This window comes from Eschrichtius robustus, chromosome 1 (assembly GCF_028021215.1).
Source record: "Eschrichtius robustus isolate mEscRob2 chromosome 1, mEscRob2.pri, whole genome shotgun sequence".
Classification (NCBI taxonomy): domain Eukaryota; kingdom Metazoa; phylum Chordata; class Mammalia; order Artiodactyla; family Eschrichtiidae; genus Eschrichtius; species Eschrichtius robustus.
Window position 1 is genome coordinate 137,748,954 of NC_090824.1, and position 144,179 is coordinate 137,893,132.

General features: G+C 41.4%; 1 protein-coding gene and 1 pseudogene across 1 annotated transcript; one reads left to right on the plus strand and one right to left on the minus strand.

Annotated features, from left to right (window-relative positions):
• Positions 1-428: 428 nt before the first annotated feature.
• UBE2Q2 (ubiquitin conjugating enzyme E2 Q2) lies at positions 429-68,472 on the minus strand. Its single transcript, XM_068556301.1, has 13 exons — positions 67,990-68,472; positions 57,085-57,186; positions 52,634-52,738; positions 45,579-45,635; positions 42,548-42,688; positions 39,577-39,661; positions 38,165-38,225; positions 37,323-37,413; positions 17,364-17,422; positions 8,455-8,503; positions 7,909-8,004; positions 2,779-2,845; positions 429-876 (listed from the first exon to the last, which is right to left on the minus strand). Exons 1-13 carry the CDS (start codon positions 68,176-68,178, stop codon positions 845-847), a joined length of 1,134 nt encoding a protein of 377 aa, XP_068412402.1. The 5' UTR covers positions 68,179-68,472; the 3' UTR covers positions 429-844.
• LOC137760223 (eukaryotic translation initiation factor 1 pseudogene) lies at positions 17,645-17,995 on the plus strand (annotated as a pseudogene).
• Positions 68,473-144,179: the final 75,707 nt, after the last annotated feature.

Below are 144,179 nucleotides of genomic sequence, written 5' to 3' on the forward strand. Positions count from 1 at the left end.
GTTCAAAGAGTCTTTGTGCCAATCACTTCATAAGTTTATTAGTTTACAACTGATTGCAACATCCCGTTAATAAAATGGAAACGTAAAATGACTTAGTATTTAAAATAACTTCAAGCTCTATACTTCAAGCTCTTCTTCATAGTAAATATTGAACCAACAAGAAGCAGATTCAGCCCAGCAAGACTCTGATGCCCCAGTGGAAATGACTACTTACAAGCCTGAATTGGCACAGCCCTGCTTTGCTTTGCCTGAAAAGTACAACTTACTAAAGAGCAAATCTTGGGAAAACAACTCAGATCTTCATAGCCATAAAAAAAAAACTTTAACAGTTTAATGTTTCCTGTCATTATTTTGGCAATATCATAAAATGGTTTTAACCTGAAAAAGCTACTGTGATTTAGAACACCTTAAAATTTTCTAAACCAACATTAAACATCAATTAAACTTTTATTGGCTTTAAATGGAACAATATATTGCAAACCCTCATAACACATGAGCTCAAAATGGGAAAGTTGCCCTCAAGTTGCAACTTCAGTAACCTGATGCTGACTTGTCTGCTTAACACATTTCACCTTTCAAAGAAAGAGATGATAAGGAGTGGCCAGTATGTATATTTATCAGGAAAAATATAGTAAAGGCCCCACTGCTCAGTCCAAGATACCTAAAATGAGAAAAATGGAAAGGCTGTAACTTATATTGGGTCAGTTGACAGATTATCCACTAAAATATCTATTAGCTAACATCTTCGGTACTGCTGTTATAGGGGCACTCAAAGCTTGTGTCTGCATGTTGGAAAGATTTTCTTTAAAGCAACATTGGTCCAAACATATAAAAGTCAACACATTTAGCCATCTTCCTTTGGAGGGGTGTACCAGCCTGAAAAAGAATGGGGAAAAAAACAGTTAAAATATTTTAATTCTTAAACCAACTAGGAGAAATGGCATTTTACTAAGGTTAGATACTTTCTCTACCCATAATTTTTCTCTGTAAACCTACTGTAAAAATTAAACTTACACTTGGGTTGGTAACATAGCATTTTGATATTTATGTTCACAATATAAAGTTATTTTCTATGAATAAACTGTACTTGAGTTTTCAACATAAGATCTCTATATTAATGGCATTTCTACCAAAAGAGAACAGTGTGGAAATATCAGGCAACAAGCTAGGTTTCATATTTCATTTCAGTTCGGTATTTGAAAGGAAACCACACTGAAAACAGCTATCCCCCAAACAAAATCCTGGTATTTTAGAATAAGAGGAACTTGGACTGCCATCAGGCAGTGATGTCATTTTACCAGTGAGGGTGCCATCCCAGCAGGTGCACTGATTAAGTGAGTAAGCCCAAGATCAGATTTAGCAGCAGAAGGTACTAGAAGCCATCTCCTGAATCTGAATCTATTGCCCTTTCACCATAGCTAATTATACACACACCCACACCTTCTCAAATACAGTTTCCATAAACATTTTTGAATGCTGACTACAACATCTAATTTAACAAAAAGTAAGACATAAGAAAAAAATATGTTTCTAAGCTCAACAAAAATATAAGCTCTCTCTAAAAAGGCAAATGAGATTAAGTATTGCTTGGTATGAAATTGCCATTGGAACAGTATGAATATACCAAGATTAGTGAAGCATCCACGTGGTTAATGAAGTAGCATACAGGAGTCTCTGGGTCTGTTAATTTATGGTGCTAGATATGATTATTATTATGAAAACCCAGCTTTGTCCTCAAGTTTTTTATCATTTCCCTCTTCAGAAGCTTGAAAATTGTTTTGAATACTACTCTTTCAGAAGTAAGCAGTCACTGCAAAAGTGGCAAGTTTGCTCTGTCATTAAAAGTGAGCACACACAAAACACAAATCTTAAGTCATAAACTACCACATTCTAGCAAAGTAAAGAACACTTTACTGTAAATACTCTTGAAGAAAACCACTTCCTATCAATTTACTTACTCTGCACAAAAAAGCATCAGTTTCACTACCCCAGCTACCATGAATATCAGCACTTGGTTATAAAATGCTGTGCGTACACACTACTTGCTTTTTCCTCACGTTCGGCAAGACAGACATCATGCCAATTTTAGAGATGAGGAAACGGAGGCTGAGCGGTAATGGGACTTGCTCAGGGCCACAGAGCTAATGAGTGACACAAATGCCACTTGATAATAGGTCTTCTGATTCCAAGTCTACTTGTTTATTGCCTCACTATTAAGAGACAAAAACTCCAAACATGAATTGTGAAAATAAGCAAAATTTTAAAAGGCCAATAAAGTTTTGAAAGATATTTTAATATTTTTTTTTAATTTACAACTCAAATACTCTTAAGTATAAACTGAAATTAGTACTTTCTTACTTGAATAAATAAATGTGTACAATTGTCAAAAAGCATTAAGTAGTCTGAAGATGTTTCAGAAACTGGTTCATGATCCTGACTGCATTTACTCAGTATTAACAGCAAGAACTCCACCTTTAGAGTTGCCTTTAACTCAATTCCTATCCCAATACCATACATTTCAAGTGAGTAAAGTGATCCATCCCTTAATCTACTCAAAAATCTTGACTGTGACTCAGAGGTTCCCAGGCCAAGTATTTACGATACAAAGATTTTGAATGAAACACAGTGTGTGTATCCTCAGGTTAAAGTTTTTCACTGTAGTAACTGTACTTTGTAAGAAATTAAAGCAAAAACAGAAGAATAAAACATGATAAATATCAACAGTACATTATGTAAAATTTCATAAATGGCAATAAATACTTATTTAACTAAACATACCATTTTTCTCATGTATCTGTACAATGGAATTATAGGATTGTTGGGCTCTTGCTAGATTATATTGATTCTGAAAGAGAATTATACATGTTATATCAAAACTATAAGTAGATGAAAATCATTACAAATAATTTATGGATGCATCACCACTGTACTTAAAAGAACACAGGAAACTGAGTTATATTTCCATTTCAAAAATAAATTTCTCAATTTCATTATTCTCTACCATTTTAGAGGGACAACAAAACCGAAACTGTTCTCTAGGAAAGATCTACAAAATTCACACTTCATTTTTATAAGTCCTCCTACCATTGCACAAGTACAAGGCTTTATGAATAAAGTTAAAGGATGCTATTTGGATGTAAGTAGAAAAACTCTTCCTCATAACTTCCATCAAAAAAAAAAAAAAAAAGAACTATAAAATATTACCTTCAGGTAAGGAAACATTAGGCTTTAAGGACTACACATATGAATGACATTTTGAGTTAAAAATCTAAAGAATGTCCAAGTGGCATCAAGCCATTACTAAAGGAGTCTTCTTTTGTTAACCTCTAGATTAGAACCTCTTTTAAGGGGCCAAGTTTAGCATTAATTTTATCCCCATGAGTACAACTGGCCTACATCTTAACTTCCAATTAATACATCATAAGCATTCTCCATAGTGGTATACACCTATTATATTATGTCATAGAATTTTTTAATAAATTCACACAGCATAAGAATAAATGTATAAACATATTCTAAGTAACAACTCTCCTTCCTACCTGTCCTGAAACCACCCAGTTCCTCCCCTTATCCACCTTCCTTCTTCTACCCGAATTAACTACTGCTAGTATCCTTGTATATCCTTAAGGTTATACAAGAAAATTAATGTACAGCCTATTGCTGTCAGTCACTGTCCCCTGCTTTTTCCTCTCAACAAACGATAGGCAGCATGACAAAGTAAAAAATTATATCCTCCTGGTTAAATGAGACTTTCATCATTAAGCAGTCGCTAATGCTTTCTGTTCCAAAATCACATTGTTTGATACTGCAGCTACATCACCTTTTTGTTAGTGTATACAGGCAAACCTCATTTTATTGCACTTCACTTTACTGCACCTAGCAGATATTGCCTTTTTTACAATTTGAAGTTTCTGGCAACCCTGCGTTGAGCAGGTCTATAGGCTCCATTTTTCCCAGCAGCACTGGCTCATTTTGTGTGTCTGAAATATTGTGAATTACCAAAATGTGACACAAACTTTTTCATTGCTGTATCTGTTACAGTGATCTGGGATCAGTGATCTTTGGTGTTACTACTACAACTCACTGAAGACTCAGATGATGGTTAGCATTTTTTAGCAGTAAAGTTTTCTTTAATTATGGCATGTACATTGTTTTTTAGACATAAGGCCATTGCACACTTAATAGAGTGCAGTATAGTGTAAGTTTTGTATGCACTGGGAAACCAAAAAGTTCATGTGACTTGCTTTATTGTGATACTGGCTTTATTGAAGTAGTAGTCTGGCACTGAACCCATAATAGCTCCAAGGTATGCCTATACTGGCCTATCTTTATCATTCTTCTTTAAAAAAAATTTTTTTTTCAATCTCTTTGTATCCTCACATTTTAAATATACTTCTTGTGACAAACCATAATGGAAAAGAATATGAAAAAGAATATATTTACATATGCATAAATGAGTCATTTTGCTGTACAGAAAAAAATTAACACAAAAGAAATTAACACAACATTGTAAATCAACTATACTACAAAAAAAATTTTTTTAATAAAAATAAATAAATAAATACACTTCTTAAAGACGACTTCTTAATTTGAACTGTCTAACTGGTAACTTTAGTCCATTTATATTTGTTATGACTTATTTATTTGGACCTGCTTCTACAACTTCACTTTCTGGTTTCTATTTCTCTCTTTAATGTAATTTTATTATCTCCTCCTGGGATTCGAATAAGACATGTTTTAGACCTCATTCTGATCTCTACCTCTTAACTTCTGCTGTAATGTCTATCCCCCGGTCTCTCTGTGCAACATTCTGAGTTATTTCTTCTAATCAATTAATTCTCTCTTCTGATGTCTAATCTATTGTTTCTCATTTCAACATTTTCAATTTCTATAAATTCTATTTCATTCTTTTTCAGATCTGTCTCATCATTCCTGGTCTTATCGTTTGCTCAATTTTATGATTCTTTTTTCTTTACACTAGATTTTACATATAATTATTCATTTTCTCACAATTCTAGTATCTGCTAATTCCAAAACCTCAAGTCTTTGGGAATATGTAACTCTTATTCATTGTTTCTGCCAGTTCTCATGTATGTTAGGTTGTCTACTTATGTGTTTGTCATCTTTCACTGAATTCATATTTGCTTGATCTTAATCTTTGAGAATCTTACAGGCTTAAATTAGAAATGCTTTCCTCTAAAGATTGTGCCTGCTGCTGATGAGAACTGTGGATACAACTAACATGAGACCACTTTAGTCTCCTTGGAGAATCTCGGGATTATTCAAGGTTCCCAGATTCGGCTCCCCCATCTCGCTCATTTATAATAGAAGACTGGAGTGCTCAGTATAGGTAACAACTTCCCCCAGAAAAAAAAAAAAAAAAAAAAAAATCAGTTCTCTCATCTGAATGTGATCACTGACTAGGGGATCCTATAGGTAAATAACTGGAGGTCTATGGGTTGTAGAGAAGACAGATGCCTCTCCTGATTATAGAAATAGCTAGTTAGGGCTGTGTGCTCTAGGACTTCACTATTTAGCTCAACTACCATTACCCTCCAAACAGTGAACAGAAGCTTCTTAGAAGGCACTGTCTTGCCTATCTAAACCCCCAATTCCTGCTAAAAGTCATATGATCAGACCTCTACTTTAGAAGGCTTTCTCACTACTATAGCCTAGAGTTAATGTTACAGCCTATATTCTATTCCATGTTAACTGAATAAGAAAACCAGCTTTGCCAAGATCCTTCTGTCCCAGGCATAGCTGCAGATCCTCAGCTCTATCAATCTGACCCTATCTCCAAATTTCATGTGTGTGGATGGGCAACTTTTTCTGTTTTTCAGTACTTACGTATATTTATCTCATTTTAATAAGATTTTTTTAGGGTACAAACTCATTTATTTTGAACCAATAGCTGATAGTATTTTCTTATATTTTAAATATTTCTGAATAGTTGTATGGCAAAAAGAAATTCGAATAGCACAAATGATTTACAGTAAAGTCTTCCTCCCAATTCTAACCTGCCCCCTCAATATTTCAACACTCCCTTGTCAGAAATAATCATTATCAGCATTTTCTTGAATATCCTTCCAGAGATATTCTCTGCTTATAAAAGCACATCTATAATATGTCCTTGTCTATCCCTCTTACACAAATGGTAGCGTATTTTTAACTCCATTTAGCACCTTACTTTTTTGATAGTTGTATTTTTAAAGTTAACACTCAGAATATTCCCTGCTGAGTATAGAAGGCTGGGAGGTAAAACCCATATTACATCATGCAAAGTTTCTACATTCTTAACTGACATATATTTCTTAATAAGAAAAAAAAATAGAAGGGTGAGGTTTCACCTTAACAATTAAAAAAATTCACCTTCTAAGACATACTCTAATATGCAAACATATTTAGCTGCCTAACTTGGCACTCTATATAAAATGGTTATATTTACTTGCTAACAAAACTACAATTATGAAAATGTAAAGGTTTAAGCCAATTATATTGAAATTGATTGATTCCAAGGGTATTACAGCACTGAACAAAGATAGCGTATTGTTATTACAGAATGTTAAAACTGGAAGAAACTTAAAATATCCAGATCAATTGTATTTCAGGTAAAGATACAGACGCCCAGAGAGGTAAGTTTACAGCATGAGTTATTGGTAAAAATGTTCTTTCAATTACTCAAAAAAATCACTATTCTAAGCCTTTTATATTTTCTCTTAATGAGAAAAACACGCTAATTAAAAAAAAAAAAATGATGAAATTTAACATCAAGTTCTACATACAAATAAATGCCAGGAAGAAAATTTAAAAGACTGGAAGTACACCAAAATGCTAATAGTATTTCTAGACACTCAAATTACAGATGACTTTTTTAGTTTGTATTTGTTTCTACTTTAGAAATTGTATAGTGAGCATAAATTGTCATTTAGAAAAACAAAGTTTTGATGTTCTAATACATCATTCTATTGCCACATTTAAAATACCTAAAATATATACACTGTTAAGAAACACTAGTTAAATGTAGTTATAAGCAATTCACTACTTTTCAATTAACTTCTAGATTTTACACAAAATGGCACTTTGTTCTAATGCAAAGAAATAGCTGTTTAAAAAGCTAAAAGTAAGTTATTTTATAATATTATCCCAAGTATATAATTCTGTAAAACAGCCTTTTCAATTTTTTGCTTCCCCTGTGAGTTAAGATTCTAGTGGGCTCATGATTTGATGTGCAATACAGTTATAAATACCTATTTAGATTTAGTACTATTTGGATAAGCATTTAATACAAAATTTACAAGGAAATTTAGGAACATCCAGATTTTTTTAAATGTCAGGTCAGGATGATTTCCATCACATATTTTTCCAAAACATACTAACTTCAGAGTACATCCTTAAGTGTCCACTTAAGTGTTTATAGATAACTACAATTAGACATGAAAAGATATTTCTGATACAGTAAGTGAATAAAGAAAAGAACTCAGTGGTTAAGAGCAGAGACTAACGGCCAGAAAGTCTGGTTCCAATCCTCACTCTGCCACCTGTGACCTTAGACGAGGTACCTAACTTCTGTGTACTTCAGTTTCCTCATCTATAAAATGAGGACAATAACTGTACCTACTTTTAGGTTATTAAGAGGACTGAAAGTTAATACAAATAAAAAGTTTAGATTACAGCCTAGCACGCATATGCTCACTGGGAATTAACTATTACAACATAATCTCAATTTTTGGAAACTTACAACTACATATAATTTTTTACTTATTAGTATATATAAACCAATAATAAATTTTAAATTATAGACATATTTAACTATAGTAGAAATAACAAAGACTAAGAGAACAGAAAGAAGACTCAGAAGATAACAGGAAATATATCTTATAGTTTATGTGACATTCTTAATAAAAGTACCTTATTTGCGCCAAATTGCACTCTGGCTTTGCCTTTGACTAAGGTGGCATTGATTTGCATGATGACCGATTCTATTGAATAGGCACTGCTCCAGCCCTACAGAAAGAAGAAAACACTTTTTAAAAACACAATGATATTTCTGATTCCCAGTTAGGAAAGCTTAAGAAAATGGCATATAATGACTCAATAATAGCAAATTAATGTTAAGAAGTTTGTGGTCAAGGAGTAAAAGTAAAGTTGGACCATTTCCAAAATCTTACAAAAAAAGAAGCAAAGCAAACCAACATTCGAAGTGCTAAAAATGAGCAAATTACAACTTCAAATATACATCACTCTTATTGCCCATCCTAGCATAGATTAAGCAGCAAGTACGTCATTTTACTAGTTTAAAAAGCTTTCATTATTAAAAGTAGGTGCTATTAGCAAAAAACAAAAATTATGTTAAAGTAGGTACTATTACAAGGAGATTTGTCCACTTAGAATCTAATTTACATAGTTAAAACACTCTATGGTTGAAAAACACGAGCACCATAAGAAAATAGTCACCTGTTTTGTGAGTAGTTCCATGCATAATGCTCCACCACCCAACACGTACCTTAAAAAGAAAAAGGAATCATACAAAATTCTCTAGATCCTGGTATTCCTTCTTCATCAATTTTTAAAGTACCATTACTAAGAAAGTATGCATACAAGTAAAGATTAGAAGATAACATGCAAAAATGAAAATAGTTGTTAGAGTTACAGGACTATGGGTAATTCTAAAATTCTGATGTCATCATCTAAATGTCTTTTTTTTTTTTTTTAAATAATGGTTCTTAATAACAGAAGACTTTTAAGGTATCAGAAACTAAGAACTTAGCCCTAAATATTCCAGAGAATGGGGGCAGGAGAAAAATTTCCTTATATGGCCTTCAACTGTTCTACTCATCCAAAGATTTCTCCACCATCATGTTACACAGCCAAGAGTTCTTCCTCTGACAGGAGTGACTTTACCCTATCTATAATAATGAACATCTGCATTTATATTTATAGTTAAAATTTTTTTTCATTCTGTTTTGAAGATCAAATGGTTCTGACCATGGAGCCCCTCTCTGGGACTCCCTTGTTTCTCTTCCCAGTCCTGAGGACTGTTCTCTGAACCAACAATTACTGGGGATTTCCCAGATCTCCCTTAGGAAATCATTATTTAGATCAAGATTCTTCAGCCTTGTAATACTCTCTCAAACAAAGTAATTCGTCCTTTAATGTTAAACTTTAAAACACATTAGGATTTCCCTGGTGGCGCTGTGGTTAAGAATCCGCCTGCCAATGCAGGGGACACGGGTTCGAGCCCTAGGTCTGGTAAGATCTCACATGCCACGGAGCAACTAAGCCCATGCGCCACAACTACTGAGTCTGTGCTCTGGAGCCTGCGAGCCACAACTACTGAGCCCATGTGCCACAACTACTGAAGCCCGTGTGCTTAAAGCCCGTGCTCCGCAACAAGAGAAGCTACTGCAATGAGAAGCCTGCGCACCGCAACAAAGAGTAGCCCCCGCTCGCCACAACTAGAGAAAGCCCGCGCGCAGCAACGAAGACCCAATGCAGCCAAAAATAAATAAATAAAAATTAAAAACTAAATTTATTTTTAAAAAAAGAGCTCGAATCTTTAAAAAAAACCATTAACTATCATGCTTAAAATCAAAGGTATGGTAATTACAGAAGAAAAACTGTGGTAATATTGAAAATACATAAGGTTAGACCACTGATCAGGTCTAGGTGAAAAGTGAGTCTACCACAAATTTTTTTTGTCCTCTGGGACTTTGCCCATGCCTTTCCCTTCCTTGCCTGAGATTCCCACTGCTGCCTACTCTTCCAAATGCCATATTCCCCCCTGCCCCATAAAACTTTCCAAGACCATTCTAGCCAGCAAATTTTGCATTCTGGCTAACCAAATGCATCCTTGTGTTGACTAAACCAAATTACAGAGAAGTAAGCAATCTAAAAACTTCTACTGTAGACCATTAGTAAAAACAGTTACAGTGAAGTTATTCACTAACATAAAGTAGTCAGTAACTACCCCCATCCTGAAGAATTTAGGCAACTGTCTCTCTTACTTGCTTGTCCCAACTTCTGGGAACTTTCAAAGTAAAAGTCTAATACGAAGGAAAGAAAAACACTCCAAAAAATTAAATTAGGGAGGAGAATCATGGGATTTTAAACTTTGTATATTCTCTTATGTTCCTGAAACTCAGAAATCTGTCTCCAATTCTTTGAATCTCCCACTGGGCTCAAAGTGCATCTTGTACATAGTCAGCTTTAAATAAGCACTTGCTGATTTAACAGAATTACAAGATCCAAGTTCTCATTGGGATTTTGGCCCCTCCAAAACTGCTCAAAGTCTACTAATCTGTTAATGAGTTAACACTCATTACACTCATTGGTCCTTACACTTCAGAAATGCTAAAGAGAAACATTTTAGCAAAAGGAGATGTGTAGATGACACTGAGTTACCAATTATCTAACCACCACCTTCCCTTTTAGCACCCCACTCTTCATTTTGGGGTGGAGAGTCTTGTCAGGAGGGAAGAAGGGAAGTTTTCATACTTGTAGATCAAAAGAAAGTACATTTTCTACAAGCACATAATAGCTACAAAAATGTTTGTTGGACGTCTAACACAAGACAGAAGTAGTTCTAGTACCTATACAAAAAGTGAGCTAAGTATATATTAATGCATATTAAACTTTTCCTTAATATACACTTACTAAACTTTTCCTTAATATATACTGTCAGCAGCATTTACACCTAAAAGAAGTAGCCAATTCTACTTTTGTACTGTATCATTTCATCAACTCTACTTCTGTACTGTATCATTTTATCAATATGTGTTCCAAACGCTTATTGCGCTTTGCCTCCAAACAAAGAGTTCCTGCTGAATATTGAGACAATGCAAGAACACTAGAAAAAAAAAATAATCTGAGAGTCATCTAAAGATAAAATGCCATATACATGGGCATAGTTAATATTTTCAACTTAAAAAAATTTTCAGTTGCCAAAGTTGTATAGCAAACACTATCCTAAGCTCAGCCTCTTCAGGCATTCAATTTATAGAATTTTTGTTTTACTAGGAGGTTCCTGCAAGAATGTTTGCCAGCTAACCTCCCCACCCACAGTCTATGATGATCACTTAATTGCTTTGAGGGGACAACAGATACCATTAATCAGTACTTAAAGGGACAACAAGTAACATTAATCATACAACATGATTCTTAAATCATACAACATGATCCAAAAAACAGAGATGAGAAATAAAATTTTTATATTATAGTCAAATTCTTGATAATGACATTAAAAAAAAAAGGCAGGCTTATCAGCCCACATAAAACAATCATAATCCTCCCCTTTCGAGGTAAGGAAAGGGGCCATGGATTCTAAGAATAGAGCCCTAAGAGAGGGATAAAGAAAATGCTGACATTTAAAACCAGATTCTTAAGATAATGTTCTCTCAATACAGACAGAAACAACCCATGGTCATCGAGAAGTAGAAGTATTTTCTTTGTGGATGACTGGGACACAAAGAATACTTCTTATTATATCAACCAATAAAGCATCTTCAGTTGCCTACAAACAGCTCTCTCACAATGTATTGTATTATCATCAAATAATCCTTCTGATTCTCCCTACACTACACCCTGGACTAAGCAAGAAAGATGGTCAAGTTTCGATGGCTCAATAAAATAGCTCATAAAAATATCAGTGGACTGGGAATTGTATATTACCCTAAACTGCCTACATCTTGCTAACTTACTATATTTTCCTATCTCGTTCATTCACTCAAAAATATCTACTGCATAAATAGTATGTATGCTAAAGCACTGAACCAGACACAGAGCATACACAATGAAGAAAACTGACATGACCCTGCCTTCATGATGTTTACAATCCAGTAAAGATTACAGATGTTAAACAAATAAACAATAAAGTGGGGGATGGAGACCCAGAGTTCTGTGAGAAGGAAAAACCAGGAGGCTTATTTTAAATTTGGTGGTCAGGAACAGCATATCTAAGAGTGACACACAGGCTGAGACCTGCAGGAATTGAAGTGTGGGTGGGAATAACATTCCAGGCAGAGGGAATGTATATGGAAGTCATGAGGAAAGAGTCTGCTCAGTACTAGGGGCTGAAAGACAACTAGTGGGGCATTAGCTCAGAGAGGGAAAGTGTGGTAACAAGATGACTGAAGAGGGAAGCAAGGGCAAGATCACAGAGGGTCTGTAGAACATGGTAAGGACATCAACCTGTAGGAGCAGTGGGAAGACATGGGAAGAGCTTAAGCAGGGGAGCAACATAACCAGAACAAATTTGTAAAAGCTCACTCTGGGGAAGCTTTATGAATGAGGGAACAGAAGCAGGAGTCGATCAGGAATCCTCTGAAGTGATCCAAGTGGGAACTGATGGTGGTAGCAACAAAAATGGAGACAAGTAATTGGATCTGAGAACTCTTTAAAAGGGAGAATCAAAGGAAAATGAGGAAAAGGTGATGTAAAGAATGACTCCTAAGTTCATTAATTAAGATAAGCAAGACTGGGGAAGGGAAACTGAAAAGAAGATGGGTTCAAGTTTTTGTCCCGAAGAGTCTGAGGTGCCTGTATAAGAGACATTCAAGTAGAGGTGTCAAGAAGGCAGAAGAACATTGGAAGCAGAAAAGACATAGGGATGTGAGATACGAACCTGGGAGTCACTGGCACATAGAAATATTTCAAAAGCCATGGGAGCTTTTTCGACAAATCATGCTAGAGCAACTGGACATTAGGCAAAAATCTATGACCTACACCTCATACCTTATGCAAAAATTAATTCAGAATCATTCACAGACTTATCTATAAACTGTAAAACCTTGAGGAAAAAAAGGTAGGAGAAAATCTTTGGGATCTAGGACTAGGCAAAGAGTTCTTAGATTTGACACCAAAAGCATAATCTATAAAAGGAGAAACATCTATAAATTTGACTTCATCAAAGCTAAAATATTTTGTTCTACAAAAGATTCTGTTAAGAAGATGAAATGAAGCTACATACTAGAAGAAATTAAAAAACCACATATTCAGCAAAGGACTATTATGTAGAATATATTTTTAAAACTTTCAAAATTCAACGAAATACAATCCAATTAGAAAATTGGCAAAAGACATGAACAAATATCTCTTGGAAGAGTATATAAAGCTGTCAAATAAGTACATGAAGATATTCAACACTGGGGAATATTAGGGAAAGCAACTTAAAACCACAATGAGACATCACTACACACCTAACAGAATGCCTATAATAAAAACAAGTGACACCACCAAATGCTGGCAAGGATGTGGAGAAAGTGTGTCACTCACACATTCTTGGTAGGAATGTAAAATGGTAAAGCCACTCTGGAAAACAGTTTCGTAGTTTCTTTAAAAACTCTATATGCAATGACCATATGATCCAGCAATTGCACTCCTGGACTTGTATCCCAGAGAAAGGACAATACATTCACAAAAAACACCTGTACACAACTATTCATAGCAGCTTTATTTGTAATACCCAAACACTGAAATCAGTCTAGAAGTCCTAAAGCAGGTTACTGGTTAACCAGACTGTGGTACATGGTGCACCATGGACTACTACTCAGCAATAAAAAGGAACAAAGTAGTCAGGCACTTAGATGACTCTCCAAGGAATTATGAGTTTAAAAAAAAAGCTAATCCCTAAAGGTTGCAATCCAAAAATGTATGATTCCATTTATGTAAATTTTTTTTGAAATGACAAAATACTAAGAATGCAGGACAGATTAGTGGTTGCCAGGAATTAAGGGAAGAGGGAGCATTAGAGGAAAATGGGTATGGTTTAAAGGGGCCTCAGGAAGGATCCTCATGGTGTTGGAACCGTTCAGTACCTTGACTGTGGTGGTGGATACACAAACCTACTCAATATAGAACTTAATACACACATACACACACATGAGTTATAAGTAAAACTGGGAAAATCTGAATAATCTCTACTTATCGTATCACTATCTCTGTATCACTGTCTCATACTGTATCACTGCCTCCTCGTAATATTATACTACAGCTTTGCAAAAATGTTACCACTGGGGAAACTAGGCAAAGGGTACAAGGTATCTCTATTATTTCTTACAACTGTGTGCAAATACACAATTAACTCAATTAAAATTTTAATTTTTAAGAAAAGGCAAAGGAATGAAGGGAAAAGAAAAAAGGACCCAGTACTAAATTCTGAAGAACTCCAATAGGTAGAAGTTAAGTAAACAAGGAGTTTCCAGCAAAAGAGACTAAGAAGAGGCAATCAGAAGCCAAGGGAAAAATGTTTCAATGTTGCTGAGAAATCTGATAATCAGATATGACAGAGCCTGAAAAGGGACTTCTGTATTTACCAATACCAAAGTCCCTATCGGCTATACCAGTTTGGGAGGAACACTAACAGCCAATGCCAGACTACATGGGGCTGAAAAGTGAACAGGAAGTGAAGAGTGTGGTTATATACACATTGCTTGTGGGAATGTAAATGGTGCAGCCACTTTGGAAAACAGTCTGGTACTTCATCCAAATGTTAGTTACCAAAGGACCTAGTGCCTCCTCACATAGGTATATGCGAAAGAGAAAGGAACATGTGCACACAGAAGCGTGTACATGAATATTCACAGCATTATTCATGATAGCCCAAAGGTGGAAAAAACAAATGTCCATGCATAAATAAAATGGAATGAAGTACTGATATATGCTGCAATGTGGATGGACCTTGACAAATTTTTTTTAATATAAATTTATTTTATTTATTTATTTTTGGCTGCACTGGGTCTTCGTTGCTGCGCGCAGGTTTTCTCTAGTTGCAGCGAGCTGGGGCTACGCTTCGTGCGGTGCGCGGGGCTTCTCACTGCGGTGGCTTCTCTTGTTGCGGAGCATGGGCTCTAGGCACGTGGGCTTCAGTAGTTGTGGCACGCAGTCTCAGTAGTTACGGCACACGGGCTTAGTTGCTCCACAGCATGTGGGATCTTCCTGGACCAGGGCTTGAACTCATGTCCCCTGCACTGGCAGGCAGACTCTCAACCACTGCGCCACCAGGGAAGCCCACAAATTTTGTTAAGTGAAAGAAGCCAGTCACGAAAGGCTGTAATTTGTTTGGTTCCATTTAAATGAAATGTCCAGAACAGGCAAATCCAGAGAGACAGAAAGGAGATTTGTGGTTGCTGGTGGGTGGGGTGTAGGAGGGAGGAATGAGAAGCGACTGCTAATGGGTACAGAGTTTCATTTGGAAGGTGATGGAAATTAGTGGTAAAGGTTGCACAGCTCTGAGTATACTAAACCACTAAATTATACACTTTAAAAGGTAAGTTTTATCATATGTAAATTGTATCACAATAAAGCTGTTATGTTTAAAAAAATTTTTTGACTATGACAAGAAACAAATAAGGGAGTAACTAGGAGATGTGGGATATAAAATATCTGGAACAAAAATTACTTAATAATCTATCCAGAGTCACACTGTTCAAGCTTTAGCCTTATTCTAAGATTGCAAGCTCTGTTCTATCAGGCTTCACACATCTTAGTTCTTCTTTAGTTCTTCCCGTGTCAGCCAGTAATTCTTCCTCTTTACTTAATAGTAGACTGTTATTTTGATTTTGCCTCAACATCATTTTGATTCTGCCTCAAATTAGCACTCACCTTTCATTCATCTTTCCATTCCCATTACTACTGTACCGATTTAGGTTGTCATCACTTCATCCTAAGACAGCGGCCTCAGCTCTAGCTAACAAGGCTCGCATTCTTCCAGGTTTTGTGAATATAAATTTGTCCTGTAGTCTCTTCTACTGTCACCATATTTATCTTTCTAAAACATTCTCTTTACTGTTATTTCCCTGTTCCTAAACCAGTTACAGAAAGATAAATTCAATATCCATGGGAAATAGTTTGCTCACCAATCCATGCTCCTATATAATTATAAGATATTGTCAACACAATTTCTTATAATTCTTCTATATGAATTCTAACCCTCTTGTGTTATAGCTCAAACTGATCTGGCACACTCTGAATACAGCACGCTCTTTCCCAAATGTGTAATTGTGTTTACTTTTCGCCTACATAGACAATTTTCCTTCAACCTCCGTCAGTTGACCAAACCCCACCCAATACTTCATGGCCTAGCTGAGATCCCACCTACTTGTCCAAGTCTTCCCAGATCACTATTGCCAGAAGCAATCCCTTTCTCCTTCAACCTCAGAGAACTTAAGTCCATATTTAACATCTGACAATCAATTGAGTACTCAATACTTTTAATCTTTAACATTGCTGCCTTTTAGTATAATGGAAAAATACTTTATTAGACGTTAGAAGATTTATCTGGATAAGTCACCAGCTTATTATTCCAGTTATTCACTTGAATAATGGGAAATTAACCCCATTTGGTAAAAGGCATCAATGAAGAGAACCTATTCAATATATAACAGATTTTTAAACTGAAAATGGCATTATTCATAATTTCATGTGTTTGTCTCTATAACAAGGTGGTAAACTACTAAGATCATAAATTCTTAAAATTCTTGGGATTTTTCACAACAGAATGTGAAAAATCTATGTCAAGTTTACATCAGATTTCAAAATGATCTGATAAAAATATTTTTATATATTTATCCTGAATTGACAAAAAGTTTCCAAGTATTTTCCTCAATCATTTATAGCCACCCAGATTGCTTTAATCTAAATGAAACTATTACTATATCAACCATAGAGATGATCAGAGGACTGGATATTTTTAGGTTTTAATCACCATAATATGTCTCACAAAGTGGAATTGATTAGCTGAGCATATCAGAATTCTCCAATTAGTTTAACTGCTCGTACTTTGAGGATCTACAGAACATTTCACAACTAACCTAGGTACAAATTCTGATCTTTTCCCCATCCTTCATATGACTTCTAATCACCAAAAGGCAATAGAAGCTTCAATTAAAAAATGCATGACAATTACCATTTGATTCTACCAAACTGAGACAACCAGTTAGAAGATCAATGACCAGCTTTAGAAGATCAATGACCAGCTCCATAGGCCCATGAGATTTCCTGTGATTATTCCTAGGATCATAGGCATGTGGGATTCACTCTAATCTTAACTTTCTCTAAACCCTCAATCACATCTTACATTTGAAAAACTTTCGATTTTTTAAGGTGAAGTATGCACAAATAGGGGTCATTAAAAACTCTACCTGTAAACATAATGGTTTATGCCAGTTATTCTCAAATTATGGTTCCCAGCCTAGAACATCAGCTTCACCTGAGACCATCTAAGACATGCAAATTCTTAGGCCCTACCCCAGTCCTACTGAATCAGAAACCTTGAGGTAAAGCCTAGCATTCTAGGCCTCCTAGCATTTAATTAGCCCTCCAAATGATTCTGATGTAGACTATCGAAGAAAACAATCACTTAAACTTACCCTCCTGAGAGAACAGGTAACACCACTCGAACAAATGGAGGATCAAATGGAAAATTATCCTAAAAAACAAATAAGCAAGTTTAATTTTAAGAATATCCTTAATACTGTATTATTTAGAAGATTTAAAAATACTCTACAGCCCAGTCACTGAGCCGCCACTGAGGACTCAGCAGCCTCCCCCTTGAGCCCCCTGGCTTCCCGACACTCCGTCCCCACAACCCGCCTTCTCCAGCCGCCACCTTCCGCAGGCCGTTTCCACCAAGGAAAAGGGATCGTATCGTATGTCCACTATCCAGAACCTCCACTCTTTCTACCCCTTTGCTGATGCAAGTAAGGGTGATGATCTGCTTCCTGCTGGCACTGAGGATTATATCCATATAAGAATTCAGCAGAAAAACGGCAGGAAGACCCTTACTACTGTCCAAGGGATCACTCATGGTTACGATAAAAAGAAACTAGCGAAGGCGTTTAAGAAGAAATTTGCCTGCAATGGTACTGTAATTGAGCATTCAGAATATGGAGAAGTAATTCAGCTACAGGGTGACCAGCGCAAGAACATCAAGAACATATGCCAGTTCCTCGTAGAGACTACACTGGGTAAGGACGATCAGCTGAAGGTTCATGGGTTTTAAGTGCTTCTGGCTCACCGAAGCTTAAGAGAGGATTTCCTTGCAGTGAGTAGAATTTTCCTTCTGCCCCTTGTCACAAGTTTAAAAACCTCACAGCTTGTATAATGTAACCATTTGGGGTCTGCTTTTAACTTGGGACTACTGTAATCCTTCATGCAATAAACTGAAAAGAGCCAAAAAAAACATAAACATTAAAAAGAATAAAAATCGTTTATAAAGAATGTATACATTTATTATCTAATGATGAATGAGGATCATAAACATAAAAATAGTCCTCCAAAATGAAATGAAATGAAAACGAAAGATAGTAAAAATGAAGTTAAGATCAGGCCCAAACAGGACAGTATATTGTAAACTTAAGAAACACACAGAGATAGCCTCATCAACCAGAGGGCAGAGAGCAGAAGCAAGAAGAACTACAATCCTACAGCCTGTGGAACAAAAACCACATTCACAGAAAGATAGACAAGATGAAAAGGCAGAGGGCTATGTACCACATGAAGGAACAAGATAAAACCCCAGGAAAACAACTAAATGAAGCGGAGATAGGCAACCTCCCAGAAAAAGAATTCAGAATAATGAGAGTGAAGATGATCCAGGACCTCGGAAAAACAATGGAGTCAAAGATCGAGAAGATGCAAGAAATGTTTAACAAAGATCTAGAAGAACTAAAGAATACACAAACACAGATGAATAACACAATAACTGAAATGAAACATACACTAGAAGGAATCAAGAGCAGAATAACTGAGGCAGAAGAACGGATAAGTGACCTGGAGGACAGAATGGTGGAATTCACTGCTGCACAACACAATAAAGAAAAAAAAGGACGAAATGTAATGAAGACAGGCTAAGAGACCTCTGGGACAACATTAAACGCAACAACATTCGCATTATAGGGGTCCCAGAAGGAGAAGAGAAGAAGAAAGGGTCTGAGAAAATATGTGAAGAGATTATAGTTGAAAACTTCCCTAACATGGGAAAGGAAATAGCCACCCAAGTCCAGGAAGTGCAGAGTCCGGTACAGGATAAACCCAAGCAGAAACACGCAGAGACACATAGTAATCAAATTGGAAAAAATTAAACACAAAGAAAAATTATTGAAATCAGCAAGGGAAAAATGAGAAATAACATACAAGGGAATTCCCATAAGATCAACAGCTGATTTCTCAGCAGGAACTCTACAAGCCAGAAGGGAGTGGCATGATATACTTAAAGTGATGAAAGGGAAGAACCTACAACCAAGATTACTCTACCCGGCAAGGATCTCATTCAGATTTGATGGAGAAATCAAAAGCTTTACAGACAAGCAAAAGCTAAGAGAATTCAGCACCACCAACCAAGCTCTACAACAAATGCTAAAGGAACTTCTCTAAGTGGGAAACACAAGAGAAGAAAAGGACCTACAGAAACACACCCAAAACAATTAAGAAAATGGTCATAGGAACATACATATCAATAATTACCTTAAACGTGAATGGATTAAATGCTCCAAACGAAAGACACAGGTTTGCTGAATGGATACAAAAACAACACCCATATATATGTTCTCTACAAGAGACCCACTTCAGACCTAGGGACACATACAGCCTGAAAATGGAGGGATGGAAAAAGATATTCCATGCAAATGGAAATCAAGAGAAAGCTGGAGTAGCAATACTCATATCAGATAAAATAGACTTTAAAATAAAGAGTGTTACAAGAGACAAGGAAGGACACTACATAATGATCAAGGGATCACTCCAAGAAGAAGATATAACAATTATAAATATGTATGCACCCACCATAGGAGCACCTCAATACATAAGGCAACTGCTAACAGCTATAAAAGAGGAAATCAACAGTAACACAATAATAGTGGGGGACTTTAACACCTCACTTACACCAATGGACAGATCATCCAAACAGAAAATTAATAAGGAAACACAAGCTTTAAATGACACAATGGACCAGATAGATTTAATTGATATTTATAGGACATTCCATCCAAAAACAGCAGATTACACTTTCTTCTCAAGTGCACGTCGAACATTCTCCAGGATAGATCACATCTTGGGTCACAAGTCAAGCCTTAGTGAATTTAAGAAAATTGAAATCATATCAAGCAACTTTTCTGACCACAATGCTATGAGGTTAGAAATCAATTACAGGGAAAAACATATAAAAAACACAAACATATGGAGGCTAAACAATACGTTACTAAATAACCAAGAGATCACTGAAGAAATCAAAGAGAAATCAAAAACTACCTAGAGACAAATGACAATGAAAACACGACGATCCAAAATCTATGGGATGCAGCAAAAGCAGTTCTAAGAGGGAAGTTTATAGCTATATGAGCCTACCTCAGGAAACAAGGAAAATGTCAAATAAACAATCTAACCTTACACCTAAAGGAACTAGAGAAAGAAGAACAAACAAAACCGAAAGTTAGCAAAAGGAAAGAAATCATAAATATCAGAGCAGAAATAAATGAAATAGAAACAAAGAAAACAATAACAAAGATCAATAAAACTAAAAGCTGGTTCTCTGAGAAGATAAAAAAATTGATAAACCATTAGCCAGACTCATCAAGAAAAAGAGGGAGAGGACTCAAATCAATAAAATTAGAAATGAAAAAGGAGAAGTTACAACAGACAATGCAGAAATACAAAGCATCCTAAGAGACTACTACAAGGAACTCTATGCCAATAAAATGGACAACCTGGAAGAAATGAACAAATTCTTAGAAAGGTGTAACCTTCCAAGACTTAACCAGAAAGAAACAGAAAATATGAACAGACCAATCACAACTAATGAAATTGAAACTGTGATTAAAAATCTTCCAACAAACAAAAGTCCAGGACCAGATGGCTTCACAGGTGAATTCTATCAAACATTTAGAGAAGAGCTAACACCCATCCTTCTCAAGCTCTTCCAAAAAATTGCAGAGGAAGGAACACTCCCAAACTCATTCTATGAGGCCACCATCACCCTGACACCAAAACCAGACAAAGATACTACAGAAAAAGATAATTACAGACCAATATCACTGATGATGAATATAGATGCAAAAGTCCTCAACAAAATACTAGCAAACAGAATTCAACAACACATTAAAAGGATCATATACCATGATCAAGTGGGATTTATCCCAGGAATGCAAGGATTCTTCAATATATGCAAATCAATCAATGTGATACACCATATTAACAAATTGAAGAAGAAAAACGATATGATCATCTCAATACATGCAGAAAAAGCTTTTGACAAAATTCAACACCCATTTATGATAAAAACTCTCCAGAAAGTGGGCATAGAGGGAACCTACCTCAACATAATAAAGGCCATATATGACAAACCCAAAGCAAACATGATTCTCAATGCTGGAAAACTGAAAGCATTTCCTCTAAGATTAGGAACAAGATAAGGATGTCCACTCTCACCACTATTATTCAACATAGTTTTGGAAGTCCTAGCCACAGCAATCAGAGAAGCAGAAGAAATAAAAGGAATACAAATTGGATAAGAAGAAGTAAAACTGTCACTGTGTGCAGATGACATGATACTATACACAGAGAATCCTAGAGATGCCACCAGAAAACTACTAGAGCTAATCAATGAATTTGGTAAAGTTGCAGGATACAAAATAATGCACAGAAATGTCTTGCATTCCTACACACTAATGATGAAAAATCTGAAAGAGAAATTAAGGAAACATTTCCATTTACCACTGCAACAAAAAGAATAAAATACCTAGGAATAAACCTACCTAGGGAAACAAAAGACCTGTATGTAGAAAACTATAAGACACTGATGAAAGAAATTAAAGATGATACAAACAGATGGAGAGATATACCATGTTCTTGGATTGGAAGAATCAATATTGTGAATATGACTATACTACCCAAAGCAAGCTACAGATTCAATGCAATCCCTACCAAACTACCAATGGCATTTTTTACAGAACTAGAACAAAAAATCTTAAAATCTGTAGGGAGACACAAAACACCACGAATAGCCAAAGCAGTCTTGAGGGAAAAAAGCGGAGCTGGAGGAATCAGACTCCCTGACTTCAGACTATACTATAAAGCTACAGTAATCAAGACAATATGGTACTGGCACAAAAGGAGAAATATAGATCAATGGAACAGGATAGAAAGCCCAGAGATAAACTCACGCACCTATGGTCAACTAATCTATGACAAAGGAGGCAAAGATATACAATGGAGAAAAGACAGTCTCTTCAATAAGTGGTGCTGGGAAAACTGGACAGCTACATGTAAGAGAATGAAATTAGAACACTCCCTAACACCATACACAAAAATAAACTCAAAATGGATTCAAGGCCTAAATGTAAGACCGGACACTATAAAACTCTTAAGAGGAAAACATAGGAAGAACACCCTTTGACATAAATCACAGTAAGATCTTTTTTGATCCACCTGTTGGCGTAATGGAAATAAAAACAAAAATAAACAAATGGGACCTAATTAAACTTAAAAGCTTTTGCACAGCAAAGGGAAACACAAACAAGACGGAAAGACAACCCTCAGAATGGGAGAAAATATTTGCAAACGAATCAACGGACCAAGGATTAATCTCCGAAATATATAAACAGCTTATGCAGCTCAATATTAGAAAAACAAACAACCCAATGCAAAAATGGGCAGAAGACATAAATAGACGTTTCTCAAAAGAAGACATACAGATGGCCAAGAGGCACATGAAAACCTGCTCAACATCACTAATTATTAGAGAAATGCAAATCAAAACTACAATGAGGTATCACCTCACACCAGTTCGAATGGGCATCATCAGAAAATCTACAACCAACAAATGCTGGAGAGGGTGTGGAGAAAGGGGAATCTTCTTGCACTGTTGGTGGGAATGTAAATTGATACAGCCACTATGGAGAACAGTATGGAGGTTCCTTAAAAACCTAAAAATAGAATTACCATATGACCCAGCAATCCCACTACTGGGCATATGCCCTGAGAAAACCATAATTCAAAAAGACACATGCACCCCAGTGTTCACTGCAGCACTAATCACAATAGCCAGGTCATGGAAGCAACCTAAATGCCCATCGACAGACGAATGGATAAAGAAGATGTGGTACACATATACAATGGAATATTACTCAGCCATAAAAAGGAACAAAACTGGGTCATTTGTAGGGACGTGGATGAATCTAGAGACTGTCATACAGAGTGCAAGTAAGTCAGAAAGAGAAAAACAAATATCGCATATTAACGCATATCTGTGGAACCTAGAAAAATGGTACAGATGAACCAGTTTGCAGGGCAGAAATTGAGACACAGATGTAGAGAATAAACATATGGACATCAAGGGGGGAATGTGGCGGGGGGGGTGGTGGGGGTGGTGGGATGAATTGGGAGATTGGGATTGACATGTATACACTGATGTGTATAAAACGGATGACTAATAAGAACCTGCTGTATAAAAAAATAAATAAAATTCAAATAAATAAAAAAGAAATACACAAAGGTGTTCCATGTCCAATAGAACTATATAAAGGAACCATCCCAATAATGATAGACTAGGTAATTTGGATCAATCCTCTGGCTAAGAATTAGAAAAGGTAGACAAAAATGTACAATTACAGAGCTAAGATCAGGAAGAGAAAGGGAACCCCAGAGAGTGGGGCCTTTTTTTTCCCTTTGCGTTTTCTTTCAATTACAGGAGATGAAGATAAGAGGTTAAAGAAGCTAGGGCTAAGAAGATAAAAATTGGATTTCAGGGTCCACCAAGGTAAGTCTTTACTAGTCTCCAACACTTTAGGTTGGGACCCTGAAGGACAAACCACAAACTGCCCTGAAGGAATGACGCCAACCTTTACATCATCTCAATGCCTTTCTGGATTCAGTGATCCTGGATTGCTACTGCCCAAGCACCTGACAGGGTCAAAGGTACATCTTCTCTGTAGAGGAACAGCATCCAAGGCTTCGAATTACCTCTCTAATTTTTCATATATAATATCTATCACCAAAAATAACCAGTCATGAAAGACTTAAAGACGGCCATGTGAGGCCTGGTCTTCTTGCACTTGAGGCTCCACGTGAGTTGCTTGCATGCAAAGGGCAGCTTCTCATAATATTGACATTCAGTCCAGTAATCCTCCACTGTAACAGCTCCTTTACTTTGCAGTGAAAATTGCTTTGTATGTATATTATGACATAGTATGAGTGTGTTTCATGTTTGGTAATTGCAATCATTGTTGCTTTTGTTGTGGTCATCCATGTACAATGCTTGGTGTCAGTCTATTTATCTCTTGTAAAAATAAAATACAGTGTGTGTGTGTGTGTGTGTGTGTGTGTGTGTAAAAAAAACCAACAAAAAACAAAAAAAAACAAAGGGCAGCTTCTCCAGGTTCTTTCCCTGTGCTAAATGTGGCCCTGCAGCTTGTCAGTGCCCTGGGCAGTGCTTGTGGCCTCAGTAACCTGGGTGCCCGTGTGTCTGTGGTACACCCGAACCAGGGGTCTGTCTAGCTTATGTCAAGTCTCCAGGGAAAGCCATTTTTTCAATGCCTACAATGGAATGGCAAGGCCTCTGATAACCAGGTGTAGAAGATATGCTTGCTCTTCAGGGCACAGTTCAGAATAGGGGACCTTCAACATGGCAGAGGACTAAGACATGGAGATCACCTTTCTCCCCACAAATACATCAAAAATACTTCTACAAGTGGAACAACTTCTACAGAACACGTACTGAACGCTAGCAGAAGACCTCAGACTTCCCAAAAGATGCCTGAAGGTGACCTACACGCACAAGGGGGGCCAAAACCAAAGCTGAACAGCAGGAGTTGTGGGAACAAAGAGAAAGGGAAATTTCTCCGTGCAGCCTCAGGAGCAGCGGATTAAATCCCCACAATCAACTTGATGTACCCTGCATCTGTGGAATACCTGAATAGACAACAAATCATCACAAAATTGAGGCAGTGGACTTTAGAAGCAACTGTAGACTCAGGGTTTTCTGTCTGCGACTGATTTGTTTCTCATATTTATGTTTATCTTAGTTTAGTTTTTAGCTCTTGTTATCATAGGTGGTTTTGTTTATTGGTTTGGTTGCTCTCTTCTTTTTTATTATTATTTTTTATGTTAATAATTTTTTATTTTTTATTTTTTTAATTTTTATTTTTATTTTCTTTCTTTTCTTCTCCCTTTTCTTCAGAGCCATGTGGCTGACAGGGTCTTGGTCTCCGGCCAGGTGTCAGCCCTGAGCCTCTGAGGTGGGAGAGCCAAGTTCAGGACACTGGACCACCAGAGACCTCCTGACCCCCCATAATATCAATTGGCGAGAGCTCTCCCAGAGATCTCCTCCTCAACGTTAAGACCCAGCTCCACCCAATGGCCAGCAAAGCTCCAGTGCTGGACACCCCATGCCAAACAACGAGTAAGACAGGAACACAACCTCACCCATTAGCAGAGAGGCTGCCTAAAATCATACTAAGTTCACATACACCCCAAAACACACCACCACACACGGCCCTGCCCACCAGAGAGACAAGATCCAGCCCCACCTACCAGAACACAGGCACTAGTCCCCTCCACCAGGAAGCCTACACAACCCACTGAACCAACCTCACCAACTGGGGGCAGACACCAAAAACAACAGGAACTAAGAAGCTGCAGCCTGTGAAAAGGAGACCCCAAACACAGTAAGTTAAACAAAGTGAGAGGACAGAGAAATATACAGCAGATGGAGGAGCAAGGTAAAAACCACCAGACCAAACAAATGAAGAGGAAATTGGCAGTCTACCTGAAAAAGAATTCAGAGTAATGAGAGTAAACATGATCCAAAATCTTGGAAATAGAATGGAGAAAATACAAGAAACGTTTAACAAGGACCTAGAAAACTACACAGCAAACAAACAATGATGGACAACACAATAAATAAAATTAAAAACTCTCTAGAAGGAATCAATAGCAGAATAACTGAGGCAGAAGAACGGATACGTGACATGGAAGATAAAACAGTGGAAATAACTACTGCAGAGAAGAATAAAGAAAAAAGAATGAAAAGAATTGAGGACAGTTTCAGAGACCTCTGGGACAACATTAAATGCAACAACATTCGAATTATAGGGGTCCCAGAAGAAGAAGAGAAGAAGAAAGGGTCTGAGAAAATATGTGAAGAGATTATAGTTGAAAACTTCCCCAACATGGGAAAGGAAATAGTCAATCAAATCCAGGAAGCGCAGAGTCCCATACAGGATAAATCCAAGGAGAAATACACAAAGACACATATTAATCAAACTAACAAAAATTAAATACAAAGAAAAATATTAAAAGCAGCAAGGGAAAAGCAACAAATAACATACAAGGGAATCACCATAAGGTTAACAGCTGATCTTGCAGCAGAAACTCTGCAAGCCAGAAAGGAGTGGCAGCACATATTTAAAGCGATGAAGGAAAGACCTACAAACAAGATTACTCTACCCAGCAAGGATCTCTACCCAGCAAGGATCTCATTCAGATTCGAGGGAGAAACTAAAACCTTTACAGACAAGCAAAAGCTAAGAGAATTCAGCACCACCAAACCAGCTTTACAACAAATGCTAAAGTAACTTCTCTAGGCAGGAAACACAAGAGAAGGAAAAGACCTACATAAACAAACCCAAAACAATTAAGAAAATGGTAACAGGAACATACATATCAATAATTACCTTAAATGTCAGTGGATTAAATGCTCCAACCAAAAGACATAGACTGGCTGAAGAGATACAAAAATAAGACCCATATATATGCTATCTACAAGAGACCCACTTCAGACCCAGGGACACAAACAGACTGAAAGTGAGGGGAAGAACAAATATATTCCATGCAAATAGAAATCAAAAGAAAGCTGAACTAGCAATTCTCATATCAGACAAAATAGACTTCAAAATAAAGACTATTACAAGAGACAAAGAAGGATACTACATAATGATCAAGGGATCAATCCAAGAAGAAGATATAACAATTGTAAATATTTATGCACCCAACAGAGGAACACCTCAACACATAAGGCAAATGCTAAGAGCCATAAAAGGGGAAATTGAGAGTAACACAGTAATAGTAGGCAACTTTAAACCCCACTTTCACCAGTGAACAGATCATCCAAAATGAAAATAAATAACGAAACACAAGCTTAAAATGACACATTAAACAAGCTGGACTTAACTGATATTTATAGGACATTCCATCCAAAAACAACAGACTACACTTTTTTCTCAAGCGCTCATGGAACATTCTCCACCAGAGGTAATATCTTGGGTCACAAATCAAGCCTTGGTAAATTTCAGAAAACTGAAATCGTATCAAGTATCTTTTGCAACCACAACACTATGAAATGAGATATTAATTAGAGGAAAAACAACTGTAAAAAACACAAACACATGGAGGCTAAACAATACGTTACTAAATAACCAAGAGATCACTGAAGAAATCAAAGAGGAAATCAAAAAATACCTAGAGACAAATGACAATGAAAACACGATGACCCAAAATCTATGGGATGCAGCAAAAGCAACTAAGAGGGAAGTTTATAGCAATACAATCCTACCTCAAGAAACAACTCAAATAAACAAGCTAACCTTACACTAAAGCAATTAGAATACTCTGGTTTCTCTTCAGATAGAATAAATCTTTCGCCTTTTACTAAAAAAAAAAAGCAATTAGAGAAAGAAGAACCAAAAAAAACACAAAGTTAGCAAAAAGAAATCATACAGATCAGAAATAAATGAAAAATAAATAAAGGAAACAATAGCAAAGATCAATAAAACTAAAAGCTGGTTCTTTGAGAAGATAAACAAAACTGATAAACCATTAGCCAGACTCACCAAGAAAAAGAGGGAGAGGACTCAAATCAATAAAATTAGAAATGAAAAAGGAGAAGTAACAACTGACACTTCAGAAATACAAAAGATCATGAGAGATTACTACAAGCAACTGTGTGCCAATAAAATGGACAACCTGGAAAAAATGGAAAAATTCTTAGAAAAGCAAATCTTTCTGAGACTGAACCAGGAAGAAATAGAAAATACAAACAGACCAATCATGAGCAGTGAAATTGAAACTGTGATTAAAAATCTTCCAACAAACAACAGCCCAGGACCAGATGGCTTCACAGGTGAATTCTATCAAACACTTAGAGAAGAGCTAACACCTAGCCTTCTCAAGCTCTTCAAAAATACAGCAGAGGGATGAACACTTCCAAACTCTTTCTATGAGGCCACCATCACCCTGACACCAAAACCAGACAAAGATGTCACAAAAAAGAAAGCTACAGGCCAATATCCTGATGAACACAGATGCAAAAACCTTCAACAAAATACTAGCAAACAGACTCCAACAGCGCATTAGAAGGATCACACGCCAGGATAAAGTGTGGTTTATCCCAGGAATGCAAGGATTCTTCAGTATACCCAAATCAATCAATGTGATACACCATATTAACAAACTGAAGAATAAAAACCATATGATCATCTCAATAGATGCAGAAAAAGCTTTCGAAAAAATTCAACACCCATGTATGATAAAAACTCTCCAGAAAGCGGGCATAGAGGGAACCTGCCTCAACATAATAAAGGCCATATATGACAAACCCACAGCCAACATCGTTCTCAACGGCGAAAAACTGAAACCATTTCCTCTAAGATCAGGAACAAGACAAGGTTACCCACTCTCACCACTGTTATTCAACATAGTTTTGGAAGTTTTAGCCACAGCAGTCAGAGAAGAAAAAGAAATAAAAGGAATCCACGTCGGAAAAGAAGAAGTAAAACTGTCACTGTTTGCAGATGACATGATACTGTGCAGATGACATGATACTATACATAGAGAATCCTAAAGATGCTACCAGAAAACTACTAGAGCTAATCAATGAATTTGGTAAAGTAGCAGGATACAAAAGTAATGCACAGAAATCTCTTGCATTCCTATACAATGACGATGAAAAATCTAAAAGAGAAATTAAGGAAACACTCCCATTTACCATTGCAACAAAAAGAATAAAATACCTAGAGATAAAACTACCTAAGGAGACAAAAGACCTGTATGCAGAGAACTAAAAGACACTGATGAAAGAAATTAAAGATGATACAAACAGATGGAGAGATATCCCATGTTTTTGGATTGGAAGAATCAATATTGTGAAAATGACTATACTACGCAAAGCAATCTATAGACTCAATGCAATCCCTATCAAACTACCACTGGCATTTTTCACAGAACTAGAACAAAAAATTTCACAATTTGTATGGAAACACAAAAGACCCCGAATAGCCAAAGCAATCTTGAGAAAGAAAAATGGAGCTGGAGGAATCAGGCTCCCTGACTTCAGACTATACTACAAAGCTACAGTAATCAAGACAGTATGGTACTGGCACAAAAACAGAAATATAGATCAATGGAACAGGATAGAAAGCCCAGAGATAAACCCACACACATATGGTCACCTTATTTTTGACAAAGGAGGCAAGAATATACAGTGGAGAAAAGACAGTCTCTTCAATAAGTGGTGCTGGGAAAACTGGACAGCTACATGTAAAAGAATGAAATTAGAACACTCCCTAACACCATACACAAAAATAAACTCAAAATGGATTAAAGACCTAAATGTAAGGCCAGACACTATAAAACTCTTAGAGGAAAACATAGGCAAAACACTCTATGATATACATCACAGCAAGATCCTTTTTGACCCACCTCCTAGAGAAATGGAAGTAAAAGCAAAAATAAACAAATGGGACCTAATGAAACTTAAAAGCTTTCACACAGCAAAGGAAACCATAAACAAGACAAAAAGACAACCCTCAGAATGGGAGAAGATATTTGTAAACGAAGCAGTGGACAAAGGATTAATCTCCAAAATATACAAGCAGCTCATGCAGCTCAGTATCAAAAAAACAAACAACCCAATCCAAAAATGGGCAGAAGACCTAAATAGACATTTCTCCAAAGAACATATACAGATTGCCAATAAACACATGAAAGGATGCTCAACATCACTAATCATTAGCGAAATGCAAATCAAAACTCCAATGAGGTTATCATCTCACACCAGTCAAAATGGCTATCATCAAAAAATCTACAACAGTAAATGCTGGAGAGGGTGTGGAGAAAAGGGAACCCTCTTCCACTGTTGGTGGGTATGTAAATTGAAACAGCCACTATGGAGAACAGTACGGAGGTTCCTTAAAAAACTAAAACTAGAACTACCATACGACCCAGCAATCCCACTACTGGGCATACACCTTGAGAAAACCATAATTCAGAAAGAGTCATGTTAGGCTTCCCTGGTAGCACAATTGTTAAGAATTCACCTGCCAATGCAGTGGACACGGGTTCGAGCCCTGGTCTGGGAAGATCCCACATGCCACGGAGCAACTAAGCCTGTGTGCCCCAACTACTGAGCCTGTGCTCTAGAGCCCATGAGCCACAACTACTGAGCCTGCATGGCACAACTAATGAAGCCCACGTGCCTAGAGTCCGTGCTCTGCAACAAGAGAAGCCACCACAATGAGAAGCCCGCATACCGCAATGAAGAGTAGCCCCCCGCTTGCAGCAATCAGAGAAAGCCCACACACAGCAATAAAGACCCAACACAGCCATAAATAAATAAATAAATTTATTTATTTATTAAAAAAACAAAAAACTAAAACAAAACAAAAAAGAGTCATGTACCATAATGTTCACCGCAGCACTATTTACAACAGCCAGGACTTGGAAGCAACCTAAGTGTCCATCGACAGATGAATGGATAAAGAAGATGCAGCACATATATACAACGGAATATTACTCAGCCATAAAGAGAAACGAAATTGAGTTATTTGTAGTGAGGTGGATGGACCTAGAGTCTGTCATACAGAGTGAAGTCAGTCAGAAAGAGAAAAACAAATACCATATGCTAACATATACATACGGAATCTTAAAACAAACAAAAAAAAAGGTTCTGAAGAACCTAGGGGCAGGACAGGAATAAAGACGCAGACGTAGAGAATGGACTTGAGGACACGGGGAGGGGGAAGGGTAAGCTGGGACGAAGTGAGAGAGTAGCACTGACATATATACACTACCAAATGTAAAATAGCTAGCTAGTGGGAAGCAGCTGCATAGCGCAGGGAGATCAGCTTGGTGCTTTGTGACCACCTAGACGGGTGGGATATGGAGGGTGGGAGGGAGACACAAGAGGGAGGGGATATGGGTATATATGTATACATATAATTGATTCACTTTGTTATACAGCAGAAACTAAACACAACATTGTAAAGCAACTATACTTCAATAAAGATGTTTTAAAAAAAAAAAGACTTAAAGACGACCTGATCAGAAAATAAGAAGCAAACTACAGACAAAACTACAAGGGGTCAAAATAAGAGAGTTATCAGACACAGATTTTAAAATAACTATGCTGAGTATGCGCAAGAAAAGGCAAGATTGAAAACCCTGGCAGAAAATTAAAATTATAAAAATGAACTATATAGGAATTCTGAAGCTTAGAAATACAGATACTGAAATTAGTAACTTAATGGATGAGTTTACCACCACGGAGACTTGGAAGAGAAATTCAGTATGCTAGAAAAATAGGTCAGAAAACATCCCAAATGAAGCTAAGAGAGAGAAAAATGTGGAAAATGCAGATAATAAACAAGACATAGGGAAATGTATTGAAAAGGCTAATCATATATGTAGAGTCCTAGAATGGGACAGACGCCATATTTGAAGAGATAATGCCTGACAATGTCTGAAAATTTTCCAGAACTGATTAAAGGCTTCATGAGATTTACACACTATAAATACTTCAAGAGAAACAATCGAAGCTATAATAAGGGAATGATATCTTTGAGGTGCTGAAAGAAAGGAATCTCCATCTTAAAAATCTATACACAATAAAAATACTTTCCAAAAGTGAGGTCCAAATAAAGATATTTTCCTATAAGCAGACCCACACTGAAGGAAACAAAAGAGGATATTCTTCAGGCAAGAGAAAGAAGATCCTAGACGGAAACCTGGAGAATAAAGACCATGAAAAGAGCTAATATGTACAAAGATCCAAATGAATACTGATGAATTATGTAACAATAATGTATAAGGTTTTAGATAAATATAGAACTAAAATGCATGACAACAACAGCACGTATTTGGCAGGGTGTACATGTTCTATGGTCTTTGCCTTGACAAGGAAAAGGAAAAACACAAATTAACAAATTTATATTATACTTTGACAAGCTAAGGATATGTATTATAATTGTAAAGTAGTAAATTAGAGTAAAGGATGATAAGCACCAAGCTAACAGAAGTGGGAAACTGGAGTAATAAAAAAAAAAAAAAATCCAAAAGAAAGTGGGAAAAAAAAACATGGAGCAAGGACAAGTAAATGAGACAGATTTAAACCCGAATAGCAATACCAACATTAAATGCACATAGATAACTGCTCCAATTAATCTGACAACGATCATCAGATCTGATAAAAATATATAAAGGCAAGATGACAGAATAGAACCTCAGCTAACTCTCTGGCTGCGCAATTCTCTGTTTCAAATTTTCAGTCCTGGAAACTGAGGTTTCCAAAAGAATAAAACTTTTTCTCTCAATGAACTGAAGTAAAGATGGTAGCTGAAGTGGCCAAGAGTGTTAGACGTCAGTCTCTAGGGGCCAGGAGGCCAAGAAGGCTACCCCTCACTTTCCTACAACAGAGGAGTAGAGTAACAGCATACTGCCTCCATGAAGATATGTCAGGAAGTCTAAGAGAAATTACTTCTGATTTCTGTGTTCAAAAAAAATGAGAATTAGTAAACTAACGCCTCTTAAAAAATCAATTTGCAGGTAAAAGAGCTAAACAAACATTTGTTTCATCCAGTTATTTCTAAGGAACACAAAACTACAGTTTTAACTGGAAAAATAACCAGCATAATTCCAGTACCTTACTACCCATCCTCAAGTAAGAGTCTGAGGAACATGTAAACTATGTAAATTCAATCCTAATAGGAGAGGGGGATAAAAAGCACACTTCTGACGGCTAAAACAGATAATCTCAGCTATCTACTGCAAGGCAGAAAAAGAAGAAATCTACCCACACAAGAAACCAGCTTAATGACAGTTATTACAATCCATTTCCAAATAAGTAGCTTACCTTTTATCTACAATTTAACAGATAAAGAAAGGCATAGATGCAAAGCTTGGTAAAGTACCACTTCATTTAATTTCCTGTATTTCAGATCTTTAAATATGTGATCCCAAATGAGTGACTACAAAACCTTATTTTTATATATATAAATTTATTTATTTTATTTATTTTTGGCTACATTGGGTCTTCATTGCTGCATGCGGGCTTTCCCTAGTTGTGGCGAGCGGGGGCTACTCTTGGTTGCGGTGCGCGGGCTTCTCATTGCGTTGGCTTCTCTTGTTGCGGAGCATGGGCTCTAGGCGCACGGGCTTCAGTAGTTGTGGCTCGCGGGCTCTAGAGCGCAGGCTCAGTAGTTATGGCGCACAGGCTTCGTTGCTCCACGGCATGTGGGATCTTCCCAGACCAGGGCTCGAACCCGTGTCCCCTGCATTGGCAGGCAGATTCTTAACCACTGCGCCACCAGGGAAGCCCCAAAACCTCTTTTAATTGATTATGTGACAGTGAGAACTCCCTTCATTTTAAGTAATCCTTCAGATTAACTATTCTACATCAAAACACAGGGATTCTATTCCATAAACTCTGTACCTTGGAACTCAGTAATCAAGATTTTACAGAAATAAAAAGGTGTGGGGTTGGCGGGGGCGGGGGGGGCGGGGAAGGGGGGTTGTTTACAGGCATTGGTGGGCGGGGTGGAGGAAGGTTTCTGTTTAAATAGATATGCAAGAGGGAATTCCCTGGTGGTCCAGTGGTTAGGACTCCACACTTTCACTGCCAAGGGTCCGGGTTCAGTCCCTGGTTAGGGAACTAAGATCCTGCAAAAGGAACTAAGATCCCACAAGCCGTGTGGGTGTGGCCAAAAAAAGAAAAAAAAAAAAAAGATACGCAAGCTATTGTGGTATACTAACTCAGAAACTAAGAACCTCAGGGTTTACAAGGATGTCATAAAGTTATCCAATTTCCAAATCAACACCTTGGGCTTCCAAGCTATTCTCAGCCATGAGGAACATTCTATTTTTAAAAGACTAGAGCCATCATCAGATGGCTCTAAATAGTTATAAATCACCTCCTTATATTGAGTTGAAAATTGTCTCTTTACAGTTTGACTTCTATTCCAATAATTCTATTGGAATTAATTCTATTGTCATGCCTTGTGTTCATCAAAAACTAATCAAACTAATATGTATACATACACAGCCCTTCAAATAGTTGAAGACAAGCTATCAGGAACCCCCATGTTCTCCTCTCCAAATCTATAATTTCACCTGCTATCTTAGGACATGGTACGGAATCTTTCTAATCCTTGCTACTATTCTCTAAATAAACCCAGATTTGTCTAAATAAACCCTTCTTAAAGTACTACCTCAAAATTCAACTCAGTAGTTCAGATGTGGCCTGAGAAGCCAGACCACCACTTCCTTACCAAGTTGCTGACAAATCTAATAGGTCCCATTCCCTCCTACCCCTTTCCCCTTCCCCATCCTTGTGTCATGTTACATCTCAAGTTTCATTTTCTTATTCATGACCCTCAAGTTGTCACCATGGCCATCCAAGGCCCTAAATACTGTTCATGCTCCTTCTGTGAATCCTTCTTTCTGAGTCATACCTGCTAGTCCTCCGAAGTCTATGAATCCTGATACTAATAACTTGGCAATTGAGTTTAAGGTCCTCTTAGTAAGGTCAGTTAGCTCAAGGCAATCACATTCTTCCCAGGCGTCTTAAGAAATACTTCAACCCTAGCAAAGGCCCTTCTTTCTGGTATCAGGAACCATGGTTCAGAAACACAAATCCAACAGAATTTCAGCCATTTACCTCCCAGATCGTCCCCTCCCTGAAGTTCTACCTAGAGCAGGAAAATATAATGAAAACACTATCTGCAGTCACAAGTCCTTCAGTTTCCTGGTCAAGATTTCAGATTCCCTAAAAAGATATCTCTGAAAGAGGAAGTGAGAGGGGAGGGGCCCACATCAGTCTTCAAAGATACTGATAAGGTTCTACTTCTTAAGCTTGGTGTCGGGCCTATGGGAATACGATTTAATATGACTGCTTAGATTTCAAGTTAAAAATATTTTTCATGTATTTTTTAAAAAGATACGTTCCGGGCTTCCCTAGTGGCGCAGTGGTTGAGAATCTGCCTGCCAATGCAGGGGACACGGGTTCGAGCCCTGGTCTGGGAAGATCCCACATGCCGCAGAGCGGCTAGGCCCGTGAGCCACAATTACTGAGTCTGCGCTCTGCAACAAGAAAGGCCGCGATAGCGAGAGGCCCGCGCACCGCGATGAAGAGTGGCCCCCACTTGCCGCAACTAGAGGAAGCCCTCGCACAGAAACGAAGACCCAACACAGCCATAAATTAATTAATTAATTAAAAATTAAAAAAAAAAAAAAGATACGTTCCCAGGGGTTTTTTCCACCATACGAATCAGTAAAAATACAGTCACTAGCAATTTCAGTAAATATAAACCAGATTCACTCTCTAGGAAGACAACCCAGTTGATAGCCACAATAATTTCTACAATAACAAAGCTGTGGGAAAACAATGACATTTGACATTTGGGCTATTTGAAGAAAGTTCAATCATAAATGAGGATATAAGCCCAAACAAGAATATACACACACAAAAGCTAAGTAAGCAGCTTTCAGAAAATTACTCCTTTTTGCAAGTATAAAAGTATCCTTTCATGCCTTTTGTTTTCTTCCTTCAAAACATCTCATATCCATCTACTCTCACCTATTCCTACCACTACCAACCTTCATTGCTCTTTGCCCAGATTAAAATCAAAGTCCCCAACTAGTCTCCCAGAAGTCTACTCTATCCTATCTAAACTCTACTCTGATGCTGAAGGCATACTAATTCTTTTTTAAAAATAAAATAAAAAGCCTAACAGATCAATCATGCCCCTGCCTAAAAACGTCTGCTGGCTTTTTACCGCATTAAGGTAAGCCCCCAGACTCTTCATCATGATCTCCAAAGCTCTATAGTTTTCATCACAGATTTCTCCCCAGAAAGACTACAGGCTCTTGAAGAACAGGGATTATTTAGATGCCCCACATCCTCAAGCCTTCTATAGCACCTAATGCATTGAAGTCCACCTAACTGAAATGGGAAAAAAAAAAAAAAAAAGTTTATCTGCAAGACAACTGTTAACACAATTTTTTCTCAATTTCAAAGAACAGGTCAAAAAGAAGCTCCAAATAATTAAAATATAACCCCTTAGAAACACTTCCTAGTTTTTTTAAACAAAGATTTAAAACCACTACATTTAATCTAGATTCCATTGCTTTAACCTTTATTTTTTAGCATCTTTTAAAAACACTTAAATATAACACATAAATTTAGAAAAGTGCATAAAATATAAAGGTACACCATTACACACTAGCATGAAATAGTATCCATGCAACTACCACCCTGGTCAAGAAACAGACTATAGTCAATAAACAAGAAGCCCCCAGGTGTCCATTTCAGCTCACAACTCCCTCCCCGCTTACCTAGATGTACTTGCTATGCTAAACTGTATGGTAATCACATCTTCGTTTCTCTTGATAGTTTTATTGCCCAAGTATGAATCCATAAGTATTTCTCATTTTTGTTCCACTAAGAAGCCTTTTTAGAATAATTTTTTCCTAACTCCTCCCCGTCCTGCTCCCCGACAAAATTTTCCACACCACAGACATACTGTGTATCTATTTATGTATTGTGGCCCTTTGAAGGGCTACAGACTATTGTAATACCTAAGACTTTTTCACTCCAAGGACCAATTTTCACACCATTTGGGGGAATACTGCCTCCGTGAGAATGCATGCTTAAATAATATAATTCAGTTTTACCTATTTTTGAGCTGTACAAATGAAATTGTACAAAACATGTTTTGGGAATCTGGTTTCTTTTGCTCAACACTGTGTTTAAGATTCGTCTATCTTATTGCACATAGCTCTATTCTGTTTTATGAATACCACAGTGCTCCATTCTATTGGAACAGACACTTGGGTTATTTTTATTTGAGGCTATTATAAACAATGCTGCTTTGAACATTCTTGTGTTTGTCTCCTGGTGCATCTAAGTACTCATTTCTTGCAGGTTATATATCTAGGAGGAGAATTCCTGGACCACAGGATATGAGTATCTTCTACTTTACCAAGTTATACCAAATGGTTTTCCAAAGCAATTGTACAAATATACGTTGCCATTAGAAGCATATGGAGTCCCCTTACAATTTTCTTACCTTAAAAGAGAAGTTAAGCAAAATATATTCTATGCCTTCTTTTTCTTTTAAGATCTGAAGATCACTGTGCAAAGGACTATCAGGATCAACCCTAAGAATTACAAAACGAAAAACAGTTCAAACAAAAAGTCAGATTTTTTTTCTCACTAAACTCAAAAATGAACCATTCCAAGAGCTAAAACAAAGCCCCTAGGGTAAATTCCAAACAGAGAAGGTCTAAAGCTGCTCTATGGTTCCCGGAAAAACAAATTAACTATAGCCTCCAACTCCTTGGGATTAAATGTCCAAAAAGAGATCACAGTATTCTACATCTACTCTCCTAAGGGCATGCAAAGTTAGCAGTTATTCTAAAGGAAAGGGTCATATGTACATAATCTTCTCAAGAGAGTCTGCTTCTCTCAAACTGTATTATTAGACAAGGGGTTCAGGAGAGAAATTTACCATGGACAAGACCAGAAAAAGTGAAATCACTAACAAAATCTAAATTTGTCTACAACTGTTCTATATATTCAGGCCCTACTCAAATTTCTTATTTCAAATATAAACTGGTTGTCACAGTCAATCTCATCAAGTTATTTATACACTTTTGTTTGTATAGTTCCTAATTGTCTCACTGACTCCATGAAACACTTTTTCCCACAGCTGGCCCTTCTTTTTCTCCTCCTTCTTTCTCACTTTACTTAGTAAGCCCAAGAAACAGCTCATTTTAACAACCTAAGAACTATTTCTACAGAAACAGTAAGTAAAAGCCACAGTAAATAGGTATCAAATTAAGGGGGAAAAAATCTCCACTGTGATAGTCTACCATCAAAAAGAGTGGGTTAGCATAAAAAAGCACTTACTTCTGCAGTTTAACATGCCAGTCATATAAACTGTCATTTATGAGCTCCACTGAATAAATCCCTGTAAAGGTATAGGGCATGTTAGTTACTCTTCATTTGATCTTATAACTATTGCTCTGGTGTAAATGTATACACTAAATAGCCAACAAAAGCTACAAATTTTGCCATTAAACCATGGAACAACTAAGCTGTATTATAAATATTTTGGTGCTGGAGCTGAGTATCTTATGCCCTTAACAGATGGACAACTAAAGCCATCAATGAAGAGGATTTTTGGGGTTGAAAAACTTTACCATTAATTGTAAGAGGAAAAAAAAACTTATGCAAAATTATATGTACTTAAGACTTTTCTCCTATGCATATATGCAAACAGTTCTATTAAAATGGAATCCCTCTACATATAGTTTTATAATCTTTCTTCAACTTTTTGGGACATCTTTCCATTAGTATATAAAAATTTACTGTCAATCTTTTTAATAACTGTAGTAATTTATTTTATGGATAAGCCATAACTTAATTCCACCATATAGCTGGTTATTAATTTAATTTTTTGCTACTACAAATAATGCAGTAACAAGTGACGACTGAACATATTAAGGTAAACCAGTATTCAAATATTTAACTTTATTATGTTTCTACACACAAACTTTTAGATTTCTTATAAGAGGAACTGTTAGGACACCAAAACTTCTAATAACCTCAGAAACAAATCTGACTTATCTTGCACACTATAAAGTAGGGGGGTTTTTTTGCTTGTTTGTTTTTAAGTAAGCTCTAGTGATTTAGACTTGATCACTCTGAAAAATTCTGAATGGATCATAATGCTACCTTTTCAAACAAACTAAAGTTTGGCTCTTTCTCTTATTCAATACTATTAGACTCTCTGCAATAATATGAGGGAATTTTATTTCAGTTAGAGAGGTTCCACAATATTTAAGCCTTATTGGGTAAGAAAGAACTCTTAAGTCAAACTATAAATTTTTAGAAGTAATACCTTTAACTACAATAAGAGTTGATTATGTTGTTTTCAAAAAAAGGAAAAAAAAAACATAAAAATCAACTTGGCAACAGTTCTCTGTTCATACAATAAAACATACTCATCTTATTTACTTTCCAAAGCATATATTTCTTGTACCTTTCCCAGAAGATAAAAATTATGAGTTAATCCCCATCAGCAAGAAGACAAAAAATTATGTGTCCATAAAAAACATTTTAAAAATCCAAACAAGTGAACTCATCCTATTTTACCCCCCACATCTTTTGGTAACTTGATTAAATTTGTGTTTCACATTCCTAAAATAAAGTTAATAAACATTTCTGTTTCTGTCCAGTTATAATATAAGAAATGAAGTTACTATCTGAAAATTTAAAAGGGCATAATGGGACAACAGCAGAGATCCAGAGGTCCTTACCTGTTTTATAACTCTGTGATCTGTATATGTCCCTGAGCTCTTTCATAAGTCTATCTGAAGCTTGTACAGACCCAGACACTGCACCCTGAAACATAAAATTTGCTGTTTACCAGGATCTACTGATTTAAATAACTAAAGATTTAAGGTATCTGAACCTGAAATAAACGTTTACAATGATATCATAAAAATGGATCACCACTCAACATTTTAAGAAGTCAAAAAAGTTAAGTTCAATTAAATCAATGATCATGAAGTTTCAGTAGGAATATAAATTTGGGGCAGGTCTGATTCATTTACTATTTGTCATCTGAAAAAAAAAAAAAACAGCTAACCTATGTTCAGATCACTATGGCCCCTCCAATAGCCTACAACTAGTAAGGGTCTATTTCAAATTCCATCAATTAAAAAAAAAAAATTATTAATTTTTTTCTTTTTTACGATTTTATTTGGGGTGGGCAGTTTTAGGTTCACAGCAAAATTGAGAGGAAGGTACAGAGATTCCCCATATAGCTGCCCCTCACAGTGCATAGTCTCCCTCATTATCAGCATCCTTCGGAGGTACATTTCTTACAACTGATGAACCTATTTGGACACATCATTACATCTGAAGTCCATAATTTACCTTAAGGTACCTTTACCTTTTGGTGCTGTACATTCTATGGATCTGGATAATGACAATTATCTGCCCATTATAGTAACATACAAAGTATTTTCATTGCCCTAAAAGTCCTCCATGCTCTGTCGATTCATCCCACCCCCCACCCCGAAACCCCGGCAACCACGGATCTTTTTACTGTCTCCATAGTTTTGCCTTTTTCAGAATGTCATATAGTTGAAAACATAGTCTGCAGCCTTTTCAGATTGGCTTCTTTCACCAAGTAATATGGATTTAAGGTTCCTCCATGTCTATGTCCTGTCCTTGACAGCTCATTACTTTTTTTTTTTTTTTTAAGCAGGGAATAATATTCCATTGCCTGGATGTACTATAGTTTATTTATCCATTTTCCTACTGCTTTCAAGTTTTGGCAATTATGAACAAAGCTGCTATAAACATCTACATGCAGGTTTTTGTGTGGACATAACTTTTCAATTCATTTGGGCAAATACCAAGGAGCTCAATTGCTGGATTGTATGGTAAGAATATGTTTAGTTTTGTAAGAATCTGTCAGACAGTCTTCTAAAGTGGCTGTGCCATTTTGCGTTCCCATCAGCAATTAGAAAAGTTTCCTGTTGCTCCACATCCTCACCAGCATTTGGTGTTTTCAGTGTTCCAGATTTTGGGCATTCTAATAGATGTGTAGTGGCTCCATGCATTTTTGAAAATACTAGAAGACCCTCAATGTGATACATTAACTAAAGCAGTTCCCTTAATCAGACTATAAGAATCTTATACTAACAATCTAGTTTACATATCAAGAAATTGAGAAACAGCATGTCCACATACATGCAACTGGTTTCAATTCTTTTCAGTGTTCCAACTTCTCTGAAGATGAAAATGCACCAGTATCTTATCCTAAGACTGAATATGAATGGAACTATTTACCATAAGACAAAAACATTTAGAATGTCTTCTGAATTTAAAAAAACCTGACCTTGTAAAATTTTAAATGTTGCACCTTCAAAAGTTGCACTACACTTTGAGGTGGGGTAGAAAATCAGGTTTACAAAAGATATTACTACCTAGCGGTGTGACTTTGGCTACATTACTTGATAGGTTAAAACCCCAGTTTCACATCTATAGAATAGGAAGAATATTTCATACAGTGGTTATGAAAATCAAATGGGAAGGCATATAAAGGTTAAAGGACTTCGCTTAGTTTGTCATGTGATAGTGTTCAATAATTTGTAGTTGTTTTGACTATAACACACAAACTGGAAGCAATCACAAGATACAGAAAGTATAGTAAATATCTTTAACTTAGACACTACAAGCTTTTTTTTTTTTAAATAGTCAAGATAAGGACTTGGCTAAATTTCTTTGCTTTCTAAAGAAAGATCTGCCAATTACATTAATACAGTAAATAGGACTGAAGAAGTGACAGTAATCTACCTGTTTACAACACTTGTCATCTCCTTGCGTAACAATTCATTCCCTGTGTTAGAGAACCTATACTCAGGACAAAAGAACTGGTTCTCAGATTTCATGGGTTTGATAAATAGCTCTAACACAAAGGCAGTAAGTAAATAGTAAGTGTTGAGATGGATAGCTAGACTTTCATTTGATATTTCCCTACTCTGGGCATTTTATATACATTGTTCTCATTTATTATTTACAGGAATCATCTAAATGGTACATAATGTCCACATTATAGAATTGAGGAAACTGAAGCCACACAGCTGTGTTTGTCACCATGCTGCTTCACATAAAAGATGTTAAGTCAAAAGAAAAAATTACTTTTGGTTCAGTCAGGGCAGGACAAACCAGATGGCAACTTCATGAAGAAGAAAGAATTTGAATTATACTTTGTACGAGAGACTGAATTTAAATTTACACATCCCACAGGAGAAGGGTAAGGAGAGAAAACAGGATAAACAAGTTGGAAAGTGAATGATTTCAGATGAACAGGGTAGAAAGTGGCTATCAATAGATGAGAAATGTTGGGGGTTGGGGGAACTAGGGCAACAAAACATATGGCTGAATCTACAACCAAGGCAGGGATGGAGGGGGGTGGCTTTGATTGGTATCTTATTGAATTGCCCTGTATTTATATTATTCCTATATAGCTGACTCTTGAACACCACAGGTTTGAACTGCATGGATCCACTTATATGTAGATTTTTTCAATACGTACTACACAATCTGTAGTTAGTTGAATCCTCGGATGTGGAACCGTGGATATGGAAGGCTGGCTGTAAAGCTATACGTGGATTTCGGTGCAAGGTCAGCACCCCTAACCCCAGCACTGTTCAAGGGTCAACTGTAATTACTTAACCACAAAAGTCCAGGTTCTATATATTTACACATACTTACATTTAGATGGTCTTGCCTTTGAGTCTTCCTAATTTTCTCTAATATTGCCAAATTTTCTTTTTCAATTCCTTCATCCTCTGACTTTTTCCCACTAATAGGCTCTTCTTCCTTCATCTCATAATGATCTAAGTCTTCTATATCCTACAAAAAAAAAAAAAAATAGCTTATTCAAGCTTATGCCAAAAGCTAAATTATTCCTGACTCAGAGAACAAAGAGGAGAGAATACATGTATCCTATGAGTAGGGGAAAAAGCCTTCACATTCCATTCAAAAGGTTCTCTCCTTTTATATACTATATTTTAAAGCTAGAATCTGAGTAAAGCATATTTAATAGTTTTACAAAGCCATAACTATTACCAAAGAGCCATCTTAAATCGCTTTAAATCTCCTATTAAGGGGAACTTTTGAAACAGTTTAGCATGAGGTACCAAGAACCGTAACTCGACTTCTAGAAATCTATTAGATTCAGTTTAGAAACTAGTCTAAAATGTGAACACAGATTTAGGCATAAAGATGCCTATTTCAACTTTATAACCACAAAAACAAAATCTTCATGTGCAAAATACCAGAACAGTTAACTTAATTCAATGGAATACCAGAAGACCATTAAAATGCCAACAGAGCATAATGGTTTCTTCTGTATCAATAATGAAGTGAAAAAAACAGAATATAAAAATGAATATATAGAATCTTAATTATGCCAAAATAAGCACAGAAAAAAAGAGAATAGAAGGACACATACTGAAATACTAATAATTATCAATAGAGACATTTAGTGCTTTTCTTTTTCCAAGTTTTCTGTAGTGAGCACCTATTGATTTTTATAACTAGGAAAAAAGTTAGAAAAAGAATTTGAATATCGCTAAGCCAACATCTTTAATCACTACATCATTCTTCTCCCTCCTTTCCCTTAACATCAGCTCTTACATATTTAAAAATTCTGCATAGATTTGTATAATAAATCCTAACCTTTTTCTATTATCTTACTTCTAACTTTACCTCAATCATCAAAATCTCTAAAGAAGTAGTTTATACTTTATCTCCACTTTATCAAGCAGACTAATTCACTGTGATTTCTAGACCAGGTTAATTTAGACCACTTTTGTCCAGACTCAATGGTCTTTTTCTTGGACTGCCATCTCTTCAACTCCTATTACATTCCTTTCCTATTCATACCTTGTCTATGACTTCATGCTTCATGGAGCTCCCTTCCCCTGGTTTGCACCTTTCAGCTACAATTTTCTGTCCTACACTTGTTTTCTTCAGAGTTCTCACAAATACCCTTGGCCTGTATCTCCTCCTCCTCCTCCTCCTCCAACTTCAACCTCAGTCATGTTCTAGTGCACAAAATTTCTCCACTTGAGTATTAATCAACACAGAACAGAATTCATCATTATCGTCTTTACAAAACAATATTCACTGTACACTATTCTCTGCTTAAGGCCTTATCAACAATCACACCAAATATAAACATGTTTGTCTCTAATTCAAGACTTAGCCATCTGCCTTTTCTAGCCAAACTTGCTTTCCAAGACTCCAATACAGCAATCTCCTTCTCCCAAAAGGACAGCCTCCAATGCACCCAAACACACCATGCCCAGGGTTGCTCTGGGCCTTTTTACCACATTATTTTAGTTGCCTAGAATATCTTTTCACCTATCCTAATCTGACATCTCCCAAGTCCATCCTACCTTTCTAGATTTCTCTAAATGTTGCTGTCCTTTCTTTATATTATCTTGTGAGGGGAAAAAAGAAAGGTACATAAACTCATTGAGTACAATGTCTACTTTATTGTACATCGGACCCATGGTAAAGGTTTAATTTTTTTTTTTTTTTTTTTTTTTTTTTTTTTTTACTTATTTTATTTTTTATTTATTTTTGGCTGCGTTGGGTCTTTGTTGCTGCGCACGGGCTTTCTCTAGTTGCGGCAAGTGGGGCTACTCTACGTTGAGGTGCACAGGCTTCTCATTGTGGTGGTTTCTCTTGTTGTGGAGCATGGGCTCTAGGTGTGTGGACTTCAGTAGTTGTGGCACGTGGGCTCAATAGTTGTGGCTCACGGGCTCTAGAGCGCAGGTTCAGCATGTGTGGCACACGGGCTTAGTTGCTCTGCAGCATGTGGGATCTTCCCAGACCAGGGCTCGAACCCATGTCCCCCTGCATTGGAGGGCAGATTCCTAACCACTGCGCCACCAGGGAAGTCCCAGTTTAATGTTTTCTTGCAGTTTATTCCTAAGTTAAACTGCATGAAAACATTAAAAAAAAAAAATCTATCCCCCAAAAAAATCATTCTAACTGGACAATGTTAAGAACTATTTTACTTCCAGACTCACAAAACAAACCAACAACTACTTTAGTTCTAAGGCATTCTAAGAAGTATATTTTAGATTTAAGGTAATAACCTAAATTAATTCTAAGATCCAAACAGAAAAATGTTTTAAAACCAAGACTGTGGAACTCAAATCCTTTTTATCAGGTCAATGTAGAGACACAGATTTTCATTATGAAGTTTGAATTTAAACACAAAGATTCAGAGCCTGAAAACCTCTAAAATTTTATCAATGGCTGGCAACTAAACTGATTTAAGCTCAGTGTCTTTGGAATTTCCTCTTTGATATTCTTAGATGATTTTTCAACATGAGATAGTTTTCATTACTTCTAGTGAATAGTCGCTGAAATGTCAAATTCTCCTTTTATTCAAACACAAAACTTCTGAAACTTCGTAGTTCCTATTGTTAAACCAAATCAGGTTAAGTACTGATTACTATTAAATGTAAATATAATTTTAGTGCTAAATGTTAAGAGCTCTTATTTTCCATGAAACCAAATCCAAGGACATCAAGTAAGCAATTTGCTAAAAAGCATACCATGAATTAGAGGTAAAGTCAGATTTTAGAAATTGTTTTAAATTCCAAACTCAATGTGCTTCTCATTATTCCACATTAACAATGGTTTATAAAGGCGATTAGAAAATTAATAAAATGTTCAAAAGTGAAGATAGTTATGAAATGTTATTCTTATATAGAATACCTACTTCAGCCATCTCTTCCTCTTCCTCCTCTTCTGAAGTCACTTCTTCTGCTATGCCATTCTGCAAAGAAAAAAGAGTTTGCCAGGACTACACAGAACAAGTAAGCACACACTGAGTACATCAGAAGATTTTAGGGACAAACTATCAATCATCTGTCACTGCAGTTCCACTAAGAGCTTATTAAAGTTGAAACATTTACTTTTAAATTCAGCTTTGATTTGACAAATAATATTTATCAGCTTTTTAAGAAGAAACAATTTTGAAAAATTCAACTTAATAGATGCCTTAGAAATTAAGAAAGGCAATTAGTCAAATATAAAGCAAAACAGAAAAAAATTTTAAACATATTCTAATTTAAAGTCAGAAAACATTTTACACATATAGCTATGTGTATAAGGCTAATGGCTTCTTTTGCTTAAAATACCCCAGACGATGGGTTTCTTAAAATATCTACCTTTTTAGTTTTGAAAAGTCTGAATCTTTCCATAAATGCTACTGGCTTACATTTTAAAAGGTCAAATGTGTTGCACAGCCATAGACACTGCACAAAACTAAAAGTTATAAAGGGATCACCGTTTCACTAAGGAGCTATTTTTCTTTTTTTTTTTTTTTACATGTCATTTACCACAATATTTCTATATGAGACACAATTTAACACTCATTCACAACGAATCTGATGAGGTTTTAAGAAGGGCCTTCATACTTAGTTTTGTCAGAGTTCATAAAGACAAGCTTCCTGGACCAGAGCACAGTTCTCTAGGACACAATATATAAAAACTTAGTAGGATTTTTTCCCCTAGAAATTCTTGCTGTATTTGTTCCAACTACAGCTGGTAAGGATCATACTCATATAGGACGCCAACCTTGCTGGCCTCTTAGTGTGTCAGAACCAGAGAGAAAAGACAATTTTTTAATGTAACTCAATGCAGCAGAAATTTCTTAACAGATTTATCTCTCCCTTTTACTCAGGAGTTGGAAAAGTCCACCTGCCAGCACCTCCCCATTCACGCGCCACAGGCAGAGCACAGTTGTGCAAAACCAGAAAGGGGAGGCCATAGCAGAGAAGACTGACAATTGCTGAGGACACTCATAACAACTGACACTGATCAATGGTATACCTCATCTATAAATGAGTAGATAACCAAGCATCACCAGATATTTGAAGAAAACCAGCAATCTGAAAGAAAGGCACCAAGTTGAACAAGCAGAAAAAGTGACCTGAAGCATTATTAATGAAGGCAATAAAAGAGAATTTAAAAATCTAATAATTGGAATCTTTAGCAGTAATTGAGAAGATACTGCATCCACAAAACCTAACAAGATTACTATGTAAAGAACAAGAAAGTTCTGGGAAATCAAAAAGATCTCCCCTCAAAGAAAAAAAAAACTCAGAGGGGTCAGAGAGAACAACGGACCTAACTGAACAAAATATTTATGACTAAAGAAGACAACCAAACTGTGACATTCCCCTAAAATGTGGAGAAAAAGGAGGTGCGGGATGGGGAGAAGGTGATTGAAATAAGAGTTAGGGAAATGGAGATAGGAATACAGAGGTCAAATATTCATCCAGCATTCATTCAGAAGATGAGGGAAAGAAAGAGACAAATGTTGCCAACCTAAAGAAGGACTTCATAATAGCAAGTGGCTCTGAATGCCCCGAAGGAATGTTGAAAAGTAAAACCCCATACTTCACAGTTAAAGAAAAGAACCATGCCGACTTCCAGAAAGAAAAAATATAAAGAACTAAGAATCAGACAGGCATCAGACTTTTCATCTGTAACAACAAATACCAGAAGAAAAAAGTGTAAAGAACTTGGAAGAGACTCAATTATGAACTTAGAATTCGAAATCTAGTTCCATCAGGATGGAAGCCATACCTGTGTTTGTTCAGCACTGGATCCTCAGCACTTACATAGAGTACTTTACACAGAGTCAAATAAATACTTGTTAAATGAATAATAAAAACAGACACAGTATTCAAGGAACACTCTTCATACACATCCCCACAAATCCTTTCTAGAAAAAAAGACATTATTCAGGGATGTATTTCAGAAAGGGGCAACCATGGAATACAAGAAACAGCAATAAGCGAAGACAACAGCAACATCAATGGTTAAGTCTAAGCAATTGCTGCTAATGCAGCTGAAAGGTTACAGGCCATATTCTCTGACCACAGTGAAAAACGAAAAACCCCAAAGCCGTCTGAGAATCTTTAAAAAAATTTTTTTTCTAAATAATTCTTGAATTTAAGAAGAAATGGACCCTCATGCCCCAGTAATCCACTCTTAAATACATGCCCAGAGACATACTTGCACGGGTGTACCATGTACTACAGACAAGAATGATCATGGTAGCACTGTTCCTAATGGCAAACTGGAATCAACCCAAATGTCAGTAAACAGTCAAATGGATAAGTATGTTATGGTACACTCAAACAATGGAATAAATACAGCAATGAAAAAGAACTACAGCTACACACAATATAAATGAATATACTCACAATGGTGAGAAAAGACAAACATGAAAGAATACATAGTAGAACTCTTAATATGAAGCTCAAAAAACAGGCAACACTAAACCATATTGTTCAGGGTTGCATATATGAGTGATAAAACTAGAGAAAAGTAAGGAGAGGATTAGCATACAAGCGAATGATAATCTGGAAGGAGCCTGCAGAAGATTCTGTAGTGCTAGCAATGTTCTATTTCTTTACCTGGGTGGTGGCTAGGTGGTATAGTTGTCAGGTATTCACCATAACTTTTATACTAAACCTATGTCTATATGCTTTCAATACTATTATTTTGAACTTTTTCTTGCAAAATATAAGAGTAATACAAACAAGAGATGGAATCAAACTACTTAGGAAATACAAACTATTTAGAAAATAAGTATACTAAATTTTAAAACCTGTGCAATAAAGTCAAACAGCACTCGGAAGAAAACGAACACCCTTACATGTTTGATAAAAAAGCAGTTTAAATCATGTTGATCCAGTAAACTAAAAAAGAAAACGGAGAAATTATCAAGACTGGAGTGAAAAAGAAAAACATTCGATTTAACAAATAAAACTAAGGGCCAGTTCTTTCAATAGACCATTATAATAAAACAGACAAGCCTCCGACAAGTAATGAAGAAAACTTCAGGATTATAACCACAGATGAAGATGATGCAAAAAGTGAATACTCTGCACATCTTTCCAACAGCTTCAAATGTATAGATAAAGTTACCAATTTTTTAGAACCTAAAATTACTAAAACTGACAGAAGAAATGGAAAATCTAAATAGACCAATACACAGAAGAGAAAAATGGATCAGGTTCAGATCTTTGTTTAAATCAGGCTTTCTCAACCTTGGAACTATTGATATTTTGGGCCAAATAATTCTTTGTTGTGGAGAACTGTCCTGACGTTGCAGGATGTTTAGTAACATCCTGTCTACCCACAAAAAGCCAATAGCACACTTCTCCAACCCGGCCAGCTGTGACAATCCAAAATATAGCCAGATCTTTCCAAATGTCCCATGGGAGGCAAAACTGCCCCCAGTTGAAAATTAAAACTGTTCTAGATCTTAGGAAAAAAAACACAAAGCCTCCCAAGTCATGAGACTGCTTATACCCTGATACCAAAATGAAACAAGAAGAGCTTAAAAGGAAACAGACTATATTACAATCTCACTTAAAGTATAAAAATCCAAAAATAAAGTATCATATCTATTGTGTTCCACCCCCAACTACCAACCTATGTAGGTGCTGAACGTTTATTATGGGAATGCAAGGATGACTCAAAATTAGGAAATTTCTTCATGTAATTCACAAGTTATATCTTGTGAATGGAATTATATGCAGTCGTGAAAAACAAGGTAGATCTATATGTACTGTGTCCACGATATATTAAGTTAAAAACCTAAGTTGCAGACATTCTAAAGAAGCAGATTGAACATAAGATATATTCTTCTCCCATCTCTTTCCTGAGGCTCCACTAGAATTACAATGAAGACATACGATGAAGAATAAACACTGTACAAACACACAATGGTAACAAAAAATAAAAGGGGGCTACCAGCAGAAAAAAGAATTCACTCATGCTAGAAGATGACAGTGAATGGAAGAATGGTAATTAATGGAGCAAACAAGTAAAGCCATAGGATAGGAGATAATCAGGAGGCTAATTTGTCCCACAGCACCCTGGAGAGGCTCTAGACTCAGACACCAGGTACATTCGACAGCAGGAGTGATGGATAGGATTGAAAACGTAGATTAACTGAAAGCCTGTATACAGAACAAACTGTCCAGCCACCAAAACACACTGCTCTCCTTAAGCAAAACTCAGGCATACATATCTACCTCAAGCAAGAGATTATAAGGTTTCATGTCCAGAGAAACCAAATAGTTCCAGCCATCATTTATGATTATGCCAGGAAATAGGGGGTGGGGGATAGGGGGTTGAAGTCAGCTTAAATTCCTCCTAAAAGCGATCAGTTGACAAGTCTTGGCAACAAAGAACTCCCAATCAGCCTTTCAGTATACCTCTCTCAAATATGAATGAAGAAAAAGAAGGAAAAAACATGAATAAGCAATAGAGAATAAATAGATATATGAGGAAAGTCTTCAAAAAGAAAAAAAAGACCAAGATAAACTAAAATAAAATTATTAAAGACTTATTAAACTTATTAAAGAAAAACAGAGATGCTTGAGGGAGAGTATCAAAGTAACTCCCTAAAGACACTCGTGAATATATTACATTGATAAAAATAAAAATAGAATGCTATGAATAAGGAATAATCAGAGAACAAGAACTTATGGTTCATCTTTGGAGAGGACCCATAGTGAACGACACCTCCCAGCATTCATCCCTCATATGGACCCCTCCCACCATATGGGCTGGCCCTGTGACTTGCTTTAACCAATAAACATGGTGGAAATGACACTGGGCCAGTTCCAGATCTAAACCTTAAGAAAGCCTGGCAGCTTCCACTTTTGTGCTCTTAGAAGCCAAAAATAAAAATTCTGACTACCTTCCTAAAGAAAGAGAAGCCATGTGAAGAGACCCTGGAATGAAGCGATGTCATGTGGACAGAAGGGCCATGTGAGGAAACAGCAAGGCACCAGACATGTGAATGAAGAAGCCATGCTGGACATTTCAGTGCGGTCACGTGTCCAAATAACTACCAGTCCCAGCCACTATCTGACTGCACAGTGAAGTCAGCAGAAAAACTGTCCAGCTAAGCCTAACCAACTCACACAGTCGTGCGAGACAGAATTGTTGTTTTAAGCCATTAAGTTCTAGGGTAACTGGTTAAGCAGCAATAAATAACCAAAATAAAACTTAAAGTTATGATTGTTCAAATAAAATTTCCAGAAGTTGAAAGATAAGAAAAATGTTCCAGAATTTGAAATTAAGACAAAGAGACAGAATATAGTCATAATAAGAGATACAAAGACTCAAGTGAGGAGGTCTAAAATCCTATTAGTAGGCATTCCAAAATGAACAAATAAAGAATGGAAGGGAGAAAGTTACCACAGAAAAAAATACAAGAACATTTACCCAAGAAGAAAGATTCAAGAATCCAAATTTGAGAAGGTCCATCCATACTGAGTGCCCAACAAAAATGGAAAAACAAACAAACAAACCACAACTCAGTACACCACTGTGATATTTCAGAACAGCAGGGAAAGGACAAAGTCCTAAAAGCTTCCCAAAGTCACACAGAGATGACTAAGACTCAGAATGGCATCAGGCTTCAACAACACCATTGACTAGAAGACAACAGCAGTTACCATTTATTCTCAGGGAAAATTATTCTCAACCTAGAATTATATATTCAACCAAACTATCAGTCAAGTGAAGGCAGAATACAACAGCAGTTACCATTTATTGGGCATTTACTACGCATCAGGAACTGCTCTAAATGATTTACATGTACCAACTCATTTAATCTTTATAGCTCCCCCCAAATATAGGTATTACTACCATTTCCCCATTTTGCAAATGAGAAACTGATGTACATATTGCTAGGTAATTAGCCCAAGCTAATTAGGTAATTAAACCAAGATTCAAACCCATGGTGGTCTGGCTATATATATATACACACACACACATATATATATATTTCTTTTTTTTTTAAGAAGTTAGAACTCAGAAAATGTATTACCCCTTGACATTTTTTTAAGATTTTACTTGCATAAAATCATTTCACTCAGGCAAAATGAGAAAAGGTAAGCCAAGAAAGAAGACATGAAATCTGGAAACAGTGGATCTACTACTCCAGCAGAGGAGACAAGAAAAATTTCAAGATGACAGCTTAATAGCCAGCCCAGAAAACAACGTGCCAAGTCTGGTGCAGAAGAACCAAAGGCTCCAGAAGAGAGGGAGATCTCATAGAAAAGAGACAGAACATAACTTTTTTAAACTAAGAATTATTATTATAAGGAAGACATTGCAAAACAAAAAACTGTACAGAGGAAATATAATAGAAAACTCTACATGACAAAGTTCTAATGATAAGTGGTGATTATTCGTATGACTAAATATAATGATGTTTTAGGAAGGGGAGGTGGGTGGGTAAGTGGGTGGTATAAGAGCTAAATCTTTATTATAGTACAAATCAATAAATTATGCCTAAATAGGTAAATCCAGAAATCCAGAGAGGTTAGAAGTGGTGGTGAGCTAGTGGCTACTTCTGCTGCTTGGAGGAGATAACATTTGAGTTAGGACTTAAGAAGCACAAATGGGTATAGAGAGATGGCATTCCAGGTGAAGGTAAGTGAATAAACAAAAGCAAACAACTGCAGAAGCAAGGAACAGTTATGGAAACCAGGAACATTAACAACAAAAAGGTGGTGGTAGGGAGGGGGCAACTGTTTGCCTGTCATAGTAAATAGGAGCAGCCCCCAAGAATGAAAAGGTTATTTTTAGTATCTAAAACAAACAAAACAATTCAACAGGGAAACAAAAACTAAGTTCTAAATAAGTTGTATAATAATGAGAAATCATCCTAGTTTTACTTGTGCTTGAGACAATTTATTTTAGCTCTTGAACACTAGAGAATCTTTACTTTACCTGACCCGTGGGTAGTGGTTGATCTAGCATCTCAACATCCAGGTGCTTAGGAAGGTTATATAATCTGCAGAGTTCACATATCAACCACTTCAACTGCTGACGAAGCTACAAAACACATTTCAGTAAATAAGCATTATGTTAAAGAGCCCTTAGAAGACATGAATAACACTATAACTACTGTAACTAATCCAGTAGGAAATGAGAAAAGTTTATTACTGCTCAATTACAGCCTACAGATAAAATAACAGTCTTTAAAAAATATTTTAGGGGCTGCTAGTGTAAGAAAGTTACTATGGCTTTAGTGCAATCCCTACAACTGATACCTAGCAGAATGACATCAACAAAATGGCAGAGGAAGGGGGGCACCAGACATTGTCTAATTTTCAGTTGTTAACTTCTTTTCTTAGTAACTTACAAGAATACATTAATACATTAATGAGGCTACAAAAAAACAGAGGCAGTGTTGCTGCACATGGGTTATAAAATTATATATTTCACAGTCATTCATTTGAAAGTAGAGGCAAATGTGGTCTAGCAGACAGAGCCTTGGAATCCAGGTGACCTTGGATACAATATCTAATGCCCTGAGTTTTGAGTCTCCCCATCTATAAAACAAGGAAATTAAAACCTTCTCGTAAGGGTAAAGATTAAATGAACTCTTCTGTGAAAACACTTGACATTTAGTAGGCTCTTAAGTGTTTGTCTAAACAAACAAACAAACAAAAAAAGACCTTACTAGGAAAACTGCAAAGAATAACTCGTTTCCATTTTTAAATCCAAATTTTTTTAAAGCATATTTACTTTAAGTAAGCAAGGTAAATTATGTGCACAAACATGTTTTTCATTGTTTAAAAAACTGTCTTCAATGTATAAGTTTAGAATTATGATTTAAGAAGAATGGTCACTATCAGTAGCCATGATTGGCAGCAAGTAAAGCAACTGACTTCACTTGGTCAGGAACAGTTTCCTGGATGTCTCTAACCAAGAAAAGAGATGAAGAGAAAGGAGCAGGTTTATGAAGGACTAAGGAAAACAGACACAGAATTAGAATGGGTTAAACAAAGCAAAGAATAAGCCTTTCCAAAGTGGACAATGGAGCAAGTAAAAATGAGGAAAGTTGAGCAGTAAATTAGTATCAAAAAATATCCTCAAGCTTAAAAAGCAGCAAAGCCCCACCGTGGATTTGTTATCTGTCAGATAAGCTCTGTTTTGTGCTCAGTACATAACAAAGACGAGGCAGGGTGAGCTGGACACAGACCCAACACTCCAACCCCTGGTACAGGAAGAGCTACGGTAGCACTGTGGGAAAGACGGCAGCGTGGTGGAGATGCACCAAGCAGTAAGAAACAGAGCAGCACACCTTCCAGGAATTTCAACTTCACGCTCCCCCCAAAAAAGGGTTTGAGGGATCGAAGGTAGTATTTAAGGAAGTACTTAAGCAATATTTATAGAAGGGAGATGGTCAGGTCTTAGAAATTTACTAGATAGTTTGGGGTTGAGAGGGTGGGAGTCAGGAAACACTGGTATAAAAAAGAACTCTAAGATAGTTCCCAGCTTCAGACATGGGTAACAGGTTTCATTATTTCATTTTGCCCCATTCACAATCACAGAGAGAATTTTTGAGGGGAAACATGATGCGGGAGGTGGAGTACTAAGAGGTAGATGAGTTTAAATTTAGATGTAATCATTTTGAACAGCCACGGCACATCTGAGTAAGATTTCCTGGATCTTGTGATAGACAGATAACGGGTTTCAAACTCAGGAGAGAAATTTTATCTAGAGATACAGATTTAGGAATCACTGGAATATAGGCCATGATTTAAGTACTGGGGGTAGAAGAGATTACTCAGAGAAAGCGCAGAATGAGAAGAAAGAGGCAGACCAAGGAATAAGAGCTCAGAGGAGACCAAGGCAAGGCAATAATAAGAGATAAAAACAGGAGACAGTGATCTGATGGAAATCCTCATCAGATTATCAGTTCCCAGAGGACAGGGATATGACTTGTCTTTTATACCCACCACTTACCACAAAGCCTGGCATAGAGGCCAATTTTTAAAAAAATACTTTTCTGCGTTCTACTACTAATAGTTTCCTGTATCCACCCAGGTGAAAAAAAAAGGTATGTATAATCCAGCATAGGTATATATATTTATTTTTTTACACCATATACTAAAGGAGCCAGATTATAGACAATATGCTATGCCCTGCTTTTTCACTTTAGTATATCTTGGAACATTGTATGTGCTCTTGTGGAAAGACTGACTGCATTCTTCTTAACTTCAACATGATATTCTATCATAAAACTATACAGTAATTTTTATTTAACCAGCTCTTTATTGGTGGACAATAAGGAATATGTGTTTGTTGAATGGAGGAATGTTTCAGTAAGGAAAGAATCAACAGTATCAAAATGCTGCAGAAACTTTAGGACTGAAAAAGAAGTCCTGGATTTGGCAACTAGAAGTAAAAATTTTAGTACAACAAAGATGGCAGAATCCAGATTATAATGAATTAAATGAATTAAAGGTGAGGAAATATAGCTTATTCTTATTCAAGAAACTAGGTTATAAAATAACTGGCAGAGAGTATAAGAAAGAGTGAAGTGTGAGTTTTGGTTTTTTTCTTTTATGTAAATATTTATTTATAAAATTGGATCCAATTTTATATCCTATGTCAATTTACTTTATGAGCATTTTTTTGATGGATACTTTAGACATCAAAAAATAACCCCACTCATTTCTACTATTACAAAACTTACACCTTTAGATCTTTAGAGGCAACCTCCTAAGCAGTAAGGGAGCTAAGTCTATCGCTCTTTACCTGTCCTGTTGCCCCTCCCCTGCTGGAGATGTGAACATGTGTCTGTCTAGCTTTTAATTTTTTCCTCTAACTTTCATGGCTCTCTTATTACTCTTATAATACTCTATAAACCAATGTTCTTCTGTTCTTAATTTTAAGAATAGATGTGCTTAAACCACCTCTAACTTATGGTGACAAAAATCTGAGGTAAGTCTCTAAATTCCCCAAATGGTTAGTTCTCCCATTTACTATTAATAGAATAATCTATCCTTTCCTTATTGAGTATTTTGGTTCAATTTAACTCATTCTAAATTCTCAATTGCATGACTCTGTTTCTAAACTTCTAACTGCCTTTACTTGTCCAGCTCAGTGCCAGTACTCAATATTTTATTTTATTCAATATCTGGTCAGACAAGTCTCTCCTCATTTTTTTTCAACTCCATTATTGTTTTTGATTACTTACTCTTCAAAAACTTTAGAGTCACTTGTCAAGTCCCAAAAATAAATCTGTTGGGATTTTTACTGGCATTGCATTCAATTTATAAACTAACATGAAGCTATACAGATAACTGACATATTTATAATATGGAGTCTGCCCAACTAGGAACACAGTAGTCAAGTCTTTCATTTTACTCAGCAAATTTTTGTAGTTTTCTTGATACAAAACCTGCACACCTAACCTTATTCCTAGGTATTTAATTTTTTTAATTTAATTAGAGTTGTCAATAAAATACTTGTCCACCATATTTTCTGATTATAGCTGATATTTGGGAAAACTTGATTTTTATATAATAGAACTTTTAACCAGTCATCTTAAAAATTGCTTTTTCAGCTGACTCCTTTGGATTTTTTTTTTAAGGTAAACAATCATGTCACCTGCAAATAATAATTGGTATTTTTCTATAAGGACTTTGTGACATCGTGGAAAAATGTAATGATAATGTTACCTTTAAAAAAGCGTTTAAATTATACAAAATACAGCCTCAACTATTTAAACATATGTATAAGAGTATGTGTATTTTACTAGCAAGGGAAAAAAATACTGATAAAAAATAGCCATCATGTCAACTAATGGTTGTATCAGGTAGAGAAAATAAGATTTCTATTTTCATTTTTTTGTTGCTTTTAACTTTATTAGTTCTCTCACAATGGTCACTTATAGTTTTATAATCAAAGAAACCAGGTTTCTAAAATGGAAAGTTAGATTGTTTTATATATTAGAAAATAACTTTTTATTTATATACCTTTGACTTTTACCTCAGAGTTATAGACTCTTGACAGAAGCAGCAATTGGTGTCATTCTGTCATTATTTCCCACTCACGTCTACCTTGGTCCTTTTCCCTTTTTCTACTTCCTACCTTGGCTAGTGGTCCCAACCAAAAAGGCCTGCTTGGTTTAATGATTAGGATTCATGGAAAAGAGACCACCTAATTCCTGATCTAAATTAAGACTATACCTATGTGGAATAAAAATGAAAAACTAGGTATTAAACAGTAGAATATGAAGGACAAAAAAAAAAAAAAATCTTAGAGAAGCTAAAACCCAGGTTATCAAATAATCATTAATCAGGCTTCTATATCACATTACTTCTTAACACTTAAATTCTATATGTTCATGAGAAAAAAAAAAGTAGTGTGGCTTATCTTCTCACCGAATTGTTGTTCTTAGTGTCTTCTAGACGTTCCAGAACTGATGTCAGATTTGGGTCATCTGAGTCCACAAACCATATTGGTGAAGAAGATGGATAAGATTCCTGTTACAGAGACATCTACGTTAAACACATTTACAGACAGGCTAACCTGGATATGCAATTAAACCTCACCACTAAATGGCAAGATGACCACAAATTTAAGTAAAACATATCATGGAAAGAAAAGTAACACATTAAAATCCATGTGTGGAGAAACAAAATTTTTAATGGATTTTTTTTAAACAAAAATTAAGTTTTACAGTTTAATCTTTCCTGTTCCATGTTACATAATTTATTAGTCTTTAAAAAAAAAAAAAAAGGACTTTACCCAGTAAGCAATATGATTTAAAACAAACAGAAGAGAATACACTGCAAAAGTTATGCTTCATCGAAAGTATGCAAGCACCAAGGAAGACAGGCTTCCTTTCTTTACAAAGAAAGGTCTATCATGGCCTGGATTCACCAGCTTTAACATTTAAGGGCTTTAAAATCTGGAATCACAATAAATCCCTCAAAAAGCAAAAACAAATTAAAACCAAAAACTGAAAAACCCCAACCTTGAAGCAGTCTACAGAGTTAAACCATACTACTTTTTGGCTTTTAATATAATAAAACTACATTTCTAAGATTTAGCTAGATGAGCTCTAACTCTGAATTTTTTAAATAAAGCAAAGGAATACATATCTAGGCCCATGTTTTTAAATCCTTACAAATGTTAAAAATGATTTTTTAAATCTTCTACTCACTATACTACTTGCCTTCTGAGTAGTATAATTACAGAAGTTACTTTGAGATTTCTCTCCAATAGAAAATTGGCCCCTAAAAAATCAATCCCATTTAATTTTGCCTTTTTCCTAATAATTTTCCATCCCTTCTTAGATTTCAAGGAAGACAGTAGCTTCTAAAGGACAAATTTCTTAAATGAGGTTAAGATTACTTCTTAAATATAGCAAGGTGTTAGAAAGGCAGAACAAACAGCAACATAGCTGTCTTAGGGCTGCATTCCAGTGCTCACTAGCCACGGGAGTTGGGCTCTGAGACAGGCATTCTCCTTGTACAGCTGCTGTCTGTGTGCTCCAGCTCATCGAGGTCAATGATGTTCTTGAACACTGTAATAGGCTGCCTCTAAAATGGCCCCAATAATCTTAACCTCCTGGTAGTCACACCCTTGTACAATGTAATTCCCTCCCCTAGACCTGAAGACTCACTTCTAACAAACAGAATACAATAAAAGTAATGGATGTCACCTCTGAAATTAGGTTACAAAAAGAGGAGAAGTTCTGTCTTGCTCACCCTCCCCTGCTCTTTCACTTGCTCTCCCTGATGGAAGCAGCTCCCTACGGAGAGGCCCAAATCCACTTGGCAAGGGATTGAGAGAGGCCTCTGACCAAGAGCCAGCTAGAATCTGAGGTCCTCAGACCAACAGCCTGAGGAGATGAATCCTACCAACAACTGCATGAATGAGTTGGAGGCAGAGCCTCTCCCTGTCCAGCCTTGAGCTGACTGCAGCATCAGTCAACACCCTGACTGCCTTGTCAGAGACCCTGAGCCAGGGAACCCAAGTAAGTCATGCACAGATGCTTGACCCGTAGAAACTGTGAGGTAATTTTGTTTTAAGCTGCTAAACTTGTTGCAGAGCAATACATAACTAATTCAACCATAAAATTCCAATATTTTATTCCATCACACAAACTATTACCAAGAAATGCTATTACTACATATATATTTTTAAAAGCACAATTACATGTGTTGATTTTTAAAAGTTAATGAACTAAGCATGACATGTTTCCACCTATTAACAGACATTTACTCTGTTCATTTGTACTGTTTTCTATTATATATTAGGGAAAAGCCATTATTATTAGTATTAGCTACAGTTAGGTTCTAGTCATAGAGAAACAACAATTCTGCAGAAACAGTTTAAAGAAGCATTGCTTTGAGAACTAGAATCTCAATTATAATATAGTTGGAGCCACAGAAACTGACGATTTTTAAAGCATTTTACAAAATGTTCTTTAAAGAAAGAAAAACTGTATTGAAGTAGGACATCATTATATCCATTCAGTAATGGTTTATTTTTGTATTCTCATTCCTCAAACTCTTACTGTGTCCCAAACCTCTTTCAGGCTAAAAGGTAGATAGACTGTCTTCAAAATTAATCCTATTCTTAAAGAGAATTACGTATTACATTTTCTTTAAAGTCTTCAGCCTAGTTTGAGAACTCACCATCTAAACCATTTTTTTTGTTTTAGATTTGTATTTTCTTTAGCCTTAAAAAAAAAAAAGCACTAAATTCCCAGCTTCATTGTGTAGATTAAACTTCTCCATAAGCAAAAGAAAATATATGAATTGTTGCTCTGGACTAAAATCCCTCAAAACCATATTATAAGAATTGCAAAAAAAAGAAAAAAAGAAAAGAAATACTGAGATCAGTTACTACCTATGCCATATTTTTCTAATCCTGTACAAAAGAAGACAGGATATATACTAGGTCTAAGCAACTATGTTAACAGTTCTCAAGTGGGGCCCTTGGACTCCTAGGTCCAAACTATTTCTACAAGAATACTAAGATGTTAATTGCTTTTTTCACATTGACATCTGTACCAATGGTGCAGACATAATGGTGCGTAAAACTAACTGCTGGTACCTTAGCACAGATAAAGGCAGTGACACCAAACTATACTTGAAGACATGGTATTCACCACCATTCATTCAAGGTGTTTAAAAGAAAAAAAAGGCATTTCACTTATGAATGTCTGTGATGAGGCAGTTATTTTACTATATCTCAATCCTTATGTCTTTTTAATATTGCAAGTGATGAAATGTGAAGCACAACTGAGCACTCCTACAGAACACATGAGAAAAAGCACTTGTATGACTGAGTTGTGAGCTGAACTAACCACTCTCACAGGACACAATTTTCACTTGAAAGAATGACTGACAAACAATGGTTATTCCAACTTGTATTTTTGATAGATGTTTTCTCCAAAAAGAATGAAGAGAGCCTGTCATTTCAAGGAAAACACAGGACAGTATTTATTGCCAGTGATAAAATTCAAGCTTTCAAGCAAAAATTAGAATTTTGCAAAACCTGTATCCACCACTGTGAGCCTGACAGCTTCCTAACAGTATTCTGATGAGGTTGATGGTGATATTAATGAATATAATGTTTTCATGTCACCTAATGAAATGTATCAACATTTAGAAGATTTCAGTGAAACAATATTTTCCAAATGACCAATGCATTATGTCATAATATCATGGGTAAAAGATCCATTCAAAGTTCAAGAAAAAAACAAGTTTGGGTAGAGTATCCAAAAAGAATATCTACAACTATCTAAAATAGCTGTTACAATATTCCTTTTTCCAACCAAGTATCTGTGTGAGGCTGGATTTTCTTCCTATTACTTCAACCAGAATAACATATCACCACAGATTGAATGCAGAAGCAAATGACAGACCAGACATCAAACAGATTCACCTCAAAAAATGTAAAATTGTGCCACTATTCTCGTTAAAACTTTTTGGTTTAGAACATAAGGTCATTTTCCACAAAAACATTTATATTAACATGTAAGGAGTTTATCTTAATGAATATTTTAAATATTTGTTTTAATTTCTAATGATAAATATTGATAGATAACCTACATAAACAAAAGCTCCTTGGGACCTCAATATATTTTTAATAGTGTAAAAGAGTCTTGACTCCAAAAACCTTGATAACTGCTGCCTGCCCCCCATCCCCCAACCTTTTTCCCCCTCACTCTCAGAATTTCTTCCTTGGAAGAAACATCCTTTTATCATTCTATATTGTGGTTCTACTGAGGTTAGTTTTCCTATCTCCTTCCCATCTTCCTACCTCCCTCCCTTGACCCAAAACCTGATCACAAGTCTCTACCAGCCTATCCTACTCCCAGTGGTTAGCTGTCAGATGAGCTAAACCAGGCAAATCTGGGTCTTCTCTGGGACTAGAGCCGTCTTTCTTGGAGACCTATCATAACAAGGACAATGTTGGCCAACCGGGGTAGCCAGCATTTATCTTGCCAAAATAGAGAGGGTTAAAAGAAACCAAACTGTTTTCTAGAGGGTCAGAGATATTTATACTATACTTTGTGCCATGACTGTGAGAATGCCCATTTCACTTCACACCTGCTAACATTTTTACCAATCTGATAAATAAAAGCTGCTACCTGGAAGAAAAAAAAAAAGTTCCTATACAATATAATTTGTTACAACATCTCCAAAAACCAATTCATCAACAAAAATAGAAAGCTATCACTTCTAGGAAAATTTCAAAGGATATTACCTATATGCACAAGGATTTAGCTCTAGCTGTTAATGTTCAAAGCATTACTTAAAATAGAAGAAAACAGAAACCACCGATAGTAGGAGACACGACTGACTCAATGCTATAGTCATATAACAGAACAGCACATGATAATTGAAGACATTGGAGGAATAAGTTTATGACAAAGGTCTACAATATTACTGAGTGAAAAATCAGATAACAAAATAACCTGATCTTTTTTTTAAAGGGAGAGGGAATCTACATAAACATAAGAGAAAAAAGATGACCAGATGACAAGATATGTACCATTATTTTGACAGTGGTGTCTTCTGAGTGGCAGAACTACAGGTGATTTTTTTTTTCTTCTAGTTTTGCTTATCTGGTTTTTAGACTTCTTAAATGTCTTATTTTCCACATTATAAAATATCCACTACCATCACCTCTGGAAACTGAATCTTCAGCACAAATTTTACATCATGGTCAAGGCTTGTTCAGTGTAATATTTAGAAGACAATCTACATACTTTGAAAGGCATCTAAAATTATCACCAATATTTAAAACTAAGCATTAATGCTTTCAACCTCTCATATACCTCAAGCTTTTAAATTTTTACAAGGTTAACAACTAAGCTTTGTATCTATCTTGAAAAGATAGTTTCCTTACTATTTCTCTTTAAAATGACCCATGATATACAATTTTTAAACAACAGATGGTGCTCTAAAATCCCAGTGTAAGTTCAAGCAGCTTTCCTTACATTAAATGTTTAAGTGCTTCTAACACCTCTCTTTCTCGCCAGTTATGAAAATTTTAGACAATTATCTAAGCATCTAATTACTCAGGGACCCTGTTTTTCCTCAGTTCTACTATTAGTTTTATAGTGATTTTAAGGCTTGAAGGATGAAGTTGTCTGTGACCACCACCATAAAGGTTACCATAAGTGGACAAATTTCAAAGAAGTTCACCACCACGGCCACTGCCACCATAAAATGTTGTGTTGTCCTAATCTAAGGCAACATAACTCAAGGTTAATCAACTTCTTTGCTTGTCATTGCCTAAGGAGTTTGTCTTGTTCTGAAATAGCTTTCTTTACCTATTTTTCCACATAAATCCACTAAGAGACCAATGTGTGGCTCTATATCAAGCACCAGCCAGCAAAACTGCCTGCCAGAATGCTCAGTTTCTGGCATTTTTCCAAATGACATGAAATCCTTGGAGATGGCTGTATCCTAACTCTTTTTGAAAATTGATACACATACTTCTTGTTGAAGGTTCAAAGGTATAACAGTTTTAATTCTTCTGGAGAACAGCTATGGGACACTCTATTTTCACACTTTGCCGTTCAATAAACGTGGGATGGAGAATGAAATAAACTGACAGAATTACCATATGGTAGCTTAATAAAATTCTAAATGACCTGACAACATAAAAAAGCTACCCAAAAAAAAAGAAGAAAAAGAGATTGCTCCCTGATAATCATTTTACAAGTAAACAACATACAACTAAGTATCTAACATGACCAGAGCCCAGAGAAGCAGAGTAAAAACACTAACATTTGGTAAAAGAAAAATGCATATATACCCCTGTGATCTGAAAAAAATTCCGAAGTGTTTGTTTGAATAGCAAATTACAGCTAATCAAAACCTCATTCTAAAGGCACTGAGGCAGAGAAAACAAAAGTGCTGAAGAGAATTCAAACCACCTCATCTGCAGAAACCACTGGTTTCCTTGGTTCTGAGTCTGCTTTGTCTTTCAGAATGATCTTTCAGAAGAGAACACAGAACACTATTACAATGGCCTTGGAAAAAGGGACCTCTGCTTCACCACTCTGGCTCTCCAGTAACGCTTTATTTGGCAGGGACTATTAAAATTCAATTCCCCACCCCTCAACTAGCTGACATTTATCTAATACTATCCTTTTCCAGGCCTAAGGAAGCTTAACAACAACAACAACAAAAAACAAGTTACTAAAGGATACACCATTCACAAAATGGAAATCTAAGTCTCCTCTCTTCATGTATCTGTTCCTTTCAAGGAAGGGCATAAAAATGGGGATGAGGGAAGAGAGATACCAACTAGGAATTTGACTCTATATTATAAATTGGCCAAATGAATGGAAACAATGATTCCTCTGGACTGAAAGTACCACTGAGGTGCTTAACATGACAGCTGTGATACTTCCAAAAGATTCTCCAGGAGTTCCATTTGGAAAAGTAATCTGTCCCAGGAGAGCAGACCAAAGAAAAGGTCTCGGGCTCTTTAGTCAAGTTTTGTTATTTCCTTTGTATAACCTTCCCTGGGCTATTTTTTTATCAATGTAAAGACTAGAAACGAGAAAAATTAAGAAATTAACGGCACTGATTTACTTCCCATGAAAAGCTATTAAAAAGCATTTTCAAAAGTGTTATTCAGCCGCTAATGACACCATCACTTTTATATTTGTAGAGATCATTATCACTGTTAAAGAGCTTCCCTATATATGCTCTCATGTGGGGCAAAAAGTATTATCTATTTCATAGAAAAATACAGTGAAAGTAGTAATTTGCTTAAGGTCCCAATGACTAAAGACTAAATTTTTTTCCGTCTCCTAAACTCTCAGCTCTAACATTTTAAATTTAGTATCTTGCTGTTAGGGTGGGGAGGGGGTAACCTTTTTGGCAATGATGAATAGAAATTTAATTTAAAAAATGTTCCACCACAAATAGCCTGGCATATAGCCACTCAGGCAGAAAGAGTAATGACTTATGCTACACAAATAATAAAGTACTATGAGGTTTTATTTGTTTACCAGCTAATTTACTTCCTGGGGGGGGATTTCTCACTCTAAAACAGCGATCCCCTACCAAGAGTTCCCAAATGCCAAGAAGTCCATAAAAGGAGTAATGGAGTTGCCAAGTTATGCTAAATATTTCAAAAGGACTAAAACAAAGTCCTACACTAGCTCCCAATAAGGCTGCACAGGTTATTAAAATGAGCTGCTTTGCTTTTAGGTGTGATCGTAACAACTGGATGTTAGCACTGACTGGCAATTCGATCTATTTGCTGAAAATGGAAAGACAATACTTCTAAGTTTGCATGACAAACTTTCATATCATGAGTTGACAGAAAACAAGTAAAAAAAAGACTCCTTGAAGTTGAAAATAGCACTCTTTCCCTTCCATATTTAAGATTAGGACAAATTTATAAAACAGAAAAAAAATTTAGCTTCACTCCCTTGGCCTAAAGAGTAACACATCTATGCATTGTTTTTTTTGGTTTGTTTTTTGTTTTGTTTTGTTTACTTCTAAAAACGCTTTCATGTGAAGTCAAACTGCAGATTTCCTATTGAACCCTAAGTGGCCTTTTAAATATTTATGCACTACCCATGACACTTTCTTGATGTTTTCTCTGCCCTTTTGACCAACTCTTGGCAGTTAACTTACATGGTAGTCAAGATTTTTGTTCAAACAGAATATAGCTAAAATGGTGGCCATATCATCAACAGTACAAATATTTACTGAGCGTTTAGTGAGTGGAAGATGAAAAATATAACTACAGAATATTCCCCCCTGCCACCATAAAAAAGACTTTTAAAAAATCCACAACTATTATACTAGAACATTAAGAAAACATAGCCAAAGCAGTACACAGTTAAGGACTATAGAAGACAGGAAGGGAAACAGATATCAGCATAAACAGCTTATGACTAGAAGAGCCTTGGGGATGGTCAGACATGTCGAGACAGATTGGGGTAGGGTAAGGGGCACATTCCACATGGGAAAAACTGCTGATGCAGAAGCCTGAAAGAAAAAGGGGGCACAATATCTTTAGAGGAATACTCAGAAATTGACATGCAGGTGTATAAGGAAACAACTAGTGAGGTACCATTCACTCAAACATTACAGAAACTGCCTAAGGATGCTTCTTGATAAGCATGGAGAAGACAGGGCCTGGCATGTAGAAGAGCTCAATAAATATCTGGGAATAAGAGGAAATAAGAGGAAAAGTTTTTTAAAAGATAGATCAAAATTATTATTATTTTTTAAGAGCTAAAACTTTTTAGAGAATAGCAAATCAAACACAGTAGACAGGTCCTGACATATGAAATCCAGCCCCATTTTTTCCTTGTTCCTTCCCCTCTAAGAAAATGGCATCAACAAGAGCAAACCATGGTGATTTTATCTAAACACTCAGCCACGTTTAAAGAGTCTTTATCTTTTAGAGACACACACCAAAATATTTACAGATGAAGTGATATGTCTGGAATCTGCTTCAAAATAATCCAAGGTGGGGTATAGATGAAATAAGATTGGCCAAAAGTTTATCACTGTTGAGGCTGGGTACGTGGAGGTTCTCCACACTATTCAACTTTTTATATGTTTGATGTTTCTCCATAATAATGTTAACACACATTCGTATACACTGAGCATCTACCATGATAATTATGTTCTGATAATGTGTCATAATTCACTAACATCTCAATCTGAATAGTTTGTATTAGTGGTACCATTATACTAGTCCCCACCAGAGCCTTCTTTTCCCAGGTGTCTCTAATTCACTTCTTGTTCCACTTCCTAATCCAGCTCATCACTCAGTATCTTTCTGTGCAGCTGACTCCATCAGCCTCCAATATGGTTCTCAATAGGGCACTGCTGGCATTTGAAGTGGGATAATTCTCTGTCGTGGCACACTGCCTGAACATTACAAGACATCTGGCATCCCTGTACCCCTGCCACTAAATGCCAGCACAGCACAGCAACACCACCATCCCACCCGCACTGGGATTACCAAAACCACACACTTTTCCTAATGCCACCCACTGTAGAGAACCACTCCTAGTCCTGGATGGCAAAGACATCTTTCCACTTACCTAACTCAGCAGCTCCCCCACAAGCCTACAAGTTCACTCTATCATTGAAACCAGCCCTACTTTTTCCTGGCCATACCTGAACCTGTACCAGAATAATCACCATTCAGACTAGCCAGTCTCTTTATTATCACCTACTTCATGCTCACTATACTACTTCCTGTTTTCCATTCTTGGAAAATCTTCACCTTCACCAGCCTATATCCTGGGCTTCTCAAGTCTCATTATAACTTCTCTACTCCTAATCAATCCACATTTTCTCAAGCTCTGCTGTCTTTTTTGGATGGAGTTTCCTCTGCCTGAAATGCCCTTTCGCTCCCTTCCAAAATTCTACTCACCTGTGAAAGCCCAACTCCACAATCAGCCTCTCCTCAAGGCCTTCTCTGAAGCGACCCCACCACCACCACCACCACCACCACCACCAAAGTCAACGTTAATTGCTCTCTTTGGCTTTCATGATGATACCACAGAACTTGGTCACACTTCGTTGTGTAAAACTCTTCCCCCAAGAAGACTGAGTTCTGAAAGCAGGGACTGCGCTACCCAGTTGTGCAAAACCAGCGCCTAGAACAGAACACCTGAGTACAGCTCTTTACTGTACTTTTTTTTTCTGAAATATACACCTGCTCCCCAGTATTCTGAAAACTATTTTAATGTTAATTATCATAACTTCAAGGCTTTTAGAGACTCCGGAGCATCAGGTACGCTGCAGGGTAGGCACTTAAGTACCTACTAACTTAACAAAAGGGAGTTTAAAGACGCCAGACTCGGTTTTAGCCATATTTACAGAGGAACGTGAAACATTAACTTCTGTTATAAGAGGCATATTCCGCAGTTTGGACCAATACCCTAAGTCAATTTCACAACGAACAGCCTGATCATACACTTTTATGAAGAAACTTATTTAACGTTTCAATTTTTTTTTTTTACGCGTTTCTGACGAGCTTTCGTATTAAGTTAAAGAGTGAGCTTTAAAGGGTCTTCTCGGCTTTGTGACATAAAACAATCCTACTAGGCAGCAGACTTGGGCACGTATCTCCTTTCGCCAGCTCCTAATCTGAACGGCTTACCCACAGGAGGGGCTGCACAAACATACTCCCAGAACACCTGCCGCATCCAAGGTCCAATGCGCCTTCGGAAACGCTTTAGCGCGGAGCCAGGCCAGCAGGAAGGGGATAATTCAAACAGTGCCAGAGGCTGCCTTCTAAACTTTTTTTCCTCAAATGCGTCCGTTTTCAATGTTAGTTTTTCCTTAAACACAAACTTAAAATATAATTGGGAGAATACGCGGAACCAGAGAAATCTGACTGGAGAAGGACGCGCTCAAACTTGAGGGCCCTTCGCCTGCCCCGCCGGGGCTCAAACAACAGCCGACCCGCCGCACCGCGGCCCCAGGGGCAGGCCCCCGGCTGTGGGCGGCCATGGCGACCCAGCGAGGGCTCGGCCGGCAGCGGTCTCCCACCTCATGGCGCGGCGACGGGGGCCGAGAGGGGGCAGGAGTCCCAAACCCAAGCCGGCGGGAAGAGCCGGAGAAACGAGCCGACCGCCTCCTCCCACCCGAGCCGCGCGCAGTCCCGGCGGGGCTGGGCCGGGCCCTTCTCCGGGGAAAGGGGCGGACCCGCCCCGCCCGGGGGTCCGAGGGGCCTCTCCGGGGCAGACTCCCCTTTGTCCGGGGACTCTGGGCGCCCCCTTCCTCCCCGGCCCGGCCCTGCGAGGCTGCGGCCGGGCGCCTCACCGTGATGTTGCAGTGGAGTGTGAGCGGCGGCGGCGGGGAGTGAGGGCTGCCCGGCGGCGCCGGTGGCGGCACCAGGAACTGGCAATGCAGCTCGTCCAGCTTCCAGCTGACGATGCGGAATCTCTCGTGGTTCTTGTCGAAGATGGACGCCAGGAACTTCAGCTCGGCCTTGAGCCCTGACACGGACATCTTCCCCTCATCTCCGGCGGGAGGGGTGCGGAAGGGGAGCCGGGCCCGGAGCCGCCGTCACGGCCGCGACCGCCCCGCGGGGCCGGCCCGGGCCGCGCTCTCGCGGCTCCGCCTCTCCCCGCCGCCGCGGCCCGCGTCGGATCGGGGCTGGAAAATGGCGAGGGGCTGTGTGGCGGCTTGGGCGGCTGCTCCCTTTGTAACTGACTCCACCGGCAGGAGGCGGCTGCCCCGCGGCTTAAAAGGGCAACAGCGACACCACCCCCGCTACCGCCTTGGGAAACGGCTGCCCCCGCTACCTCCTGGGAAACGGCTGCCCCCACCCCGCCCCCATCCCTCCCCGCCCCTGCGCTCCCGCGCGCCCCCGTTCTGGTGCGTGCACGCGGCTAGCGCGCGCGCCCCCCAGGCCGCCCCCTCCTCGCCGTGACCCAGCCCCCTTCCGCCCGGCCCAACGGCTCTGCTCGCGCCCGCGGACGCCAGGCTCGGGCCAGCTGGCGCCCCGGCCTCTGATCATCAGGAGCCTGAGACCCCGGCGCGCCCCTGTTCCGCAGCCCTGAACCAGACACGTGCGCGGCCTACTGCGCCGGCCACGTCGGCGGGGCAGCGGACGCGCGCCGGCCCCTGGGGGCGGTGCTCCGCGAGGCTACGAGCGGGCCACCCACTCACCTGACCCAGCCCCGGGCCCTCCCTGGTGGGAGACAGCGGGCTTCGGGGAGCATTCGGGACCCGTATCGGCCCACCTAGCTTCATCTCCGCTATTCTCATGCTAGTCACCTAGCCACCACTTTAGCCTGAGTTCCTGCCAGGACCTTCTCGCCGGACTCTGCTCACTCCTTTGCTCTCAAACAATCCTTTTACCAAAAAATGATAATTTGGTCTCTGCCGGCTGCTCCCTCCCAACTCTCGCAATTTCATCCTTCCCCTTACCCACTACCTCTGTTCACTCTGGCATTCATTTTCTCTCCCTCTTTCCTGCCTTGAGGTTTTGTGATTGCCCAAGCTTAAGGTAACTCTCTCCACCTCCCATGGAGGCAGGGTTGGCCTATTTTCAGTAAAGTCTTAGTTCAAATGTCATCTCAGAAAGGGCCTCCCTGACCACCTAATCTAAAATAGCCACCTAGGCATGGACATATATACACTACCAAATGTAAAATAGCTAGCTAGTGGGAAGAAGCCACATAACACAGGGAGATCAGCTTGGTGCTTTGTGACCACCTAGGGGGGTGGGGATAGGGAGGATGGGAGGGAGAGGCAAGAGGGAGGAGATAATTGGGATATATTTATATCTATAGCTGATTCACTTTGTTATAAAGCAGAAACTAACACACCATTATAAAGCAATTATACTCCAATAAAGATGTTTAAAAAATAAATAAATAAAATAGCCACCTAGTCACCCTGTATCACATCATCCTATGTTAATTTCTTTCTCATCACCTGTCACTATCTGATATTTTTCCTGTTTATTTATTGTTTCTGCCCAACATGAATGTCTTATGCAGAGTCATAGTCCCAGAACCTAGAACAAGGCCTTTTATGTAATAGACACCCAATGTTATGAATGTATGCTCCTATCTGGAATCCACAGCACTTAACACAATCCCTGGCATATTCTAGATGCTCCCAAAATGAATGGAGGACTGCGTGGCAGTCCAAAGGAATATAACATAATTGGGCAGGTAATTAATAGTGTGTTTAGTGGTATGTACTAGAGGCAGGACCAGTTTCATGGGTGTGCAACCTGTAGTTGCATAGGGGTCCTGGCTTAGAAGGGCCTTGTGCTTGGTTTAATGCTCTGCTAATAATTTTCCAACAAGGGGCTCTGCATTTTCCTTTTGCACTGGTCTTGACTGGAGGTACCTAGCCTTCTCTGGTGCCTAAATGTATCCTACTTCATGATCTACAAATGGTCCCTTGTCTACTGGTCCTTTAGATAACAAAATTCAGAACAACACTGGGAGGTAGTAAGTCCACTGAATGGGGAACATTTTAAAAGTTTTTATTTTCATTTACTTCTGAGATATCGTATCATGTTATATTGCCTTTCAAGGGGTCACAGACCCCTCTGAGAATCTAATAAAAGCTATGATCCATCTTACCAGGAAAATACCTCTGCATGTAAAGTGTTGTATTTATGGGGATTCCTGGTCCTGGCACTAGAGGTACCACTATGAACTGGGACTGGGAGAAGAAGGAGTTCCAGTCCTGAGCTCTGAGCCAGAAATAACTAGGATACTGTATTGGCATTGGCATTGCTGGGTTAAGCACAAGTATGGCTTGCTGCTTTTTTTTCCTTCAGTCCCCAGTACTCTTGGGACCCTAACAGGCATGGCAGTCACAGACAAGGACTTGAGACAAAGAGAACAAATTGTTCAGAACTTGGTATGACTTTGAGAAATAAAATTCCCTGAATAAGTTATTTAATCTATCTAAACTTTATTTTATCTCTAAATTGCTATGAGAAAATAGAGCTTTATAAATTGCAAACACTTTTACTAGTTATATCTCAGAAATATATATATATATTAATTTCACAATCCCATTTTTTGAGTATCTGCTGTGTTCCAAGCCCTAAGAGAGCTAGAAATGTAAATAGATACAGTCCCTGAATTCAAGAAGCTTAAAATCTAGCATCAGAAACAAAATTGTTTCCTGGTGCAAGTAACAGAAAAATGTGACTTAAAGTGGCTTGGACAATAAGGAAATATATTACTTCACGTAATAGGAAGTCCAGAATCAGGGCAGGCACTAGGATTGGTTGATTAAAGCTTTGATAATATCAAGAGCGCAGACTCTCCATTTCCTTTGTCAAGCTGAGAGCAAGGTGGCTGGAGCTGTTCTTGCAGGTCACATCCAGACATAACAATATCCAGAATCAGAAAGGACTGTTTCTTCCATGCCTCCTTCCAAGACGTGGGGATTTTCCAAGAATATACCCAGCTGACTTCTCTTCTGTGTCGTTGGCCAGAAATGTGTCACAAGCCTACCCCTAAACCAATCACAGGTAAATGGATGGGATCATTCATTGGACTTCCAGTCATCTGGGGTGGAATGGATACTGGGGAGTCAACCATAATGTCTACTACAGACTCATAAATAAAGACAACATCAGATCACATTTGATAAGAGGTTCAAACTACTGAACTAAGACATATCAGAGGAGGAAGAAATTAATTCCAGAAATTATTTGCATAAAAGTATGGCCATGTTCAGAGAACATCCAAGAGCCCAGCTGATTATATAGTACAGCAAGGTGCCAAAAAGAAGATATAGTTCAGATTTTACTTGAGCCTGGATTTTGGAACCCTGAAATACCTGGGACCACTACAGTTTCATTTGGTGAGAGTCATCACTTTTAAGAAGACTAATCTGGCATTAGTGCACAAAATAGATTACAATGGGTTTAAAACTGTCAAGTAGCCCACGAAGAAGAGGCAGGAAACCCAGATTCTAGATCTGGCATGCCATTAATTCCATGGGGCAAGTCACATCCAACTCAGACATTCTCCAGCTCCAAACAATAGAGTCTTTTGGATTGGTCCAAGTCAATAGTGAGAAACACCGAAATAGAAATGGCAGTGGGCATGGAAAGACTACACTGATTCTAGGGATATTTCTGAAGTAGAACTGCTAGATCTTAGAGCTGATTCAGGGATAGAGGAAGGGAGAGAAGTGTTGCTTTGTTTAAAGTAACAATTTGAAATTTCTAGGGCAGGTGGCTGGGAAGGAGTGATACTACTGACACAGCCAGACAAAGATGAATTTGAGGTGCTGATGGGACCTCACACAGAGAATTGTATTACAGGTCTGGAGTTTATAAGGGAAGTCAGAGCAAGGGACATATAATTGTGGATCAGCCAAACGGGATGATAGTTGAAGTCGAAAGTCAGAGGATGACCCGTGTGTCAAATTATTTGTGGAAAGGGCAAGAAAGATCAGGACCAAGAAAAAGCCGTGGGCTTTAGGGATTAGGGGGTCAATGGTGTTTTAGAGAAAACAATAGAATGATGGGCATGGGGTGGAAGTGGAGACAGTGTATGTAGACTACTACCTTGAAAGGTTTCAGAGTGATGAGAAAGAGAAATGAACAGTCATGTAGTAGCATAGCAAAGGGAAGCTTTGGGGTTTTGTATTGCTTTTATTATAGTATGGACAGAGGTGGATTTACTGTGTCACTTAAGATTTAGGGCCCCTTACACAGGCACAGGCCCCCTTCTGTATAAATATTAGCTTTTGGTTTTAAGTTGGTATTTGTAATCTTGTATTCTTTTTCTTGAAGAGAGCTCTCAAGATTGAATAAGCTTCAGGCCCTACAAAACCTGGATCTGCCCCTAAGGAGAGAGCCATTTACAGGCAATGAAAACTGAAGACACAAGAGGGGAGATAAGGCGTAGAACTAGGTTCTGGAAGAGGAGGGAAAGGACGGGATAAGGAGCTACTCATAGAGAGGAATTCCCCCTCCAAGGAGGATGGGGGTGGGGGAGAGAACTGCGGAACACACAAAGAAATGTTGAGTTAGAGTGGAGGGTTGTTGAGAGACCTCATGCTGAATAAATGACCTTGAATATAGCAAGGCACGTTCAGGGACGGGCAAGACAGATAAATACAGAAGCCAGAGGACAACGGAGCGCTGACAAAAATAGGTTGAAAACTCTGACCATGGAGTCCCACCTGGATGTACATGAAGGACCATGAGAAAAAGGTGGGCTTGAGAGTCTGGAAGTCTCCAGGGAGACAGCGCAAGTTCAGTATGAAAGAACGAGTGGGAGAAATCACAACGTGTACAGAATTGCAAACTTTAAGAACTTGAATGTGGAATAATTCCCAGTGACAGCATATTCCATGCTACTCTGTTTCAACATATCCTGTAGGGCTACTCTCAAATGCCTTTATCCTTTTTCAAGCCTTCCCTAGTCCTCTAAAATGAATTTAATCTCTCCTTTTCTCCAATTTCCCAGTACCTTGCCTGTTCCAGCACTTATTTCATTGGTTTTGCCTTGGTTATGACTAGCTGGTTTTAGGTTTGTCTCCGCTACTAGATTATAAACTTCTTGTCTTAATTGTCTTCATATCTGTAGCACTTAGCCCAATCCTTGGGACATAGAAAGCACCCAATAAGTGATCACAGAGTGAACATAGCCTACTGGAAGTGAAAGCCATGTAACGTCTTCAATTAAAGAGACTGCAAGTAAATTGTGAGAGAAGTGACATCAGCATGTGGCCGCATATGCCCAGACCACAGGGCTCCCCAAGAGGCACAGGAAACGGGGCCCATCCCTGTTGAAATGAACAAGTGACTCATTATTCTGCTGCAACCAACTCAGCCAGAAACTGTTCTAAGCTGAAATTTTCACAAGTTTGGGCTCTGGCTTATAATAAAACTCCTATCTTTGATTTTACTTTTAGTTACCGATGCCCATCTCTTGCCTGTATTGTAAGGGGCTTTCACCAAGGTGCAAACACACTGAAATTGTATGAATTTGAAGTAGATATGCATATGAATATTATTCTGGGGAGAAAGTCGAAAGCAGCACTATCCTGTAGAACTTTCTGTAGTGATGGAAGTGTTTTGTATTTGCACTCTCCGCTAGCCATATGTGGCCATTGGGCACTTGAAAAGTGATTAACGTAACTGAAGAACTGAAAGTTACTTTTATTTAATTGTAATTAATTTAAATTTAAATAGCCACACATGGCTAGTGGCTACCATATTGGACAGCACAGCACTAGGTAATTCTATAATACCGCATATTAGCTCAGTCCAGCACTTTTTAAAACATGTCTGTCCTTCCTTACTCCTTGAAAGCAGCAACCATCTGTTGCTAATTACCATATCTTCAGTGCCTGACAGACTCAGTGTTTAATAAATGTTAAATGAAGACCAAATTTCACATTTTCTCTGAACTTAGTTTTCTTATTTCTAACACAAAGACAGTGTGCACTAAGATTTCTTCTAGCTCAAAAAACAAAAACAAAAAACCCTAAGACTCTAGTAAGCAAATATTCACTCCTTCAACAAGTATCTATTGAAGTAGCCAAGTTACTCCATCATTGTAGCAACCTGAGGAAACTATCATTATACTCCCAAACAACTGAATTTCAGAAAAGGGAAGTAATTTGCCCAAGATCATGCAGCAAGTAACTGACCAAGTCAGAATTTGAACCCAGGTCAGTCTAGCCATTTCCACTACAATCCTGCTTCTATATAAATTATAAATATAAATGTAAATTTAGATAAATATAAAAGAGCAAATAACTTAGCATTGAGAGGGCAGGGCAGCACAGAAACTTCACTGGAGTGAGATATAGATCTTCCTGTTAGGAAGATAACAGGTTCTACAGACAGATTCTTGATTGCTGAGTGAGAGCTGCCAGCTCCTTCAGGAAGACCACCTGCTCTATTGAGAAGGGGCACATGCTCCTCCAGAGAGGCAACTTAATACAATGGGAGGAACTCCCGACCCCTGATGCTGACTAAAGGAGACAGGAGGGAAATCAGCCTGAGGTTTATTATAGTAAATCCCTAGAAACCTTTCAGAGCATTATCTCCCCTCCGTCATCAGCATATGAAAGATTCAAATAAAAAGATTCCCTCCTTATCCCATCCACTTGGGAATTTTGTCACACTCTTATGAAATGCTCTTTTGGAATGTTTAAGGCTAATGAGTCAGAACATCTTTCTAGAGCTAGGCATAACATACCTTCGACCCAGTAATTTTTCAAATCTAAGCATTTATCCCAAAGAGCTACTTGAGCATGTACGTCAAGATTTAGTTACCAAAGGGGATGTTACTAAACGCATCAAACATTTATGAGCCAATTGGAGAAATCTGAACATTAAATATTTGCTGATATTATGGAATTATTGTTTAATTTTTTCGGTGTGGCAATAGTATTGTTATTACTATTTTAGTTTTCAAATGAGAGTTATATTTTGGAGCTACTTATTGATGAAATAAAGAACAAAAATTTGGTTAAAATGTTTATTCCACCTCTTTTTATAATAGTAAAATATAAGGAAGGACCCAGTGCTTAGAACTGGATGTACCAATGTAAGTTTTTGTCTGTCCTCACAATGGAATAACGTGCAGCCATTAAAATCAAGTTGTGTGTATATATCTGGAAGGATATACCAAAATGTTAACAGTGGTCAATTCTCTTGAAAGGTGGCACGTAGGCAACTATAGCTCATTCCCCTCCAGGGAACTCTGAGAACATTACAGACTATGCCTCAAAGTTATCCCGACCATGAGGGACGACGCTGGTGTATTCATTCACCAACTCCCTGTTCGCTATTGGTCAAGGGCTGTGTACACTGTGCGTGACAGAACAAGCCCCCCACGATAGAAGGTTGCATATGATCACAGATTTCTTTTTTTTTTTAGTTATTTCTGAGATATACATTTTAAAGTAATAACTAGAATTATGACTTATGACATTATACCAGAACATATAAGAAAGATTTTTAGAAACTTCATGTAATGTCTGAAACATTTATATTAACATATTTCCATACAAATAACCCAAAAAAAGTTTAGTATTTGTTGTTTTTTTGTTTGTTTGTTTGTTTATACTGCAGGTTATTAGTCATCAATTTTATACACATCAGTGTATACATGTCAATCCCAATCGCCCAATTCAGCACACCACCATCCCCACCCCAACGTGGTTTTCCCCCCTTGGTGTCCATACGTTTGTTCTCAACATCTGTGTCTCAACTTCTGCCCTGCAAACCGGTTCATCTGTACCATTTTTGTAGGTTCCACATACATGCGTTAATATACGATATTTCTTTTTCTCTTTCTGACTTACTTCACTCTGTATGACAGCCTCTAGATCCATCCACGTCTCAACAAATGACTCAATTTCGTTCCTTTTTATGGCTGAGTAATATTCCATTGTATATATGTACCATGTCTTCTTTATCCATTTGCCTGTCGATGGGCATTTAGGTTGCTTCCATGACCTGGCTATTGTAAATAGTGCTGCAGTGAACAATGGGGTGCATGTGTCTTTTTGAATTATGGTTTTCTCTGGGTATATGCCCAGGAGTGGGATTGCTGGATCATATGGTAAGTCTATTTTTCGTTTTTTAAGGAACCTCCATACTGTTGTCCATAGTGGCTGTATCAATTTACATTCCCACCAACAGTGAAAGAGGGTTCCCTTTTCTCCACACCCTCTCCAGCATTTGTTGTTTGTAGATTTTCTGATGATGCCCATTCGAACTGGTGTGAGGTGATACCTCATTGTAGTTTTGATTTGCATTTCTCTAATAATAAGTGATGTTGAGCAGCTTTTCATGTGCTTCTTGGCCATCTGTATGGCTTCGTTGGAGAAATGTCTATTTAGGTCTTCTGCCCATTTTTGGATTGGGTTGTTTATTTCTTTCATATGGAGCTGCATGAGCTGTTTATATATTTTGGAGATTAATCCTTTGTCCGTTGATTCGTTTGCAAATATTTTCTCCCATTCTGAGGGTTGTCTTTTCATCTTCTTTATGGTTTCCTTTGCTGTGCAAAAGCTTTGAAGTTTCATTAGGTCCCATTTGTTTATTTTTGTTTTTATTTCCATTACTCTAGGAGGTGGATCAAAAAAGATCTTGCTGTGATTTATGTCAAAGAGTGTTCTTCCTATGTTTTCCTCTAAGAGTTTTATAGTGTCCGGTCTTACATTTAGGTCTCGAATCCATTTTGAGTTTATTTTTGTGTATGGTGTTAGGGAGTGTTCTAATTTCATTCTTTTACATGTAGCTGTCCAGTTTTCCCAGCACCACTTATTGAAGAAACTGTCTTTTCTCCATTGTATATCTTTGCCTCCTTTGTCATAGATTAGTTGACCATAGGTGCGTGGGTTTATCTCTGGGCTTTCTATCCTGTTCCATTGATCTATGTTTCTGTTTTTGCGCCAGTACCATATTGTCTTGATTACTGTAGCTTTGTAGTATAGTCTGAAGTCACGGAGTCTGATTCCTCCAGCTCCGTTTTTTTCCCTCAAGACTGCTTTGGCTATTCGGGGTTCTTTTCTGCCTCCATACAAATTTTAAGATGATTTGTTCTAGTTCCATAAAAAATGCCATTGGTGATTTGATAGGGATTGCATTGAATCTGTAGATTGCTTTGGGTAGTATAGTCATTTTCACAATATTGATTCTTCCAATCCAAGAACATGGTATATCTCTCCATCTGTTGGTATCATCTTTCATTTCTTTCATCAGTGTCTTATAGTTTTCTACATACAGGTCTTTTGTTTCCCTAGGTAGGTTTATTCCTAGGTATTTTATTCTTTTTGTTGCAATGGTAAATGGGAGGGTTTCCATAATTTCTCTTTCAGATTTTTCATTATTAGTGTATAGGAATGCAAGAGATTTCTGTGCATTAATTTTGTATCCTGCAACTTTACCAAATTCATTGATTAGCTCTAGTAGTTTTCTGGTGGCATTTTTAGGATTCTCTATGTATAGTATCATGTCATCTGCACACAGTGACAGTTTTACTTCTTCTTTTCCAATTTGTATTCCTTTTATTTCTTTTTCTTCTCTGATTGCTGTGGCTAGGACTTCCAAAACTGTGTTGAATAATAGTGGTGAGAGTGGATATCCTTGTCTTGTAATTGATCTTAGAGGAAATGCTTTCAGTTTTTCACCATTGAGAATGATGTTTGCTCTGGGTTTGCCGTATATGGCCTTTATTATGTTGAGGTAGGTTCCCTCTATGCCCACTTTCTGGAGAGTTTTTATCATAAATCGGTGTTGAATTTTGTCAAAAGCTTTTTCTGCATCTATTGAGATGATCATGTGGTTTTTATTCTTCAATTTTTTAATGTGGTGTATCACATTGATTGAATTGCGTATACTGAAGAATCCTTGCATCCCTGGGATAAATCCCACTTGATCATGGTACATGATCCTTTTAATGTGTTGTTGGATTCTGTTTGCTAGTATTTTGTTGAGGATTTTTGCATCTGTATTCATCAGTGATATTGGTCTGTAATTTTCTTTTTTTGTAGTATCTTTGTCTGGTTTTGGTATCATGGTGATGGTGGCCTCATAGAATGAGTTTGGGAGTGTTCCTTCTTCTGCAATTTTTTGGAAGAGTTTGAGAAGGATGGGTGTTAGCTCTTCTCTAAATGTTTGATAGAATTCACCTGTGAAGCCATCTGGTCCTGGACTTTTGTTTGTTGGAAGATTTTTAATCACAGTTTCAATTTCATTCCTTGTGATTGGTCTGTTCATATTTTCTGTTTCTTCCTGGTTCAGTCTTGGAAGGTTATACCTTTCTAAGGATTTGTCCATTTCTTCCAGATTGTCCATTTTATTGGCATAGAGTTCCTTGTAGTAGTCTCTTAGGATGCTTTGTATTTCTGCATTGTCTGTTGTAACTTCTCCTTTTTCATTTCTAATTTTATTGATTTGAGTCCTCTCCCTCTTTTTCTTGATGAGTCTGGCTAATGGTTTATCAATTTTTTTTATCTTCTCAGAGAACCAGCTTTTAGTTTTATTGATCTTTGCTATTGTTTTTTTTTTGTTTCTGTTTCAGTTGTTTCTGCTCTGATCTTTATGATTTCTTTCCTTCTGCTAACTTTGAGTTCTGTTTGTTCTTCTTTCTCTAGTTCCTTTAGGTGTAAGGTTAGATTGTTTACTTGAGATTTTTCTTGTTTCTTGAGGTAGGCTCATATAGCTATAAACTTCCCTCTTAGAACTGCTTTTGCTGCATCCCATAGGTTTTGGATCATCGTGTTTTCATTGTCATTTGTCTCTAGGTATTTTTTGATTTCCTCTTTGACTTCTTCAGTGATCTCTTGGTTATGTAGTAACGTATTGTTTAGCCTCCATGTGTTTGTGTTTTTTACATTTTTTTCCCTGTAATTCATTTCTAATCTCATAGCATTGTGGTCAGAAAAGATGCTTGATATGATTTCAATTTTCTTAAATTTACTGAGGCTTGATTTGTGACCCAAGATGTGATCTATCCTGGAGAATGTTCCGTGCACACTTGAGAAGAAAGTGTAATCTGCTGTTTTGGGATGGAATGTCCTATAAATATCAATTAAATCTATCTGGTCTATTGTGTCATTTAAAGCTTCTGTTTCCTTATTTATTTTCATTTTGGATGATCTGTCCATTGGTGTAAGTGAGGTGTTAAAGTCCCCCACTATTAGCGTGTTACTGTCGATTTTCTCTTTTAGAGCTGTTAGCAGTTGCCTTAGGTATTGAGGTGCTCCTATGTTGGGTGCATATATATTTACAATTGTTATATCTTCTTCTTGGATTGATCCCTTGATCACTGTGTAGTGTCCTTCCTTGTCTCTTGTAACATTCTTTATTTTAAAGTCTATTTTTTCTGATATGAGTATAGCTACTCCAGCTTTCTTTTGATTTCCATTTGCATGGAATATCTTTTTCCATCCCCTCACTTTCAGTCTGTATGTGTCCCTAGGTCTGAAGTGGGTCTCTTGTAGACAGCACATACATGGGTCTTGTTTTTGTATCCATTCAGCAAGCCTGTGTCTTTTGGTTGGAGCATTTAATCCACTCACGTTTAAGGTAATTATCAATATGTATGTTCCTATGACCATTTCTGGATTGTTTTGGGTTTGTTTTTGTAGATCCTTTTCTTCTCTTGTGTTTCCCACTTAGAGAAGCTCCTTTAGCATTTGTTGTAGAGCTGGTTTGGTGGTGCTGAATTCTCTTAGCTTTTGCTTGTCTGTAAAGCTTTTGATTTCTCCATCGAATGTGAATGAGATCCTTGCCAGGTAGAGTAATCTTGGTTGTAGGTTCTTCCCTTTCATCACTTTAAGTAGATCATGCCACTCCCTTCTGGCTTGTAGAGTTTCTGCTGAGAAATCAGCTGTTAACCTTATGGGAGTTCCCTTGTATGTTATTTGTTGTTTTTCCCTTGCTGCTTTCAATAATTTTTCTTTGTCTTTAATTTTTGCCAATTTGATTACTATGTGTCTTGGCATGTTTCTCCTTGGGTTTATCCTTTATGGGACTCTCTGTGCTTCCTGGAGTTGGGTGGCTATTTCCTTTCCCATGTTAGGAAAGTTTTCGACTATAATCTCTTCAAATATTTTCTCGGGTCCTTTCTCTCTTTCTTCTCCTTCTGGGACCCCTATAATGCTAATGTTGTTGCATTTAATGTTGTCCCAGAGGTCTCTTAGGCTGTCTTCATTTCTTTTCATTCTTTTTTCTTTATTCTGTTCCGCAGCAGTGAATTCCACCATTCTGTCTTCCAGGTCACTGATCTGTTCTTCTGCCTCAGTTATTCTGCTATTGATTCCTTCCAGTGTAGTTTTCATTTCAGTTATTGTATTGTTCATCTCTGTTTGTTTGTTCTTTAATTCTTCTAAGTCTTTGTTAAGCATTTCTTGCATCTTCTCGATCTTTGCCTCCATTGTTTTTCCGAGGTCCTGGATCATCTTCACTGTCATTATTCTGAATTCTTTTTCTGGAAGGTTGCCTATCTCCACTTCATTTAGTTGTTTTTCTGGGGTTTTATCTTGTTCCTTCATCTGGTACATAGCCTTCTGCCTTTTCATCTTGTCCATCTTTCTGTGAATGTGGTTTTTGTTCCACAGGCTGCAGGATTGTAGTTCTTCTTGCTTCTGCTCTCTGCCCTCTGGTGGATGAGGCTATCTAAGGGGTTTGATGGGAGGGACTGGTGGTGGGTAGAGCTGACTGTTGCTCTGGTGGGCAGAGCTCAGTCACAGATTTCTTAACTTTGGATATTTGTGTTCTCTCTGTGACAGACCATAGTTGTCCATGCCTGCCCACCCCAACCCCCCCCCCCCATTCTCCTCTTTCAAAATAAGAATTTAAATTGGACATAGGGCTACCTAACCAGAGATGACTTTTCCAACTTTCTTTGCAGATAACTGTGGCCAAATAGCCTAGTTATGGACCATGGGGTGTGGCTGGAAGGATGTACACTACTTCCAAGTCTTGCCCTTAAAAGGATGGGTCAGACACTCTACTACTCCCCCACCCCCACTCCCCACTTCCCTCTGGAGGGGATGCTAAGACCAGAAGAGCCAACCTGGACTCAGTGACAGAAACCACATGTTAATGATGGAGGAGCCACCCTTCCAGATCTTGAAGGTATCTCCTGATTGTTATGTAAGAGACAAACTTCTTTCTAGTTTAAACATTATATTTTGGGGTCTCTTTATTTATACCAGCTTAGCCTGTACCCTAACCAAAACAATTCCTTTCTCTCAGGACTTTTAATTTTTCCTTTTTAGCCTTATCTTATCCCTCTTATTAGATAATGTATTTTAGTATGATTCCTTACCTCCTTTCTGGCAAGAGGCAAGTAATTTAAAAAATAAAGAACTTAACTCCTGTGATATTTGCCATATCCATGGCTGCCAATCATGCTTTAAATCATCCTTTTATATTTGGGAAGGTTCTGTTAAAGATAAATACAGCTGGACATGAGTAAAAGTGATCTAAACAGATTTTATTCAGTAACTACTGACAGCACAGGAAATGCTGGGCTCTGATTTGTACAGAGGTGACAGGGCATTTTTAAAAGGAGAAGAAAGGAGCAGGGAGGGGGAGAAAGAGGGAACTCAAGTAGAGAGTTACAATGGGTTGCCAGGTGTACATGTGATTAGCCCAGCTGTGTCTGATAGCTGGCAATTATGGAAGTTAGGATTCTCTCCTCCCACACAGACTGGGAGACAGAGGCCCTATCCCTCTTGATGATAACATTTTAGAGGAATTGTTTTCAGGTTCTTGAAAAAGACACTCCTGACTTGTAGGAGATACATAAACATCTTGAGGGGACAGAAAAAGGATTCATAATTGCAAGTCCTTTCTGATAAATGCTCTAAGAAAGGGAGATCAGATGCCTTTCCTCAGGTGTTGGCTAGCACAGACCGTAAATTCCTTTGACAGCCCTGAGCTTTTCCAGACAGGCACTTGGGAGGCGGCTGGGTTGTCCCAGGCATGCAGCCTTAGGCTGCTAGAAGCCATGTTTTTGCAGTTCTCAGTTCCCACGTTATGAATCCCACCACCTCAATGTAAGAGTCAGAACTCACAGCTCCAGACTCCCTTGCAGCTAGGTTGCAGGTGCTTGATGAAGTTTCTAACATATTCTTGGATGGTAACACGTGAGTAACATGACGAGGAGGCCAGACTCAGGGAAAATGATCTTCAAGTAAGCACAGTAGTGAAGATATTGGGATTTGGTGGCAGCAAGGCTGATGTCTCTGGGGGGTTGTGTAAGACTGGGTCTGAGAGCATATAAATACTGCACATGGAATTGCTTGCTGCTCCTCAAGACAACTGCCACCACCAGGATGAAAGACTGCTGCTGGGGGGATGCTGACAAGAACAGGAAGCAAAAACAAGGAAAGCACAGATCCCTTCTCCTTTCTCCAACCTTTCAGATGCCTTCAAGCAACTCCTACCACCCAGTAGGCAAAAGAGGAATATAGTCTGTAGCCCCAATACCCCAAGCAGAGTATAGAAGGGTGGGTTTGAAACAGAGGAACAATAGCTTAATAATCAGCAATGATCTTAAAAACAAAGGTGTTATATGTTCTTAGAGGTACATTATTTCTTGCAATGGAATAGACCCTGTGGTTATTTCCTTTATTTGTCTCTTTTCTTCTTGTCCTCTTCCCTCTTCCTAAATGATCTCCTCCATGGCTTCAATTACAGTCTATGACATTATCCCCAAATTTCTATTTCCAAGGCAGACCTCTTGTCTGCACTGCAGTCCTATATATTTGATTGCCTTCTCAGTATCTTCTCCTTTTGTCTCCCAGGCCCCTCAAACTTAGCACATCCAAACTCTTGGTCTTTCCCTGGAGGCTGCTCCTCCTGCAGCATTCCCTAGTTCCATGAATACACCACCATTTCCCCATTTCTTCTTTTTTTTTTTTTTGGCCACACTGGGTGGCATGCAGGGTCTTAGTTCCCCGACCAGGGATTGAACCTGTGCCCCCTGCATTGGGAGTGTGGAGTCTTAACCACTGGATTGCAAGGGAATTCCCACCATTTCCCCATTTCATGCTTACACCTGAGAGCCACTCTTGATACCTCCCCTCTTCCCTCATTTTTCACATCCATTTAGTACCAAGTTCTGTGGGCGTACCTCCTCATTATTTTTGAATGTCTTCTTCACTTCTCTCCACATCTACTACCCCTGCCCTGGTCCAAGCCACCATCTTCTCTCACCTGTGCTGTTGCAATAGCCTCCTAAGTAATTCCCTCCATCCACTTTTGCTCCCCCCAAGTGCAGTCTTCTCAGTGATCTTTTAAAAATCTGATCATAACTCTTCTAGGTTTAAAACCCTTCACTGGTTTCCCGTTACTCTTAGGATGAAGTCTAGAAGCCTGACCATGGCTTGCAGTCTGCCTACCTTCCCAAACCATTTTACAGCCCTCTCCTTCTGACCATTTATATACTAGGCCATGAATCTGTATTCAGTTATTTCAAAGTACCATCTCTGTCCTGCCTCAGGACCTTTGTACATGTCTTTCCCTCTGTCCAGAGTTCTCTTCCCATCTCCTAGACCCTTTACCTCACTATCTTCTACTAATCCTTCAAGTCTCAGCTTAATTGTCACTTCCTCAGGGAAGCCTTCCCAGATCTAACTTCCATCACTGTCGCCTGGGCTAGGTAAGGCCTGCTTTTATGAGCTCTAATAGTACCCTCAAATTCTTTGTGGCATTCATCACCCTTGTAATTGTTTATTTATATAATTATAAATAATTATATAATATGTAATATGTCTTCCCACTACACTTACAGTCCATGAGGACAATGTCTGTTCTGTTCATTGCTATAGTCCAAGCACATATCATTTATCTATCCCAGCATATATATCACAGTGTCAGGCACATAGTACTACACAGTAAATATTTGATGAATAAATGAGTGAGTGATAAGAAAGCTACTTTAAGAAGCGGCATAGTGTAGTAGAAATCACACTGAACTAATAGCCACAAGACCTGGGTTCTAACCTTGGTTTCATCATTTCCCACGTAATTTTCAGCAATTATAAATTTCATTGAGTTTCAGTGTCCTACTCTTTAAAACAAAGAGATAATGAATGGTCTCTGAGATTTCCTCAGTTTCCAAATGCAGTATTACTTTCTAGTGATGACTCCAGTGGCCACGTGAAAGGGTGTCACTATGTTGACTGCAGTTCTGGAAAAGAAGAGCAGTATCTTTCCCCAGGTTTCTAGATTCACCTTTCCCAGGTCCTCACCATCTCACCTCTCTTGGCTTGATTACAGAGTAAATATCCCTGTCATCACCACCAAACCAACAGCTGACCCATCTGTTTGGCAGATTAAGAAATAAGAGAAGTTAAGGTGTGTCAAGCTTCTAGCAAAGACTGGGAACTGGTTCCCCTGAAAACAACTTTCCCTCTTGAGCTTGAGAATTAGAGAGTCAATTTATTTATTTTTCTTTGAATTTTATTTTATTTTATCTTTAATACAGCAGGTTCTTACTAGTTATCTGTTTTATCCATATTAGCGTATATATGTCAATCCCAACCTCCCAATTCATACCCCTCCCACCGCTTTCCCCCCTTGGTGTCCATACGTTTGTTCTCTGCATCTGTGTCTCTATTTCTGCCTTGCCTTGCAAACCGGTTCATCTGTACCATTTCTCTAGATTCCACATATATGCGTTAATATACGATATTTGTTTTTCTCTTTCTGACTTACTTCACTCTGTATCCACGTCTCTACAAATGATCCAGTTTCGTTCCTTTTTATGGCTGAGTAATATTCCATTGTATATATGTACCATGTCTTCTTTATCCATTTGCCTGTCGATGGGCATTTAGGTTGCTTCCATGACCTGGCTATTGTAAATAGTGCTGCAGTGAACATTGGGGTGCATGTGTCTTTTTGAATTATGGTTTTCTCTGGGTATATGCCCAGTAGTGGGTTTGCTGGGTCGTATGGTAGTTCTATTTTTAGTTTTTTAAGGAACCTCCATACTGTTCTCCATAGTGGCTATATCAATTTACATTCCCACCAACAGTGCAAGAGGGTCCCCTTTTCTCCACACCCTCTCCAGCATTTGTTGTTTGTAGATTTTCTGATGATGCCCATTCTGACCGGTGTGAGATGATACCTCATTGTAGTTTTGATTTGCATTTAGAGAGTCAATTTAGTACAAGTACCTGAACTTTCCCATACCCATAGCTCTCAGCGACACTTCCACGCGGGAAAGGCTGCTCAGCGGGGAGTGTGGAATGGTGCTGAGGGCAGAAGCAGCACAAACCCCGGGTTCATTCACAACAGGCTCCAGGATGGGTTTGGGCCTGCTTGCATGTGGGTGTGTCAGGCATTCTGGGAATTCATGTCAAACAAAATCACTTCTCTACAACAGGAAGGTCTGAATCACAAGACACAGACAAGTTGTCCGGTTATCCCCACCCTGCTCCTTGAACTATTCCTTCCGTGCCCCCCAGCACACACCAGGGATCAGTGCACTCTCTGTGTGAGTGGTACCAGGCTCTAGCCAGGAAGAGCAGGTTCAGAACAGCACCCCGACCTCCCTCCCCCCCGGCTACTCTCAGTCACCAACCATGCAGTTTGGGGTTTTAAAGGCCTCTCAGGAGCAAAGCAATTATATCCAGAACTGCAAGAAGCATTTGCCCCCAGAGATTCTGTGGCCCAATTGCATTATAATACACCTATTTGAGCTCTGCCATCCAGGGCTCTCCTCCCACATTCAGGAAGCTAAGGAGGAAATGTGTGAAAAAGATCACCCTGCAAACAAAAATATCACATTGCCACAAAATCTGAGCTGTAATAGGCTTCCTCAGAGAATCATACTTAATTGGTCACATTTCTAAGATGGAGTGACAAGCTGTGTTAAGATTATATGTTTTGTTCAAGAACAGGGGACCTGGTTTGGGGGGCTGAAAGCCAGTCCACACGCAACGCTTCAAACCCTGTGTTTGGGGACCCACTTCCTTCCAGAGCCTGTGGCTTTTCCTATTTCGCACAAGGGCAGTGTAGGAGCTAGTGGTGGCTCTGGCCTAGGACTCCAGATCTACAGGGGAAAATGACCACCTCAGAAAGAGACACACATTCATAGTGTGGCTTTGCCCCTCTCCTTTTCTGAACCTCCTGCAAAATACTATCTTATTTCTTCAAAGCAGTATTTTGCATTTATTTAGGAAACATGTAACTTCTCTGTGTTGGGCAGACTGCTACATTAGGAGGTTGTATCAGAAAACATTTCCCAAGGGAAAACAGATGGCACTCTTAGATTCAGATAATTTAAGGAGGAGGTCTATTAACGAAATAATAATGTGTAAAGGTGTATTTGTGGAGGACTCACAAGGAATAGGGCAGTAACCTAACGCAACCAAGCTGTTTCCACTCCCAGGCTTGAGGGGAGGGAGTGATTACTTGGGAGTTGGAATAAGAGAGAATCAGTGTTACCCCAAGTGTGATCTGGGGACCTGTGCAGGTCCGTACACTGTTACCAGTCTATGAGAGACATGTATGGCAATTGAAAGTAGACTTTTAGAAAATTCGATTGCATTTTGACATTGCCATAACATCAAAGTATGTGATCAGTACCAGGAATTGTAGCCTGAAGTTTAGGTTTTGTGGAGGAATATGTTCTGCTGATGCAGCTGCAATGACAGGAAAACATTCTGGGGCACTTATTCAGGTTAGGAAGCATGTGTCAGAATGTAAATCAACATGCTACTTCCTTCATTGAGAAAGTCATACTCTCCTCCCCACCACCCCTCCCTGCAAGAAATAAATTAATACAAAGTAAGCTAAATTTTCTTGTGCTAGGTGACATAGTAAAAATTGTTCATTCCTTAAAGGCTAGTGAATGTGTTCAATTTGAGACCATTTTCTTTATTTTGTGATAATCTGGAAGCTGATCATAAACAACTGTAATTATACCCTGAAGTATGATGGTTATCTAAGGGAAAAGGTCTGTCAAGAATGTTTGAACTACAGAATCAAACTCTGTTTCTGCAAAATAAGATACTAGTTTGATCCCAACTTTTTCAGGTTGGACAGCCAGACCTGCTTTTTTGTTTGATATCTTGAGTATTTCTAATGATCCTAATACTTTCATGCAAGGAAGGAATAGAAGCTTGGAAGAACAGTGTTTCTACAAATTGGAATAGCGTATTCCAAAACTTAACAATTATCCACAAAGTTGGTGAAAATGCTGATATTGCATATCTGTGAAAAGTTAACACCAAGCACCTTACAAATTTGATAGAACATTTTCAGTTTTATTTTTCATCAAAAGAAGTTCCATGTGTAGGAAATTAATAGATCCAGAACTATAACTCTATGGGATAAATTGTTCATGTTGGCTATTGATAAAGGAAAGGAGATGACTTCTGAAACGTAGCATCACTTGCCTCATTTTGTACTGAAGTAAAAAACAAACAGTCTGAGCCTGCTGAGATTGCTTAAAATCTCTTCTTCTATTCCTGTCAACATACCTTTTTGAGACTAATTACTCTAAAGTGTAATTTTTTAAAAACATTGAAACTGTTTATATATACATCATATCCTGTTGGTATCAATGTTGTTCATCCAATCTAGAATAGATAAATTAACAAGCAAAAAGCAAGATATTTGTCACATTAAAAACTTAAAATTGACATGTACATTGTTCTTTCAAATTATGTGTAGGCATTTAACATGGGCAATTACTATATCCTTCCTAATTTGGGGTTTAGACACCATTGTAGAACATCAAGAATTTATGTGTGGGGCAGCAATTCTTTATACTAACCACCTATATGCAGACTTTCAATGAGCAGCATGTATAGTTTTTGCAATTCTTTTCTTTTTTTCCTCTGTTATGTTTCTTCTGATTATATTTCTTTTGAATATAGCTTTATGACTTTAAATCTAGTAATAAAAATCTGGTCTTGTATTTTATGTCATTGCTTTTTAATCTTTCTAATAATTCACTTTTAAATAATTCATTTTAATTGTATTTCCTAAAAGTATCATTCTGTATTCAGTAGGAAATAAAACAAGCTGACTCTGCACCCCAGATAGTTTGAGGAGGAAGAAGAGGGCCAGAAGAGCGGCTGTGAACTTCAGTGAGGGACGCAGCCAGCCTGAGGCCATCTCCTAGGGAAGGAGCCAGGAACAAACACCAGGACCTCACTTCCCGCCCTGCTGTCTCCTGCTGGGGCCTCTCCCAACTGGCCCAAACCAACCGGAAGCCAGAAGGCAAGGAAATCAATACAAGCAGTCCTTTGAGGTCAGCCTCCAGGGCAGAGGGCAGGATGGAGGACAGAGAAGGTATATCTTGGTGGGGGAAGGGGGTGGACAGAGACACAGTCTGTGTCCCAAGGTGTGTATTGGCTTTTTGGGGTAATAGGCAAATAGACAATCACAAGGCAGTATAATCAGTGCCAGGATGGAAGGAAAACTGGAATCCTGTGGGAGCACACATCTGATCCAGGGCACATCTAACAAGCCTGGGCATTCATCTGGGGCCAGAGGTAGTCAGGTCTGGAATGGCTTCCTAAGGCATGTGATGTGTGAGCTGAGGAATGAAGAAAGAACAGTAGTTAGCCAGGAGACAGGGCCAAGGGGAGTGAGGGTAAGGGTGCCCCAGAGGGAACAGCCCACACAAAGGCATATATATATGTTGAATGACAGGAACAAGGAACAAAGGGGGTAAGGCAGGATGGGTGAGCCTAGTCAGATCATGGGGCAGCTTACTCTTGGGCAAGGAATTTGACTTTATCCTGACATAAAGCGGGTGTAAAGTTTATGCTGCAGAAAGAATGACTGAGAAGGTCTTGAATTTGAAAAGCCACAGGGAAAAGCAGGAAGCCTCAAAGCCTGGATTCAGGAAGGAGCAGAGATGATAATAATAATAGCTAAGCTTTAGAGAGGGCTTACTCGGTGCCACATACTGTTCTAAGCTCTTAATATGTGTTAATTCATTTAATACTCCCAGCAACACTGCCAAAGAGATGCTATTCCTACTCCTACTTTGTAGATGAAGAAACTGAGGCACAGAGAGTTTGAGAAATAGCCCGAGTTCACACTTAGTAAGTAAAAAGAGCTAGGATTTGAACCCAGGCTGTCTGTCTCCAGCATCTGTGCTCTTAACCACCACCCTGGGGCAGGGGAGCAGGCCAGAGTAGGGCAACTGGGGACCAGGGGCAGGGGGCGTTAAAGCTAACATCTGCCTTCCACTGTTTCCTGTATGGAGAGCCTGTTGAGCATGAAAACTGTGGCTACTCCCCCTTCCAAACTGGCTGTTCCTCAGTACCTTATTTGTCCTTGCCCACACCCCTGAGATGCACAAGCCTATCATCTGTGCTGGATGAGCTTTTCTCATTTCCATTTGCATCTTGGCTTATGATATATTGGCAAGAACACAAGAGATGGGAGACATAGACTCAAGTCCCAGCCTGATCCTATGGCCCTGCTCAAGTCACCAACTCATGGGGTGACTGTGTAAAATGATTTTCCTTCTTCCAGTAGCTCCCCTTTTGTCTTTTTGTGCAATCTGATAAAAATTTGCTGTCTTTGTCACATTCCCTCCCATTCCGGACATTTTGTTGGTTGATAGCTACATTATGTTATTATTGGTCTCTGACTATGGGTACTTGCTTTTTTAGTTGATCTGTGTTGCTTCTGAAGTGCTTCATCATCTACTAATGCAGGGTAGGGCCTGGGTTCCTATCAGTGGCACAAACAAGCAACTCGATGTGCATGCATGTGTGTGTGTGTGTGTGTGTGTGTGTGTGTGTGTGTCTGTCTGTCTGTCTGTCTGTCTGTCCCAAGGGAACAGGGCACTGCTGAGTTCAGGCTGATTATTAGCTCATGGTCTGTCAGGAAACTATGTTCACAAGAAAGCAATTTGCTCTTATGTCTCCTGCAGCGATGTCATGTTGCTCATGTTTTATGTTTTTCAGAGTTCATTAGTTTTTATGCATCCTCGGTTAATATCTAGCTCAATGGATTTTGTAAGTGGAATGTCCCCAAACACAAAGTCACCCTCTTAAAATATAATTGAAAATACGTGCACATTAACTTCGTGTTGCTGACACTGGCTATTATAATGGCTAAGGGCACAGGATCCTGGAGTTAGACTGCTGGGTTCAAATCCTGACTCAGCAATGGCTAGCTAAAAAATACTTAACAGCTTTAAGCTTCAGTTTCTTGACCTGAAGAATAGAAATTATGAAATGAGGGAGTCTGTGTGAAAACTTTTAGCGAACTGCCTGGCTCATGGTAAGTCCTCAATCATTGCTAGCTATGGTTTATTATCATGCCAACTACACTTGCATCAACGAGGCAGGAAAGTGCTCAAGATCCACAGCCAAGCTAGGAGGGGTACACGTGTGTGCATTCTGGTGTTTTAGCTCAGAGCCCTTAGTCTAGTGGGGCTCTTGAACTCAGAGGCCCCAGCAGCAACAAGTTTACTTTACAGTTGAGCCATCACTTCTGCTGATCAATGAAACTGACATAATGCCCCATTTTTTGAGCACCAGCCATGTGCCTAGAGCTGTCTGTGTCAAGAAGAGCAGCGTGCTTCAATTGGCTGGAGTGAGCAATCCAATTAGGGGAAGAATAAGAAATGCTGATGGGATCAGAAATATAAACAGCCTGGCTAGGGATCATTGAAAGTCAGGAAAAGGAAATGGGGTGCAGTATTAAGTTAGGACAGAGCCAGTCATCCTCTGGTCCTACAGATGGCTCTTTGGAGAGGAAACTGAGTCAGGTCTGAGGTCGCAGATCCTAAGGGACCACCAACAGCTCTAGGCTAAGTAAGAGGAGCAGAGGGGTGGCCATCAGGTTGGAAGAGAGGGCTGGGGGACATGGCTTGAGTCCCCTGAGACTGGGAGAAGAGATTATGCCCAGAACAAGAGACCTCACATCAGAACTCTGCCCACCCACACCCCCTTCTTCTCAGGGCTTCCTTGACCACAAACAATAAATAAACTTGCTGGAAAGCCAAGCAGATTCCCACAGGGATGCCTACCAGGCCAGACCTTGCTGCCCTTGACCTGTGACTGAGGATGCTGCCTGACCCTTCAGCACACTTTGGAGAATCTTTCCATGTGCAGACACACCGTGCCCACAGAGACAGCTGTGAAGGTTTCTTTTGGTTTGGGGAGCTGTCCCAGCAGTTGCCTTACAAATAGATGGGATTGAAACGGGATGCCCTAGAGCTTAGTTAACTTTTTTTTTTCTCTAGAATGAAGGGGCTCCTAGTTCTGTTTGCTTTATGAAAAGTGGATCTGTGGTTGAGCTCTTAGAACATTTGGAGAAAGATTTGTCAGAAGGCAGCTAGCCTGAGCCCTCAGAGATGTTTCTCTCTTCCTAGAGCACTAGACTGGGAGTCCTGGATTTTCATCCTGGCTCAGCCACTCTCCAGCCATGTGGCCTTCATGAAGTTGCTTAGTACATTATCAGGCATATAATAGGTGCTTGATAAATGGTAACCCCAATAAACTTTATAATGTTTTAGGGGAGCCTAATGGCAGAAGCATTTGAAAAGACAGACTTGGATGATGACTGTTTCTTAGAGATGTGAACCTCCCTCATCCACACCCCCCAGAGACCCTCGGCATTTGCTCAGTGGGGCCCTTCATCCTCTTCACTCTTGTTCTGGGCTGAAGTGGTTGCCCTAGGGCTGAGCAGGACTGCCTCCACAGCCTCTGTTGCTGCAAGAAGCCTCCCTCTCCCCAGGCTAACCACAGGTCAGCCGCTTGCATCATATGGCTACAGGAACTCAAAGAGAATGAAAAATGTTAACACCAAACCGCAATTTATTCATCTACTCTTCAGTTGGTGGGCAGTAGGTTTTTGCTATTGTGAACAGAACTGTTAGGAATTTTTCTTGTACAAGTCTCCTATCTCACACGGGCAAGAATTCCTCTTGGACATGGAGTGGAAATGCTGGGTTGTGAGGCATGTGAATATTCAACTTTATGAGATAGAGCAAAACTGTTTTCCAAAGTGGTTCTACCAATCGACACTCCCAGCAAGGAATGCATAAGAGATTTCAGTATCTGCGTCCTCTGGTGTTGTCACATGGCAGTCAAAAAGGATGAACCAGCTACAAACGTTGTTGTTTATATGAATCTTAGCAATATAATATTAACTGAAAAAAAAACAAATCCCACAAGGATGCATATGGCATACTTTATGTAATTAGGACAACAGCTAAAAAGAGAATATGTATATATATTTCAGATTATATAAGGGTAAAATAAAATAAAGCTATAGCAAAAACAACTCAAGGGGAAGAGGTATTCGTACACCCATATTCATAGCAGCATTATTCGCAACAACCAAAAGATAGAAGAAACCCAAGTGTCCATCCACGGATGAATGATAAAAATGTGATATGTTCATACAATGGAATATAATTTAGCCTTAAAAAGGAAAGAAATTCTGACACATGCTATAACATGGATGAACCTTGAGGACACTATGCTAAGTGAAGAAAGCCCATCACAAAAACATACACCGTATGATTCCACTTAGATGAGGTACTTAGGGCAGTCAAATTCACACATACAGAAAGTAGAAGGGTGGTTGCCAGGGGCTGTGGGGAGGAAGGAAGGGGGAGTTGTTTAATGAGTACAGAGTTTCTGTTTCTCAAGATGAAAGGCATTCTGAAGATCGGTTGCACAACAGTGTGAATATACTTAGCACTACCGAGCTGTCCCCTTAGAAATGATTAGGATGGTAACTTTTACATTATGTGTATTTTAACACAAAAAAACAAACAGAAAAAAAGAAAGTCAAAGGAACCAGGAACATGAGATTCAGGAGAGTGGCTACCCGTGGGTGGGTGAGGTAGGGAGTGGGCTTGATGAGAAGACAGGCGTGGAGAAGTACCACATACGTAGCTCTAAGTTGCTGACAAGGTCCTAACTTTCATTTTAAGTGGTGAGTTCCCTTAAAAAACATACAACACTAACTACATTTTAAAAATAAACAAACACACAAAAATGCTCCTGCATGCACCAGTGACGAGAGTGTGTCATCAACCAGAGATTAGATCAATCCAGTTCTCTACAATCAAGGTGCAAAAACATTTATCCTCAAGGTCCTCTATAGGAAATTATAAACTGTTTTTAATTTTACAATAAGAGTTTAAACTTCCCCCACTAACATCTTCCACTTGTCAATTTTATAAAGTCTTGAATTAAAGAACTCTTCCAGGTGTTGCTGCAGATAGAAGCCTGAACCAGAGAGACCCCCATCTGGCAAATTCAGTCAAAATTCTGGCACCCAGCAGAGGTAAACAAGACAGGAAGTTTGCTCTTACAGGTAGCTATATTTTTAAACAATTCAACAGAACGCTAATTTATTAATCAACCCAAGTGAGAATTTGGTTGCAAGTGGGCTAGTCAGTACTTCTAATTTTTCTATAAGATTAATCCATAAAAAATTTGATAACTGACTAATTCGGACCCAAATTTGTTATAGGATGCTGATTTAACAGGGCTTTGTTCAGGTCTGTTTATATCACAGGGTATAACAACATGATTTTAGAACTGAAAGTAACTGTAGAGATCATCTTGTCTCTTTGCCAGAGATGGAGAATAGTTGGCACATATGCCACTAGTTCCCAAACTCATGCCCACGGCAGACATTGCTAATCAGTCGTGGCACACTTTCCCCTTAAGCCTGGTCTACCGTAGAATCTTTTCTAACACAGCTCTCCGCCTGAGAGGAAACCTATTTGGCATCTCTGATCTAGTCCAACCCTCTGCTTGTACAGATGGAGAAATAAGCAAAGGAGGTGACTGTCCAGGGTCACATAACAAGTCCAGTGCCTTTTCCACCACCCTGAGTCATCCTTTCCTTTGGGCCTCTGACAGAAATCAGACACTGTCATCGCAGGAATCCCAGCCTTTGCTGCTCTTGTGAGCTGAGGCCAGCCCTCGTTATAGAGCCCCAGCCGCAGACGATTTTCCTTCTGGGACTTGCAGGCCTCTCTCTCGCTCCCTGTCCTTTCAGCTGTGACTGCTGCTGTTGGCAAGGCTTTCCACGGAGGAGAAAGCATCCTTCTCATCTTTCATGATGTTCTGTTGGCATCTCCCCAAGCCAAGTCTTTACAAACAACAGGGCCAGGTCTGGGGCGGATGTCACCCGTCACGTCACTCAGCAGGGACATCTTCCCTCCAAGGCTGTCTTATCAACATGGAGCTGTTCCCTCCATGGCACGAGACGATTCCCCCTCCGTCACTCCCTACCCCACTCCACCTCACCCCCACGAATAACCAGAGCGTTACTTCTCCAAGGAAACCTACAAACTGCAGATTTCTGGGCAAATGAAATAGAGGTGAAATCGTAGGAACAGGCAAATTGGAGAAAGGCAGGCAGCAGCTAAGGACCTTTCCCTCTGAAGTGCCACAAAACGGCAGCACGAAGGCCTTATTCCATTGAAAGTGGCACCGGGGCAGGTAAGGCGTCATCACCTTCCCTTCAGTCATGTAAGGACACTTCACAACCTTGGCCAAGCTGCTGGATTTGATTTAAACTTCAAGTGGTTTTGCCAGACCCTCTTCCAACTGAGGAGTGAATACTTCATCTTAAAACCACAGGAAATGCTTTGAAGATAACTGGTACAAGTGTCTCATTTCAGACCAGAGAAAGTGGAGCGCAGATCAGACAGGAGTCAGCTTCAGGCCATACCCAGGGAGTCAAAGCCCAAAGTCAGAGCCCACAGCTTCTGCCTCTGGTCCAGGCCTCTTCCTCTGCTCCTGTTTCCTAACCAGTGGGCCTTGCTTGGTGCCCTGGGAAAGGGACATATCAAAGAGAGTAAAGAAACTCACATCTGAAGACTAGCCTCCATGGGTGGGTAAATGAAATTGAGGGATCTCGCAACTGGAGGGTGAGGTGGACACAGGCAGGGGCTGGAACCAGCATGGAGCCTGGCATGGTGCTATTGCCTGCGGGGATTTTTTCTCTTTTAATCCTCTCAGCAGATCTGGGCAATTTAGACCCATTTCATGGATGAGGACGTGGGGGCTCAGTGACAGTAAGCAACTTGTCTAAGGTGGCCTCATCAGGAGAAGTTGGCTGTGCCATTTGAACCCCGGTCAGCCCTGTGAGCCTGGGCCTTCCTTTCCAATACCCACTCAGGATCACCTCGGGCCACACAGAGTCAAGCCAGTCCCTTGTGGATTTTTAAGAACCCAGAGTCAGGTAGAGGTGTATTTCATTTTGATGATTCCAAGGAAACCCTGGGTAAGCAAACCAGATCATGGGTAGGTGTGAGGGAATTTTATTTTTTGTGCGGGGCATATATAATCCTCTTAGGAGAATAAAATGTTCTCAAGCCACTTGGCAGTAGCTATTTTTATAGATCTATTCTATTATAAGGTATTACTTCTAGCTCACTGGCCTACATCTTCCAGAAAAGAAAACTTTGCATTTAATGTTTAAAATGAAATAAATACTTATTTATATAAGGCATACTATTTATAGCTTATTAAAAATTTGGGAAATGCAGGAAATTGGGGTCTGCTATAAGCCCTGTAAGGGCAGGAAGACCCATAGCTTCAAACTGGGGCTCTTCTGCACATGCTGTTTCATGATGGGAATGTTGTTTAATAATGCAACTAAAATCTTATGGTTGGACATTTACAGCTGGCCCACTGTATCCACGGGTTCCACACCTGTGGATCAAAAATATTTGAAAACAAATTCCAGAAAGTTCCAAAAAGCAAAACTTGAATTTGCCGCGTGCATTTACATTGTATTAGGTATCATAATCTAGAAATAATTATAAGTATACGTAGGAGAGGATGTGTGTAGGTTATATGTAAATACTACTCCATTTTATATAAGGAACTTGAATATCCACTGATTTTGGTATCTGCAGGGGTCCTGGAGCAAATCACTCACACATATGAGGGACCACTGTATATTGTTTTGTTTTTAAAATATGATCAACTACATCGTAACAAATATCCTCTAGTTAAGTCATAGCTGATATACAACATTATTTCTTTATAATTAATTACTGGAAATTATGGGTCAGATTTAAGACTTTTGATAGATGTTGCCAAATTGGCCTCCATAAAAGTTGCTCCAATTTACAGTCTCAGCAGTGTATGAAAGGCCTATTCTCTCAAATCATCATTAACACTGGGTTTACTTTTTTTTCTGTTACTAGTGAAACTGAATATTGTTTTATATATTCATTGGACATTTGTATTTCTTCTTTTCTGAATTACACTTCATTTCCTTGCCTCATTTTTTCTTATTACTGTACTTGTCTTTTTCTCATTAGTTGACAAGTATTTTTATATAGTGGAAATACTATTTCCACACTTTGATATATTTCATTATGTTGAAATCAAAACTTCTGTATGTTATGAGACACCAGAAACATAAATTAAAAGACAAAAGACAAATGGAAGAAACAAATTTACAACGATGTAACACTTTTTCTTTTTAGTGTCATGCTTAGAAAGTCCTTAATCGTCCCCAAGGTTATAGAAAAATCCATTTTTGTTTTCTATTCATTTGTTAGTGTGTTTATAGTTTTCATTATTAACATCTAAGCCTTTACAAGAACTGGAATTAATTTCTGATATGAGGTTTAAAGCAGTAATGATCAAACTTGATTTTTTTCCAGGTAGGTAATTAATTGTTCTAACATAACTTATTGAATAATCCTTCCTTTCCTTGGGGATTTCAAATGCCATTTTATCACATCCTAATGTATATCCTCATGAAAATTTGGCTTTGTTTCTGGACTTCCTATTCTGTTCTGTGAATGCTGGCCTCTTCTAAATTCTAAAGCTATACCTATTCCAACAGGGGCTCCCAAGTTCTCAGAAATGGATTTTGCATTGCTTTGGAGGTTTCTGTTTATATTCTTGTCTCTTACTCTAGACTGTGAGTTAGTTCCTTGAGGGCAGAGGATCTGTCTTATTCCTCTTTGCACCCAGAGTGCCTAGGATGGTCCAATGAAAGGAGGACACGGCAGCATCACAGAGAAGGGGGGACAAGTCCTAGGCAGAGGGTGGCCAGATTCAGCAAATGAAAGTACGGGATGCCCAATTAGATCCGAATATCAGATCAACAATAAATAATTTTTATTTATTTATTTATTTATTTATTTATTTATTTATTTATTTATTTATTTATTTATTTATTTATTTTTGGCTGTGTTGGGTCTTCATTTCGTGCGAGGGCCTTCTCTAGTTGTGGCAAGCGGGGGCCACTCTTCATCGCGGTGCGCGGGCCTCTCACTATCGCGGCCTCTCTTGTTGCAGAGCACAGGCTCCAGATGCGCAGGCTCAGTAGTTGTGGCTCATGGGCCCAGTTGCTCCGCGGCATGTGGGATCTTCCCAGACCAGGGCTCGAACCAGTGTCCCCTGCATTAGCAGGCAGATTCTCAACCACTGCGCCAGCAGGGAAGCCCCATAAATAATTTTTATATGCAATATTTGGGACATACTTGTCCTAAAAAATTATCCATCGCCTATCTGAAATTCTAATTTAAGTGGGAGTCCTATATTTTATCTCGCAACCCTACCCGGACTGGATGTCAAGAGACCTGGCTTCAGTTCGGCCTCTGCCAGGACTGGCTAGGAGACCATGGACAAGCCATGGAACCTCTCTAGACCTCAGTCTGTCATTGTGAAATTAGGGACTTGGTTCATTCCACAGACATTTATTTATCAAGGACCCACGACACATCAGGTTCTCTAAGGCAGCTGTGTAGCAAAAGCACAGGTCTGGGAGGCAGAAGTTGGGTTTCTGACTTGAGTTCCCCACCACCAACATGATAAGACACATACCAGGGAGAAATTAGGCTAGGTGAGCTCTCCAGTGCCCCCCACCCTGCATTTCAAGGGCCCACCCAGACATCCCCTTTGGAACGCTCACTCTCCCTGGACCTTGCATTTGGCCTCAGCCCTTGCTATGCACTCTGCGCTGGCCAATAAGGAATTCATCTTTTACAAACCAAATGTCGCAACTGACACAGGCTCGAGTTAGAAGTGCCCAGCTGTCTGAGTGCGAGGGTGTGGAATGCAGCCTTCCACACCTGCAGAGGCAGCTTCGCAGGCCAGGGAGGCCCTAACTCACAGCCCGTCCTCCGAAAAGCCCCAGGGACCTGGACCCTAGTGGAGTGGGGCAGACGTTCTATGATTCTGCAGCTGACTATTCATGCACTTTAAGCTTCCCTTTGCATGTGAAGGGAAAATAGGGCTCTTCTCTGATACCACCCAGCACGTGACAGCAGACTGGACACGCCCAGCAGATACTCAAACAAGCTGGTGAAGCAGTTATTCTGTTTCTCCTTTTTTCCTCTACACCCTCTCCTGTGTACACAGGTGACACAAGCCCACACAGCCTATGTACTTGGTCCTAATGGTCCCGAGTCTGTGCCAAACATAATGCTAAGCATTGGGGTTACAATAGTGTACAAAAACTATCCTGGCCCTTGCTGCCATGGAGCTTTCAGTCTAGCGAAGGAGATGGCCATGAAGCACACAATCAAACTTATTTAATTGAAAAAGTATAAGGAGATATGAGGGCATATTAGTAGGAAATCTGATTCGATGGAATGGGTAGTCAATACCTCAAACAAAAGATATTTGAATAGGAGTTCACTATCTATTCTAGGAGAGGTCTTTCTGACAGAAAGAACAGTATGTGCAAAGGTCCTGAGGTGGGAGGGTGTACCCTCAAGGATCTGAGATGAGAGAGGGAGTGAGAGAGAGAGTGAAGCAAGAGTAGACTGCAGAGGCAGGAAGGAGCCAGATCCTGCAGGCCGAGGGTGAGTCAAGGCCATTGAAGGATTAAGCAAGATGGTGATTTAATGATATTGGGTTTTTAAAGATGAGTATGGCTGTAATACAGGAATGGGTGGTTGGAAGGGGCCGAAGTGGAGACTACTGGGAATGTGTCTGTGAAGGCTGATAGTGACCTAGTAGCAGAAATGGGGAGGGAGAGAAATAGACTGTATTTGGCTTGGTCATGATTGAAAGAAGCATCAGTGAGATGGTGGCACAGCAGGGGAAGACTTCACCTATGGGAAGAGGGGTGTGGAGAGAAGCAGGAGACTTAGCGGGGTTGGGTAGGGCGAAGGGGGCTGGGGAAGGGAGGGAGCAAGAGAGAAGATACAGGAGCAGGAGGGCTGCAGTTGAGAGCTCAGAGGACCAGGGAAATCCTATAATACCCAGTCAGAGGTGGGGCAAAGGGAACACTCATCTTTCCCAGCTTTATCTCATTTTAGCCTCACAGAGATCCTGCCAGGGAGGGGTCTCATCCCCCATTTTGCACAGGAAGCAAGTACAGTTCAGAACTTTTCCTAGAAGGCAGAGTTGGTGCAAGGCAGAGTTGGGATTTAAACTCTATTTAACTACACTCTTTCCCCTCTGCCAGGAGCTCCCTCCTGCCCCCTGATTCATGGGCTGATGATTTAACAAGGTCCAATAGTTAAAAGGGAGAGCTCACAGATTCTCCAGGAGGGGAGGAAAGCAGATTGGTGGGAGAGTTAATTCTCATTTCCTGTAGTGATCACCTGGGAGCCTGGGAGCCTGGGGTGGTATCGGGGAACCAAGGCAGCCACAGAGTGGACACGGCAAAGGGCAGTGGTTCTCAACCCTGCCTATGCATTGCAGTCATCAGAGGAGCTTTGAAAAGTCCTGGTGCCCAGGCTGCCTCCAACCTGTCACTCCCCCCAGGTGATTCCAACGTGCAGCCGGGTTAAAACCCACTGGCATATCAGCTGCTCTCAACTCCATCCTCTCTTGGCCCCTCAGGCCGGAGAATCTTAGAAAGGCCTCCCACAGCTGTGCCTGGGGATATAGTGCCCAGGACCCCAGCCTAATCTGAGTTTAGGGCCTAATTAATGTCTTTAAAGGGCCTAATTAAGGTCTTTAAAGGCCCAAGACACAGCAAACATTACCTGGCCTCCATCTCTTAAGTAATTCAAAATAAAAACCGGACTCAATCATAAAATAAAATTTCATTTTTTGGGGGGAAATGACACTTTCATGGCAGCTGAAATTAAAATAGCTTATTTCTAGGGAATTCCCTGGGGCCCCGGGTTCAATCTCTGGTCAGGGAACTAAGATCCTGTAAGTGGCGTGGCCAAAAAAAAAAACCCAGCTTATTTCTAGATTTTCTGGGGGGGTGTGTGCATATGCGTGTGTGCACTCTGCCTTGGCTGGCGCCCCACATGTGTAATTGCTCTGTGTACTGGGTCAATCTGCATAGTTTCTGACTGCTCAACTTCTAGCAAATGGAAACTCTACACAGTCCGATTTCTGAGCCGTAGAGATGGAAGCAGCAGTCTCCTTTTGGGTTTAATTTGAATTAAACTGCCAGGCTGTACTTGATGCAGGAAACTGACGATTTTCAACAAGAAATCTTCAGATGAGGCCTGTCAGCGTGAAGTGTAACTCTAGAGACTGCTTGGCAAGGGAACCAGCTTTGTCTGGAGGCCAAGTCAAATGGGTTCCCCATCAGGAGCATGAGACAGGCCAACAAGACCTGTCCATTAGGGAAGTGACCCTTGGTCTGTCCAGTTTTAACAGAGGAGAATGCCTGGTGCAATGACCACTTCTGATGGGGGAATTAGTCAGGGAATGGGCACTGCCTTTTCCACTTGGACACCACTGGGTGCCCACACCTGAGGGATGAACAGTTCCTGGAGATGGATAAAGAGTGGTGTGCACCTGTCAGAATGGCCATCATCAAAAAGTCTACAAATAACAACAAATGCTGTGAGGATGTGGAGAAAAGGAAACCCTCATACACTGTTGGTGGGAATGTAAATTGGTGCAGCCACTATGGAAGACAGTATGGAGGTTTCTCAAGAAACTAAAAGTAGAACTACCATATGACCCAGCAGTTCCACTCCTGGGTATATAGCCTAAAAAAAGCAAAAACACTAATTCGAAAAGATACATGCACCCTAATGTTCATAGCAGCATTATTTACAATTGCTAAGATATGGAAACAACCTAAGTTCCATCAACAGATGAAAGGATAAAGAAGATGTGGTGTATATATATATATATACATATATGCAATAGAATACTACTCAGTCATAAAAAAGAATGAAATTTTGCCATTTGCAGCAACATGGATGGACTTGGAGGGCATTATGCTAAGTGAAATAAGTCAGACAGAGAAAGACAAATACTGTATGACATCACTTACGTGTGGAATTTAAAAAACACAACAAATTAACGAATATAACAAGAAAGAAGCAGACTCACAGATATAGAGAACAAACTAGTGGTTACCAGTGGGGGGGGGGGGGCAATATAGGATGTGGAGGAGTGGGAGGTACAAACTATTGGGTGTACGACAGACTCAAGGATATATCGTACAACAAGGGGAATATAGCCAATATTTCATAATAACTGTAAATGGAAATTAACCTTTAAAAAAGTATATAAAAACAAAATAAATTTTAAAAATAAATAAAAATATATTTCCATTTAAAAACAAAACAAACAAACAAAAGAGTGGTGTGCATGTCAGGGGTGCCCAGGTTGGGCTCTTACAACCATCCCTTGATTCTGCCCTCTGGAACTCTGGGCAGGCTGACGGAGAGGCTCCTTGGGGTCTTAGCTTCTGACCAGGATACCCACGTTCTCCTAGCACCCCAGCAGGGAAGCACGGTTTGAAGATCCTGGGACTAGGAGAACAACTGATCAAGTGAACCCAAGATGTGGCCAAAACTCCCTTTGACAGGCAGGCTTTGAGGACAAAGAATCTCACCCAAGGAGAGATGGCACCTCTGACCAAATCCTCACTCTGACCCACTGAGACAATAAGCCTAGCCTCGCTCACATTCGGGGCTGGAGGAAGCTATTTCGGCACCTCCTGTGTCCTCGTCACCGCTGGTTCCACCCATCCCAGTCCTCTGCCAGAGCCAGACCAGCCTGCCACGTCCTGCCATTTCGGTCAGGACTCTTTTGCTGTGAGTGACAGAAAATTCACTTGAGTTAGCTCAGGCAAGAAGGGAAGTTCACTGGCTCAGTAAGTAAACCACAGAAGGGCAAAGGATCAGCTGGGCCTGGGGAATACCTGGACCCAGGGTCATCAACACAGTTAGGACCTGTAGTCTCCTTCCTCTGTCTCCCCTTCAGTCTGCGCATCAGCTTCGTTCTCTCAGAGCAACTTTTCCCATGAGGTAGGAATCAGGCTATTGGTGGTACTAGGCTCCCATCTTCCTGGCTTTACCCCCCAGAAAGGATGGTTTCCCGCCCCCCATCTTAGTTCCTATTCAGAAAAATCCAGGGGAAGTTTTCTGGTTGGTCTAGTCTGGGTTGCCTGTCCAGCCCATGGCTGGGGAGCCAGGACATTACAGCTGCGGGACGTTCTAGTACCATATGGTTGAAGTAGAGTGGGGAGGTGTGTTTATTAGCCTACTGGGGCTGCCACAACAGAATGCCACAGACTGGGTGGCCTAAACAACAGAAATTTCTTTCTCACGGTTCTGGAGGCTGAGAGGCCCGAGATCGAGGTGCCAGCAAGGCAGGTTTCATTCTGAGGCCTCTCAGAATGGCTGATAGGCAGCTGCCGTTTTGCTGTGTGTTCACATGACCTCTTCTTTGTGTGTGAGGGAGAAGGAGAGTCTGTGTGAGAGACAAAGACAGAAGGGGGGGGGGTGGTGTGGAAGGAGAAGGAGAGGGAGTACTAGCTCTCTGGTGTCTATTTTTGTAAGGACATTAATCCTATAAGATCAGTGCCCCACCGTTATGATTTCATTTAACCCTAATTACTTCCTTAGAAGCCTCATCTCCAGATACAGCCACACTGGGAGTAGGGCTTCAACGTATGAATGGGGGGAGGGGGGAAGCAACCATTCAATCCATAATAGGAGAGAAGCACTATTTACCCAAAGAAGGGGATTTGGTGGTCAGACAGGAAGGAATTTGGGGGCTCTGGGCACCCCAGTTATTTCATAAAGAACATCTTAGAAAATGTCCAGCACAATGGCTTCTTGTCTCCACTACCCAAGATCCACAAGGCCTCATGTTTGGACAGATTTTGTTTATCAAGCAAACTGCATTCACAGTCATGCTTCACTAATTTTCCCAGGAAATATCCCAAGTTAAAAAGAGGGATATGTTTGTTGAGAAAATTCCAGCCCAAAGGAAAGACACTTCCTGTTTTTGTTTGCAGTGCAGCCTTGTTATGGATCAATATTAGATTTCCATGAGGCACTTTGCATTTTGCAAATATTGCTCAAGTCAGAGACCTAAAAAGAATACCAGCTTTGGAGGCAAAGACCTTTGCATTCAAATTCCAGCTGAGGGCCCGTGAGCAAGTCACTAGCCCACTCCAATCCTGTGTCCCTGTTGTATAGCCACCTACTTCCCACCATTTACAAGGATGGAGATAATGTATGTAAAGTGCCCACTTTGTGCTCAGCACATAGGAGGAGCTTAGTAAGTTTAAGTTCCCTTCCTTCCCCACCATCCTAATGTATTTGTTAAAGATGGGGGAAGAGAGGTATGGAGGAATGGGATGGGAAGAACAGTACCAGGGAGGCTCCAGCTGTATGCTTCACAATCCTACCAATCAAGTCTCTGAATTAGGCCTCAGCTTTCCGTTTATAAACTTAGGCAGGACAGGGGTGGGTAGGAAGAGGAGGAACTTGGCTTTGTTGGTTCCAGCAGGGCCCTTCTGATTCCATAACCTGGTCTTCTCTGCCTGGTTCCTGCCCACCCCATAGCCCCCGCTTCCCATGCTCTGAAGGTCTTTTGGCCAAGTTCAAGGCTGTGGAAAGAAGGGTGGAAGGCGGGAAGGAAGAGGCATTTCCCCCAGAGAGCCTGAAGGTGGCACCAGAGCAGCGCAGGAGCTGACATCAGTCTCTAGCCATCCTGCCCACCAAGCAAGGTGGGATAGGGCAGGCAGAGGTGGTGAGGACCGCTCAGCAGGGCAGCGACACGTGGGCGGCAAGCCAGGCTGGGGCATCTGTCCACACCATTTGAAATCGGCACAAGGGCCCTCTGGCTAATTTCCTCTCTTTGGTAGGATGATCATGTGATTTACCATTCAAATCCAGACACTGATTTATCCGTCAAATCCAGATGCTTCAGAGTGAAAAGGGCACTATTAATAATTGCTTCCGGGACAGCAGGCTTAAACTCACCTGTCCCTGGCAAAGCAGAACTTCCTGTCACCTTACCCTCAGGTCACTTTTTTCTTCATTGTTTTCATTATTCTTTTCTCCCAATCACCACTGTCTTTTTTTTTTTTTGGCCCCGCCACACAGCATATGGTATCTCAGTTCCCCAACCAGGATTCAAACCGCACCCCCTGCAGCGGAAGCACAGAGTCTTCACCAATGGACCAACAGGGAAGTCCCCACCATTGTCTTTGAAGATATTGTCCTTGCAATGGGATATTTTAATATATATATATGTTTTATAAATTATTTTATTTTATTTATTTAATTTTGGTTGCGTTGGGTCTTCGTTGCTGCACACAGGCTTTCTCTAGCTGCAGAGAGCGGGGGCTACTCTTCATTGCAGTGCGCGTGCTTCTCCTTGCGGTGGCTTCTCTCGTGGAGCACGGACTCTAGGCGTGCGGACTTCAGTAGTTGTGGCATGCAGACTCAGTAGTTGTGGCTCGCGGGCTCTAGAGCACAGGCTCAGTAGTTGTGGCGCACAGGCTTAGTTGCTCCGTGGCATGTGGGATCTTCCCCGACCAGGGATCGAACCCATGCCCCTGCACTGGCAGATGGATTCTTAACCACTGTGCCACCAGGGAAATCCCACAATGGTATATTTTAGACCTTGAAGCACGTGCTTTAGCTTCTTAAGTCTGAACAGAGTCTCTCCGAACCCACTCCAATAGCTGGTTTTAGCTTCTAGTCAGAAGATTCTGTGTTCCCTGGTTTGCCAACCCCACGGCTCAAGAGTTAAAGACGTCAGACGTGGAACAGTGACCCTTATCTCAACTTCAGTTGAGATTTATTTATTTATAAATTTATTCAGGAATAAATTTATTCCTGTAATTTTGTTCTGAGTGCTCACATCCTTTATCTCTTTGAGTTTAACTATATTGGTTTATTGAATTGCAAATAGACAAGTCCCATTAAGCAGGATTCTTATATTTCCAAGATCATCCCATTACTCCATTCAATCCCAAATTAGCATGTCATTTATCCCCTTGTTTCTGAATCCTCTTCACTTAATAGCCTCACAAACATCCATCCATTGCAAAAAGGGCTCAAACTTTCCTCACTTCCAGTTTTGGTTGATTCATTGATATCCAAGTAATGGATTTGTCTGAGGGGGTCATTGTAGAGAACCGTGCCCTTAAACATATTTTTAGAGTTGGATTTTGCTAGTTAATAGCCTATCTCTCTGTCATTCACACTTGCCACAAATGAATAAAGATTTCAGTCTTAACCTAAAATCTAAGTTAGGCTTTTCACTTTATCTGAATAACTTAGTTAATATGAGAAATAAAAATGTTTTTACGGAAATTTTCTCAGCTAAGAACCTCATGGTCACAAATATGTGTGTAAGCAAGAGGAAAATTAGGTTCAAAATATATAAAATCTTAAACTGTTATTTTTAGAGGCAAGATTGTCCATGTTTATTTTTTTCTTTATTAGTGAAGTACATTTTACATATGGTAAGGTACACATATCTTAAGTGTACAACTTAATGACTTTTTGCATATGCAGTGTAACCATGCCCAGCTCAAGATATAGACAGTTTCCATCACCCTAAAATGTTCCCTCATGCCTGCTCCCAGTCTCTACCCACCTCAACGATAACTGTTCTGACCTTCACAATCATAAACTAGTTTTGCCTGTTCTTGAACTTCATATAAATGGAATCATACAGTATGTGCCCTTTTGTGGCTGGCTTCTTTCACTCAGCATAATGTGTATGTGATTTATCCATATCACTAGTGTGTACTGGTAGTTACTTATTTTTCATTGCTGTGGTTTCCCATATTTTATTTATTACTCTCCTATTTATGTCTAACACAATGTCTTATGGGGTCTGTTGTTCCCTTTGGCTAGATTGATATTAAAAATCTTCATATCAATGGAGCGTAGTAATTTTTAGAAGACAAAAGCCAAAACCATCCAGTCTTAAACCAAGTTTCCTCCTCATGCCTCCTTCAGTCAATCTTCTCCTCCTGCTACTTTTCCTCACAAAATTGATAGAAAATTAAGGAACCTTAAAGCTCTTCATTGTGTTATCAGCTTAGGGAAACTTGTCATCTGGACAACAGGGTAGAACATTTACAATCCGAAATGCTGAAATAATTGTAGCAAACACATAACACTTACTAGTGTTCAACGTGCTTTATATATATATTACTTATCCTGAAAACAACTCTATGAAGTAGATACTATTATTGTCGTCCTCACTTTTCTGATGGGGAAACTGAGGCACAGAGAAGCCAAGTAACTTGCCTGAGGTGGTAGAGCCGGGATTTGAATCTGGACGGTTCAGTTTCAGAGCCCTCACACCTCACCACCATCTTGTGCTGCGTGATACTTTCTGTAGCTGAAGTGTTTTCTTCTATTAGCTTGGTAGCACTTTCTGAATAATTCAAATCTTATAAATTTGCTTCAAAGAATACAACTAAATTGAATGGAAGATCTAATATAGAATGTGTGGCATTCATGAATAAATTATAAGACTCTCTGGTTTTAAATAATAATTATTTGCTTATCTTGTGACTTCTGCCAGATGGGGCTGTGATGTGCCGAGCCTCATTTCCCTTCTCTTCATTGAGAGGCACGATTTATCTTAAAATCTCATCAGCCTTATCATCTGGCAAGCTGGAGATGGCTGTTTTTTTTTTAAAAATATTTTTTAAATTTATTTATTATTTGGCTGCACTCGGTCTTATTTGTGGCACTTGGGATCTTCGTTGCGGCATGCAGGATCTTTTAGTTGCAGCATGTGGGCTCTTAGTTGTGGCATGTGGGATCTAGTTCCCTGACCAAGGATCGAACCCAGGCCCCCTGCATTGGGAGCACGGAGTCTCCCACTGGAGAGAACCACTGGACCACCAGGGAAGTCCCTGGAGACAGGTTTGTGGAGTCTTAACTGGTTGAGACAGAGTTGAATGCCACTTGTAGCATCATGAGTTCAAGAAAGATGATTTTCCCCCTCAATTCTGTTGCACAGGGTCGTGTAAACTTTGGCAATTAATATAGGTGATCGACAGTTTTCTCACAAAAATTATCAGGGTTCCAGGTGAAATTGTCTTCAAGTTTCCTTCTGTTGCTAAAGACAGGAGATGGGGGCAGGCTGACTGTTCCACTTCTAGAACTCTGGTTATAAGCTTGATGGGGAAATGCCGTGGTAATTGGGAGGGGGTATTTTTATTTTCTAACTCATCCCCTCCCCATGCTATACTCCACACTGGAACTCAGTCCCTTTGAACAGCCTGAAGCCTGCACTCTGGGCCACATGTCTAGTTTTCTGGCTTGTTTCTCAGCCTCCAGCTGTGCTCACTTGCTCCTTACCTCTACCCACCCTGGTACCAGATCCATCCCCCAAATACCCCTTCCATCGTGTAAACTTCCCTCCCACCCAAGGCACCTTCCACCCTATGAGAAATGTCTCCAACCTCAGCCTGGCATTCAAGGCTCTTCCTGATGTGGCCTCACCTTTTACCACTCCACTGTGTCTCCCCTCGGCCCCTGCCAAATTGGATCGATTTTTCCAATATACAGCCTGGGCTTTCCCACCTCCAGGACTTTGCTTTCACGGTGACTTTCCCCTGAATGCGTTCTTCCTCCCTCTCCCCAAGTCCAAATTATATCCATCCTTCAAGGGCCTGACTTAACTACTAGGTCTCCAAAAAAGAACACCCTCTCTCTCTCTCTCAATACTGGCCCTGTATGTATACTTTCCTTGGGCATTTTTTACAGTTAGCTTTGGGTTGGAGTTGTGTCCATGCTGCACGAATCCAATTAGGCTGGAAAGCTCCATCAGGGCAATGACCTTGTGTTTTCAGCTCTGAATACCCTACCATACCCAGCACACTGTAGGCATTCAAAAACTTGAGTGGATGCATGAATGAATAAATGAGTGGATGAAGTGAGACAGAAATAAACATTATGAGACATCAGAGGAGACAATTCACTCCTGTTGGCCATGGTTAGAAAAGGCTTCGAAGGACAGCGAGGATCTGGACAGGCAGGGGAAAGGATTAGAAAGATCCCAGAGGTGAGATCATAAAGGTGTGCTGGGGACAATGAAAATGTGTCTGGCCAGAGCAGAGGTTCCCCAGAGAGGCAGGAAATGGCCATATTTGCAAACTGGAGAGAAAGATTTGCTATCGTCAGTCCCAAAGGCAAGAGGAAGGACTTGATGACCTTTGTACGTAATGATTCAAAACTCATGGTCAATGCCAAGTTTTCACAATGAAACCTCTGGGGATGGCTCCTCAGAGATGAAGCTTTAGCTATGTGGGAAAAGAATCTAAAAAAGAGTGGATATATGTGTATGTATAACTGATTCACTTTGCTGTACACCTGAAGCTAACACAAGATTGTAAATCAACTATACTCCAATAAAAATTAAAAAAAAAAAAAAAAGATGAAGCCTTATGTTGGAAAGGAGTGATTCCATTCCATTCAAAGCGGGATGTGTACTCACTTGTACATTCTGGAGGAGGAAGAGCTCTTAGAAATGATCTGGTCAAACCCTCATAATTGGCAGAAGGAGAAACTGGGGCCAAGAGAAGGGAAGACAGCCAGACAGTGATGGAGGCAGGACTGGACCTAAGAGCTCCAGAGACAAGCGCCATCCATGCCTCCCTGCTGACTCTTTCTCCCTGGGGCAGGGCGGGGGTGGGGGGGAGGGGAAACAGCAGCAATTTGTGGGGTTTTTTTGGTTCAGCTATTCCCAAGGAGACGAGACAAGATGGGACAAGCAAACCCCACAGTCCTTCTGGCAGACACTCAAGGTGTTATGCGGGTTTCAGCCCCAAGGGCCACATTCTGTAGATCTAGAATACATCTGACCCACAGTCACGGTGGGATCAGAGAAGGCCTTGGATGCCTGCTGAAAGCTGGACCTTTATCAGACAGAGGAAGGTCTTTGAGGAGAAGGGGAAGGGCGGGGACTGGAGAGGCCCTAGCAGCTGGTGAGGGAGTACCTGTGGCAGATTGGGAGGGGCTCCCACCTTGTGCATCCAGGTGGGCCAAAGGTAGCCACCTCCCATCTGGCCTTCTCCAAGAACAGTTTGATTTCCTTTCCCAGTTCTGAGCTTGTCTCTGCCCTTACACAGTGATAAAATTGTGTTCCTTTCCCAGTGATCAACCAGCAGCGGGAAGCAGCAGTTTAGGAAGAAAAGGCTGGCAAAGTGAATGCAGCATGAAACCACCCAAAGATCAAGATCCATTTTGCAGCCTTTGAAGGCCCTGGTGTCTGGCTGAAAGAGATAGTGCAAAGATTTGGGATTAGAGGTTTGTGTTCCCATAGTGGCTGTAACACCAAGCTGCTGTGTGACTGTGGGCAAATCACTCAACCTCTCTGAACCTCAGTTTCCTCATCTGTAAAGTGGGGAGAATGCCACTATCCTCTCTGGGCTTGGAGGAGGATCAAATGAAGGTTCAACTCTACATAAATACTTGTCACTGTTCCATTTATAGTTTCCCTCAACCACCCCCTGCAAGTGATCAGTTCCTGCTCTGCTGGGCTGGAGATAAGAGGACCAAGCAGGAAGCAGCTGGGACTTTGGCAGAAGTGCCATTGGGTAGCAGATCATGGGGTATGACCCATAACTGGAATTCTCAGTGATGAAGGAGAATGGCAGGAAGGAGGGGGGGAAGAAGGAAGGGAAGAGGGCAGAATCCATTCCCTCAACTCTCGTTTATTTGAGCCTCCAGTGAGCCGAGCACCATGCTGGGCCCTGGGGCCTCAGATGAACAAGACTTTCCTTCACTCTTTGTTGCCCCTCCCCCCAACCCGTGCATCTTGCCGCATCGAATCCAGGGCCACGGCAGTGAAGGCGCCAAGTTCTAACCACTGGACCTCCAGGGAATTCCCTTTCCTTCACTCTTGAACAAACAGCTGTTGAAGGACTTTATGAAGATGCCAGGCCCTGGGATACCCCAGGATGGAGAGAGGGGCAGGCGGGCAAATGAGCAATTGGACACAGCGTGGGGTGGACAGAGAGGACCGCACAGAGTGCCCTGGGTACGGAGGGAGGCAGAGGGCGTTCCAGCCGGAGAGAGGCCCCCTGTTCTGAGGCTACATGGAATTCTGTGGCTGGAGGGGAGGGGATGCATCACGGGGAGAGGGGAGGCTGGGAAGGCCAAGAAAGACCCTGAATGCCACCAAAGATTTGGGCCACATGGTCACAGGGAGCCGCTGAGCCCCCTCCGAGAAGGGAAAGGCCAGGCTCAGATTCTAATTTGGCTGCACCGTGGCCAGTGGGATGGAACTGGGGGACAAAGCAAAGATGAAGGAGGAAGGAAGGGATGAGAGTCTGGAGACAGTGGGAGGACCCGGTGGCTGCTTGGCTCTCGGGGGTGAGGAAGGGGAGCAGGCACCATGGCGGCGTGTGTTCCCTGCACGGGGAGGGACAGCAGGGGCTGGAGGAGCAGAGCCTCCTCTAGCTCAGGCTCTCTGCTCGCTTTCCAAGACTTCCCTCGCGGAATCAGAAGACGGTGTCTGAATCGGCCTGGATGGCCCAAGCTGTACTGTTCTGGGGTGGGAGCGGGGGTCGGGTGGATAGGTCACTTCCGCAGGCCCTCCCAGCTCTGCCCTTCTGTGCTTCCGTGGTTGTGACTGGATCTCCAGGCTGGAGCTTGACCTTCACTGGTCTAAGCACTGAAGATATGGTAGTTTTCCCCGGCAGGGGGAATTCCAAATAAAAACGAAACTATAAACCTCAGAACACAACATTTGTATGGATGCTGAACATAAGATGGTATCTTTCTAAATTTTCCAGTCGCAACAGATGGAATAAATATTTGGAAGCTAAACCTCTTTCGCTCTTTTTTGGAGGGTATATGGGCTTTGCAGTGACCCTAAGCCTGCCTCAACTCACCCATTTATTAGGTCACTCAACTCTGAGGACCTTTAGGTTCCAAGGCGCAGGGACCCCCACGCACACCAGGGGATGGGAAAGGCTATAGGAGCCTCTAATATTCTTCCTGGGGCAGGAGACCCACTGACTCCTCTGCGGTACCTAGCACCTCCCCACCCTCATTCTGAGGGCTCAGCAGGTTCATCCAGGGAAGAAGGGCTTTGATACATTACTCAGGGCTTGCCCCAACTGGCCCTCAGCTGACTCCCAACCTGGGACTCATGTGGGCTGGAGCTCAGCTGAGTTCAGGGGAGACCCTGGTGAACAGAAGCTGTCTAGGCCTGGACTGGGAGCCGGGGGAGAGGGAGACCCTGATCAAGATCAGCTCTGCTGCACGGGCCACAAGGACCCAGAAGCTTGGGGATTTTGTGGCTGGCATGACCTGGAGCTCCTAGCTCAAAGATGGGCACTCAGGGAGAGAGGGATGTAAGCTATGAAAGCTAAATCAGAGCCAAGCCAAGAGACCTAGGCCACAGCACACGGTGGCAGCTGGTGTGATATGGGAAGCCTGGGCCAAGGCTTGTGCCTGGCACATGGTAAGAGCTCAAAAAGTAATGATAGAACCAAATTCCCACCAGCAGACCTCATGCACCCTGGCCCACCACACTGGGGTTCTGCCTTGTGATGTTAAACATATGAAGCCAGTACACAGACAAACAGCCAGTGGCCCTCTCCCTGCCTGGTCCTTCCTGGCCTCAGGCCACACATCACCTCCAGGAAGCCCTTGGTGTTCACTGTAATCTGGCTTCCTCTGCTCGGAGTGTGGTCTGGGGGAGCCGCACTGGGCAGACCCCAGCCAGCCCCATGGTGTGAGCTTGGCATGGAAGTCTCTTGCCTGGATTCCGACTCTAGGTCCAAGTATGACCTAGTGCTGCTCATAACCGTGTGGTCTTGGGCAAGCTACTTACTTAACCCTTCCAAGCCTCCATTTCCTCATCCATAAATGGGGACGAATAATAGTACCTGTTGTTATTTCTCCTAGAGCTGTGTGAGGTTTCAGTGAGAAGTGCCTGGCATACGAGAAGCACTTAATATGTGTTAACTGGATGAATGAACGAGTGAATGAATGAAGAGGGGCTTGCCTAGGGTGTGGCCTAGGGAAACAACTCCTGGCTGGTTAGGACAAGAAAGAGCTGGGCCAAACCCTCTCCATCACTCAGAAAGCAACAGGGGGGCTTCCCTGGTGGCGCAGTGGTTGAGAATCTGCCTGCCAATGCAGGGGACACGGGTTCGAGCCCTGGTCTGGGAAGATCCCACATGCCGCGGAGCAACTGGGCCTGTGAGCCACAACTACTGAGCCTGGGCTTCTGGAGCTTGTGCTCCGCAACAGTGAGAGGCCCGCGCACCGCGATGAAGAGTGGCCCCCGCTCGCCGCAACTAGAGAAAGCCCTCGCACAGAAACGAAGACCCAACACAGCCAAAAAATAAATTAATTAATTAATTAAAAAAAAAAAAGAAAGCAACAGGGGCCAGCAGGCGAGGGCATAGAAGAGAATGACAGTGAGGAGAACGCCTCCAGGCCCGGGAGGAGGTCTGTGGGACCCCTTCTTGGCAGCAGGCGGGGAGGGAGAAGAGGGTTAAAGGTGGGAGCCATCCCAGGACTACATGAGTCATCACGAGATTGAATTGCAGGCGCCCAATTTACATGATACATGATAAAGCTCCTTTTGGAAGGAGTGGAAATAACTTTGGTTTTAAGAAATGATTTAGCCATGAAGAAAGACATTGAGAGACAGAAATAAATGTGAATGCCCAGTCCAAATTCATTCCCCTCAAAAAATGGTCCGACTCCCTGGAAACTGGTGTTGTAAGAGGCATCTCCACCACTCCCACCCAGAGTCTGCCCCAGAGGAGCCCCACCCAGAAGAGGTGAGGTGCCCAGTTGCCTAGGAGGGGAAACAGCTTCAAATCCTACAAGTCAGTTCTTTTGTTCAATTCTTTATTCTATGATCTTTATCACCCCACCCCTTTCAAAAGCTGTGGTCCCTATGGGTCATGGGGTAACATCAAGGAGGCAGAAAGTAGCTTGGCTTGCGGGATCTTAGGAGATTTTATTGCCATCTCAGGATGTGGACCTCCCTCGCCTGGAGCTGCAGGGGACATTTCAGTTGCACTTCACAGTCTTGATTTCAATCCTCCTCTCTGCCACCACTATGACAACCAGGGTTTTTACTAGAAGGCCTCAGCATGACATCGTGACCTCCACCCAACATTTATTGGGTGATGCCTCTCCTGGGAGCCCCCAACCCTCACTGGCCTCAATTTGTGAGCTTGTGGGGTCCTACGACATTCACCTTGATGTTTGAGCGCCAGTTCCTCCAGCATGATGTCCAGCATCAACAGGTCAGATGAATACCAATATATTACATAAATCCTACAGGTCAACCAGGAAAACAGTAAAGGCCAACTATCCAAGGCAAAACAGGGGTAAATGATGATTTACCTGATTCAGGTTAATTAAGGGAATACAAGCTGACATAGGACTCAAATATGGCCTGATCCAGGAGAAGTGTGGGAAGGAAGGAAATGCCAACTCTAGCAGCCTGTCCTTGGACCCTGACAGGGAAGCAGAGTCCACATCTGCTGTCCCAATTCCAATAGAAGCCACCTATGGGAGATCCATTGGTGACCCCTACAAACCACTGTTCCCAGTGTTCCAGGCTTTGTGTGGCCCCTCCCACTCTGGGCTTGGCCACGTGACTTGCTTTGGCCAATGGAACATTAGCAAGTGTGATACAAGCAGAGCCCACAAGCTCTTCTGGAGACCCAGCTGCCACACTGTGAGGAACTCCAAGCCGTCCTGGTAGAGAGAGAGAGAGTCACATACAGAGGCCCTGGAAGGTGAGACACTTCATGAGGAAGAGTTCACGTGGAGGAGAGAGAACCAAGACATTCCAGCCGAGCTCCCAGGTAAATTCAGTCATGTGAGTGGCCCCAGCCAACTCCACGTGGAGAAGAACCTGTCAACCCATAGAATAGAGAGAAAGAATAAGTTGTTTTAGCCACAAAGTTTTGGGATGTCTTGTTATGCAGCAATACATAACCTTAGAGCTTTATGAAAATGAGGTGGTGAGTTCTCCATTCCTGAGGCTATTTAGCTAAAGCCCTGTTGGGGCCAAACTGTGGAGATAATGTTTGCACTGAGTAGGAGGTTGGACTAAGATTACAGAAACCATCCATCAAAGCTTATCTAAATCATGCAAACATTCCATCCTCAAATATGTTAGCTAGGGAGCGAGTATAGTGGTCAAGGCCCTAGACTCAGACTTTCAGGGTTCAAATCCTGGCTCTGCTATTTACTAGCCATGTGACCTGAGGCAAATTACTTAACCACTCTAAGCCTCGATTTCTCCAACTCTAAAATGAGATAACAATAGTATCTAGTTCTCACAAGGGGATTGTAAAGATTAGATGAAATAATGTATATAAAGATCTTGGAACAGTGGCTATGACATAGAAGTTAGCTAATGTTACCCATAATAACACGTATTATCTCCCAGATAGCCTCTCACACAGCAACAGATCCAAAAGCTCTAGTAATGCCACAAGTCCAGATTTCTGGCTCATATAATATGGTCTCAGGAACTAAGGTGGTCTCCCAGGCTCTGTCACTGCTAAAACTCTGTGGCTCCCTCCTTCCCTCTCTCCCTTCCTTCCTGTCACACCACCACACTGCTCCATATTGCAGTCTTTGTGACTTATTATTTTCATATTCCCTCTTTTCAAGGATGAGTCCAAGGATGCTGAGGGGTGTTGGGCCACTATGGCAAATAGCAGGGCATATAAGATTAGGCCCGGGAGCATTTCCCACTGCATCTCATTAAGAGTGACCCCAGGGCTTCCCTGGTGGCGCAGTGGTTGAGAATCTGCCTGCTAATGCAGGGTACACGGGTTCGAGCCCTGGTCTGGGAAGATCCCACATGCCGCGGAGCAACTAGGCCCGTGAGCCACAATTACTGAGCCTGCGCGTCTGGAGCCTGTGCTCCGCAACAAGAGAGGCCGCGATAGTGAGAGGCCCGCGCACCGCGATGAAGAGTGGCCCCCACTTGCCGCAACTAGAGAAAGCCCTCACACACAAATGAAGACCCAACACAGCCATAAATAAATAAATAAACCCAAAAGTTTAAAAAAAAAAAAAAAAAGAGTGACCCCAGAATGAGAAATTAAGAAAATAATCCCATTTACAATTGCATCAAAAAGAATAAAATACCTAGGAATAAATTTAACCAAGAAGGTGAAAGACCTATACACGGAAAACTGTAAGACATTAATGAAAGAAACTGAAGAAGATACAAATACAGGTTTCTTTCACTACACAAAAGTAGAGCATTCTTACGAAAACTTTTGTAAGCTGAAATGATATAAAGAGAAGAAGCAATTACCTTAGGACATTTTTTACATCTTATTTCGATGTAAAAAATAAACCTAGATAAGGCACAGATGCTCACAGACACAGTTCAAAGCTACGATAGCTTGATGCTGAGATGCTGAGTGTAGTTCCCAGGGCAGGAGCTTGGTGGTGCCACTCTCGCTGTCACTGTAAGGGCTTGCTACAAAACAAACACCGAACACTATTTTCACTTTCCACCTTTTTATATAAAAGCAAAAATCCTCTTCAGATTTCTTTTGGTTAGCGAAAACAGGTACTAATGTAGTAGTTCTTTGGTAAAAGCAAAGTAGCACAAAGCAAACTTTCAAAAAGAGATTTACACGTGATACCTGTAAATGGAAAAATATTCCATGTTCTCGGATTGGAAGACTTAACATTGTTAAAATATCCATACTACCCAAACCAATCTACAGATTCAATGCAATCCCTGTCAAAATTCCAATGGCATTTTTCACAGAAATAGAACTCACAATCCTAAAATTTGCATGAAACCACAAAAGGCCCTGAATAGCCAAAGCTATCTTGAGAAAGAAGAACAAAGTTGGGGCATCACACTCCCTGACTTCAAACTATATTTAAAAGTTATAGTGATCAAAACAGTATGGTATTGGCTTAAAAACAGAGACATAGATAATGGAACAGAATTAACAGCCCAGAAATAAACCCACACATACGTGGTCAACTAATTTATGAAAAGGAAGGCAAGAATATACAATGGGTGAAGGACAGCCTCTTCAATAAATGGTCCTTAAGAAACTGGACAGCCATATGCAAAAGAATGAAATTGGACCACTATCTTACACCATACACAAAAATGAACTCAAAATTCGTTAAAGCCTTGAACATAAGATCTGAACTCAGACAACTCTTAGAAGAAAACATAGGCAATAAGCTCCTTTACATCAGTTTTGGCAATGATTTTCTTGATTTGACAACCAAAAGCAAAGGCAGCAAAAGCAAAAATAAACACGTGGGATTACATCAAACTAAAATGTTTCTGCACAGCAAAGGAAACCAACAACAAAATGAAAAGGCAACCGACTGAATGGGAGAAAACAATCATATCCCTGAGAAGGGTTAATATCCAAAATATATAAAGAACTCTTACAACTCAATAGCAAAAAACCAAACAGCCCAATTTAAAAAAATGAGCAGAGGATCTGAGTAGACATTTTCCCAAAGACTACAGATGGCCAACAGGGAAATGCAAATCAGAGCCACAGTGAGGTATCACCTCACACCTGTTATAATGGCTATTTCTGAAAGGACAAAAAACAGGTGTTGATGAGGATGTGGAGAAAAATGAACCCTTGTGCACTGTTAGTGGGAATGTAAATTGGTGCAGCCGCTATGGAAAACAATAAGGAGGTTCCTCAAAAAATTAAAAATAGAACTACCACATGAACTAGCAACCCCACTTCTGGGTATTTATCCAAAGAAAATAAAAACACTAATTCCAGAAGATATATGCACCCCCATGTTCATTGCAGCATTATTTACAATAGCCAAGATATGGTAACAACTTAAGTCCTCACTGATGGATGAGTGGATAAAAAAAAATGTGATAGATATAGAAACAAATATTATATATACATATAAATTTTGTAACTATGTATGGTGATAGATGTTAACTAGACTTATTTGATCATTTCACACTATACACAAATATTGAATTATTACATTGTATGCCAGAAACTAATATAATGTTATATGTCAAGTATACCTTAAAAAAAAAAAAAAAAAAAAAAGTGACCCTGAGCCAAGACACTTGGGGCTCCAGGATAAAGATCTATAGAGCCTGAAGGGCAAACTAGGCCAGATGGAAGAGAGATGATAGGTGTGGGAGGTAGTATTTGCTGCCTCTTAACTTCCTTCATTCAGTCCACAAGTGGACTGTGGCCTGGTGGTGACCACTCAGGGATAAGTAAGACACAGTCTCCAGGTAACTCATAGACTTGGGAGGACAGGAATATCACCAGATAAACTCAGAGGTTCCTTCTGAGTTTTGGGCTCCTGTGTTCAAAACCTTGAAAATTTGGTTTTCAAATTCACTAACTCTCATAGAGCAGAATACTGGATAAACTAAGCAAAGTTTGCTCCGTGCATGTGTAGAGTACATATAGCCTCAAGATCTCCCCCAGTTTCCCAGCCCATCCTTCCTGCAAGAAGTCACTCTTAAGGTTGGTTGGATTCCAATGTACTGTGAAGTCATGTTTACCAGTGAGCAGGGTCATTACTGTGAAAAGGTTCTGCACTTGGACATGGCATGCGAGGGTTCCTCTGCCTCCATGGAGCTCCCTTCACAGGACAGGCTGACCCTGGCTGGCCAAGCCTGGTCATCTCGCTTCCATTCCTATCCTAGGCCAGAGCTGTCCTGGTGCCTTAGTCTCCTGCCCCATGTGCCAGCTGAGGGTGGTACAATTCTGAGGTTCATGTTGGGTTAGAGCAGTGGGTTTCAACCAGGGGACACTTGGCCATGTCTGGATATTTTGGGTTGTCACAACTCTGGGGAGGGTGCTACTGGCATTTAGTGAGTAGAAGCCATGGATGCGGCTACATTGCATCCTACAATGCACAGGATAGTCTCTTACAACAAAGGACTATCTAGTCCAATATGCCAATAGTGCCGAGGTGGAGAAACCCTGGGATAGTGGCAGCAAGAGCCCTCCTAGGCATCCTCCAGAGAGCATGGCCTTAGGGTTTCAGCCCCTCTAAGAATGAAGTGGTCCTCATCTTTTTTCTGCATCTCCCGTGGGTCCATATGGGGGTGAGAAAGCAGTTAGAACACGGTAGGATTCACACACTCCTGTATCCCTTAGCCAAATGTGGTTCTCCAGGTAGCATAACTTTCCCTAACAATACAGCTAGAATGGGGTGGATAAGAAAAATGCTTCCCTCCATCCTCTAGTATATTGGATTTAAAAACTCACTTAGGGGCTTCCCTGGTGGCGCAGTGGTTAAGAATCTGCCTGCCAGTGCAGGGGACACGGGTTCGAGCCCTGGTCTGGGAAGATCCCACATGCCGCGGAGCAACTAAGCCCGTGAGCCACAACTACTGAGCCTGCGCGTCTGGAGCCTGTGCTCCGCAACGGGAGAGGCCACGACAGTGAGAGGCCCGCGCACCGCGATGAAGAGTGGCCCCCGCTCTCCACAGCTGGAGAAAGCCCTCGCACAGAAACGAAGACCCAACACAGCCATAAATAAATGAATAAATAAATAAATAAACCCCCCAAAACCAAAAACAACAACCAAAAAAAACTCACTTAGAAAATGTTACAAGGGGGATTTCCCTAGTGGTCCAGTGGTTAAGACTCCACACTCCCAATGCAGGGGGCCCGGGTTTGATCCCTGGTCAGGGAATTAGATCCTGCATTCTACAACTAAGAACCTGCATACTGCAACTAAAAAAAAAAAAAGATCCCGCATGCCACAGCAAAGATCCTGCACGCGACAGCAGAGATCCTGAGTACTGCAACTAAGACCCAGAGCAGCCAAATACATAAATAAATAAACAAACATTAAAAAAACATGACAAGGACATTCACTGCAGCACTACTGACACTGAAAAAGATCAAAAACAACCTAAACGTCTATTAACAGGGACCAGATAAATAATACATTCAACAGTGAATGATATATTAACACAGTGGAATTCCATGCAGCTGTTGAAAAGAAGGAGACAGCCCTAATAATGATATGAAACAATCTCCAAGACCTATTGTTAAGAATGCCAGTGAGATGCAGGAACAATGTGCTTGGTTTCCTAATACTTGTGTGAAAATATATTTGCAAATATTATTTAAATGTATGTGCTGAATATGCATTGACTCAAAAAGATGCATAGGAATCCAGTAACAGCGGTTGTCTGGTTGTCTCTTGGGAGGGGATCTGAGGCCCAGAGGGGGCAGGAATAGAAGACATTTCACTCTATGTCCTTTTGAATTTTATATTATATTCATATATTATCTAGTCACAAACAAATACATGCTATAACATGGTTGAGCCTTGAAAACATTATGCTAAGTAAAAGAAGCCAGACATAAAAGGACAAATATTACATTCCACTTATATGAAGTACCTAGAAGAGGTAAATTCATAGAGACAGAAAGTAAAGTGGTGGTTTCCAGGGGCTGAGGGGAGGGGGAATGGAGAGCCATTGTTTAATGGGTACAGAGTTTCAGTCTGGGAAGATGAGAAGGTTCTGGAGATGGATGGTGGTGATGGTTGCACAACATTCTGAATGTACTTAGTGCCACAGAACTGTACACGTAAAAATAATTAAGATGGTAAATTTTATGTTATGTACGCTTTACCACAATAAAAAAAATGACAATCTATTTAAAAAAATATATTTTACAAGTTCATTGTCTAATGACAGTAAATATTTTAGGCTTTGCAGGCCCTACATAGTCTCTGTTGCAAGCAATTAATCAATGTGAAAGCAGCAACTGTTGACAATACATAAATGAATGAAAGTGTCTGTGTTACAGAAAAACAGGCAGAGGCTGATCGGATTCGGGCCACTGGCTGTAGTTTGCCAACCTCTGCTCCATGGCACTCAGTCCCCTCATTTGTAAGATGGGGACAATAACGTACCTACTTCATAGGGTTGTTGTGGGAATTAAAAGGAGTAATGTGTCAAGTACTTTGCTCACTGCCTTACACACAAGAAGCAGACAATAAATGTTAGTTATTATTGTTGATGTGGTTGTTGAGATAGGTGCTGAGCACACAGAGGAAGGAGGTCACCTTTACTTAGCACCTACTGTGCACATAGTAGGACTGAGTATTAAAGGGACAGGACTTCACTTTGTTATTTTTATGTTACTGAATAAAAACATCTCATGTTGGCAGAGAGCTTTGTGCATTTGGTCCATTATCTCATTTCATCTTCATGATTACTCTCTGGGGTAAATTTCCAGAGCAGGAAGCCAGGACTCTAAGTTCACTCTGCTAGGAAGAGCAGAGGGAAGGTTTGAATCCTCAGCTATCTTATTCCAAAATCCGTGTTCTCAACCAGGGGTCGTACTGCCTACCCCTTCTCCACCCAATCCCTACTGCCACCCTGGGAAATTTGGAAATGTCTGGGGTGTTTTGGTGGGGAGGGGTGTTAAAGAATGGAGAGACACTACTGGAGTTTAGTGGCCAGGATCCAGGAATGTCCTACAGGACAGCCCTGTAAAATGAAGAATTATCCGATCCCAAATGTCAGTGGTGCCCCATGGGGGAGCTCCATTCCACATCATGCAGCCCGGACCAGCTCACAGTCATATGGAGAGATGGGCTCACCAAGAACACAGAGGGATTAGCACCGGCAGGGAGAGGGGGTGGGCAGCAACGTGGCATGGGGGTGTGCATTCAGATCTGCCGGGAGTAGAAGGGACAGGTGGCTCAAGTTGTTAAATTTTAAGTTCAGTGGATCCTTTAAGCTTTCCCCTAAATTTGCCTGAAAGAAGCAGTGTGGTATAGTAAAAAGAGCACTTAGTTTTCAGGGGCTGAAAGCACTGACCAGCTGTGCAACTTGGGGCAACTGAATTGACCTCTCTGGGCTTTGAGTGAAATGAGGATAATGACCCGTGTCTGTCCCCTTGCAGGGCTGCAGAGAGGATCCGATGAACAACAGAGTGAAAGGGAAAGAATTTTACTAAATGAATCATAAAGCAATTGTCAACAAAATCAAGCTCTTCCTTTTTAAATCTTGATTTTGGCTTCCACAGGCTGTGTGGAGTTTTATCTAACAGCCCAGGTGCGGGCCTGCCACTAGCTGCCCCTCCTGCCCAACAAATTGAGATTTAGCTTTGATTGCATCTGCAGCAAAACCAGGCAGCGTGAAAAATGAGCCCAGGAAAGCAAAACGACCATGCTTCCCGTTGGCTGTAACTCCTCGGAGCCGTGGAGAAGCCATCCGTATCCAGCCAGATGTTGAACCAGAGAAGGGGCTGGAACAGCTTGATGGGGTCACCTACCGGTCAGGCCCCACAAGCTGTTTTTCCCCTGGGGAAAGGAAGGGTTAATAGTTCCTTTGGTCAAAATGTCAAGTTGGAATTAATCTATATAAACGTCAAGCCTGCTCTGTAAGCAAAAATGAGGAGGATCGTCATTGCAGAAAGCCTGTCTGCATGATAAGGAACAGACATGTTATCTACAAAGCTCTGATTTCTATTTTTCTACCCAGAGACCAGATGGATCCCCGGCCTCTTGAGATGCAGCTAATCGTGGTTCTAGCTCTGCAATTCCACACCTTCTGAAGCTTTCCCCAAGCTATCTGCAAGGGTCTGGGGGCTGTATCTCATGGCCTCTCTCCTCTGCCTCCCTTTTGTCTTTTGTCAAACCAGCCAAGGAACTTGACCCATTCTCTTGTTCCAAAAACAACACCAGAAAATCAGTCCTAGAAGGATCCCAAAACAAGAAGAATTTGTTTTGCCAACACAGCAGTCAATCTTGTTTTGCAGAAAACAGGTTTTGGAGTCAAAATCCTTGGGTTGAAAGCCCAACTCCCTCACACACTAATAGGGTGACCTCATGAAGTCACTTAATCACTGGCTTCAGTATTTTCATCTGTAAAATGGGGTGGCCAATCTCTACATTAAAGAGATGCTGTGAGGACTAAATTAGATTAGTCATGTGAATGGTAGGCACATAGTATGTGCTCACTTCAGTTAGAACTCTTTTTTCTACAAATTGGTTTACATAGAAGGAATGTGTAGTCTGGCAAAACTTCAAAGTCTGGAAGTTGGTCAGGCTTCTGGCAGAGTTTGATCAGGGTCCTAGCTCTGTCTCTTTGCATTCCCTAGGCTCTGCTCTCCTCTGTGTAATTGTTTCCTTTTCTGTCCAGCTTCCTTCAAGATTACCAAATGACTACCATTGTTTTGGGTCTCACATCTACCCTCTGCAACATCCAGAAGAAGAAAGCTCCTTGTACTTTGACCATTGAACAAAAGTCCTGTTCACTTTGATTATAATACTTAAGGTCAAGTACTCTCTTCTGAACCAATCACTGTGACTGGGGCTATGCTTTGCCCTGTTTGGCTTAGGCTTAGGTGGCAGAGGGATGGGATTACACTCAGTACCCTTAGGTACCCTGAGATCTAGGGATCATCCACATGGGATCCTGCTTCTTCATATTTGTGTCTGTAAAGCCTGGCACAATGTAAGAGCTTGTTGAATGAATGATTACTGTTGAATGAGGATTATAAAATCTGAGAGAGGTTGTGTGTGGTTAGAACATCTAATCTTTCTCTGAATCAGCTGCCCAGTTTGTGGTAATTTCCCAGATACTCTCTTCAATGAAATCCCAAATTACAAATGTTGACCTTCACCTTTCCCCAGAGAACAACCTTCTTCTTCCGGTAACATCAGTGAAAGCCTAAATAACTCCCCCTTGCCAGGGCCTCCTGAGCTATCTTTACACAGCTCACTCCAGCAGAGAGCATGGAAATCAAAACTCCAATTCCATTTTTAATCACTGGATCCAATAAAGCATATTAAATTTATCTTTAAGTAGCTTTTTAAAATTTTATTTAATGGAAGTGAGGAGGAAATTGAGGTTTGAAAGGGCAAGGCTTTTTACAAAAATCTTTTATCAGAACGTGTGGGGGCCAAACCCCAGGCAGCCGTCCTAAGGGACATTCTCCGCTGCTCGCACAGAGATCCTGGCAGGGAGAGAGTACAGTGTCTCAGGGGAGCAGAGCCACATTACCCAGGCCCTGGGGTACGACAGAAGAGATGGAACAGCAGGGCCCTGCTCTTCAGAGATCCCCTGTCCTGGGTCCAGCTGAGCACCCAGCATGGGAGGAGACGGGAGGGAGTTGAGCCAGGTCACCCAGCATTCAGCCTGGGCTGCCCTGTATCTCCACTGCCAAGATCAAGGAGTGGGATGCCCACTCAACGGGGCCCTGAACTTGGTGGTGGGGGGGACCCCAAACAAGTAACTACAATATATCCCTGGGGTTCAGACCCACATATCCTGCTGGTAATTGCCTGGATGGCCCACTGCCTCCTCAAACTTACCTTGTCCAAATACGGACTCATCATCTTGCTCCTGCCTGCTGCTCCCCGTCTCCTGTATCCAGCTCCCCACACCCCCAAAACTTCCTAGCCAGCTGTTTGGGCATCATCCTAGACCACCACCACTCCGCTCTCATCTGCCAAGGTCATTGCTTACCAAGACCGATTCATTCTAACATCACAACATCTTTTGATTCTTCCCTCCTATGCTTCCCCATCCCCTCTCCCTGAATTGGTCTTTCTGGCTCCAGTCTCACCTCCTCCAGTCTTCTCTTGGTGGGGTCACCAGATCTGGGCTTCCAGCACACAGATCATAGCCTGTTCTTCACCTCCTCAAAAATCTTCAATAGCTCCCCATTGCCTACAGAATAAAGTCCATATTCTTTACCAGGTAGCCGAGGCCCATGACTTGTCATTTTATCCTCATTCACAATAAATGAGGAGCCCTATTCCCTGAACCAGATGATTTCCTGCCTTCGCCTGGCTGCTCTGGACACCGGGCTTGCCATCCCCTAACTCTTCCCCCCGAAGTCCTACTATTTTCCAGGCTCAATGCTGCCTCCTTCAGGGCATCTCTCTGGGAAGTGAGTGGGTAATTGTTTCCTCCTTTTGCTGCTGCCCTTTGCTGGTGTCTCTATTTCAAAATGTTTTTCATTTTGCCCAGGGCAGTGAGGAGGAAAGTGGCCGGCCAACAGATATTAAGCATTTGTGTTTGCACCAGGCACTGGTCAGGCGAATTTACATTTAATCTGAACAGCCAGGGGAGGTGGTTTCATCCCCATTTCACAGTCAGGAACCTGCAGCTCAGAAAGGAGATGTGATCTGCCCAAGGATGTGAGAGCAGGTTCCATTCTGCATCTTCTAACTCCGAATCTGATGCCAATTCTCCTCCACCTCCCCTGTGCAAGGCAGCCCTGGGGTGGGTGAACCCTCTAGAAACACATCTGTTCTCTGTTTTACTTAAAGGGCCCTTGAGTCCGAAGCCAGCTGGCAGAACACACGCCTGTGATCACTAATTCAGATTTGCCCTCCCTCCCAGTCCCTGCCCTCCTGATGCCCCTCGTGAATCAGGGTCTCAGGCCCAGGAGTGAGCAGGTCTGCATAATTTCCTGAATGTCACCAAACATGTCTATCACTCTCAGAGCTTCCCAAACGCCATCCTGGGTGCACCCAGGGAGGCTCTGAGCCATATGGCCAAGGAGCCCCACTGTGAAATCCCATTACCACTTTCTGCTAATTGGCTTCAAAGCATGAATGGAAAGTACACCATCCCGATGGGCCCTGAGAGCTTCCTCATTGCTCCCTCCCCATCGGGAACTCAGCTCTTTCTAAATGTCTTCCCTCTCTCCCTCCCATGGCCTAGGCCGCCTTGGTGAGGCAGAAGGATGGCTCAGTGAAACATTTATATTCAGACACATGGATACTTGTGACAGGAGCAAGTTTGGAAACACTAACGCAAGCTTTTCTCTCTTTCCTGTCCTTCCCCCTCACCGTAGCTGGGAGCCAGCTGTGGACCCCACTGCCTGTCGGGGGAGGATATGGTAGGGTGGAGGGAGGAAGGGAAGGACAGAGGGAGGATGCCCAGCCCTCTTGCACAGCATTTCCTGCCACCACCATCAGCAGAGGGAACCGCTCCCTGGTGGGTCTAGGACCATCCTGGGCCACAGAACAGAAATGATGGACAGAAAAGATGGACATCTCAGCAGTGATCTGGGTGGAAGGATGACTGAGGACGAGATGTCTCCCCACATCCCAAACCCCCTGACTTTATATAAGACCACAGGACAGAGGCACAGCTGACTGCCCAAGAAAGGGAATGTTGAGTTTTAGAAAATCAAATGTTGCATTTAAGAAGATAAAGGCCAGTGATACTTCTTGTGCACCTGAGTTCTGGATTGGGATGCAACGTCCTACGGAGGGGGCGCATACTAGGGTTGGGGTCCTGTGTTAAGCACTTTGCATCCATTCTCTCTAGCCTCCCCAGCAGCCCCCAAGTGACAGATGGGTCAGAGGCCACAGGGAGGCCATGGGGAAGAAGGAGAAGCAGGTACCTAGAGTTTGAGACTGGGCTGGGAACCAGGTCAAGAATCCACGTCTCCCTCCCAATGAGGGCTGGGCTCTCCAAGAGGCTGCCACAGGCCTAAGGGAGAGCTAGAGGAATGGACACGGAGTCATAGACCCTCCCAGGGTCACTGCAGAATTGCAAGAACCTTCCCTATGGAGGGACTTTTCTACCAAGTGCTTCTACCCCACTGGGTCTGGTAGCACTTTCCGTGGCTGGAATGTTGTGATTGTCCCAGTGGCCTAAGATGATGATGTCCACTTCCCACAGGGCGTGAGGGAGACTGGGAGAGGATGCAGGAGCCCAGCCAGTGGGGAGCCCAGGGGAGAATGAGGGCTGGGGAGGGGTGAGAGAAGGGCCTCTGATCATGGCCAACTGCCTCAGCTGACAGGTCACGACCCAACTTCAAATATTATCCTCTGAATGGGGCCACCCATTCAGGAGACCCCAGGGCTGGGGAGACAGAGCTGCAGTCCAAAGAAGTGGTTTCTGAGGCACCTCCCTCTGCAGAAGGGCTTACCAAGTGTTCAAGGCAACCCACAAAGCAGGAAAACCAACATTTAGCTAATGGAACACTGACAAAACCTGCTGAAGATGTCTAGCCCTGAGTAATTCAAATGGAGCTAGGCCAATGCATTATTTTAAAAAAAGAAAAGACATGAATCTGACTGCCAAAGCGCTGAAGTGTAACACAAATCGTTAGTCGTGGTTTCATGGGGACATGGAGGAGGGGTTTATGCAACACATCACAAGACAGAAGCACCCCAAATCTCTAAACACTTCTCACCACAAGCCTGGTCCTTCCAGTTGTTCCCCAAACCTCTGTCCCTCTTTTCTCCTGCTCACCCCAAACTGCAGCTATGCCCTGTCTTCCTTTACCCTGCCCTCCCCTTCCTGGAGGGTTTCCCAGATTTCCCAGAGCCTCCTCCCCTCCCCTCCAGGGGCTTCTCCATCTTTCCTCAGATGGATCGATCTGGCCTCTCTTACCTTGTCCCACTCTGCACCTCAACCTTTCTCCCTTCACAACATAAGAGACACAATAACTTCCGGGAAGCCAAGAGCCCACGAACAAGGAATCCTTCCTTTAGAGAAAGAGCAGGAGAGGTGACTACAAGTCCTTTGTTGTAATTTTCTTCCCTGACATACCTGTTTACATGGGAACTGGAAAGATCTTTCCAGCCCACTGGAAAGATCCCAGGACCAGCTCCCATGAGCGCTGGAGCAAGCAGGGCCCAGGAGCCTTTGATGAGGACCCTCCCATCCCACCCCTTAGCCACTCCCACCCTGACGTCGGGTGCTCCCCCGGCCCCCTCAAGCCTCCCTGCCACCCTGCCCTGCCCTGTCCTGTCCTGCCTCAGCCTGCCCAGGGAGGCCAGTGCTTGAGGCCCCCAGGAGACTCACCCCTTCAGACGGGGCCCAGTAAGTCCAACCTTCAGAGTGTGGCTGGGATTTGGGGCCAGCCAGGAAGCTGATGTGGACAGGGCAGGCTCAGGGCCGAGTGGTGGGCTAGGCGGGCCTGGTCTGGAGCCCTCAGCAGTGCCCCTTCCCCCCTCCTGACTTCCTCTGAGCATCCAGCTCCCAGATTCTCTCTCACGCAGCCAGAGCAGTGGACTTCCACTGCTGCACCAGCAGCTCAGAGCTGCAGAGGGCCCTGGAGAACATTAGCCGAGTCCAAATCTGGTGACTCAAGATGGGGATGTTGAGGCCCAGAGAGAGTCAGGGACCCTCTCAAGGTCACAGAGCTCTGACAGAAGGAGCTAGAACCGAGGTCTCCTGGCTTCCCCGTTAGTGCTTCCGGCACAACACAATTTCTAAACTATGGAGCGGGGTGGAGGGCGAGTCTTGTAGAAGTGAATGAAATTAAAAATGCAAATTGTGGGTCCTCTCGTGGTTATTTGCATTTTAAGTGGAATACAAAGATCAAAACATCTTCTTGACTTAAAGCAAATCTATGCAGACAGAAAGCAGACAGTGGTAGCCAGTGCCTGAGGGTGGGGAATGACGAGGGATGCTTTCAGTGGCGTGTGGTTTCCAAAAGTCCGAGAACTAGGTAGTGGTGATGGTTGCAAGACCCTGTGAATGTACTTAATGCCACTGAATTGTACACTTTAAAATGGCTGAAGTGGTTGATTTTATATTATGTGTATTTTACTACATCAGTCTTCTGTATGCACGGGTTCCGTCCAAATCCACAGATTCGACCAACCACAGATTGAAAATATTTGAAAAGAAAAATTCCAGGAAGTTCCCAAAAGCAAAACTTGAATTTACACCAGCAACTATTTACATACCATTCACATTGTATTGACAACTATTACGTGGCATTTACACCGTATTAGGTATTTTAGGGAATCTAGAGATGATTTCAAGTATACGGAAGGATGTGCGTAGGTTATGTGCAAATACTGCACCACTTTATATGAGGGACTTGAGCATCCGAGGATTTTGGTATCTGCAGGGGGTACTGGAACCAATCCCCCATGGATGCCAAGGGACGACTGTACAATTTTTTAAAATCTGCTTGACTCTGTAAGTAAAACCTGTCGTGAGGAAATGCCAGGAGTTTGTTTTGCTTCGTCTCATCTCTCCTCCTTCCCTCCCTCACCAGACGTGTGCTGGGAGCCTTGCCAAGCTAAGGGAGCCCTCCACACCGTGTACAGAAAGACCAAGAATCTATTCAAGGATAATGCTAAGAAACAAAACAAAACATAATAAAATGATAGAAGAAGCTGTTCCTGACAAAACATCCAGGAAGAGGAGAGAGCACAGGTTAAACCAGGGGAGGGGCCTGTGAGCCCCTGATGGCCCGTTACTCACCTGGGCACTCCTGGCTCAGCGCAGAAGCTTTCTCCCAGCTCTGAGGGCAGTGGCAGCTGTGGAGCAGTCTGGGGGCCCCAGGCCACCATCCCCCCCACTCTGCCGCTCACCATTGTACTTCCCAGCCACACCCCTTCCTCATCACCAGCCCCCACCCTGCCCTCCAGGAAAGCACTGCTTCCAGCCAACTCCCCCTTCCTCCCCCAGCCCACTGGCTATATTCTTCTTACTTCTCTTATTAGGAAAACACCAGGGCCATGAAGATTTGTACACATTTATCTGCTTTTGTAAAGGTTTACATAGCAGAGAATTCCCCACAGGTTTACATTCTCATTTAAATGGTAAATCTGTGTGTGTGTGTGTGTGTGTGTGTATATGTAAGGAGTGGGGGGGCATTTCCGTTTTAATCCCTTCCCTGAACCCCCCACGGTGCCCAGACCATGTCCTGCGCACAATCAATCATCTGGCAGGAGGCTGGTGCTCAGGCTGGTGTGGGGCTCTGCCCCTCTGCCCCATGGTGCTGGGGGCTGGCGGTGCTCCCTGGGGGTGGGAGGGGGCCCCAGGGCAGACAGAGGCCTCTGGTCACCTCCAGAGCTGACCTCAGGGAAGCTCTGCAAACACCCCATCGAAAGGACTCCATTAGAGCTCATTTTCCCCAACGCCATCTGGGGAGACGAGACGTACGGTGAGAGGTTTAATTCTTCCAGTTACATTAGTCATCAGCTCTGGAGGTCTGAGCCCTGAAGTCCTGGGCAGTGCAGGGACAGGGAGGCAGGGGTCCACTTCACCCCAGAGGCTGCTATGTGCCTTGTCAAGGCCTGGACTCAGAGGAATTGACCACCCACCCGCCTCTGGGAGGCAGATATTTCTCCCAGAGACTCAGAGATACATACAGTGCCGAGCAGGGAGGTGGGACAAGTGGGGGTCTGAGGCCCAGAGAGGGGAAGGAACAGGCCAAGTCCTCCACAGTGAAGAGGGCACCTCATCTCCTCCAGTGCCCGGCCCCAGAAGGCCCTCAGGGCAGTGCTGAGCCACTGCCCCTCCACTTTCCTAAGTGTAGCTAGCGGGTCACCTGTCATGGTCAAGGGATTCTGCAGCCAGCAACACTTAGCTCTGGAGGTGTGTTAGTTTCCTGTGGCTGCTGTAACACATTACCACCGAGTGGCTCAAAACAACAGAAATTTACTCACAGTTCTGGAGTCTAAAATCAAGGTGTCAGCAGGGCCACGTTCCCTCCTATGAGATAGTAGAAAAAATATGTATTGGTCTCTGTTTCCAGCTCCTGAAACTGTTGTAATTTCTCAAGTGATAAGTGTACTAGGAGCATCTTTCGTTCCAGTATTTGGTCTCTGGCCCTGGTTCCTGACACAGAGCTCCTGAAACCCTTGTAATTTCCTGGGTGATAGGAGCCTCTTTGTTGTAATGAGGCAACTCTAGGTGGGCTCCTGGATGGCTCCCTGATGGGGGCTGATCACCAGAAAGAACAAGTCTCAATCAGAAGCTTGGAAATTCCAGCCCCCGCCTCCCCATTCTCTTGAGAAAGGAGAAGGGCTGGGAATGGAGTTCGTGACTCATCGTGCCCATGTGATGAAGCCTCCTTACACATCCACCAACGTGTGGGGTTTGGAGAGCTTCTGGCTTGGTGAACACGTGGAGGTGCTGGGAGAGTGGCGCCCAGAGAGGGCATGGGTGGTCTGCGCCCCTTCTCACATACCCTGCCCTGTGCACCCATGTACCAGGAGGGGGATGCCCACAACTGCACGGGACAGAAGTTCCGGTGCTCAGGACCCAGACATCGCGCTGTGAATCTCTTCACCTGGCTGTTCATCTGTTTCCTTTACCGTATCTTTTAATAAACTGGTAAAGGTACTCAAGTGTTTCCTGAGTTCCGTGAGCCACTCTAGCAAATCATCACATCCAGTGGGGAGGAGGTCACGAAGACCTCTGATTTGTAGTCAAGTTGGACAGTAGTTGTGGGTAACCTGGGGACCTACTGTTCGCGATTGGCATCTGAAGTGGGGTGGGAGCAATCTCATGGGACCGAGGCCTTAACCCATGGGAACTGAGTTAAACTGTAGAACACCCAGCGGGTGTCGCAAAGAATTGCTTGGTGTGGGAAAAACTGCCACACATTTGGTGACCAGAAATGTTCTTCTTCATTTTTTTTTTTTTTTTGGCCATTTAGCTTTTTAAATTCTCTTTTTAAATACTGTAGCATGAAAATAAATATGCTTTCTTATCTATCAGACAAGATTGGTTCCCTCTCTCATGGGTTCTGTGTGAAAGTAAAGGAGACACACAGGAAAGAAAGACACACAGGAAAGGAGACACACAGGAAAGAAAGCCATTTAGCTTTTTAAATTCTCTTTTTAAATACTGTAGCATGAAAATAAATATGCTTTCTTATCTATCAGACAAGGTTGGTTCCCTCTCTCCTGGGTTCTGTGTGAAGGTAAAGGAGACACACAGGAAAGAAAGACACAGGTGGAAGAAAGACTGAATTCTTTCCTAATACATCTCCGAAGGGGCTCCAGCTTCTGGTGGCTCCAGGCCTTCCTTGGCTCGTGGCTGCATCTCTCCAAACTCAGCCTCTTCCTCACACCATCTTCTCTGTGTCTGTTCTTCTTCTGTTTTGTTTTTAATATATTTATTTATTTATTTTTATTTGGTTGTGCTGGGTCTTAGTTGTGGCAGGTGGGCTCCTTAGTTGTGGCTCCAGGGCTCCTTAGTTGTGGCATGCGAACTCTTAGTCGCAGCATGCATGTAGGATCTAGTTCCCTTGCCAGGGATAGAACCCGGGCCCCCTGCATTGGGAGCACAGAGTCTTATTCACTGCACCACCAGGGAAGTCCCTCCTCTTCTGTTTCTTATGAGGACATTCAACATTGGATTTAGGGCCCACCCAGATAATCTAGGATGATCTCATCCAGAGATCCTTAATTACATATACAAAGATACTCCACCCCCCTTTTCCAAATAAGGTCACATTCTCAGGTTCTGGCAGGTAGGAAGTGGACACATCTTTTTGGGAGCCATCATTCAACCCACTTCATATGTCACTGGGTTGCCCCACTCCCCCACATTGCCAATCAGACCCTGTTGTTTATTATTGAGGGTAATGAAAGCAACAGTAATACTAATAGATAACATTCATCAGAGGCACTTACTAAGTGCCAGGCACCACGATAAGCCCTAAACATGTATTAACTCATTTAATTGTCACTCCAACGCTTTGAGGTGGATCCTGTTATCCCCAGATTACAGATGAGAAGACTGAGGGTCAGAAAGGAGCGTACTGTTGGTAACAGGTTGATACAGAACTCAGCCCCCAGACTCCCTGAGGCCAGAGCAGACTTAGAAATGCATGAGAGACAGAGTAGTTGTCCCCAGGGCTGGAGAGCATGACGACCCCAGGGAGGTGATGGAGGGGCTCTGGTGGGCACCGCTCTGCCCTTCCAGCCATGTTACCTGAGGCAGGGCCCTGGCCATCTCTGAGCCTCTGTCGAGTGAGGTGTGGAGTGGACTCTTCCTGGCTCAGCTAGCCACGGCTCGAGGACACTGGTCTTAACCCTGGATGCACAATAAGGTCCCCTGGGAGCTTTTAAAAATCTTGATGTCCAGGCCACACCCCAGCCAACTAAAGCAGAGTCTCTGGGGGTAGGATCCAGGCCTGGTGGCTTTTAAAGCTCCCTGGGTGATTCCACTGTGCAGCCCAGACTGAGAACCACTGCCCCAGTCTGTCCTTTCTCTCCCTGGTTCACCATGTCCAGCAGGGAAGCTGAGGCTCCCTGTCCCCCAGCTGACTCACCTGATTGGGTACAGATGAGGGAAACCTGGGGGCAACAGTAGGGAGGGGGGTGGGGGGAGAACAGGAAATGGGTCCTTCAGGATGGGGATGGACACTGCCGGACCCCTGATGTGAGCAGTCTCTGCAGGCCTTCTGGGCCTAGTCTCAGGAAGGAGTGGCCTAAAGCAGGGGTCCCCAATACCTGGGCCGCGGACCGGTACCGGTCCACAGCCTGTTAGGAACCAGGCTGCACAGCAGGAGGTGAGCAGCGGGCGAGCGAGCAAAGCTTCATCTGCCGCTCCCCGTCGCTCCCCGTCGCTCCCCGTCGCTCCCCGTCTCTCCCCATCACTGCCCATCGCTCCCCATCGCTCCCCATTGCTCCCCATCGCTCCCCATCTCCCACATTACCGCCTGAACCACCACCCCCCACCCCGCTCCGTGGAAAAACTGTCTTCCACGAAACCGATCCCTGGTGCCAAAAAGGCTGGGGACTGCTGGCCTAAAGGGCTCGTGCCTGGCAAGTTTGAAGTATCAGAGAGCAGGGCAGGATCCAGGGACGCCACTGTGTGACCTCTGGGACGAAGGGCTGGCAGGAAACAGATGGAGGATTAATGCCAAACAGGACCAGCTCTGGGGAGACCTGATCAATCAGGACCACAGGGGCGCCCGTGGAGGCCTTGCCCTGGCCTGTCTACCACAGCTCTGGCAGCTGAGTGGTGCGCCGACACCCAGGAAGAGGCTGCTGAGGGGAAACTGGGTCAGGACTGCAGAGGAGGTTGATCAGCCAAAGGCTGGAATTCCATGCCTGGCGTTGGAGAAAGCAACCGAGAAGAAGCAGAGACAAATATCCACAGTTCCCTCTTCCCTAACAACTAGGAGATGTGGGCCCTCTCTGACCATTTAAGAACTGGGTTTTAAGCCCAGGTTAGGAACTCTTCTTGATTAAAAAAAAAAAAAAAGGCTCTTATGTTGTTTGTCACTAATAGGTAATAAAATTCCAACATAAAAAGAAAGGTACTGCTTGTCTTCCTGCCTTAGGGCCTTTCCTCAATTTGTCCCCTCAAGAACATACTAGACCTTTCCACTTCCCATCCTTCTGGACCTAAATCTCACCTCCCCCAGAGAGTCCTCTCCATCTATGTCAGCCCTCCCCTAGTCTCTCTGACAGTCCTCCACCTTTCTGAGGGTCTGTCTGTCTGCCTCCTTCTGTCTCTATGTGTCTAACTCTCATGGGCCCTCTCTCTGTCTCTTTCTCTGTCTCTGTCGCTCTCCTGTGTGTATGTGCCTTAGTTTCCCCTCTCCCCCTTAATGCTCATTTGGGGCAGACACTATTTTGTAGTGAAATTTTGGCTTCATTCTCTTCTCTCAATTTCTCTTCCTATCTCTTTCAGTTTCCCTCTCTTAAGTCTGTCTGCCTCTATCTCTTTCTCACTGTCTTGCTCTGTCTAAATGTCTCTCTCTGTCTGTTCTCCCTCTGCTGTTTCTTTTTATCCCTTTTTCTCTTTCTCTGTTTCTCTCTCTTGGCCTCACTCTCTATCTCACCGTATTTTTATCTCCTATTGTCTCTCTTTCTCTGTTTCAGTCCCTCTCCCATTCTGAGTTTCCTGACTCTTTCTGTTCTTCCTGATAGATAATAACAGCCATAGAGTCACGAGTTAGTTCTGGAGACACACACACGTGCACGCACGCACACACACACACACACACACATACACACACTCAAATCCACTCTTACAGTAGCTGATACCTATGGGGAGACCAGAGGCCTGGACCTCTGGATGCCCAAGCTGGGCTTTTTCCCTGACACTAAACCACCGCCTTATCACTGGCTGTCAGGATTGGTGGTGCCCAGTTGCTGGCAGAGGTCAGGTGCCCGGCACAGGGCCCACCCCACACAGGGCCCTGCCCTCCCATCCAGAGTCATGGCTCTCCAGGCCCACAGTTCAGGCCTTGCAAGTCTTGTTTCTGGGAAGCCAGATTGAATTAGCTGTGGGCCCATCTGGCCAGCCCTTACCCTAATACCGCCTGGCAGCTCATGCTTCAATGCCAACCCCAGCCCCACGGCCTCACGGCCAGAAATCCAATTTGCCGCAGCTTAATTGAGCCCTGGACTCCCAGGGGCATTGGCCCTCAGGCCCTCCTGCCCAGCCAGCAGCAAATTTCCTGGTGATTAGGAGAAGGAGGAAAAAATGGCAGGAGCCAAGTTCATCTCAATTACCCTCATTTTCTCCCTGGAGCAGCACACACTCCTTGCTAAGTGCAGCTTTGTGTCAGCTGCGGTGGACGCTGATAAGTATTAAGTATCTGGAGCACTTGGGGCGCCCCAGACACCTTGCATTTATCTGCTGACTATTCAGGGAGCAGACGGTGACCCCAGCATTTAGTCCCATTTTACAGAGTCTGGAGAAGACGCTCAGAGATGCCATCAAAGCCAAGCTGCCACAGACCTGGGTCTCTCACAGTCCCAGTCCCTGGCTCCTGTCTACTTCTGGTGGAATCAAAGTCTGGGCTCCAACAAGGTTTTATGACTCTGATGAGAATCACCCCTCTGGCTCCACACTGCCCACCCCCCATCCTCCTGGAAGTTCAGCTAGAACAGCCACATCTACCGAGATGGTGGCCTCATAGCTGTGGCCTCCTGCAGAGGGCCAGCTCAGTAGGAGGCAGTCACCTTTCTTACACCTGGAGATGCTAGGTCCAGACTGTGTCTAGAGCTGCACCCTGTCCAGACTCAAAAAGACACCAGCATCAGTCCTTAGGGATGATTAAGTCCAACACTGAGACCCAGAGACCGGAGGATACTTGTTCAAGGTCACACACCAGTCAGTGCCCAGGCTGGAGCAAGATTACAGTCGTATAAACCTCAGTCCGGGGGCCTGTTCTCCATCTGACTGCGGAAATGGACACTCCTGGCTGGGTCCCCCCACCCCTGCCCCCCACTGAGCACACTCCCCCCCCCCCCCCACTGAGCACACTCACTCACCAATCTCTGGGAGGCGGGCTCCAAGCAGGGACAGCTACTGTGTCAGACTGAGTCCACATATCCAGGCACTTGGCTGGATTCATGAATCCACGAGCTAAAAGGAACTTCCACATGCAGCTGTAGAGCTGCAACTTCCACACAGGTGCTCGCCGTCCGCCAGGACCGCCCACCAGGACCGCCCACCCTGCTCCTGGCACAATGGCAAACACGAGGACCCTGAATCAGGAGTTGGAGAGAGAGTTCCCAAAGTGCTGCTTGACCTCAAGCCGCAGGGAGAGAGGGAGATGCCCTTAGGGCTGCAGCACAAGGGCCCGAGTTCCAGGGTCATCTGGATCCTCCAGGGGGTTCCTCAGAGCTCCCCTGCCTCCTTCCAGCCCCCAGAACTGCCCTGCTGGGAGTGGAGCAGATGACTGTCCCGGGCCCTGCACCCTGGGGGTGGGGAGGCCTCGGAGGCTCAGGGAAGCAGCCTGAGGGAAGAGGGGCTCTGTCAGGAGCTGGGTGGGGACCTGGAAACAGCCTCAGGACAGGAGAAGGAGATGGCTGACTCTTTTTACCATAGCCGTCACCGGATTTCTTCCCATTGTGAGCACCGGTGAGAGGCTGAAGGATTGTAATGAAATCTGTCCTGTGTTTGAACCTGCCAGAACTGGATCTGGCTGCCCTTGGTCTTGACAAGGGGCCAGGAAGCCTCAGATCATCAGCATCAGGTGGGCCTGGTTGCAGCATCCTCCCCACCCATAGCTGGTCTCCTGACAGCCTCCTCTGAGGGGCCCCAGGGCTACCTGTCCCGCCCACAGGAAGGAAGGCAGGCCCGGGTAGCTTTGAGTCCCTGGCCCCTCATCTCATCTCCCAGGGTGTGGACCCCGGCACAACAGACCCAAAGCCAAGCACCCTATCTGTGGCACCTCTGTGGCAAAAGTGCCACTTGGATCCACCCCACCCCACTGCCTCAGTCCTCTACTGCACTTATGTAGATCAGGGGGGTTCATATTGGGCCTCAGAACCCTAAAGGTTCCCCTAGATCAGCACTTCACAAACTCTTTGGTCTTGGGGCCCCTTTGCATTTTTAAAAATTACTACGGATTCCAGGAGCCTCTGTCTCTATGAGTTACACCTTTTGATATTTACCATGTTAGAAATTAAAACTGAGAAATGTTTTAAAATATTTCTTAACTTATTTTAAAATAACAATAAGCCATTACATATGAACAGAAAACATATTTTTATGTAAAATAAACATATTTTCCAAAGTAAAAAAAAGTTTAGTGAGAAGAGTTGCACTGTTTCCACTTTGCAAGTCTCTTTGATGTCTGGCTTTAATAGAAGACACCTGGGTTCTCATAGCTGCTTCTGCGTTCAATCTATTGCAATGTGGTGTTTCAGCTAAAGTGTATGAAGAAAAGATGACCTCACAGAGACGTGTAGTAGAAGAGAGGAATGTCTTAAGATTCTTCTCAGATAGTTATGGATATTCTTCTTAAACATTACACTAAAAATCAACAAGTTGTAGCTTTTTAAAGGTTAGTTGCAACATGGAATCTGAAACCATATCACTGAAAATTTGGCACTCTGTTACATTAAAATCCATTGGTTTATCTGGACTTTGAATGAATCTTTTACTGGGCATGATTTTGTAACATTGTGCATTGGTCATTTGGAAAACATTGGTTCCCTGAGTTATGGGGGGGTCTTTCAAACGTTGAAACATTTTATTATACAATATTAAAAAAAACCACATTTGTTAATATTAGTACAGAGCTCATCAGAAAAGTCTTCAAGCGTTGGAAAGATGTTAAGCTTATGGCCATGGATACAGGTTTTCTAAAATTCCCATTTCTACTTGAAAAGCTCAAATTGTATCATTACCAACAAGGACTGTCATTTTCCTTGAAATGACAAGGGACTTCCCTGGTGGTCGAGTGGTTAGGACTCTGTGCTTCCAATGCAGGGGGTGCAGGTTCGATCCCTGGTCGGGGAACTAGGATCCCGCATGCCAGCTGGCGTGGTCAAAAAAAAAAATTACAAGCTTACTTTCTTCGTTTTTGAAAAAAATACCAGCCACAGACCCAAGTCTGAATCTAGAATTTGTCAGTCAGCGGTTCTTTCAAGCAAAAATGGTGTTTCACGAAAAATGCAGCTAGTTCAGCTCGCAACTCAGATGATTGCACAAATGTTTTTTCTCGAGACATTCATCATATTTTGGAATGAAGCCAAAGTGCTTTGTGTGTACTTCCCATTTCTTCACATGGATTATTAAAAAGATGTGGACTCAGGAGCTGGGACTTAACAAAATTACTCTTTTTTTCTTCAGCAAGGACAATTGTAAGTGAAACTGGATTTCATTTGCTTTGAGTGCATGACGATGAAGAATATAATGTCCACCAGGACAATTCGGTGCCACTGTGCTGGTAGGGCACAGCAGTTTTACTCCTGAAAGGAAAAACTCTCCATTTTCCTTCTCTACACTTACTACTTCTGGCCACCAAAATATGCGGGGAGTTTTCTCGCACCAAGCAGTTCTCAGACACCAGCTGGGTGTCCTACTTCAACTCAGTTCTGACATCTTCTACCTGGGGGTAGTGTCAGATCCCACAGGCTAAGGGCTCAGTCCCACACGACTGCCCCCACTTCAGACACCCATCACAAGTCCAGGTTGTCGTCTGTGCTTCTGTTGACCCTCTCCGCAGGTTCGATAATTTGCTAGAGCAGCCCACAGAACTCAGGAAAACACTTTACTTACTAGATCACCAGTTTATTATAAAAGGATACAACTTAGGAACAGCCAGATGGAAGAGGTGCATAGAGCAAGGTATGGGGAAAGGGCACGGAGCTTCCATAACCTCTCCAGGCGTGCCACCCTCCCAGCACCTCCATGTGTTCACCAAGCCAAAGCTCTCCGAACCCCATATTTTATGGATTTTTACGGAGCCTTCACTATATAGGCACGACTGATTAAATCACTGGCCACTGGCAATTAATTCCACGTCCCTCCCAGGAGGTTAGGAGGTAGGGATGAAAGTGCCAACCCTTTAATCACATGATTGATTCTCCTGGCAACCAGCCCACCATCTTTAAGAACTTTCCAAATGTCACCGCAGTAATATTGATATAAACTCAGGTGTGATTGAAAGGGGTTTGTTGTGAATAACAAAAGATGCTCCTTTAGCCTCTATCCCTCTTATCACTTAGGAAATTATAAGGGTTTTAGGAGCCGTTTGTCAGGAACCATGAATGAAGACCAACAAGTCTGTTTCTTATTATAGCACGATATCCCAACCCCCACTGCTTTTGTATTATCAATGCAAAAGGCAAACATCATTGCATATTATGAAAATGATTTGGACCTTGTACATCTCCTAAGAAGATTTTGGGGACCGGAGGTTCATTGACCCCACTTTCATAACCACTGCCCTATCGTGCTGTTTATCAAACCTCAGCGTGCATAAGAATCACCCGGAGAGCTTATTAATATGCAGATTCCTAGGCCTTCTCCTCCAAATTCTGAATCTGTAGGTCTGGGGTGTGGCCTATGCTTCTGCATTTCTAACGAGCTCCCAGGTGATGCTGATTCTGCAGGCCCACAAAGCAAACTTGGAGGAGAAAAACCCAAGAGGACAACAGTAAATATCTTCAGAGGATGTTAGCAAATGTTCCTCCCCAAAAGCATTTTGTGGCCAAAGACATCTGGGAAACACTAGGTTATTCAAAATAGGTTTCTTTGCCGTAGGACTCGTTAGAACACTTAATAAGCCAACGTATGTGGGAAATATCCAAGACAGGGATGGTGTGCGGGGTTCCAAACCTACTTGGCTGTGGGAACATTTTTCAGTGGGGCCCTTACTCACCGTGTCCTTCAAAGCATGCTTTCTGGAACGCTTCTGAAGTGGCTTGTTCGTGCATCACTCCCAGGGGTCTGGGTGGGGGCAGCCCCAAGCCTCTCTTCCTCCTCTCTCTCCCTCCCCGGCCAGCTCCGCTCAGGCCACATGCCTCATCCATTTCCCAGGAGCAGGCAGTAGGGCCACCCAACTGAAGGGCAGCGTGGCACCACACTTGGCACGCGGAGTTTCATTTGTTCTTAATTTCTCACTCCGTGGCAGACCTATTTCAGACACGGATCACCACGACGCAGGCAGATCTGCTCCATATGCGGCTTGGTGTGTTTTTTAGGGTGTTTTCTTTTTATGTTTCCACACAGATGAGTGCTCTGCAGCTCTCTACAAGGTATGCGTGCACTTCCGGAGATCATAAAGACCATTCTCTGAAAAAGACATGGACTTGGAAGAGGAACCCAAATGGAGGTTCAGGGTTCATGCGGAACAATTCATATGGCTTCCAGGACACAGGAGATCAGGGAGACCCTTCCTCTGGTGATATGACTCCAGGAATCTGGAGCCTTAGGGACAAAGTCCTGTCTGAGAGGGGAGGCTGGTGTGTGGGAACACTGCTAACCAGCCTCCCTTGGCCCCGAGTGGGTGGGGCAGGAAGGGAGAAAGACAAGAGGATATAGGACTTGCCAGCCGCCTGGGGACACACATTGCTGCGTCCGTGGTGAATGGCACGGGATGAGGCGTCTAGCTGGGAGGGAGCTCAGTGTACAGGGCACTGTGGAGGACACAGGAGGGACCCAACCCAGCCTGGCAGTCACCAAGGCTTTCTGGACGAGGTGACCCTGGAGTTCCCAAGGAGAGGTAGACAGTGAGGAGATGGGAGTCTGGGGCTGTTACACTAACAGATGTCCCTCCACATGGAAGGAAGCACCAAGAGGGGGCATGAGTGTCCCTCCCCCAACAGATGAATTCTGAACCATCTAGGAATAGAAGGGCTGAAAGGGCGTTTGAGGAAGGGGGCCAGCATGGACCAAGGCTGGACGCATCCAGGAGAGCGTGGTTCACCGAGAAATTACAGAGAGATGAGGCTGGAGACACAGGCAGAGTCCAGCTCAAAAAAGGCCTTGAATGTCATGCTAAGGACTGCGGTTTTGATCCTGCTGGCTCTAAAGGTCAACTGAAGAGTTCAAGCAGGGAGGCGCCACGCTCAGACCTGTGCATTTGGACGGTGGCTCTGGCTGTGGCAGTACGTGATGGGGGGAGGAGAGGCTGGAGGCGGCAGCGCCATGATGAGCCCCACAGGACAGTGAAGCTGAGTTAGGGCAGTGGCTCTGGGTGTGCAGGGGAGAGAGGCCAGGAGCTCCACAGGTGGAGTCCCAGGTGAGGAGCAGAAGTGAGGAGGCTGGGACCTCACCCAGGTGTAAAGAACCCTGCAGAAGCTGACAACAGATGTGGCGTGTGTGTGTGTGTGTGTGTGCGTGTGTGTGTGTGCACAGTCACAGGGTGTGCAGAGTGTCTTCATGGAGTAGCCTGGTGATTGGGTATTCAGGGGCTCAAAGCCGAGGCTGGCATTGATTCCCCCACCCCGGGATGACTGGAAAAGTGGTTGGTAAGGTCTCAGGACAAGCAGGGATCAGTTCAAGATGGGGACTGGGAAGGCATCCTTATATCCTCTGCTTCATTCAAGTGATGGGTCAGTGAGCAAAAAGTCTAGACCTACCGCAGCAAAGAGGACAGAAGGGGGTTCTGGAAGATGGAAAGGAGGAAGAGACCTTTGGAAGAGGGAGCAGAAACCCAGAAAATATGCAAAGGGGCTGGAACCAGGGCCCCTCACCCATCTGCCTGCGGAACCTCAGAGCACCTGCGGGTGTGAGGGCAGGTATCACAGAGGGAAGAGTGAGAAGTGGGGCTGGAACAGGCAGAACCAGTGAAGCTCCAAGTGCGAATACTTCATGCTCCTTCCACCAAGTCATGCAGCCAGGCACCTACCTACCCCAGGGAAGAAAATCAGAGTTTCTTCCCTAAAGACAATTGAATGAGCTGCCTGGTGAGAGTGGGTGTTGCTGGTGTGGTCAGCAGTACTCCTAAGTCCCCCTTACTCCAGCATTTAGGGTCCCCTGGTTAACAGCTGGTTCCCCATTTGTTCACTCTAAGTTCTGCCCATGTGTGTGTATCCCCAGGTCAGCCTGCTTAAATACTAAAAGATGCCAGGTAGTTCCACACATTTTGACAAAAGCTTCCAAAGTGAAGGTGAAAAAACAAAGGAAGTCCTCAGAGAAAATTCAGAGAACAAAAGACAACTTGAAAAAGAAAGAAAATTAGTATCCTAAGGAATACTCAAGAATATGCTGCATCTTAAAAGAAAAAGACAAGATGTTACCAAAAAAGAACAACTATAGAAAAAGAAATAACTTTTAAAAAATTGTGGTAAAATACACATGATATAAAATTTACCATTTTAACCATATCTAAGTGTACAGTGCCATTAAGTACTTTCACATTGTTGCACCACCATCACCACCATCCATCTCCAGAATTTTCTTTATCTTGCAAAATGCAACTCTGCACCTATCAAACACTAAGTCCCCACTCCTCCCTTCCTACCAGCCCCTGGCACCCACCATTCTACTACCTGTCTGTATAAATTTGACTACTCTAGGTACCACGTATAAGTGGAATCATACAGTATTTGTCCTTTTGTGAATGGCTTATTTCACTTAACATAATGTCCTCAAAGTTTATCCATGTGACAGCCTGTGTCAGCATTTCCGTCTCTTTTAAGGCTGAAAAAGATTCCATTTTGTGTGTGTATAACACATCCATTGATGGACACTTGGTTTGTCTCTACCTTAGGGCTATAGTGATAATGCTGTTATGAACATGGGTGTACAAATATAAAAAATAACTTTTGAAAATTCAAAAAATGCTGGCCATAATAAAACTTTTAATAGGTGGTTTGAAAAACATATTGGTGAACTCTCCAGAACACGGAACAAAATGTCAAAAAGAAAAATATACAAGAGGAAAGATAATCCTTAGTGAAATAAATTCAAGAAGTTCAACGTCCAACCAATTGGCATTCTGGAAAGAAGACAGAAAAAAAGGGGTTATCAAAGAAATAATAAACAAGAATTTCCCAGAGCCATGGTTGGCCATGTTGAGGCCCTATTATGTGTCATGTACCATGTGGATCCTGGGGCTACAACTGACACAGTCCTGCCACATGGCACTGAGAGTCTTGGGAGAGAGAGACAGAAACCAAGCAGCTACATAAATTAATGTAAAACTGCAACTGGAATACACGTCATAAAGGAGCTACGGAAATGGGGAAGAGCTTCTGAGAGAGGGACATCTGAGCTCAGATATAATCAGGCAAGAAAGGGAAGGAGGAGCATTTGGGGCATAGGTGGTGGGAGGGGAGGGGTGGAGCTGACCACGTGGGTCTTTGAGGGCCCAAGAGTAGTAAGAAGCCAGGCCTTGGAAACAAAAGCAGGTCTCTAGGGAGACAGGAAATGCTTTCTATTCCTTCTGGACACCAGGACAGAGAAGCAAAGCACAAGTTAAATCTTCAGCAACCACCTGGCCCTCTCTGGTCCTTGGTGGTACATCCAGCTCCACCGGAAGGAGCTAAATCCAGCCTTGCCCTACGTGCCACGAGGGGGCGCTGTGAGGCTCAAACCAGAAAAAGGCTGGGGACTCATTTGCTCTTTAGGGGAAATCACAGGCACTCTTGTCCTAAGAGCTTGGAGGAGGACTTGGGTGACTGTTGGAGTGAGCTGGAGGAGCGGGGTTTGGACTCGTGGATGCATATTTAGGCAGTTTCTGTTTTCCATGCGTGAGTGCCACTGAGATGCATGCACATGAATGCATTCATTTCGTGCATCTGATTATTTCCTTAGGATCAATTTCTAGGAATGGAATTTCTGGTGCAAACAGATGGAAAGCTTTAAGGGCTTTCACCCTACAGAACAGTTGTACCAATGCACAGCCCCAGCAGCAGTATGTGGGAGTCTGTCTGTGCAAACTCTCCCCTGTCTGGGCGTCATTTAAAAAATATCTTCTGATCTGTGCCCGTTCAGCTGAGGCAGAAAGAGGTACCTCATGGTTTTAGTAGCATTTCTTTTATTACTATTATCATTGCAGATGGGTTCACATGTTTACTGGTCATTTGTACTTCTCTCTAAATCACATGTCTGATATGCTCAGTGCCCATTCCTGTTTGGCTGATGTCTTTTTCCTATTAACTTGCAGTGATAGTAATGCTTTGTCAAATACATATTGAATCCTTCCAATTTATCATTTGCTTATTAATTTTGTTTATGATATTTTTGATGTGTGAGACCTTTTCACAGTCACATTTTTCCATCTTTCCTTTATGGTTTCTGCTTTCAGTGTTAAGCTTAGGGTGGCCTCCTCTACACTAACATTATATAAATATTTTCCTCTATTCTATTATCTTTTTGGTATCATTGTTACATTTAACTCTTTATCTCATTTGGAATTTATGTCAGTATGTGGTTTGAGGAAAAATCAAATCCTTAATTTTCTCAGCCATATTTATTCATTGCCAATGCATTTTGAAATGCCACATTTGTCATATTCTAAATATTTAAAGTATATTTGGGGACTAGTATGGAGGTTCCTTTAAAAACTAAACATAGAGGAGGATTAACCAAGATGGCGGAGTAGAAGGACGTGCTCTCACTCCCTCTTGCGAGAGCACCAGAATCACAACTGGCTGCTGGACAATCATTGACAGGAAGACCCTGGACTTCACCAAGGAGGATACCCCACGTCCAAGGACAGAGGAGAAGCCACAGTGAGACGGTAGGAGGGGCGCAATCAGAGTAAAATCAAATCCCATAACTGCTGGGTGGGTGACTCACAGACTGGCGAACACTTATACCACAGAAGTCCACCCACTGGAGTGAAGGTTCTGAGCCCCACGTCAGGCTTCCCAACCTGGGGGTCCGGCAACAGTAGGAGGAATTCCTAGAGAATCAGACTTAGAAGCCTAGTGGGAATTGATTGCAGGACTTTGACAGGACTGGGGGAAACAGAGACCCCACTCTTGGAGGGCACACACAAAGTA

What these genes read in the sequence shown, in the direction of transcription:
- UBE2Q2 (XM_068556301.1), bottom strand. Translation starts at nt 68,178, where the DNA reads ATGTCCGTGTCAGGGCTCAAGGCCGAGCTGAAGTTCCTGGCGTCCATC. An exon ending in TGCTTAACTTCTCTTTTAAG is followed by an intron (nt 17,423 to 37,322) that starts GTAAGAAAATTG and finishes TTTGTTTTTTAG; the next exon opens with GATAATTTTCCATTTGATCC. An exon ending in TTACCTGTTCTCTCAGGAGG is followed by an intron (nt 8,504 to 17,363) that starts GTAAGTTTAAGT and finishes TTTCTTTTTAAG; the next exon opens with GTACGTGTTGGGTGGTGGAG.